Raw genomic sequence first — 139,091 nt, forward strand, 5'->3', positions numbered from 1 at the left:
TCTAAATTTTGAAATAGTGAAGATTTGTAATATATTTTCCGACTAAACGTCAATTAAATTTAAGTTAATTAATCATCAAATAGGTATGCCTTTGGGTGCGGCCTATATGCGCCGAAACAGTTTTTCCTCGAAACGAAAACATCATGCTCTTTTGTACGTACTAGAAACGAGAGAGAAAACATGATAATCTACGAATCACATTAACCAAGACTGGGAGAAGTCAATGTTATTTTCCCTTTATTTTTTTAAAGACATTTTAACCTACATAATAACATTGGTTTGCTCATTTAACTCGAGGATAAGTATATTTTTTCGTAACAAAAGCTATCCAATGTCTTTTCCCGACACTCCAAGGCATAGTCAGTACCTACTCAAGATGCATCTCGATCTCAAGACGCGGTTCGGCTCTATGATTGGTCCAAATTTTGACAGCCAACCAATCACAGAGCCTGAACCGTGTATTGAGACCGAGATGCATCTTGAGTACTGACTATTTATACCGGCCCAAAAGTGTCTTTATTTTCATCAAATCGGTTCAACGGCTCGAGGCTCCAAGAAGAGAGAGACAGAAAAACTGATATAATTTACATAATATTTTAAAATGTGAGAAAATTTAACACGCAATTATTGTTGTAACTTTATTCTTAAAATTTTTTAAAATTATTTAAACCGAAACAAATCAATTAAATAGATATATTATATTATAATACTTATTATTAAAGGTATTATTATGAGTCATAGTTTATGTGTAATTAGTAATTACAAATGAATGAAAAAAGTAATTAGTTCATTCTTACCATTCACGAATCACGAGTGATTCACAGTTAAGGACGTAAGTAAATGAAGTGGCTAACTGACAAATTGAAAATGTTCGTTTTAGGGTTCCGTACCGAAAGGGTAAAAACGGGACCCTATTACTAAGACTTCGACGTCTGTCCGTCTGTCTGTGTGTCTCCAGGCTGTAACTCAAGAACCGCTATAGCTAGACTTCTGAAATTTTCACAGGTTATGTATAATATCTGTTGCCGCTATGACAACAAATACTAAAAACAAAACAAAAAAAAATATTTAAGGGGGGCTTCCATACAACAAACGCGATTTTTTTTGCTATTTTTTGCTCGTAATCAATAACGGTAACAGCTAAGCACCTGAAATTTTCACAAAATCATTAATTATATTTGTACTTCAATAATTAATTATAAAATAAAAATAAAATAAATATTTAGGGAGGGCTCCCATACAAAATACATAAAAAATGTTGTATACTTTCGCTCTATACCGGTACGGAACCCTTCGTGCGCGAGTCCGATTCACACTTAGCCGATTATTTGCATAAATGGAGGCTTTAGAACGGAAAATGGACAATAAAAAAAGAATTACTTACTGAAATCGGAATGATAGTTCCAGAGATAATATGCGAACACAAACATAAAACATACATACATACATACATATATACATACATACATACATACATACATACATACATACATACATACATACATACATAATAATGTTACATACATACATAATATACTTTTGAAACTTGGCACATTTGTTCAGCTGCTGATATTATAGACTAACATCTACGAATATTAAAAACTAACTAACATAATATTACGAAAATTGGGCAGTGTTTCCTTTTTTTAAGTCGGTTAAAAATGCCAGTTATCCACTTTATCCGTTGACGTCTTCAGTTATCGTATGACCGTCACACAAGTTACCTTTAGAGGACATTTTACGGTGTCAAGAAAACTCAGTCAGTCGTGAGAAAACCGTGGAAATACACCTTCAAACATTGTTCGTTAAAGTGTTAACTAGAAAATTGAGTGTTATACATACTACAAAGTTACAAACAGAATAAGTAAAGTGTTATGGTTTAAAGTTAGCTAGGTATGTATTAAGTAAATATAAACTAACACCCTGACTAGTAACGTTGTGTGTAAAAGTAAAGTGTGTGTGTAAGAGAAAAGTGTCTTGATATTCAAGATCGCGGATTCTTGGAAATCTTTTGTTATTCTATTGTTGTCGCGGTCACCGGTGTCTTTATGGGGCTTGATGGGTTAAGGGACCTATCAGACGGAGAGCGGTCACGCAGTCAAGCGTTCAAGCGGTTCTTTGTGCTGTATTACGTTACATAGATAATACTCACACAGGGGGCGTTCTGACCGCGTCAGAATCGCTCCTATGTGACTGACCGCTCGAACGTAGAATGCGAAAGCAGAACGCTTAATGTTCGCGTGACCGTTCTCTGTCTGATAGGTCCCTAACATAAGGCTGGGTTTATATGCCTCAACATGAACGCGCGGTGATGTAACGATTTATTTAAATAGCGGCGCGGTCGCACTTCTTTTATCATCCATTTGCTAGTGATCTTGTGGTGAAGCTGCCAAATCGCGCATTCGGGCAGACGCATATAATATAAATCTTGTACAGTTGCGCCGCGCATGAAATGACAGATTAGTGCTTGTTCAGACACAGAACCGCGCGGTTTGGACCCGTCTAAACTCTAAACACATCAAGTGTCTAAGCACACCATCCCGAGGTTCCGCGGCGGAAGTTCGGCGTGATTCCACCTGCAATGGAGGTATTTTAAATTACCGATGAAACACCATGCCGAAATTACGTCGCGTTATATTGTATGCGTTTGACATTGCTGACGTAATCATGCAGAAGTTCCGCCGCGGAACTTGGCATGGTGTGTTTAGGCACTAACAGCTCGCACCTTACTACAAATGCGTTATATTACAGCGTTCACACTAATTGCTGCTCCGTTTCTGCACGGAAAACGCGCGGTTCTTACTCTAGTCTCTATTGCTCGTAAAAAAACTTCACTCCTTTCCAGCTGTCATGTGCTGCTACTGTAGCTGCGGTGCGTGCGGGCGCTGCCTGCGCTGCCTGCTGTGTGTGACGCTGTGCGTCGCGCTGCTGCGCATGTGCGGCTGCGAGGTCGAGGGCTGCGATGATGATGAATAGATGATGTGATCATATTGTCGTGATTTTATTTACCTTACCACCTCTGACAGCTGACATTACTCTGACAGTTAACAAACGTCGCTCTGACAGCTGTCAAATACACTCCTTCGTCTCCCCCAGCCATGTGCTCCTGCTGCAACTGCGGCGGGTGCGGGCGCTGCCTGCGCTGCCTGCTGTGTGTGACGCTGTGCGTCGCGCTGCTGCGCATGTGCGGCTGTGAGGTCGAGGGCTGCGATGATGATGAATAGATGATGAGATCATGTGGTAGTTTTATTTACCTGACTGTGACATCTAACGTCACCCTTACAGCTGTCAAACGTCGCTCTGACAGCTAACAAACGACGCTCTGACAGCTAATAAGCATCATGTGTAGGGAATGTTATTATTCGACAAATTTACTATTCGAATAATTCGAATATTTTACAAAAGTTTTCGAATAATTCGAATATTATTCGAAAAATTCAAATTTTTTGAAAAATGCTGAAAACTCTGAACAAAAGTAAAAAAAAACTTCGTACAACCATGTACAACCTAAACACACCGGCAAAATTAGAGGAACATAACAAAATTTTCAATTTTTTTTAATTGTTCACTGATTTTTATATATTTATTTATTTATTTACTAATTGCTTATTAAAAAATAAATTTTATATAAATTTAGGGCATAAAAACGTGAAAAATAGAAAAAAATCAGCAAAAATCAAAAAATTAAGAAAATCTTTGAAATTTCAGTAGTAAGTTTTTAAGATAAATTCTCCATTTTTATTAAAGAAATGCCATGTTAAAAGCGTGTGATGCCTTCTATGGATCTCAAGAGGGCCTGGATACGCCATTCCATGCTTGCATTTTAATTGTCAATCATTTCCTGTGGGATATTCTCCTACTCCTCCAGTAGCGCCAACTCGAGTTCCTTGACACATTTTGGAGCTGGAGTTTTAACTCGTACCGTTCACCCATTTATGTGCCACACGTCTTCAATCGGATCCACATCCGTAGACCACGCTGGCCTCTCCACCTGGGCTACGCCAGCATCGTTTAGGTAATAATGCCCGATTTTCTTACTCTATGGACGCACATAAAATTGAAATTACTACCTAAAACTGTGTAAAAGGCACACCATACAGTTCCAGGATGTCGGTGCTATAGCACTGTACTGTCAAAGTACCATCATCTATAATCATCAGCTCCATGCGGGCTCCAAATCATATGCAACTCCAAACCATTACGAAGCCAGCATCATAGGCCACTGTTTCCGGTAAGTTTGATGGCCTGTAGCTTTCCTTATGATTTATCCACATTCTTTATCGCCTGTCAATACAATGTACACAGAATTTGCTCCCATCACTGTACAGCACAAGATTTCACTTACTTGTCTAATTTTGATGTTCACGCGCAAATCTTAGCCTGGCTCTTCGGTGTCCTGTCTCAAGTTTTGGTGCCCTTGCTGGCACTTTTGAGTTTAATTTAACTTCTTTGAGTCTTCTTCTTACTGTACAATCACTTACACGTTCATCTTGGACCTGTCCCGACAGGTTTCGTGTCTGCATAGCAGTTTGAGGTCGATTTCTTAAGTTTTGTTTCCTTACAAAATGGTCATCCTGAACCATTGTCACCCGATATCTGCCTTGTTCTCGTCTCCGAACGTAAGATCCAGTCTCTCTGAAGCGTTGAAAGTTACGATGAACCACGGAAGCCGACACACCTAAGGCCTGACTGACCGAACGGTAGGTGTGACCTTTCTCTATCGTGGTTACAGCTCTAGCTGTCGCAGATGCTGGGAAATCACTAATTTTGTATCTAAGCAATGTGTTCTTCCAAAAACCAAACAATCAAATGAGCTGAGCATACCTTTTACCCCGCTAAAACGCCATTCTTATCAGGAACACTTACAACGTCAATAATCAAAAAACACTTATTAGGGCATAATTGCTATAAAAACCTGTCAACTTGCCAGTTTTGTTCAATATTTTATTTTTTGAATGAGCTTAGAAGCTATAAAAAAGGCTTTCAGACAGCCCGACCCACTTGAGTTCAAGTTTTGGCCCTTTTTACCTATGTTCCGCTAATTTTGCCAGTGTGTGTATTTTGTTAATACTACGAAGTAAGCAATTCTAATTTTTACTTTTATCAACATAAATCTCTGTAAATGACATGGTTAATTTTTATCGTTAAACACTTTAAAATGTATATTTTAAGGTAACTGCTGGGCAATCAAAGAAAGGCTGTAAAGTGTAAGCCGTTTTCTATCGTAGCACCTTTTACTTTTCTCATGTGATTATGCTTGAAAGAAGTCAATGGATACAGATCGTGAGCGACCATTAATGACGATAATTAAATCCATGACTGAAAGGAATTTATAATTTCTTCATTTTCATATCTTTAGGCAAAATCGTTATTTTGCAGAACATGCAAATGAATTTATATGGCGTTTCTAAAACATGGTCAACAGCGACGATGAATGGTCGTATACTCATTAGTTAGATTAAAACAGATTTATATATTATAATATTATCATTAAAGATGTAGAATATTCATAAATAATATTATTTTTCTGAAATAAACTTAATTATGTTCTTATTCCATGTTAATTTTATGTTTGATAGCATTTTAAACAAAAATAAAGAATATTTTTACTATTCGAATTATTCGAAAAATAATTTGGCGAATATTCGAATAATAAAATCGCCGAATATTCGAATAAAACGAGTATTCGAATATTCGAATAACATACCCTAATCATGTGCGACTGAGAAGTCGAGGGCTGCGATGATGATGAATAGATGATGAGATAATATCGTGGTTTTATTTACCTTACTGTGACAGCTAACGTTACTGTGACAGCTAACGTCACTCTCACGGCTTACGGCTCACATTAACTTTTTTATGGGAAAATCTACATAAGTCATGACGCTGGGGCGCTTGCCAATACTAATCACAAAAACAAAGATCTTACAGCGCTGATACTTTGCCATTGAACTTCTTACATGGGACACAAACATATTCTAAAGTATCATTTTAATGTTTTGTTTCACCATGTATAATTTTAATTATTCATAAATCATACCCTATTGTTAAACTTTTAAATTGTGATTCATAAGAATTCGACCAAGTAGTTCTGTATTATCCGGAGATAAGGAACGACCCTGAGGTATTTTAATCATTTATTTAAACTTGTCGGTTTCTTTTCGTAGTAATTGACTCTGAATCCTGTGTCTCTGTATAATTGTTCTAGATCTTCTTTATCTAGATTAAGTGCTACCTGAAAATATTGATATTTTGTTATAACTATCTTTTTTCATTTTGTACTAAGTACATTTATTAAAGAATTTAAGTATGAGGTCGTTCCAAGATAAAGTTTAATAGTATCTGTGTGGTCTATTGAATCGACGAAATGGCCCCAAGCAACGCTTAAAAAATGGGGCAGTTTAGACTTTAGGTGTTGACAGTTTCTATTTAAAATGTCTTACCGAAGGTTGATGTGCTGGAGATATTACGATTGGCCGGTTCTTCAGCAAAATACTTAATGGCGGCCTGAAAAGTTACAAAATATGATTTTTTTATAGCTTTAATAGAAAAAAATTAGTGATTGTTCTTATGTCGTAACATTTTACGACATAAGAACAATCACTAATTTTTTTTACCGGCTTCATCCACTCGTGTCTTTAATTGTTATATTTTGTTTTACTCAACGTTTTACTATACCTACTCACTTATTTAGTATTACTCTTTGATTCCATTTAGTTCTTGTTCGTCTCCATTTCGGCCTAATGGTTCTTCCTTCAAATACTCCTTTATTCCCAGAAGATTCTATGAACTTGGGAATATCTTCTGAAACCTCCTCTCTATTCTCTTCCACAATGTTCTTAGGAGATTCCATCTGATAAATTTAATTTTAGCGCATTATATAGTAAAAACTAGGTATATATGCCATAATAAAAAAGAAAAGCGTTAAGAATGCGACCTGCAAACCTTCAAGAAGAGAGCGTATTCCCTCTAAAATGGCCGGCAGCGCACCTGCAACTCTTCTAATATTGCGAGTGCCCATGGGCAAAGGTAGTTGGTAGTAGCTCGACCGGAGAAATACCACGTTCTCGCAGAAAACCGGCGTGAAACAGCGCTTGCGCCGTGTTTCCCTGAGTGAGTGAGTTGACCGGACCGGCCCAATCCCCTACCCTATTCCCTTCCCTACCCTCCCCTATTCCCTTTCCTTCGCTTACTTCCCCTATTATCCCTTAAAAGGCCGGCAACGCACCTGCAGCTGCGAGTGTCCATAGGCGACGTAAGTTGCTTTCCATTAGGTGACCCGTTTGCTCGTTTGCCCCTTATTTAATAAAAAAGGTGCTTTCCATCAGGTTTTCCATCAGGGTTTCAGGTTTTTTTATGCTTTGAAAACAACAGCAAACAAAGGTAACGAATGTCATGCAAATTGTCATTTTTTACATGGAGAAATGACGGACTTAGCCATATTGTTTTGCATCCAGCAACACCTAGATGGAATCTAAAAAAATCTTTACCGGAGCACACAACAAGGGAAACTCCATCCTCCTTCTAGTACCCGCTGGGCATTCTCCAACAGGCCCCGCCACTAACGTGGTCTGGCCCAGCATGTTGGTGTGAGAGAAGTCGCAGACGAGGAGCATGGTGCTGCTTGTGGTGGCCCCGCAGCCAACAGCCTGGAGGTTCCAGATGGAGAGCTGGCTGAAGTGACCCCATTTTAGGCCTCTGGAAATTGAATTACAGAGGTTTTGAGATTTACGGGCCAGGTTTATCAATCAGAAGTGTAAATCGTTTTGAATTTAACAACTTTCTGACGCAACAGCCAATAAACAGCCGCTGTACCTAGCGATGATCAATAACAATAGAGTCGAATGGAAATTGATCAATAAATCGACAGCGAAATTGAAAGCATAAGGGATTAAGAGGTATCGTAATTTGCATTATGGCACTGACTTGATCCGTACTTAGTAGTTATTACTAGCAATGTCATCTTGGTTAATGTTTCGTGTCTCAACTCTCAAATTGATCAAAACATACCATAAGCATTACGCTCTTCCGCTCCTACAAAATATATAAATATTTATTTATACGTGGGAGAGCCATGCTTCGGCACGAATGGGCCGGCTCGACCGGAGAAATACCACGTTCTCACAGGAAACCGGCGTGAAACAGTGCTTGCACTGTGTTTCGCCGAGTGAGTGAGTTTACCGGAGGCCCAATCCCTCCCCTATTCCCTTCCCTTCCTGTCCTTACCCTCCCCTATTACCCTATTCCCTCTAAAAGGTCGGCAACACACCTGCAGCTCTTCTGATGCTGTGAGTGTCCATGGGCGACGGAAGTTACTTTCCATCTGGTGACCCGTTTGCTCGTTTGCTCCCTTATTTCATTTAAAAAAAAAGATACCCATTGGTTCGTATTCAGCCACTGCCGCTGCTCGTCACATTGCCGGCAGGCTGCGACATTGCCCTGAATACTTCTGCGGCAGTAACGACGCGAGTGAGCGTTTACACTCAGCCCTCTACATGCCGTCGGGCAGCGGCAGCGGCATGACCAGTGGCAGCGCAAATGACTATTTACATTCTCGCGCTGCCCACTTCCCTGCTCACTTCCCTTCCCAACAGGAGTGAACACTTCCCTGCTCACTTTCCTTCCCAACAGGAGTGAAACGAGGAATATAAAAATCTACAGGTATTAATGGAACTACATACAAACTTGTCAGGTCTGAATGGCGACATCAGCTGTTCCACTCTAACGTGCCTCCTCTCGCTCCACCACGCGGCTATCACACGGGCGATGGCACGGGCGACAGGGATCGGCCTGCGCGTGCGCACCTCGCCTACACTTTGGCCGGCGTAGGGGTAGCGGACTGTAGGGAGAGGAACTTACATGGTAGAGACACGGTCAGCTAGGTAACAGAGGATCCCGGTCCGGAATATACAGGGTGTAACAAAACTAAGTGAATAATACTTTAGGGTGTGTATACTGTATATGTCTCTTGTATATTTTCGAGTTGACTATAAAAGTAGTAGCGCTGAAAGATAAACTTTCTTAAAACGTTTATCCATACAAAAGTTTAAAAAAAGTTTCTCATTCATGGGCAAATTCATGTCGCTGGAGTGCTGGTATGGGCCAGCACTCCAGCGAGTCAACAAATCACAAAAATGTTGCTTTTTCAGCGCTTCTATTTTCACAATTAACTCCATATTATAAGGGACACAAACACACCTTAAAATCACTTAGTTTTGTTACATCCTGTAGACTACAGACTACTACTACCTAAGTATACTTTACAACACAAAAAAAAAAAAACTAATAAAAAGTAATTTCATCTACTTGATGTTTTGCTCTTTGTGACGAATAGCTAAAGAAGTATAAACATTTTACCAGTAGCTCTACACTCATCGTGTACAAACTGACACTGGTCTGCCAACCGCTGGGCCAAGTACGCCAGCTCTTGATCCCAACTCTGAAAGTAATGCCGAATATATTTGAATTTACACTCAGCTCTCTTGCAGCGGCAGAAAAGTAAGCAGTGCGAGAATTTAAATAATAAATTGTAAATAGTCACTCGCGTTGCCATGTTATTTTATTATTGCTATGGTATTTCATCAGGAACACTATAAATGCTGACTCAATGACCACACTTACAGATTTAACGATTATTTAACTTTAATTTAATGATGTTGACATGTGCCCTAAACATTTTCTGATAAACTTTTCATAAAATTAATGTTAAATAATTACTAAATGTAATTTAACTTACAACTAACATCATTGCCCGAGGTTGAGGTATGCGCTGTCCATCTCTCACGAACACCTGTCCAGCTGCCAAATGCTGGCGTCTTCTGTAAGTAGAGAAGTTTATTAGGGTCATTTTACAACAAGATGCAACGCAGCGTTTAAGACAGCTATTTGAAAACTATTTCAAGTAGAGTGTACTATTGTGTGTGTAATTTAAAGTAATTCACTATAAGGCGTAGTTATGTTACATAATTATGTGTGTCATGTGTGTGTGACACCATAATTAGGTAAATGCCTAGGCGTAGTTTAATTTCTGTTTGTGGTTCACAGTTTCATATCCGTCTTCTTTTACTTGTTCAGCGATACTTTCATTAACATACCTATTTATTTCATCAATTATAAGCTTCTGTATCCTAGGATTTATTTCGACACGCGAGTAGTTCTGACAGAGTGGTCCTGGGCCTGCCTGAAAGGTAAATATGGTAAAATACGTAATTGGCAACACATAATGTTAAAATAACCACGCGGGACCACGCGTCCAAGTGTCAGTTTTAGGTTCTTTGTGTTGTATTAAGATAGAGATGTGTAAGTCATAGGTCAGAGGGCGTTCCTGACCGCGTCAGAATTGCTCCGGTGTAACTGACCGCTCGAACGTAGAATGCGAACGCAGAACGCTTGTTCGCGTGACCGCTTTCCGTCTGATAGGTCCCAATTTCAACTTACCTCTGGAAACTGGCATGCCACATGCATGCCCTTCCCTTGGCAAAGTCTCCTGTACCCCAGGGAACAGTAGCCATCATCGCCCAAAACTCTGGATATCAACAGGAAAATTGTAACGAACATAACACAGAATTTACAACGTAAAATATTTTATTAAAAATAAAATAAATAAATGTAAAAGGATCTCAAAAAGTATCATAATAATGACATTGATAGAAGCAATTTTGTTTTTATTTTAATTTTCTTTAATGTAAAGCAATGGAAGAAATCTGAAATAATGATAAGGGCAAAAGTCATGAAGGGCTTTACCTTAAAAGTAGGCATACCAAAAAAAAATATACTGTTGGTAGCGTATTTTATCATTTATTGTAAATGAAAATTTAGTGCTGGTGTCTGTACACGGGTGGCGGGAATTTTTGTCATAAGTAACACACTCGCGTAAAAGTTAATTAAAATATATTGAAAGAAACACATTAAAACACTAAATTATGACAATATTATTAATGACAATATCCATCAGACCCTCAGGATAGACCTATAGTTATTTTTTTTGGCTGCGGCCAAAAATTTTTAGGGTTAAAAAAATCGTTAAGCCCGTCACAGACTTAGCTATAATATATATTAATATTTTTATAGCTAGGCATATTACTATATATTTTCTATACTAATTTTCGCGTGACCGCACACTCAGCTATAATACATATTTCTGGTAGCTACTATGTATAATATAGTACGGTATATTAATATATATTATAGCTAAGTCTGTGACGGGCTTATATGTAGCTAGCCCAAGTACCCTGCGACGTGGCATTTGGCATTGACCATTGCTTGACTAATTGTGGTCATTTCATCAGCTCGGACGTCCGCCGACCGCCGTGGAAAGTGATCGATGTACCGTGAACACTGAACAGTGAACAGTCAACACGCCTAATACTAGTTTAACTGATATCCATACTAATATTATAAATGCGAAAGTGTGTCCATCTGTTTTTTCTGTTTTTGCGGTTTTTCAAACCTTTTTTTTTTATGTGATAAGGGGGCAAAGGATAAAAAGTAGCCTATGTCCTTTCCCGGATAAAAGTATCTCCATACAAAATTTCAGCGAAATCAGTTCAGGTATTAAAGGTAACATAGTGAATAGGTGGGAGAGCCATGCTTCGGCATGAACGGGCCGGCTCGACCGGAGAAATACCACGTTCTCACAGAAAACCGGCGTGAAACAGCGCTTGCACTGTATTTCGCCGAGTGAGTGAGTTTACCGGAGGCCCAATCTCCTACCCTATTCCCTTCCCTAACCTCCCCTATTCCCTTCCCATCCCTACCCTCCCCTATTACCCTATTCCCTCTTAAAAGGGTGGCAACGCACCTGCAGCTCTTCTGATGCTGCGAGTATCCATGGGCGACGGAAGTTGCTTTCCATCAGGTTTTGCTCGTTTGCCCTTATTTCATTTTAAAAAATGCGGCGCGTTCTTCGAGTGCGTGCTGATAAATGTTCAATCACCTTTATTATCCTTAAGGCCAAATGTATAATGTCGTAAATGAATATATAAAGTGTATAACGCGTTTTGCGAACATCCTGTATACATCCACATTTTATATTGAAGTGTTGTAGAAATTATACTGAAGTAAGTTTTATTGTGAAACGTGTTATAGTTAAGTTTTTACAAAAAAATCTGTAATTTTTATTAAATTTGTTTTAAATTGGTGTTTACTTAAAATAATCGGCCAAGTGCGAGTCGGACTCGCGCACGAAGGGCTCCGTACCGTTATAGAGTATCGAAAATAAGGAAAAATGTGTTTTTGTGTGGGAGCTGCCCTTAATTACCTATTTATTTTATTTTAATTTTATTATTAAATAATATTAAAGTACACATATAAATGGGGATTTTGTGAAAATTTCAAGTGTCTACATGTTGCCATTATTGATTACGAGCCAAAATGGCCAAAAAAGTCACGTTTGTTGTATGGAAGCCCCCCTTAAATATTAACTTTATTCTGCTTTTAGTATTCGTTGTCATAACGGCAACAGAAATACACAATCTGTGAAAATTTCAGAAGTCTAGCTATAACGGTTTTTGAGATACAGCCTCGAGACAGACAGACAGCAGACGGACAGACAGACGAACAGACATCGAAGTCTTAGTAATAGGGTTCCGTTTTTACCCTTTGGATACGGAACCTTAAAACGCTAATTACATCTCAATTCTCATACATTCAACATTTCTGTTTTATGAAGAACGAGAAATATTACACGATATATTTTAATATACTTACGATTATTATCAGTAGGACCCAGTCTGATTAAAGCTGCCTAATTTTTCTAATTTTTTTCACGTTTTCTAGCAAAAATATAGCTTTCTTTACATTCAATATTTTTATCAGCATAAGTAAGTTTACAACTACAACCGTTTCTCAGATAATATAAATTTTCAGCGAAACTTTTAACATAATGCTCTTCATCATAACCCTCATCATCTTCGGGTTCTGGGCGTGGAACCGGCGGAAGAGGGACTCCAAGGAACCGCCGATGTTGCCTGGTGCTGTACCTCTCATTGGCCACGCATACCACTTCATTGGAGACAGTGCTGGTGAGTAGGTGGCTTGCAAGTGCGACAGGTCAACACTCAACAGCCATATAATGTACTATGCCAGCGGTTCTCAGACTTTTGTTGGTGACGGACCGGGCTGCGTTTCCACCAGAGCTGAGCGGAGCTGTGCTGCGAGGAATGTGTTTTTGAGAACCAATAGCATCGCCGCGCTGAGCGATGTCATGGCAAAGTCATGTCAATGAAGCGATTCTATTGGTTCTCAAAAACACATTTTTGACGGACGAATGTCATTTTTGACGGTCCCCCAAAGAAATAATGTTTTGCGGCGGAGCACATTTTGAGAATAGCTGTTCTTTGGTCTATGGTATAATATTATGTAACAAGAACATAGTTTTTTTTTTAAATCTAGTAACGGTGTATCACGGGAGCATATTGTGTTCATGTAATCTTTGCTTGATGAAGTAACAAACATACACACTCACAAACTTTCAGTAACAGATTAGCCCTTCATCAAATTAAGCAATTGCCGAGGGCATCACGTCTGAGGGGGCACCAGAAGAGTACCTAAAGGTTCAAAGACCGATACTAGTTGAGATACGGATAGGGGGGCCCACAGGCATGGCATCAAGTAGTCTTAATCCGTCACTGCAAACTTTAATATTAGTGTGATAAAGCATACATTTAAGAACCGCATAATATTATTTATAAGATTATTAGTAACTAGTAACTTATATTTACACAAAATATAATACTATATTTTATTAATAACCTACCATTATACATGCATGCGCGTTAGTAATATGTTCGATATAGCAGTTAGGTGGTTGCGTGTTCTTCCGATTGGCTTGAACTAGTTATTATAAGTTGCCACATTCGCGATTTGTAAAACCGGCGAAAGAGCTGACGGATTGCCTGATGGTTAAATTCGCAACACATGTCGAAGACAGCTTTACACGGGGCTAGGTAATGTGACTTTTGAAGTTGTCGCCTAAAATTAGTTATTATATATAGTTAGTATACGTGGGAGAGCCATGCTTCGGCACGAATGGGCCGGCGAGACCGGAGAAATACCACGTTCTCACAGAAAACCGGCGTGAAACAGCGCTTGCGCTGTGTTTCGCCGAGTGAGTGAGTTTACCGGAGGCCCAATCCCCTACCCTATTCCCCTCCCTACCCTAACCTTTTCCCTTCCCTTCCCTACCCTCCCCTATTACCCTATTCCCTCTTAAAAGGCCGGCAACGCACCTGTAGCTCTTCTGATGCTGCGAGTGTCCATGGGCGACGGAAGTTGCTTTCCATCAGGTGACCCGTTAGCTCGTTTGAACCCTTATCTCATAAAAAAAAAAGTTAACCTTTTAGCGACTTTTTGTTATTTAAACTGACTTAATTTTTTAACTCTAAAAATATATTATATTCATATATGTGGCTTGTAAGTCTTAACAGAGAAGTTGGTACATAGATGGTGGGCCTACGTAATTTGGTCGCTTAATCTCAAACCCAGTCGACCACCAGTCGACAGATCACGAGTCACGGCTAAAACTGAATTGACGTGCAGTAACGGCGTTAGGGGTGGCGACGCTGGGCAACCGCCCAGGGCGCTGGATAAAAAGGAGCGCTGAGAGCAAACAAGGAGCGCTTAATTTTAGCACTCTGAGCGCTGAAGCATTCGTCCAGGGCGCTGGTGCCAGGTAGTGCTAAAACCGGCACTGTTATCGTGACCAAATGACGTAGATTTGCCGTACCTTGTTTAAGATTATTTTAAAGTTTTGTGTACCATGGTGACTGGTCATCCTCTATTCCAGTGCTGTGGAAGAAGCTAGAGGACGTGTCAGACAAGTGCTCCGACGCTGGTGGAGTCATCCAGGCGCAGATCGGACCCAGGACTGTTTATGGTAGGTATATATTATATTTATGGCAGTAAAGGTGGCAGCGTCCTTTGCCAGCTCTGGATTTATGTATAGGCAGTATAGGCCATGACCTATGGGCGGCAGCGTCCTAGGGGGAGGCAGCGTCCTAGGATGGCGGCAGAATTCGTTCATAGGGGCGGGCGGCAAAATTAAAGTGGCTTATGCTCATAAAAATATAAGTCCGGCCCTGCCTTTTGCTCACTCCTTGCACGTAAAATCTCACGTCTGTCCGCAAGTTTATGCGCTTAAAAACTCGCAGGAACCGCCCTTTTTTCTTCCGTTAACCCTCATCAAAACTACTTCAGCCCAAAATTGTAGATATTATTGTCATCCCAGCAATCACTCGCTCTATTCGAAGAAAAGAAACACAATATTTGTCAATATATTTTCCTAAACCGTACAGACATTGTATTTAGTTTAGGTACCGAGATAGTTGTGATAGTGATGGTGCCGAAAATAAACGGCTTAAACATTTGTGTGTTCCGTTTTTTTAAATTTAATATAAAAAATATGTACCCATAATATTATTGTAAGTCCTTTTTATACCATATTTTATGCAATAGATCATTCTATTCTTTTTCGTAAATCTAACTTACTTTTCCAGTGGTGACAGACCCTGAGGACTGTATGACGATATCCAACGCGTGTCTTCAGAAGGACGGCTACTACGACTTCGCCAAGCCCTGGCTGGGAGAAGGCCTGGTCACTGGGACTCGTGAGTATACATTATGACAGGCAGTAGCGGCGTTAGGGGGGGGGGGGGGGGGGTGGCGATGCTTGGTGACCGCCCAGGGCGCCCAACGCAGATAATAGGGCGCCTGAGGCCTTTAGCTCTACCAGTACCCTGCGCCCAAAGAAATCTCGTCTAGGGCGCTGGTAGTGCTAAAACCGCTACTGATGATAGGAAATAAGAAATAAATACTCTCAAGGCCTGTTGGATAGGCTATCCAAAACTTATCTGACGATTGTATCTGTCAAGCCCTTAATTAAATAAAAATATTAAACATACAGGAAACTTAGTGACAATACTTTATGGGCTATGGCGTTTATGGGTCCCCTGTATTGAGTTTATATTACTGTGTAAGTAGCAACGCTGAATGAGTATTTTTTTTCACTTTGATTTGGGCGCCCGATTGCCCCTACAAATGATATTAAAAATTGCTCATTCAGTGCTGGTACTTTCATACATAAGAAACACAATACACACCTTAAAGTTTTCTATTTTATTCAATGTACTGTACCTATAGCTTCTTAGTGAAAATTCATGTTTCACATTGACACGTCTTATTTCATTCACTTATTCCAATTCCTAAGTGGAATATGTTGCCATAAGAATCCTTAAATTCCAGTGTCAATATGGAGAGTCCACCGGAAGCTGCTCAACCCGGCCTTCAGCCAGATAGTCCTGGACGGGTTTCTGGACCTCCTCAACCGCCAGGCTCGGAGGCTGGTGAAGGACTTGTCGGCGGAGGTCGGCAAAGGGCCCTTTGACCACTGGGTGTATACACGGCATAACGCCATTGAGACTATTTGCTGTGAGTAGATCTTTAATAATAATAATAATATATTAATAATATCTTCACACCACGTCAGTCTGGCCCCGTGCTAGTACCTGAAGGTCTTGTGTTACAGGTACCAGACAACGGAAATATATTTAATACTTTTATACTAAGTATATTTAAGATTTTTATTATAATATGATACACGTATTTAATACACATCCATGACCCAGGAAGTATGAAAACTTTTTGTCCCGTCGGCGGGATTCGAACCCGCGACCCCCGGCTTGAGCTACCAACAGCCCACCAACTGAGCCACAGAGGTTGTCAAGTTTATACAGTTATAGGATACTAGATGATGCCCGCGACATCTTTTTTTTTATAAGTAATGGGCCGGCTCGGCCGGAGAAATACCACGTTCTCACAGAAAACCGGTGTGAAACAACGCTTGCGCTGTGTTTCGTCGAGTGAGTGAGTTTACCAGAGGCCCAATCACCTACCCTATTCCCTTCCCTACCATCCCCTATTCCCTTCCCTTCCCATCCCTACCCTCCCCTATTACCCTATTCCCTCTTGAAAGACCGGCAACGCACCTGCAGCTCTTCTGATGCCGCGAGTGTCCATGGGCGACGGAAGTTGCTTTCCATCAGGTGACCCGTTTGCTCGTTTGCCCCCTTATTTCATAATAAAAAAAAGTAAACTAAGGGGGCAAACGAGCAAATGAGTCACCTGATGGAAAGCAACTACCGTCGCTCATAAACACTTGCAACATTAGAAGAGCTGCAGATGAGTTACCGGCCTTTTAAGAGGGTATACGCTCTCTTCTTGAAGGTTTGTTTATTCCAGAATTGAGTATTTCACCAAAATTATTTTTTTGTGATAAATGGGAAGATCACATATAAGTTTTATAACAAACTTTTTTTTTTTGTTTTTCGCAATAATTCAAAAGTTATTTTAAAATAAAAATACCGAAGACATGAAGACGGCAGATCCCGCACTACCCTAGCGCGTGTGACGTCACATTGTTAATGTTCACCACAGAACACTAAAAACAGTAGAACTGACATACCACGTATTGTTTAACAAACGAATGTTTTGATTGGACGCGTACTTCTAAACTCAATTAAGCCTTAAATTTATTAAAACTGAAAACCAAAACACATCTCCAATACTTAAAATAGAGTTTGTTTTACAATAAACAAAACGGGCACTAACCACATTTCTCATTTCGAGTCTCTATGACTCTCTATGACTCGAAACATCAGTTTGTGGATTTACTAAAAAGTTTAGCTACGCAGATTGGTATTATAGTTAGCGCAAACAATTTTGATCTTAAACGTCAACGAAATAAGGTAAATATTGGCGTAGACTATTGAAATGTATTAACACTGTGACGTCACATCTCAATCATGGCGCGTTTATAAGTCACGTGATTTTATTTAAATTTCATGAATTTTTAATTGTTTATAATTAATTGAAAAAACATTTTTTTAAGGTTTTTGCATTAAATATCAATATCATTAATAATAAGGTTTTAAAATACATTAAAAAATTCAATAATTATTTTTTTTTTCAAATACTCAATTATACTGTTGGTGACAGTTCGTTCCGGAGTTTTTTTTCGTTTTTCAAATTCGTTTATTGTGAAGGAACCGTACTTTTTCTGAAATAAAAATTATCCTATGCCCTTTCCCTGGACTCAAAGTATCTCCATACCAAAGTTCAGCAAAATCGATTCAGCGGTTTGGGCGTGAAGAGGTAACAGACAGACAGACAGACTTCCGCATAATATTAACTCTTTACGCCCATTTTGCTGAAATTTGGTATGGAGATTCTTTGAGAGACAGATAGCATATAACTATTTTTTATCCCAGAAAAAGTACGGTTCGCGTGGCGCAATCTAGTTTTATATAACATAGCCTTAATCATTCTTTCAGTGACCGCCCTAGGCGTAGACTTTAGCGACAAGACGATCCTCACGGCGGAGTACGTGCAAGCGACGGAGAAGATACTAAATGTGTTCGTGGAGAGATTCCTCAAGATCTGGTGGCACAACAACTTCCTGTACGACTTCAGCAACCTGAAGAAGAAGCAAGATGAGCTGTTGAAGATACTGCATCATATGTCTATCACGGTATGTCACCAATTATGGTAAGGTAGAGAAATTAATAGGCCGATGGTAAACATACGTTATTTGGTCGTGCTATGTCAGATCCGGCCGATTGATTAGGATTATTATCGAGTTCACATAGCCCAACCAAATAACGTACTGCACAACGAAAAGAAAGTAGCATTTTGACCCTATTCCATTTAACTAATCTTCTTTATGGTATTTATCTAATGGGAATACCTATGTCCTATTATAAGTTTCTAAGCATCATATTTTTGTCGTTTTGGGCATAGAAAAGTACAACCTGAACAATGGGAATATAAAATTAAATATAATATACCAAAGTGGTGACGCCGTACGTTCAAGTTGGATGTCCATTGTCGCGGTGGCGAACATTGTGTGCTGCGGCGTGCTACGAGGCCTACGACGCATGCCATAGGATGTCGGAGACGAGGACTACAGTCCTCACCGTCACGTTCCTGGTTCCTGCGCTGACTGCCTTGAGGTTTTTTATCTCGGCCGTCATCTTCGCCGCTACCAAGTACAAATCTATTTTCCTTTTAACGACCCGGCTGCCGTTCCGCGACTAGATTTTCGCTGGATTTCGGGTGGAAATCAACTTATATCGGCATACTTCTAGCTGAAATTCATCCATACCATCACGCATTGAAAGAAGACTCCATCAAGAGAAAATCTCCCTTGAGAAGCTTCGATCAAGCCATTCGCCATATTATATTATCGAGAATCGGGACTTTTCGCTGGCGATCAATTCGGTGGTGTGGCCCTACAGTTCTCTACTTCCGCTTTCACTTCATTCGTTTATAGTGTTGGCCGTACTTACTAGTGACATAATATTTTGTCATTCGTTTCCGAATCTTTGACTGTGACTTTTACACCTCGGAACATATGGTATTATTATCTATGCTCGGAACGGTCTTTTGACGTTTGTGGTACGTCAATATCTGTCAAGTGAGAAAAACGTAAACAAACTTTGGTGATAACGGAAAAAGAGTTTTTATGTCGTTTTCTTCGAACTTTTAACAGTAAGTTAGTTAGGTTTTTTTCAAAGGACAATTTAGTTAGTACGTAGTTATAATGTGTATAAACGTATATTGGTAAATGTTTGGCACGTTTTGTTTGCAATTAATCACATTTTTGGGACATTGCATTAACATAGACTAATTTTGTTTTCTTACCGGTTTAAACTTAACTTTATGCATATATTATGCTAAAAACTAATAATAATATTGTCAATTCACGCCAGGCGCTACATTAGTTTTACGCAATTAAGGTTTTTTTGCACTAATTTCATGTGTTTTTGCCTGTAAAGTCTGAATGTCAATTTTAACAAACTAACTTTTATTTTTACAACATTATTGCCTTTAGTTTAACATTTCTTTTCATTTTAGCATTTCTTTGTGTGTTTGAATGCTGTTTTTGGGAAATAACCTTTCCTTTGTAAATATTTGTGTGCGAAAAACTTAATTTTAATTTTTATAAATAAGATATTAGTTTTTAAGTTACCATTTGTACATTAACTTGGGACATATTTGGTGCACAATTTTTTTTTTCTTTTCTCGCGGTTTTGGTTATTCCTTTTTCTCAATATGGCAGACAGTGAGGGTGAAGGTGACACATTTTAGCCGGATTTGTCACAACAGTTAGCTAATCTAGTACCTTCGGCAGTGTTCTTTACAGCTGCGCCGTCAGCCAGCGTTTCACCCTCCTTTCCTCCTTCCCAGGATCTTTTGGTCAGTTTGATGGGTAACATCGAGAAACTTAGCAAACGGATCAATGCTCTCTCCTTACGTGACCGACCCCGTGTCCGCAACCGGAACAGGTCAAGGTCTAGGAACTCTCGTGCGAACTCACCAGCTCCAAGTACACTTTGCTGGTACCACCGGCATTTCGGGGTTAAAGGTGCCAAATGCATAAAGCCGTGCACCTGGACCGAGTCCCCGGAAAACTCCAGAGGCAATCAGTAGTGGCGGAGACTGATTGTTCATCAGTTAGCCGCCGTCTCTTCGTTACTGACCAGGTAACTAAACGCCAAATTTTTAATTGACACCGGATCGGATTTATGCTGCTTCCCCCATAGCTGGCTTCCTAGACGGGCAGAATCGCCTGACTACGTGTTAACAGCTGCAAACGGAAGTAATGTCAAAACTTTTGGTACAGTCAACCTCCGGCTCAATTTAGGTTTACGTCGGGACTTTGAGTGGCTATTTGTCGTTGCTGACGTACAGCGGGCGATAATAGGTGCGGATTTTCTAGCACATTACCGCCTGTTACCTGATTGTCGCAGTAAGACATTGATAGATGGTATCACCGGCTTATCTTGCCCTGCATCCTGCGCATCCGTTGAGCAGCCCAGCGTCAAAGCCATCGTCGCCGGTACTTCCAACTTTGTGTCTGTACTCGCCGAATTTCCGGATATCACCCGACCGCCTGGTTTGCCCAGAGTCATTAAGCACAATACTGTGCATCACATACAGACTACTGATGGTCCCCCAGTCTCTTGCCGCCCTCGTCGTTTAGCGCCTCAGAAATTGATTTCTGCTAAAAGAGAATTCGAGGACATGGTACGTAGTGGCATTGCCAGACCTTCTAAGAGCGCCTGGTCGTCTCCCTTGCATATGGCCGTAAAAAAGGACAATTCCTGGCGTCCTTGTGGCGACTACCGCGCCCTGAACGCTAGGACCATTCCCGATAAGTACCCCATGAGGCACATTAATGACTTTACTCACAACCTCGCTGGAGCCAAGGTGTTCAGTACCCTCGACCTGGTGAAAGCATACCATCAGATCCCGGTCTTCAAGGACCATATTTCGAAGACAGCCATCACGACTCCGTTTGGCCTCTTCGAATTTCCTTTTATGACCTTCGGTTTGCGCAACGCTGGTCAAACTTTCCAGCGTTTTATCGATGAGGTCACTCGGGGTTTTGATTTCTGCTTCCCTTATGTGGATGACATTCTGATCTTTTCACCAGACGAGGGTACTCACAAAGAGCACTTGCGCACTCTATTTTTGCGTCTCCAGGAGTATGGTGTCGTGTTAAACCCCTCCAAGTGCATCCTGGGTGTCAGCGAGGTAAAGTTCCTAGGATATCACATCAGTGCCGATGGCACTCGTCCTCCACAGGAACGTGTCCAAGCACTTTTGGATTTTAAGCCCCCTGAGAATGTCCAGGGGATGCGTCGTTTCCTAGGCATGATTAACTTTTATAGGCGTTTTATTCCCCAAGCTGCTAAGTTTCAGGCGCCTCTCATTAACGCCCTGGTTGCTACCAAAAGTAAAGGCTCGAAGCCATTTCCTTGGTCACCAGAACTTCTTAAAAATTTCGAGGAGTGTAAGAAGACCCTCTCGGCTGCAACAATGCTCCATCATCCCGTCGCCAATGCACCTCTCGGTTTATTTACCGACGCGTCCAGTGTGCATATCGGCGCTTGCTTACAGCAACATATCGATGGGCAATGGTTACCGCTGGCATTTTTTAGTAAAAAATTGACCCCTCGTCAGTGTGAGTGGCCAGCGTATTATCGCGAACTTTTGGCTGTGTACGAAAGTGTACAGCACTTTCGGCACATCGTTGAGGTTCAACACGTGACTGTTTTCACGGACCACAAGCCATTGCTGTACGCTTTCGTACAACGTCGCGAAAAGCTTCCTCCACCACAGTTGAACCAGTTGTCATTTATCTGTCAATTCACGACTGATATTAGATACATTCGTGGGGAGGACAACATCGTTGCAGACGCTATGTCACGTATCGACGCAATATCCCTGGAACAGGAATATGAGGCACTTGCCAAGTCACAGGAGACAGACAAAGAGTTGTCCCAACTTCTGAAAAATTCCAGTTTAAAGCTTACAAAAGTAAGCGTACCAGGCACTGACTTCTCTTTATTCTGTGATTTCTCGACTGGCAAGCCTCGTCCTTATGTTCCCTTGGACCTACGTCGCTTAGTATTTAATAAAATGCACAATTTGAGCCACCCTGGCATTAAGTGTTCGGCTCGCCTCATAGCTGATCGCTATGTCTGGCCGTCTCTTAACAAAGATTGCCGGCAGTGGGCTCGTACATGCGATGCGTGTCAACGCAGTAAAGTGTCGAGACACAATTCGTCTCCACTAGGTCAATTCGACACTCCGACTGGTCGATTTATGCATGTGAATATCGACATTGTCGGTCCACTTCCTCCTTGCAAAGGCTTTCGTTATTGCCTAACTGCCATTGATCGGGTATCTAGATGGCCCGAAGTCTGGCCAATGCAAGGTATAACAGCTGAGGAAGTAGCGGAAACTTTTGTTCGTGAGTGGGTTTCGCGCTTTGGTGTACCATCGACCATTACGACTGACCAAGGTACTCAATTTGAGTCAGACTTGTTTCGTAGGTTGATGCAGAGTTTTGCCACTAAGCGCATCAGAACCACCGCTTATCATCCACAAGCGAATGGAATGATCGAGAGATTTCATCGACAGTTAAAGGCTTCCATCATGTGTCACGGTGGCGACTGGGTTACTGCCTTGCCCTTGGCACTGTTGGGCATCCGTTCTGCTTTTAAGGAGGACATTGGATCATCTGCTGCGGAGATGCTTTATGGTGAAACTCTGCGTCTTCCGGGCGAATTAGTAGTTCCCCCTCTTCATCCTGTTGCCTCCAGCGATCCTGCTGATTTCGTGACGCGCCTTTGCCAGCATATGTCTTCAATTCGACCGACACCTGCTTCTCGTCACGGGAATAAATCCAATTTTATTTTCAAGGATCTAGCTTCAGCCTCGCATATCTACTTAAGAGATGATGCTGTTCGTCGACCCCTTCAGCCACCGTATAGCGGACCATTTAAAATTCTGGATAGATCTGCCGACGGTAAGACCTTTACGGTCTCTATCAAGGGAAAATCAGTCAATGTTAGTGTCGACCGAATAAAACCAGCGTACTTAGTTCAGGATGATGCTCCCTCCTCTTAGCTCCAAATCTACCTTTTCCTGACCCTGTCATTCCTTCGTCCACAGTTACTTCATCTCCTCAGCCTTCACCTTCTACTGATCTGCCCAAAGAACCTTACACAACAAGGTCTGGCAGACGAGTGAGGTTCAGATTGTTTAATTAGTTTGCCCCCGGGGTTTGCTTTCTCCGTGGGGGGGTGGTGTGGCGTCTCAGTCGCACCTGCGAGCTTAATTTTAATTAATATTAATGATCGTTATTTAAATCTGATAATTTTAGTTTGTAGTCTATGACATTATTGTTTATATTATATTTTAAGGCTGGAGAGAAAAAGAATGTACGGAAGACAGTTGGTTGACAAATTGGTAAAAAAATTATTATGGCTAGATGTTGATTTTGTGAACACGCATTTTTTTAGATATTATATTTCAGTGAGCTTGAAAGATCTGGTAGTTTCATTTATAGAAATATCTGCCTATCATTTCAATGATCTCCAAAATACTATATTTCGCTACATAATATTATACAAACATCTGCAACTCCCAAACTAACCAAAATTAATAAAGACATTGCTGAAAAAGACAAATTATTATTTTAAAAGGTACTCAAGAAGAGGAAAGCAGAATACTTGAAGAACAGAAATAACGTAGAGGAAACAGAAAAACCAACTATTACAGGTAACTCAAGAAATAAACTTCCTTTTCGTTCATTCTCTAATGAAATACTTTGAAGGTGTTATTACAGTGATTCCCAAAGTGGTCCAGGTGGACCCCCAGGGGTCCACGCGAGACTAGACGTGGGTCTACGTTGGCCCTGATAAAAATTGGGGGTCCAAATTGTCGGCGGGGGTCCATGTAAATTAATTTGGTTAGCAGTGAAGCACTTTTGGATCGAAGATGGCAAACCCTGCCTTATCAGTTATCAACCTGCCACTTTTCTGAATAATCACTAATATGTCCATAGACGTGCTATCAAATAATACTTTTCTATGTAATCCTGATGCGCATAATTATAAATACGACTTACTAGTATAATGCCCCTAGCCTAACTTCTACGGTTCTCGCGCGATTATAAAATTTTGGCGCAACGGATTTGGCGACGTCATCTAGTTTCAACATGATTTTGTTTTCAGGAGTCAAATTCAAACCCTTCATGGATCTTCTTTTAGAACTTTCTATTGAGAAGGGGGCGTTTGATGATAGGGAGATCAGAGAGCACATAGACACCATGATCATAGGGGGTCATGACACATCGGCCGCGGTGCTGATGTTCAGTTTATTACTGATAGGATCCTACCCTGAGGTTCAGGAGAAGATATTTGATGAGTGAGTATCGAGAATTTTCCGATTTAGTTGTTTACTATATTTAAGTTTCATAAAACATACTTATGCTTTAAAATTCATGTTAACTCTGAGGAATATGCCGTAAGCGTATTTTGACGATCTTTCGATGGTATTCTTCGTGGTCCATTCTTTCTAAAGTAGGTATAACTAAGCCTTCAAACGAATTTTGGCGCAACTGAGTTACGAGCGTAAAGTTTTATGCTTGAAGCCGGTGTACTAAATAATGATGATGACGATAATGAAAAAGATAATAATGATGTAATTCTAGATAACAGTGATGACGATGTTGAAGATTCTAATAATAATGATGATGATGATGATTATTATTATTATTAATTCCCAGGCTTCGTGAAGTATTCGGTGATGACGACCGCGACGCGTCCAAGCACGATCTCTCGCAGCTCGTCTACCTGGAAGCTGTTCTGAAGGAGAGCATGAGGATATACCCCATAGTGCCCGTCATAGCGAGAGCCCTGGATAAGGACGTTAAGTTGCGTAAGTTGATGATGATGATGGTGGTGATTGTGTTGGTGATGATGGTGATGGTGATTTCGCCTACCAACTCAAGCCTATGAAAATTTTGGTATCGTCTGGTACTCATGATAGTATTAAGTAGCGTATAGTTAATAGTTCAGTAGCTAAATTTCTCTATTTTGGTGATCAAGTTTTAGCATTTCATCGGATGCATACACACAGTCTTTAATAATATCTAGCTATGGAAATGGTGCATAGCCCAAAATGGAGCTGTGTAGAACTGTAGACTGTAGAGTCTTCACTCTTCAGTTCTACATAGACCCTTATGAGCTGTGTTTAATAACATTGTACCTTATACTTTATGTTAGTTTACGAATCGGTGTTGGCACCAAATATGACCTTCTGAAAGAATTCGTTGCTTTTTCATTTCAATGATTCATTCCTTCATTTCTTTGTTTTGTTAAACAAAATCTCTCTTCTCCAGGCCACTGCACCCTCTCGGCCGGTCGCACCTGTTTCATGCTGGTCTGCGGGATCCACCGCTACCCGTGCTGGGGCCCCGACTCCGCCCAGTTCAAGCCGGAGCGCTGGCTTGACCAGGCCAACTTGCCTGAGCATCCGGGAGCCTTTGCCGCGTTCAGCATGGGCAGACGGATATGTATAGGTTGGTTGAGATGATGTGGAAGAATCTGAGGGCATACGCTTGGTGGCCGCAAAGGAAGATTTACGGTCTGAGCATGTTGATTGGCGGTATGCTCGGTCAGGCTGAAAATTATTATAAAACAGGACGATTAAGATAATTAAAAATTTATTTAGCCCCGGGAAAGGATTTAGGACAGTTTCCATTACAGAAAAATTTATCATTCTCACGTGATAAACAAAATTATTATTATTCCTGGCATTTAGTAGGTATGTTAGAAACATTAAGTTAATATACCTAGCGGAATAGAGAAACAAAGGTCTGAGCAAGAGAGATGTCACTATCAGTAACACTGGGTGGTAAAAAGAGACGTGTGATACATGACAGCAGCTGCATTCTTTTTTTTTGACGTCCAGTCGGCACGTACCGTACGTTGACAATTTAATCTCATAGAGATCATGTTCAATCATGCTTGTGTAAGTGTATACGTACACATATTTTTACACACAGATGAAACCAATTTCGGTTTCGTTTGATAGTTCGTGATTGTTGCTCTATTCCGCTAGGTACTTATATTACGTTAGGTTACATATTAATTTATTGCGGTTGCCAATTTTGACTTTTTTGTAGTTTTATTAGAATAAAGAGTTTTTAATTTATTTACTCTAACTCATCTTAATTTGGTTCCAGGTAAGTCCTACGCGTACATGTCGATGAAGACGACGCTGGCGCACGTGTTACGTCACTACAAGGTGAAGGGGGATCACAGCAAACTGACTCTCAAGATGGACGTCATGCTGAAGCCCGTGGGCGGACACCACATTAGCATTGAGAGGAGGAAGAAGCTCGTCAAGTAGAGAATACTTTGGTTAGATCAGAGTCAAAGACTTAGTAAAATCGAGTTCACTTTCTTATTCCCTCTTTTTTCTTGTATTCCTTGATCCGTAATAGAAAATTAAATAAATTATATTTCTCTATGTAAAATAAGGAGAATAATTATAGGGGGGGGGGGGGGGGGTTGCACCAACTTACTATAACTGTAACTTTAAGTTTAACTTTAACTACAATGTAAAATGTCAAATCTTTGGTTAAAGTCAAAAGTGGACGCCATATGTAACCATAACCATAGAGCTCGACAAGGCTTTAAATGCACGTGGCGAAAAAAGGAACTAACGCTGTCATCATACAAAAACGCAATTTTTGACACCAGCAACGTCTCCTGTCAAATTCTGTGGTCAAAGTTAAGGTTAAAGTTAAATTTGCTTTAACTATAACAATAACTTTAACTTTAACCACGCCTCTGGTGCAACCCACCATTAGGTATGTCGGTTTTCAGTGTTACCCTAATAATATTATTAAGTATTTTCTTTGCGTCTAGTCTTAGGCTCTATTACATTGATGCGTTGTGTTGTGCGTCCGTTCCAACTTCTGACAACGTTTCAACTTCTAGCATGACATAGAACCGCAACTTGCGATTTACAAGTAATTACAGCGCAATGAAGCAATGTACATAGCACATTGCTTCATTGCGCTGTAATTACTTCGCCATTAGTAGTAAGAAGTGTAAGAACGAATAAATCTGAAAGAAATATTGTAGTCTGAAAGTCCCTTTTTCGATATACATGGTGCAATTAAACCTTCCTGCCAAATTTTGATATATTGATCCTTGTTAAAAATAAAAAAGTACACGTATTTTTTTTTATAATCACTCAGTACTAAAATGTTGAGAAATAGCTTCCGAAAGTTATCCTAAAAAACACTGCAATTAATGGACACGATGCGTCGGTCGCGCGTGACGTGCCCCCGCGCGCGCGCCTTCCCCCGCGTTGCTCCCGATTCGACCGCGCCGCGAGTGACCGTTTTGCAACGATTTTAAATGGGTTAAAATATGTCATTGAAAAAAAATAACACCAAATTTTTTTGGGTTAAGTGAACTCTCCTAATGATACCTAAGCCCTGGAAAAAATTTGGCAGGAAGATTTAATTGCACCCTGTATTAGGGCCAACGCAAAAACTCGCGCGGGCGCACGCTCATGTGTGCATAATGAAAAAGTAAGTATGGGCACCGCAGGCGCGTGCGACGGAGCGCGGACGCGGGCGACGATCGACAGACTGTCACACACGCGGCGGATGGCGTGCACACGGTGCGGGAACATGGCGCGGGCGCACGCATTTCGCAGTCGACGTTGTTCCCGTTGCCGTCTTTTTGCCAAATAATAAATTAGGTAGTAAATACTCGACACAATTGTAGTCTGTACACGCTTGAGATAAAAATTATCTGCGCTAAAGGAGATGGGCGCACGAGACGGGTGCCCGCTCGCGGATTTGCGGCCCGCGGCGGTCCTCCGACGCGTGCGCCCGCGCCGCGCTCGCATCCTCCCGTATTTTAGCGTTGGCCCTTATACTGCCATTATAGTGCAATTTATAGTTAACAAACTTTGATATTCGGTTTTTGGTTAATAAAAGTTTTTTAAAAATTAAAATTAGTTTATTTCCGTATAAACGGTCTTGATAATATAATATAGAGTGCAAAAAAATAAAAACCAGTGAAACAATAAATAAATTTAGTTTATTCTCTTTAGTTGTAATATTGCACATGCTCGTAAGTAGATTGGACGTAAGTATAAATAAAATATATTTAAGTCGACTAGCATCATAATACTTTAACTTATAACTTTTAGTTGCAGACATGAATTTACCTATTAATTTTGTGGTAAAAATTCTAGAAAATTGTACAATATATGAAGAAAACAAAGTTGTCAAGTTAAACTTTATCATTAGTCATTACCCTTACTTTTGAAGAAAATTATAAATAGGTACTTACACTTATTTTGTCTGTAATAAATCATTTCCGACATACGCAAGTCAAATACAAGCAAATATTATTTTATAGTGTTTGGATACTAATTTTTTAAAGCCTAAGTCATTTATAAGAAAAATGATACTCAAAATATATTTTATAACAGAGCTCAAAAATAGGTAAATCCACTAATCTGCATTATTTTGTAAAATAAATAAATAAATTATACAACTGTACCTTTGGTTTAAAATGTTTTACAACTAGTATACTTATGTAACTGCAAAAGTTAACTTAGCTGTCACTCAGTTCGTAGCAGACTGAGTAGTATCTTTATATTAACTTAATTAAAATTATAAGTTACATATCTACAGTTCGTTCAAAATTATTTTACCAACAATAATACCTTTATTCCTACAAAATAAGGGCCATTTTTATAGAAAATCTGGCGTAGAATAACTCTAAACGAACTGTGATTTAAACATAAATTATTAAATAAAATAATTTGTTTTGTAGCTTATAAACAACTAAATATTATAATGAAAGGAAGCCAAAAACAAAAAAAAGTTTAAAATATTCCATCATGATAATATCACTATTTAGTATGGTAACGAAAAAGTAGGCCAAGCGACTAGTAAGTAGTACCATTATTTTCTACGTATTCGAACCTTAGACATTTTATTTAAAATGAAATAAATAATATATTATTACAATACGTCTTAAACATTGTTATTATAGTAACAACAGTACAAAGAAGAGGAATAAAACAGCTGTAGAACTAGTAATTGAATTATAAAAAATATTTTTGTTAGGAATCAAAAAATATAAACATTTTATAAAGTATCAAAATTTTCGGGGACAACTATTTTCTGCGTCATAAAATTGAAGAAAAAAAAACAAGCTTCAAACAGCACAACCAACAGACTTGATATTTGCAACAATTTTATTCCTCAAATTCTTATAAGACTGATCAGTAAGAAATACTACTTAATAATTTTTCGTCAACTAATCTCAGCAAATTCAGTTTAGCGCCATTTGTAGTACCGTAGTGAAATGTCGTAGAATCGTCTAGATTAGTTGAGAAAAGCGTTGTTTATAGATAGAGGAAGTTACACTAGATCACAGACTATAAAATACACAGTACACGTATCTACAAGTTTTACGATAAACATTTAACGTCATACGACGTATCTAAATACGATTGTTATCTGAAAATCTTCCAAGTATCATAGATGTAAAAATTACTTACTTTTAAAAAAAAACATTGAAGTGTTTTAGGTAAACAACACGACATTATATTATATCTAACTAATAAAAATAAACTTATTTAAAAATGTCAGTGAAATGGACAGTTTATAGAAGATTTTCAAACATCATGACAATGCAATGACTAAAATATGTCCAATTGAAACAATTCACTTACACAGTTAACTTACAAGATATAATTAGGTAGAGAACTCGACAAGTCTTTAAATGAACGTGGCGAAAAAAGGAACTAACTATGCCATCATACAAAAAACGGCATTTTTTACAGTTCTTCTTTACCAGCGTCCAGCGTCCCCCGTGCGCGTTCATTTAAAGCCTTGTCGCACTTTAGCTCTTAGAAATCGCTAAAATCGATTAATTTGTCATGTTGTATAAAGAGAAAAACAACAGGTGCAGCAACAACAACAAGTAAAATTCCTATTATTATCATATTTTGTGCATTTAAAAAGGCAATATTTATATAAAATATAAATAAGTAAATAAATATAATAAATAATATTAAATTATATAATATTAAACCAAATTTGTACTTCTAAATACCATAAAGTCTTATCAAGTCAACTTTTGTTGAAATGTAGCAATGTATGAATGTAATTAATTATTTATCTAGTCACTTATCTATACAACCATACTATCAAATTGACACAGATATTAGAAAAGACTTCAAATGATTATGATAATCTAAGGTGTATCCAGTTTTCTAGGTTCTACAATTTCTACATACATTTAGAATTAAAAATGCCTTGAAATTTTACGACATTTGTTAAATAAAAACTTTTAGAATATAATATTATAATACCTACGTTCTTTAACCTATATTATGTAATCGGTTTTAGCAGATTTTGTGTTGGTTACAATTTTTTTCTAAATTAATTTGCAAATGTCACAAAAATTCATAGCCAGGGCTATTGAAAAATATTAAATGTCGAATTATTTACAAGCATTTTGGTTTCACCAATATTCAAAACAACAATTTCTTAAAAAAACAAAACCGGCGTCTCGTTCGAGTATCAAAATGGTGGGAGCACACTACTCTGTCATTTTGACGTTTCCTCAGCCAAAGTGCACGAAAAAAAAATAAAGTGTTGCAATCCATGATAACAGAATGTCCAAAAATATTACAACTTCACATATACTCGTATAAGAACACTGCGAAATTTTTGATCCTAGTGACACAAGGATCAAAAATTTCACAGTTCGCCGTGCAAGTATTAAATTTGTCGTATTATAGGATTTCTTTCGTTCTTAGTCGGTGGAAGTTGATTTGGACGGCTTAATTCGGTCCGGCTTATCAGTACTGGAGTGATTACCCCTGTAAAAAAAACATTTTTACATGACTGTGGCGAGTACCAGTCGATGACAATAATAATTATCGTTCTACGATAAAGTCCTTTCTTTTCCAGATTAAAAAAATAACAATAACTTCGGAAAAAAAAATTACTTTCAAAACTCTGGAACGAACTGTCGCCAACAGTATTTCCGGACCAATACGGCCTGCGAAACTTCAAGAAGAAAGCGTATTCCCTCTTAAAAGGCCGGCGAAGCACCTGCAACTCTTCTGATGCGAGTGTACATGGGCGACGGTAGTTGCCATAGAGTAAAATAGTACATCGGATAGTAGTTGCTTTCCACCATGGCCTATTTCCACGTTTACCCCCTTATTTTATAAAAAAAATGTTTACTAGATCCGTCTTTGATAGATGAACAAATAATTTTCAACCATATAATTATTATTATTTTTTTCCCCTTTCAACATCTGCAATCGGCTAGTAATAACCATAATCAGATCTTATCCATTATTAAATTGGGTTTTATTTGTCCAAACTCCATTAAGTAAGTCCAAGTTTGCTGTATTGGCCATTATCCTATAGCCCTATCTTTTGTCAATGTCCAGTATATTCCACTTTTTTAGTCGTGATTTATGCGTATTACTAGTAATGAGGGCTCTTACTAGTGTGTTTACATGTTCCTGTAATCTCTTTTTGTATTTGGTGCTGTGTCGTTTTGCTTCCTCTTTAACACTTAGAATGTTAAGATATTCGTGATTTTTTTTTATGAAATAAGGGGGCAAACGAGCAAACGGGTCACCTGATGGAAAGCAACTTCCGTCGCCCATGGACACTCGCAGCTTCAGAAGAGCTGCAGGTGCGTTGCCGGCCTTTTAAGAGGGAATAGGGTAATAGGGGAGGGTAGGGATGGGAAGGGAAGGGAAAAGGGGAGGGTAGGGAAGGGTAGGGGATTGGGCCTCCGGTAAACTCACTCACTCGGCGAAACACAGCGCAAGCGGCGCCGGTTTTCTGTGAGAACGTGGTATTTCTCCGGTCGAGCCGGCCCATTCGTGCCGAAGCATGGCTCTCCCACGTATGTGTTGCGTGTGAACCAAGGTGCATTGGTAATGGTTCTTAGGGCCTTGTTTTGAAATCTTTGTAGTATTTCAAGGTTCGAGTTACTTGCTGAGCCCCATAACTCTATTCCATAGGACCAGATTGGTTTCACAATACTTTTATACACTAGTATTTTATTGTGTACAGATAGCTGCGATGATCGTCCTATGAGCCAGTTCAGGTTGCTAAGCTGGAAAGCCTCATTTTTCTTTGTTTTTAGGTGTATAGCCCAGGTAAGTCTTCTATCCAGATATAATTATGATATTAAAATTTTAATTTTATTTACTGTGTTGTTAATTTTTAAGTGGAACTTCATATTATTAAAATCAACCAATAACTCACCAGTTCAAACTCAACCGTCACAACATGTGGCATAACCTGAAAATTTACATTTTTTGTTTTAGTAGGAGATTCAGTAAGTTTGTATACCATAGTAATTATATTCTCTTTTTTATATAGGTACTAACTACCCAGGTATTAGGGCCAACCCACACGTACCACAATCACACCACGTCGCAACGACAGATTAAATGCCGTCAAGCAGTGGTTGCGTGTGAACAGTGAATGGTGTCGCTGCAGCTTTTTGTAGTTGCGTTGTGGTACCGACAAAATGTCGACGTGGTTGCGTTGTCGCCAGTAGTTGCGATGTGATTACGTCCGAAAGTCAATGAAACGGACGGGGGAAGAGCGCGGGCGGTCGACGCGACGAACCATTGTAGTTGCGATGTGGTCGGTATATCACACCGACCACTTGACAACGACTGCAAAATGTGGTACGTGTGAATAGTCCAGTTCATTTACAATACGAAATATTATACACCCGACCACGTGGTGTGGTTGTGGTGTGGACGGTGTGGTGTGGGTTGGCCCTTAGGTACTTTATTACAAGATGTAACAAAACTAAGTGATAATTTTTCCATACAAAAGTGAAAAAAGTTGCTCTTCCAGCGCTGCTACTTTCACAGCGAATTCTATCACTCGAACAACAAGGCCAGTATAAATAGTCTGCTCTTAAGACAAAGAGCAAAATGAATATAAACTACGTAACGCAAAGTGGGACTTAGAAGACAAAAATACAATTCAATTTGATTCGATTCAAGATCGACTGTGATTAGCTATTTTTTTTAAGCAAGATCGACTGTGATTGGCTAATTTTAAAGCAAAATCGACAGTGTTTGGCTTTTTTTTTTATGAAATAAGGGGGCAAACGAGCAAACGGGTCACCTGATGGAAAGCAACTTCCGTCGCCCATGGACACTCGCAGCATCAGAAGAGCTGCAGGTGCGTTGCCGGCCTTTTAAGAGGGAATCGGGTAATAGGGGAGGGTAGTGATGGGACAGGAAGGGAATAGGGGAGGGTAGGGAAGGGAAAAGGGTAGGGGATTGGGCCTCCGGTAAACTCACTCACTCGGCGAAACACAGCGCAAGCGCTGTTTCACGCCGGTTTTCTGTGAGAACGTGGTATTTCTCCGGTCGAGCCGGCCCATTCGTGCCGAAGCATGGCTCTCCCACGTATAAAATTGGCTGTTAAAAACTGACGAATTAAAGTTTAATGTGTGGATTTTAACTTAAATTTCAATAACTGACGTAATTTTTGTTCTAAGTCCGACCACTTTGTAAATTCTCTTTGCTCTTAAGCGCCAAGAGCAGACTATTTATACGGGCCCGTTATCTATATATATAAAACTCAAAGGTGACTGACTGACATAGTGATCTATCAAGTATCAACGCACAGCCCAAACCACTGGACCGATCGGGCTGAAATTTGGCATGCAGGTAGATATTATGACGTAGGCATCCGCTAAGAAAGGATATTGATCAATTCCACCTCCAAGTGGTTAAAATAGGGGATGAATGTTTGTATGTTATAATACTTCTTAACGCAAGCGAAGCCGCGGGCAAAAGCTCGTGTAGGTATAAATCTGTGTGATGCTCACCGTCCTTTAGTCTTCGATGTCTTGCTGCTCTGCGACGTCTTCTCCTGCTCCGGGCTCTCTCTCTTGTCTACAACAGGAGACTTCTTCTCATCGCGAGAACTCGGCATGGCGTACATTGATCTGAAATAAGAGAGAAGGAATATTAAGAAAAAAATGATATGTGTGGCACACGGCGACGGCCGCAGTAAAGCTGTTGCATAGCATCTTTTATCAACTTGTGTAATTATAATTTTAATTCGCATACGTCTAGTCGCACGCATACAAACACCGTGCCGAAGTATGCCGAACTGAAACGACTTTATACGAGTGTTAGGTTTTTTTCGTTACGGAATTTCTTGGCTCGGTCGCCGCGTTCTCAGCCCGTGATAAAAGCTATGCAATAGCTAAAATATCCATAATATTTTCGAATTTCTTCTTTGCTATGCTAGGTCACCTTTTCTTTTGAGTTTTTTTCTTATTCCCAGAAAGGACATAGGCTACTTTTCCTATTTAAGCAGGCAGAGCCACGCGGAACCTCTAGTTGTTAAATATTTACCGTGTTAGTTTACTCCTGTTAGGTCTAGAATAACTCCCACTTTTGCCCCTTCGGAGCGAGCTGAAGGAGTTCTTGATGGGCTTGAGTAGGGTTCCGCTGGGTTCCGTCACCGGCCGCACGCAGTTCAGGGTCTGGACTGTCAGCTCCACGTCTTTGATTGGCTCGTTAAGGGCTGGAAATAAAACAACGCTTAAGAGCCTGTCCACACGGGCGTCGCATCAACGTTGCGTCGACGCAGAGCTGCCGTTTGACGTATAGCCAGCCACACGGGCGCTGCGTCATCGCAGCGTTATTACGAAACAGTCTTAATGTCAACACCCCCTCCCGCTTCGTCGCGGGGGCTGCTGTCCGTCATGTGTGCGACGCAGCGCGCCGTGTGAATACCTTGGTTATTTGTATGTAAAACAACGCAACGGCAGCGCTACGTCAACGCAACGTTGAGTGTTGACTGTTGACGCAACGCACCGTGTGGACTGGACCGTGTGGACTCTAGTGAGTGGGTTGCACCAACTTACTTTGACTAACGGCCGTTCCCAATATTTCATCTATCTCTGGTTTTGCCCTACTACAGATAGGAATAGCTCACAATTGACATAAAATATATGTCTCTAATGTCTAATGTGAGCTATTCCTATCTCTAGTAGGGCAAAACCAGAGATAGATCAAATATTGGGAACGGCCGTTAGTATAACAAAATATCAAATCAAATGTAAAATTTTAATAATGGTGGAAATGACACTATATTTAACGATACCCGCCCGCTCAATTTTGCCCGGTCATGGTTACGTCAACATGGTCAAGTGTTAAGTTAACAAAATATGTAAAAATTATATTCGAATTCATCTGTTTTATCATAAATTTAATGAGAAACTAGTTGTATCAAAAAAATATAAGATATTGTTACAAACTTACGACCACAGTGCCATCAAGCGTCAACCAGCGGAAGTACTCGGGACACAGACAACATAAATCCCCTAGGTTACGGTTAGGTGTACGGTTACATGCGCGTATTTTCTAGAAATGTTCAACCCATGTTTACGCGAGTCAGGTACGTTCTAGAAATGAACTCTCTGGAACAGTCTGGGTCTCGCCTCGGCCCATATAAATAGCCGCAGAAAGACTCCTACGTAACAATATCATAATATATTAACCTGTGAACTCCTCAATGGGTTTGTCGATGGTGTCGTGGTCGATCCACGTCAGACCCATCTCTACCTTCTCCGCCAGATCTTGCCACCGACGCCTGAAAGAGTAAATAATATTATTTTAAGGAAAAAATGTTTATTTGCATAGAATTTGCGACGAAACTTTTTCGATTTTGATGCTATCAGAGAAGCTGATTTATGGGCAGATGGCGGAACTGCGTAATTTGGTCGCGATATGTCAAACCCATTCAAAAGATAACAGCTGACATAACTGAATTGACATAACTGCCTATGAATCAATTTCAATCATGGTAAATAAGCTACTTTTTGTGAAAATGTTTGTACCTGTTGTCAGCAGTCCCGACTCCCGACATAATATTATAGCGATGAGATCTAGGGGAATCATATTGTCTATAATGATAATGATGACGACGATGATGATGATGATGAGTACATGTTGTCAGCAGTCCCGACATAATATAGCGGTGAGATCCAGGGGAATCATATCTATAATGATAATGATGATGATGATGGTGATGATGATGATGGTGATGATGATGATGGTGATGATGATGACGGTGATCATTATGGTGATGATGATGATGATGAGTACCTGTTGTCAGCAGTCCCGACATATAGCGGTGAGATCCAGGGGAATGTATCTGCTAGCGCCTTGTAGAGAGGCAGGCAGATCATGTCGATGAAGCCAACTTGCATCTGAGGTAGCTCATCTTTCTTCTCCCTAGATGTACAGAAAAAATACTTTAGAGTAGATCACGTCATTTACTCTAAAGTTACACCTAAAAAGTTTACATACCGACATGACGTATTATAATAAAGTTGTGATGCATTCCCTATCCTCCCCTATTTCCTTCCCTACCCTCCCCTATTCCCTTCCCTACCCTACCCTATTACCCTATTCCCTATTAAAAGGCCGGCAACCTGCAGCTCTTCTGATGCTGCGAGTGTCCATGGGCGACGGAAGTTGCTTTCCATCAGGTGACCCGTTTGCTCGTTTTATTCCATAAAAAACAAAAAAAATATATGTCACAGCCACATTTTAAATAAGCAATATACGCACTGTCTTGGACTATTGGTACTATTTCACCCCACCTAATCAGGATCCAACTTCAGTGAAGTTACTAACAATATCTTGGATCTAACCTGTCCATCATAGCCATGGGCTGCTGGTTAAGCTGCAGCTTCTCTAGGTCTCCCTGGTCGAAGAACTCGTCGGCTACCAGCTTGGCGACCCTGTGCTGCACCTCCCACGGCTTGGCGATGGCGGATACGTCGCATGCTGTCATCATCATGCCGCACAGCACTGAAATGTGATAGAGCTAGTAAGGCAGGGTTTGATAAATTGTGACAGCAATGTAACAGGCGTTTGACAGCAGAGATTGCAGAATGTCTGCCGTCTGCCACTGTATGCGACATTTTTGACAGAAGATATTTTGCAATATCTATACATATACATATAGTATTGGATCGGACCGTAAAATCCTGCAGTAATCGTTTTTTTCGATCAAATATATTTTAAAATAATCTTTAGAACGTATAGCATGGATTAATGTTGGGTTGCCTTGTCAAAAGTAGCCGCAAGTACCTCTAATTAAGTTGAATGTTCATGAGATAAATGCATAATTTGCATGTATATTTTTTTCAGTAAATTTTACATCATTTGAAAGGAAATGACGTGAGAAAATAAGGTATAAATGGTTGCCAGCTCTAAGTCGGCCGCAACCTAGGGTTGCCAGCCCGTAAACAGACATAGTTCCTCATCAAAATTGAAGCATCGATTTTTTTAATAATTTTGATACCAAATTAAAGTTTTATGCATTTTGTACATGAATATCCATGGTTGCCAGTTGCACGATAGCCGCAAACTCGGGTTGCCATCACTTTTGTATATGACAAATGTTCAGGCCTACAATTATTATGCCTGGCATTATTTGAGGACGTCGAGAACTCACAAGATTGCTATTTTTGTTTAACAGGCGTTTTGATTTTTATGTGTATTGTCCTGTCATTCCTCAATGTCATTCCTTCTTAATTCTTTTACTTTTCTATTGAATACACGCAAGTTTGTATTACGGGCTTTCATTTTGCTCAATTAGAGGTACTTGCGGCTACGTTTAACAAGGCAACCCAACATTAATCCGACGTCCGAGGGTGCAGATAAAAAAAATAGTGTAGCGACTACTGAGTGACCCCTCCCTCCCAAAATTTCAGGCTGCGACCGCGTCTATCCCCTTAGAGATAATAATAATATTATACTATTTAATAATTCACTGACTTCCTTACGCGACTAGTCTACTCACATTCCTTCTTCTCCCGGCTCTGCCAGTCGAACTCTCCATTCTCTACCAGCTCCAGAAACTTGGACTTTTTCTTGAAATACATCGCCAGGTCCGTAGAGAGAATTGCCGTTTCCACGACTCTCATCACATCCTTGTAGTCGCAGGGAGAGAGAGCCTGGGAAAGATAGAAAAGATTATGTAGAACTAGATATTGCGGGCGGCAACGCCGTTGAGCCAAGATTCGTATATCGCGCGGAAACCGTACATTTTCCAGTATAAAAAGTATCCATGAACCAAGGGCATGAACAGGTAATAGACAGACAGACACAATTTCCCATTTATAATAAGAACAAGGTGACAACCACATCTCCGTTTCAAAATTCTTTTATCGTACGGAAACTGCTTTTTCCCAGATAAATAGTATTCTACGTCCTATACCGAGACTTACATCTTAATCAGTTCAGCAGTTTAGGCGTGAAGAGGAGAACATATAGACAGTCAGACGGAACTACAAGATCTTTAGACAATTTTAATTGACAATTTTAATTGAAATGTATTAAAGTATTAAGTTAGCCTACGCATTATTTTCTTTATTCTTAAAGTACTAGCTATTTGACCGAGCTTAGCTCGGTATTCGATAAAACACGAATAAAATGTCATTTTTTAAAAATGATTCCTAACTAGATCGATTTATCGCCACCTAAACCCCCTATATACTATACATGAAAATAAATCGTTGGAGCCGATTCCGAGATTCCAATTTTATATATATATATATATATATATATATATATATATATATATATATATATATATATATATATATATATATATATATATATATATATTGCTCGTTTAAATGATATAAGATATTCTGATTGTTTTTTTAATACGTATTACTTTTTTAATTGACTAAGTATATAATTATAATACAATTTTATCTAAACAGAACACTTTCTGTCAGTTTTATTTTAATGAAATGTGTTTTATATATATTTTATTTAAATTATTATGTGTGTGATTAGTGATTACTGATTAGTGATTACTATAAATTTTGCATGCCTATAGTTATTAGGTAGAAAGGCTGGAACCCTGTATAATTATTGTAACATTACTTTACTGCAATTTTTTTTTATGAAATAAGGGGGCAAACGAGCAAACGGGTCATCTGATGGAAAGCAACATCCGTCGCCCATGGACACTCGCAGCATCAGAAGAGCTGCAAGTGCGTTGCCGGCCTTTTAAGAGGGAATAGGGTAATGAGGAGGGAAGGGAAGGGAATAGGGGAGGAGGTAAACTCACTCACTCGGCTAAACACAGCGCAAGCGCTGTTTCACGCCGGTTTTCTGTGAGAACGTGGTATTTCTCCGGTCGAGCCGGCCCATTCGTGCCGAAGCATGACTCTCCCACGTATAAAATAAATGATTCTTATTCTTATTCTCATAAATAAGTATTTATATAAGTATGGATAAGAAAATTTACCTGGAAAATATTATTGCTCTCGCTATTCAAAATCATAACACACTGGTCGAAATGGTGATGTTCCATTGTGGACGTCGAGTACAAAATCGCCAAAGGACTTTCTGTCTTCGTCTGGAACGCGTTGTTAGTGCCTCTATGGTCTAGGTCATGGCATAGACACGCTACTAGGAGACCTAGGATCTCCAGATCCGTCATGAATCTCTCCATATTCCCTGTTTTCAGCATGGCGAACATGGTTTGTGCGACGTTTAGAGCGTGCCTCCAGTTGTGATATTTGACTGGACGGTAGTTCTTCTTGACGCTTAAAGTCCAACGGCAGAGGACCTGAAATGATTTATTTAAATGAAACAATCTTGAATAAATATATTATGTTGATGTTGTAACAACTTCATTAGCTGGCCCCTAGACGATCAATTGTATTGTGCAATATCACCTGTGAATATCACGCTTCAATTTATATATATATATATATATATATATATATATATATATATATATATATATATATATATATATATATATATATATATATATATAATATATATATATATTTTTTTATGAAATTTTATGAAATAAGGGGGCAAACGAGCAAACGGGTCACCTGATGGAAAGCAACTTCCGTCGCCCATGGACACTCGCAGCATCAGAAGAGCTGCAGGTGCGTTGCCGGCCTTTGAAGAGGGAATAGGGTAATAGGGGAGGGTAGGGATGGGAAGGGAAGGGAATAGGGGAGATTGGGCCTCCGGTAAACTCACTCACTCGGCGAAACCAGCGCAAGCGCTGTTTCACGCCGGTTTTCTGTGAGAACGTGGTATTTCTCCGGTCGAGCCGGCCCATTCGTGCCGAAGCATGGCTCTCCCACGTATAAAACAGTTAATTAACAACAACAAAACAATTTAATTAAACAGTTAATTTGACAATTAGATTGAAGGCGCGCGATGTTCAATATCAACCCTAGGGGGCTACCTAGAGGGTCAATAATAATACTCAATCCGTAATATTGTGCAATAAAATTAGTCTAGGGGCCCAGTTACTCTAATGCGGTAGCACAGTTAGTATTTTTTGGGAAAAAAGCTGACTAAAATTCTATAAAAGATGTGCTATTATCCATAATGTCATAGATAACAGACATACCTTCGTATTTATATTACTAGTATGAATTTCAGAGTGAAGTAACGCACTCAGAGTGGACCATTAATAACTTAAATGTAATTAATTCAAAATTTTGACATAAGCCCCATACATTATCTGTCAAACTCTTCATTAAATTGAAGGTTGATCGTAATAATATCTCTGAGTACGGCGGTAAAACATATTATATTATCTTCAAAATCCGTTCAGTACTGTCTTTGTAAAAGACTAACAAACATTCATCTATTCTCACAAACTTTAATATTTATTATATAGTAATAGGAATTGATCTTACATCGTAAGGTATGTGGAACTTCTCAACCAGGTTGCACTGTAGGAACATTCTGATGGTCGCTCTGCACGTGTCTTCATCTGATAAGTCGAAATCTGTAACATACGAAGACATACACATACCTAAGTGAGCTTACACAACATTTACATAAATTCTTGTCCCAGACAATACCTACGAATAATAAAGTTTTTATTATTCGTAGGACAATACACGGGCGTATATATAGCTATAATAAGGGGGGTCCCTAACGTAAAAAAGCGGCCAAATGCGAGTTGGAATCACCCATGAAGGGTTCCGCAGCAGCAAATAGGCAACGTGTTTAGGAAATCAAAAATATTTTTTTATACACGTACCACACGGGGGGGGGGGGGGGGCGGGCCCCCCAGGACACCCCCCTTATACACGCCCATGGGACAATACACTCTTATTTTGTTTGTTGAGTTACTTCGCTGTGAAGATAATAATCATCATTTATTTCTCACCTCAACAAAGTAGAAAATACACTATTTGAAACAGTTTAACAGTAAGCGTTTAGGTAGGGCCTGAACTAGGAGTTCTTGTGACTCAGACTATCAACCCTCCACCCCATACAGTGAGCAGCACAATATTATTTCAAAAGTAAAACTTAATAAAAATTTACTGAACATAATATTACTAAGTATAGATACTTACTGTATTTAAAATCATCCACAACGCAAATGCAAAGTCCTTGTTATTAACAAGTGGTATAAAAATAAAACCAAATTGAATTCCACTTAACATTTCCTATCTCCAAAACTACTGAACCAATTTTGATGAAACTTGCAGTATTCCCTAAGATGAACAATACCTAGTACAGCGAAAAAAGAATTACTCAAATCGGACTTGTAGTTCCGGAGATATGTGAACACAAACATAACACAAATATAATAAATATATTTTTAAATTTGGCACATATTTTGTTCAGACGATATACTTAATAATAAAACACTGACATATACAAAAACTGAGCAGTTCTGGAAATATTACATACATTATACATACGGGGCGAATTAATGACCTCTTTTTTTAAGTCGGTTTAAAATCAGCCAAAGGCATACCATGGAAATGAAAGCTGTACAGGTTGTAAGTCTCTGCAGAGGGGATAACATCCTGACTGAGTCGACTCGTGTCTTCTGTTGATGCGGTGGCGTGGTACGACAGACATTCCAGAGCTACCTGCAAACAAAATACAACAAATAAACAGTGAACATTTTTTAGCATTTTCACTATTAGCAGGCCTGTCCCACTCGCGCGTTTAGGTATCGAACTGTAAGTACCCCTTTAAAGGGGCAGATCACAAGGGACTCACAAGCGAGCGGTGACGCGCGCGCAAGATTTTTTCGTCGCATATATCTATACGTACTGATTTAACCGCTGTGACAAAATCTTTATCAATCTGATAAATATGAACAATTGAAAAAAGTCAAAGAAATATTTTAATAAAGTAATTTAAGACTTTAAAAAAATATATATATAAAAAAAAGCAAATAAACCAATTTGTTACAAACAAACCGCATACTACGCATAAATAAACACAAGTTACTATGTTTAATTTGTAAAAAAATCCTGACCAGCCCCTACACTATAATCGAATATATAAAACTATAATAAAATATACGTTGGGTTACTAAAATTTGATTATTACTATAAAAAAGTTTGCTATAGTAATTAAAAGAAGATTATTTTATTTTCTAAAAGGCGACAATCTTGATTTCGTCAGAAAGGGTTTACGCGATAGAAAGAGAGCGCACATGTAGGGAAATATAATTGTAGGCGACTGCGCGGTCGGAATTTGAACTTTATAGTATCGCAGCTAGAGTTGTTATTTTTTTAAACGGGTTTCACGAGTGGGAATTCTGTTGGTACTATTAATATAATATATTCTGTGCTATTAGTCATAAGACCTGGATCCCAGAAGGATAAGACATAACTTACTCTCTCATGGATGAAACCATAGGTTCTTAGTACCTTAGTTCCTTCGTGTACTTAGAATACTCTTTTTTAAAACACGTTACTTACCGCTTACCTTTTTTGAACTACTTTGGTGTTTATGTATGGTTAATTTTAGATCGAGCCACAAAAACGTGGTATTTTAACGTTTGCCTTGAAGTCCTGCATACTTAATCAAAACAAAGTGCGTCCATAAATAAAACTATCAAAAACTTACTTAAAATTCTAGCTAAATCTTATTTTATGGCGTTTATAAATTAACATTAAATAGTTTTTAGTTTCAAATCAACGTTTCATAGATTATTATGTAATTAAATAAACTGTTTAATATTTGCATAATATTTTTAGTTAAATTGTTTGAATATTTTAGCGAATCGTAGTAAATTATATAACAAAGAGTTACAACAGACTGTATATGTGTACACTGCATAACACAGCAATTTTTTTATGATTTGTATGGGTTAGCGTCCCAGCATCATGAATTTAGCCACACGAAAGTTAAAAAATACTCTTTCAGCGCTTCTACTTTCACAGTTAATTCTACAGTGTGTAACAAAAATAAGTGATAATACTTGAGAGTGTGTACGTGTTCCTCGTAGAGAGTTCACTGTGAAAGTAGCAGCTCTGAAAAACCAATTTTTTTTTCACTTTTGTATGGGCAAGGGCCCGAGCGTCACGAGTTTCCCCATACAAAAGTGAAAAAAATTTTTGGTCTTTCATCGCTGCTACTTTCACAGTGAAGTCTCTACAAGGAACACGTACACACCCTAAAGTATTATCACTAGTTTTTGTTACACCCAGGGACTCATACATGATACACACCCTAAAGTGTTATCACTTAACTAGTTTTGTTATACTCTGTACATATCATCACTAGGGCCCGGATTGATATGTAAATACATATTTTTAATTTACGCCTTTTTCAACCTAGAATATGTTTTTACATGGATTATCATAATATTTAGACTGTGAAAAACCAAGTTTTATTTTCCATATTTTTCCATATTTCAATGTTTTTGAATGTTAAGTCCATACTCCATATTTTACAAGAAAATGTCCTTATCATCCATATTGTCATTAAAATACATAAAATACGCGTTTTATCATCTTAATTACTATTTTGTTTCATTACATTCTGCACTATGTACCTATGGTCGTGTTCGTCGGCGTAATTTTTAGCGCATGCGTCGCAAAACGCGGGCTCGAGCGCCGCGACAAAATCAAGAAATTCCGTAACGAAAATAAACCTAACACATCCTCTAACGTCGTTTCAGTTCGGCAGACGGCACAGCCCCCGTAGACAAGTGGCAAAACGCTAACGCTAACGCTAACGCTACAAAATGTATGGATTTGACATTAGTATTCGCTAGCGAAGCGATTACTTATGTCAAATCGTATACATTTTGTTGCGCTAGCGTTAGCTTTAGCGCTTTGACACTTGTCTACAGGCCCTGATGTTTGTGTGCGTGCCACTAGACGTATGGGTGTAGAATATTGCTATGCAGTATGCAATAGCTAAGCGGCAGTCCCTTAGTGCGTTGTTAATGCGTACCTTCTGTTTAGCCATGAGTTTGCAGGCGTTTTCATACATCTGAGTGTTGTGTATGCCGAGTCCGCAGAATATCGCGAACGCCTCGAATATTGATATGTCCCCGTCCGTGAATTGACAGCCGTTCTCCTGGAAGAGAGAGAGAGAGATTATTAGAGGAGAGAGAGAAAGATTATTAGGAGAGTGTGAGAGAGAGAGATATATTTAGTGTTAAAGGATTAACTTTAAATCTGGGTAAAATAATAATATTATCTCTTATAATAACGTTTTTGTACACAATCGATGTCAACCTCCGGGTCTTCGGGGGCGAGTGATGTGGCGCTGTGGTGCCCACAGTTACGCCACATTCCTGCATCGCGCTAAGTTTTCTAAGTGCGTCGTAGGCGTGGTGGCCGCAAAGGAAGATCTTCCGACCGAGCGAGGTGTTATGCTCGGTCAGGCCGGAGCCCCTGTGATACATTTCAGCTGTCGTATGTAACTGGGAGAACCATGCTTCGGCACGAATGGGCCGGCTCGACCCGAGAAATACCACGTTCTCACAGAAAACCGGCGTGTTTCGCCGAGTGAGTGAGTTTACCGGAGGCCCAATCCCCTACCCTATTCCCTTCCTTACCCTCCCCTATTTCCTTCCCTTTCTATTCGTGATGCAGGAATTTGGCTAATTGTGGGTACCGCCACAAAAGCGTTTTTTCTTTGCGCACGTACCATCTATCTCTACCAAATACCAACCTTATTAATCAGCTGCGCCACGCCAATAACGTCCCTATAGCGTTCACAATCGACAATCGGCATACAATATCAATAAAGACGTTTTCTCTCTGCACCACTTACTATCTTTCTGTACCAAACACACGCCTTATTTATCAGCTGAGCCACGCCAATAACGTCCTTATTCGCGTTCACATCGTTAATGACGTTTTTTCTCTACATCACTTACTATCTATCTCTAATACATTACTCACCTTATTTATCAACTGCGCCACGCCAATAACGTCCTTATTGGCGTTTACAATCGGCATACACAGCATAGTTCTGACATTAGCGGCATCATCTGTCACTTCGCTCTCCACGACCATATTGTTCTGCCGCCTCCAGTCGTTCACGTCAGAAATGTTTAGGGCTTTATTGGATTGGGCTACCTGGAAATTGAATGAAATAACATAAATAGGCTAACGATGATTTTGACTGATGATTTTTACATAACATTATAATATGTGGCTAAACACACTAGGCCGAAAAAACGCGGCTGAAGTTCGGTGTGATTACGCCTGCAATGTATTAAATTACCGATGACACACCATGCCACATTGTATGCGTAGCGTATTGCTGACGTAACCATGCCGAACTTCGGCCGCGTATTTTCGGCCTAGTGTGTTTAGACTACGACTACGTTGTGTAAAATGTAATAGACCAAGAGCATACGACCAGACCTTCCTTAGTTTCGTAAAGCTGAAATGTTACCTGTTTGTGGCCTTTACAGCGGTGAGAATGACCGGCAACCATAGTTTCGGTCGCGAGACATAATATAATAATATTCGACAAAGTTAAGTATGTAATGAAGGGTTTCTAGAAAATATAATAGTTGAGGCTTCTTACAGACGAACGGAACTTATCGACAGCAGTCGAAGGCTGCCGTCGACTCCTGTCGACGCGTGCCGTCGACAAGTGCCCTTCGTCTGTAAGCGCTCTAAGTCAAACAACATTAAAGCTAAGTATTCCTTAAATATCTGCGTAACTTACCGCCAAAGCGATACACGCCAGCGTCGACCTATAGTCGTGTCGCGGTGTGAGTGTAGTCCGGGAGTGGTGCGCTCCCAACTCGAACAGGGTGTGAAATCTCGTCGGCGCGGGCGGCGGTAAAGCCAGGGTGCCGCTCTTGCGACCCCCAGGCCGCTGGACGATGCGCTCGAGGTGGCTCTGAAAAAAAAAATATGTCAACAAAATTGCTGTCAAAATGATCTCAAAAATTCATGTCAAGTTGAAGTGTCAAAAATGTGGGTATTAAAATGATTTTAAAAAATTGCTGGCGAGTGGCGAGGGATAAAGTTATAAATGACTCTTGCGACCTCCAGGGTGCTGGACTATTCGCTCGAGGTGACTCTGGAAGAAGAAAAATGCAGGATATTTCAGAAAAATTCCAGTTTTTTCGGTTCAGCGGTTTGGCCGTGAAAAGGCAACAGACAGGCAGACAGACAGTCCGACATACTCATATCTGTCGATCTGTTTGCTATCTCTTCACGGCCGTCGGGTGTGGGTGTCAAAACTCAATCTTGCGACCTCCAGGCCGTTGGACTATGCGTTCCAGGTGGCTCTGGAAAAAGAACTTATGTCAAGTTGGTTGTAGGGAATGCAATCTTGGACCGAGATTGACTACTCAAGATCTTGGCGTCTTTTTTCTGAACCAAGATTGGTCAGTTCGAGATCTTGTTGAGATTCGGGTCGAGATCTTGGTCGCGAATCAAGATTTTCGGGATTTTCAAGATTGAGCAAAATAATTGAAAAAATGCGTTTTTTTGCTGCAAATTTAGTAACCAATATTAAAAATAGTAACCAATATTTTAATATTAAGTAATATATTATGTAAAACATAACAAACTCAGTTTTTACAAATTCAAGTTTTTTTTAAACATAAAAATCGGCGCAGCGCAGACGACAGACTATCCGTGACGCACTTTTTAGTCCGTGGAAATAGAACCTATAGCACACGACGCGTAGCGCAGACGTGTGCGTTACTGCATATAATTTGGCAATTGCATAGGTTCTATTTCCACGGACTAAAAAGTGCGTCACGGATAGTCCGACGTCTGCGCTTATCTGTCTACTATATTATATACCCTTAAATCTGTGGTTCGCGCTTTGCAGCGCAGGTATGAACAGTCTGAAAATCTCGAAATCTTGTCTTGAACTATTTTGTCAAGATCGCGAACAGGATTTCGAAATTCAGGATTGATGGCTTTCAAGATTGAATCTTGGAAAATCACAAAAGATCTTGGTGGAATCTTGATCTTGCAAGATCGAGATTGCATTCCCTAGTTGGTTGTTAAGATGGGAGGGGCGAATTCGATAGGTACAACAATAGGAATGACGACAAGGTCAAAGATTAGGTGGTTTTTTAAAAAAAATAAAGACGTAGCGATAAAAAATAAGTATTCCCAAAATTTCAGCTTCATAACTTATGTATTTTTTTGTTATGTGCCTTCAGAGATGGACAGTCAATTCGATTTTTTTTATAAAATTCCTTAATTTTTGTATAATATCATTCGTTAAGTTATGAAATTTATAAAAAAAATTCTTATGAAACCACTTTCATAAACGCAATATCGAACAAACTGGGTAGGCGTGACGTCACAGTTAGCTGACATTTTGTATGGAGCGTTTTGGGAAGGTCTATTTTATGTGAGTTTAAGCTATCAGAGTCATTTTTTCACCGATATTTCTATTTTTGAATGGTCCTTCACTTACCAACAAGAAAAAAAAATCGTCATGCCTAATAAGGGACACATCAGAGAAACGTCGGTGAAAAAAGGTCAAAATATATCTGGTAATCTAATTTTTTTCTCTTTTAATACATTTAATATAAATAACACACACACACACACACACACACACACACACACACACACACAGAATTAAAATATTGTTATAACTTGTTTTTTTGTAAATCTTTTTTGAAATGTATTTTACACTACTAATAGTTATGGAAGGACGAGTTCACCTGACACAAGTGTCTCAAGACACTTACTAGGTGGATCTCATCTCTTTTGTATATTATGTAACAAAATTGTGAAATAAGGAAATAAATTATTATTATTATTATTAAAAGGACTCCCTTACGGCCGCACTCAGATACATTTAATAATGATTTAAATTCAATTTAATGAAGAGTTTGACAGATAATGTATGGGGCTTATGTCAAAATCTTCATTTAATTAGAGGTACAGTTAAGTACTATAATTAACCTTCGTCTCTGAGTGCAGCAGTTAGTTCAGAACAATCCAAGATATCATAAATTAAAAATTATATAAAATACACCTTCTGAAGACGCTCCATACAAACTGCTACTAACGACTGAAGAAAATACATAAGAAGAAGAACATACCTCCTTATTTTTTATCGCTACGCCGCTTTTTTATATAGAAATTAGAAAATCAGCTAATAAAAAACATAAACTCTAACATCATCTCTCGGACAGTCACCTACTCAGACCTGTCTTTCTTAATTAAATTAAAAAGCCTTATATTGTAATTTTCTGCTACACTTGCACCAGAGGCGTAGTTAAAGTTAAAGTTATCGTCAAATATGGCGTCCTGGACTTTTACTAGGGATTTCGTTATCGAATTGGATATTAGTCTGTAATGATGTAAAATCATTTGACTTTTTGTTATGATTAAAGTTATAGTTAAAGTAAGTTGGTGCAACCCACTCTTAATAGACAATTAGCCCGGCCGCACATTGTTCGAATTCTGATCAGAAACAGTTAAATTTCGCCGGACCGCCACCCCGCACACTATCCGAAATATCCTTCCGGCGAGTTCGAGCTCACTCGGCTCAGTACAAAATGTAAGAGACAGCGCGGACGTTCAACTGTTTCTGATTAGAAATTTCGGACAATGTGCGGCCGGGCTTAAGATTAGTCCATACCGCCCTTTTTTCCATACAAACGTTGTCCCCTGTTTCCTCCCTGGATAATGCTAGTAGAGTTATAATTTTTTTCCTGAATATCTATGGCCATTAATACAATATCCCTATGTTTTCTTTTTTTTCATAATTTAATTATTAAATAAGATATGAACGTTCAAAAACCCAAAAAAATGGCCAGATTTTCCGTTGTGTTCAAACGTCCAGAAAACAGATTTGGCTAGATTATACAAAAAAAAGCAAAACATAGGAACACAGCTCAAGCCTTTTTTTAATCTTTAATGAAAAAAGTACTTAAATCGGTTAAGTTTTGGAGAAGGAATCAGGGGACAACGAATCGTTGATTTTCTGCAGTTGTCTCTATCGCGTTCTGCGGTATAGGCTTGAGGTAAAAGAGACAGCTATAGATATTACATGTACTTTTTTTTCATTTCTCTAGCCCCTGGTGTATCCTCTTAAAAGGACAATAAAAAGGTAGTTGAAGTAATAAAATACAATATTATGATACCAGTTCACACACGCAATGGAAGCATTCAGAAATGCGTCAATACAACATAGAACTATGTTTACATACTTTATTTAGAAGAAAAACATAATAATATTATGTAATACGTTTTACTAGGAACTACTACGTCTGTGTTAAAACTTATAGTAGGGGAGGCAAGTGTGCTATTTGTGTAGTTACTCGAGCGCCGCGCGCTCCGTGAAGACCTTGTAGGTTTTGTAGATTAGGTAAAATGGAGAAAAAATTATATGAGCGTTTTTTTATTTTAGCTGTGCGTTAAGTAGCAACAGCCATTTTAAAGTTATGAAAAAGATGCTTACATAGGTAATTTATTACAAGATTTTAGACAACAACTAACAATTACTAAATAAAACATTTAGGCGAGTGCGAAATAAAATATTTGGAAAGCTTAGATTTGCAAATCTAAAGCTTAATTTTTTTAAATTTTTAAATGTTCCCCCAGGCTTACCATACCTTCAAATCATCAGCACTTTATGTGTAAGCCTATTTTGGGTACACTACACTCAATATCCCTGATCTTAATCTGACAAATCCGATGACATTTCAATATCTACTTGAAAATAACTAAGAAATCTTACTTTTATACCAAAAGTCAAATTAATCAAAAGTCGCGAAATCCCCTCTTAGCCTCCCCTACTATTATTAGAATTTGCTACATTGCTGCATAGGTTGGTTAGCTAAGTACAAACTTTTTTGTATACTTTGTTGTAATTTTGGATCTTTTTGTTATGTTTGCAAAATCGAAGAAAGGTTCTTGCTGAGATAAAATTTAAAAGAAAATACGCGAAAAAGGACGGCATAAGTGATAACCTTTGTCGAGTCCGCTGGTATATAAGTGTATGTATGTAATACATAATGTATAATGCTAACAATTTGTATTCACGTAGTCTCCCATGTTTTCCTGTTACCGCACGCAGACTTGATCCTTCCATTCATAAAGATTTTCCTCCTATGATTCAAGAATATGAAGGTGTTTCATACGAATTTCGACTCTATTACTGTGGCATAAGGTTTAAAATTGGTTATAGCTTTATTTGCAGCATGTAAAAGGTCTGGAGTAATAACTACACGTAAATTTCGACTCTACTACTAAAGCAGGAAGATTTAAAATCGATTACAGGTTAATCTCTAGTTTACTACGAACATGATTTTGTAAGTGAAATCGGTATTAGTAATCTTCCCGGAAAATATCCGCGGGTACCGTACAAATGTTGCTGCTTCAAATAGTAAGTCTTCATCCTTCTTTCCTACCTACTCTATATCCTCTTGCAGGATACACAGGAACTTAGGAAGAGATTTCGATGCTAATAGAACTGCAATTTTGGTTATTTTTGTCAAACTCTTTTTTAGCTATTGTAACTTTTTACCCATGAAGTTTGCATCTGCAACAGAACACAACTTTTTGAGCCCTAGTGCAGACCATAAAGTAACCGCAGCGACTGCAGACACCTGAATATTAGGTAAAGGTAAAAAACGAAAAGACTGTTGACTCATTATCAAAGCGTCAACAGAGAGTGACCGTAACGACTGCAGACACCTAATAATAACTCTTGTAAAAAGTGACTTTGTTTTTTTACGCGTTTTTGAAGTAAGAACGCGTAAAAAAAACAAAGTGATCGTAATGACCGCAGTGACTGAAACCCCACATGGTGATGAACCGCAACGATTGCAGATGCCTCAACAGCGACCGCAGCGACAGCAGCGCACTCACCGACTCGCAGTGGTCCGTGTCCAGGATGAAGACGGCGCACCGCTCGCACTTGAGCAGCTCCCGGGCCTCAGTCATGATCTTCGTGACCAGGCACTCCAGGTTGCTCTGCTCCTCGAAGATGCTCCGAGCCAGCGCCAGCAGGATCTGGTTTCTCTTGTACTCCAGGACGCTGGTCTCGAACAGCTGCGCGTTTTGGATTCCGATGCCGCAGAAGGTGAGGTACCGCCGGAAGACTTCCACGTCACGGGGTGAGAATTCCTTGGAGCCTGAAAATGAGGATATTGTATTGACTGAAGTGAAAAGTAGAGGGTGTTTAAAGGTCGCGTCATGAAAGAGAGGGTCGTAATCATAATAATACTAGGTGACGGGAACCGCTTAATTTTCTGGGATGAAAAGTATATTTTGTACAATGGAATACTGTAGTATCAAATGTCAGATTTTTTAACTTTTAAACGGGCAAAAGGCCCACCACACATTCCCACCACTGCAACTCCTGTGTCCTTATTTTCCGTATCCAACTCTCGTTAGTCAGACTCTAGTCTAATGTGTCGCAAGTTTGTTCAAGCATAACGTAGGGTTGCCTATAAGACCTGTATAAGAAAAGCAACCTCATTTAAAATACACTCTTTGGCCAAGCTTTGTGAAGATGTCAAAAAAATAGTGTGGCGCTCGGGGACTGCCGCGGTAAACCTATTGGGCCTATTGCAAAGCATTTTTTATCAACATATGCAATTATAATTCGCATACGTCTAGTCTCATTTACACAAACACCGTGCCGGACTGAAACGACGTTAGACGATGCACAGCAACGCCTCCGCTGTGCCAGTCGGAGTGGGGGGTGTTAGGTTTATTTTCGTTACATAATTTCTTGATCCAGCCGCCGCGCTTAAATCCCGCGATTTAATCTATGCAAGTTTATAAGAAAATAAAAAGTAAAGAACAAAGATCAGACGAATGATCCATTAAGACGCATTCTCTGCAGAACTATTCAAATTACTTTTACAGTTTGAAACTAACATAAAATCCATTACTGCAAGAATACAAAGTTCTAGAGATGCTAAAGTTTTAATTGTCAACATTTCCATCGTAAAAGATTGTGGTAAAAACAAAAGAACAAGTAGTAGCGGATTGTTCTTATTTCTATAGTCTTTTCGCGGTAAGAAGATTGTGAGACAAGAATCCAAGCAAGTGCGGTCACGAATGGTTTTGTACCATTGAAGAGGAAAATGGGAATATTGACAATACAGACATTGGAAATCTATATATATAATATTGAAAGGTGACTGACTGACTGATTGACATAGTGATCTATCAACGCACAGCCCAAACCACTGGACGGATCGGGCTGAAATTTGGCATGCAGGTAGATGTTATGACGTAGGCATCCGCTAAGAAAGAATTTTGATAAATTCCAATCCCAAGGGGTTCAAATAGGGGATGAAAGTTTGTATATAATAATACTATTAACGCGAGCGAAGTCGCGGGCAAAAGCTCGTATTATTATAAATGGCAAAGTGTAATATGTCTGTCCACATGCTCGTTACGTACGATTTATCGATTTTGTTACAATTTGTTATGGAATATATTTTGAGTCCTAGAAAGTTTTGGCTATCCTAGAAATTGTACGGTTTCCGCTAGGTACCTGAATTTAGGTATAACTTAGAACTTAAGTAGACAACATCTACTAGAGTCTAGACCAGGGGTCGGCAAGTAAGTTTTGGTGGGGTCCGGATACTGTGGGAGTTTTTTTACGAGGTCCAGAAAAAAAAAAACTTGTCCTGTGTAGCTTGAAAATATTATTTTAATACACTTAAAAAGTATACGTATACCTTATCTATGTATTAATTGATACTTGGTATAAAATACATTACAATATTTGCGGTCCGAGATACGATTTTTCGCGGTCCGCCTGTTGCCTACCGCTGGTCTAGACTAATGAGTAATGGGCCTTTTTTACTTCGTAGTCAGGCAAAAAGTATAAAAAGTTAATTACAAGACGTCAAAGTAATAGTGTAGGAGTTACACTGTATTTAATTTGTTGATATTATCGAGTCAGAACATAGACGTACCATAAGTAGGGATCTAGGGATATCTCATATAAACTGGACATTATAATGTCTAACGAATAAATATTTTATAAAGTAGCCAGTACACAAAGGCCCAAGATGGCCCACTGTAGGCCACGCCATTGCGCACCTCAGCTGGAAATCGTCTGCCATCATACACCAATACCCTGTTTATAGAATGGCGATGGCTTGTAGTGGGCCAGCATGGTCCCTGTGATGAGGCACCTTTATGTTTACATTAACCTTTTTTCATTTTGAATTCCTTTAATAGCCTTTTGTGACAAGAAAATGTCCTGCGCCTTATCTCCAGCCAGTCGTGTCGTGTAATTTTTTTTTTAATGAAATAAGGGGGAAAACGAGCAAACGGGTCACCTGATGGAAAGCAACTTCCGTCGCCCATGGACACTCGCAGCATCAGAAGAGCTGCAGGTGCGTTGCCGGCCTTTTAAGAGGGAATAGGGGAGGGTAGGGATGGGAAGGGAATTGGAGAGGGTAGGGAAGGGAATAGGGTAGGGGATTGGGCCTCCGGTAAACTCACTCACTCGGCGAAAAACAGCACAAGCGCTGTTTCGCGCCGGTTTTCTGTGAGAACGTGGTATTTCTCCGGTCGAGCCGGCCTTTTCGTGCCGAAGTATGGCTCTCCCACGTATAAGTAATATGAGAGTAAAGAAAGATTGACTCCAGCCATCTCCCTTTTTTACATTTAGTAACATTTTTGACCATTTTATTTATGCAGTAGATGCCTCAAATTCATAACCTCTCCTCACGCTCTAAATAGCTTTTCGTAATTGAGGATGTGAGTTGAAGAACACGATAAGTAACATTTTGTAACAACGGACATTTACTTATTTTTTCCGTTATATTTTGAACAAACCTTGTAACTTATCTACTTCATCACCTGGCTAATATATAAAATGTACAGGTTTTTTTTTTTTAATCTTTTTCCGCCCTTAAGCCTCCATAAAAACGGCAATTTTTTACTGTTACTTAACATCTCATAGCATCTGTATGGTACGTCAATGCTAACCATCAGTCTTATTGATGATCTGCGCCACGCCGACCACGTCCCCCTCGTAGTTACATATCGGCATGCACAGGATCAACTCCGTCTTGTAGCCAGTTCTGGCATCTATCTCACTGTTGAACCTGCGAAGAAAGAATAATAGGTACTATTAGGCTAATTAATACTATTATTATCACTGTTAAACTTGGGAAGAAGTATAATACTGTCAAATAAATATTGAGCCATCGTTGATTGATAAGAACGAACTATGGTAATGCGACGTAAATCCATAAAGTTAATATACCTAGCGGTATATATATATATCAACGATGGCTCAATATTTATTCTTGTATATATATATATATATATATATATATATATATATATATATATACAAGAATTGCTCGTTTAAAGATATAAGATAGAAATCATGTTCAATCATGCTTGTGTAAGTATACGTACACATATTTTTCACACAGAAGAAAACCATTTTTGGTTTCGTTTGACAGCTCGAGATTGTTGCTCTATTTCGCTAGGTTTATGGATTTACGTCGCCTTACCATAGTTCGTTCTTATCAACCGATTAAACAAATCAACGTTGCAGCTTTTCAACTACTAGATAAATCCCAAAATTTCCAGCAGCCAACGATGATGATGAACTGTAGCTAAGAACACTCTAGAGTCTAGATCATGTCAGCTTTCTAACAAAAGCTACATCAAAATCAAACTACCAGTTCGGATGCTACGTTGCCACTGACACACACACAGAATATAAGCACTTAAAACTTGTAATACCCCTCTTTTTTGTCATTAGTTAAAAAATATAAAACCTACGTCTAGTATATAAAACCACTTATTAAGGGCCTATAAAACTAGCCACTATAAACCAAGTATCGTATCGATTGTACTAAAACACCAATTTCAATCACTATAAACGCGGTTTCTCAGCAATATATAACTTATATAGTAGCGGGCCCGTGCTTCCCCCTGGGGTACACCCTCGAACGAGTACGGATAGCATGTCAGTGTGACTGAAAAAGATTTATCTTCGTACAAGTTGAAATAAAGCAACTATATTATAGACTGCTAAATGATGCCCGCAACTACGTCGCGCCAAAATTCGTTCATCACGCGGGAACCGTGCATTTTTTCAGGATTAAAAGTATTCTATATCCTTCCCCGGTACTCACAGTATAGTCAGTTCAACTGTTTAAGTGAAGTGGTAACAGACTGATAAACATACACACTTTCGCATTTACGATATTATGGATTCTAAATATTTTAAAGTATTATGCAACGGCTTCTGATAACATAAACTCTCTTTTTTGTTTCCATAATGTTTAAATTTCCTTTAACTCTAACCTCAATTAAATTTTCTACCAATAATACAATCTAGAGTTTAATTTAGAAATTTTAGAAAACATTAGATTCCTTAGACCCTAAGGCTTGCCTTCTAATAAAAATAGTCTTGGTGACCTGAAAGACAGTTTCAGACAGATTTAGAGATTTTCTGGCATTGCGTCATAGCCTCTCCCTAATTTTGGAAACCTTACTTAAAAATTAAAAGCTAGTGTCTACTTTGCTCGGTGAATGTTCAAGCAAATGTTTTTTGGATTCATGCCAAGTTTCCAACTTTAAAGAGAAACATCTGCCACGGTAATGAAAAATTAATTCGATAAAAATGATTTTGTAGATATTTGTGGTAAGAGAATCACAGTTGATTATAACTAAAATTAATGACATGATTATGGTGGTAAAACAGAAAAGAAAGACGAAAATAACGATGATTCTTGAGAAGCAACTTTGTTAATAATGATTTCAATGGTTTAGTAGTAAAGATGATAGTAACGTTTATGAGGACTATAATTAATAAGATGATGATTATGATGATGAAAAAAAAAACGAAAATAAAGACGGATCTGAAGAATCAGCTTCGTTAGAAATAATTTCAGTTTTAGTAGTGACTTTTTTTAAATTGGATGATCACTGATTAATAAATTAAAGACATAATGACGTAAAAATAAGGACGTTTCATTTCTATCTTTATTTTCTGCCTCTTTTTGATGTGAAAATAAAGACGGAAATTATTATGACTGCTAAAGAATTAATGACTCTGCTGACCGTATGTCACACTTCATTTACCTGGGATCAAAGAAGGCGTTTTTATTGTCAGTTCGTACTTTGACGCAACGCATTTTGATAGCGATTCAGATTTAGCTACACAAGAAGATAATAATAATATTATAATAACTAGCTGCAAAGTTATATAAATACCAAATAAATATAAATACCGAGGTATTCGATGAAAATGACATTTTCTAGAAATGATTCCTAGCTAGATCGATTTATCGCCCCCGAAACCCCCTTTATACTAAATTTCATTAAAATCGTTGGAGCCGATTCCGAGATTCCAATTATATGTATCTTATATATTTAAACGAGCAATTCTTGTATATATATATATATATACAACGATTTTCATGAAATTTAGAATATAGGGGGTTTCAGGGTTTACCGATCTAACTTGGAATGATTTTTAGAAAATGTCATTTTATTCGTGTTTTGTCGAATACCGAGCGAAGCTTGGTCAAATAGCTCTTATATATATATATATATATATATATATATATACAAGAATTGCTCGTTTATAGATATAAGATTATAACCGATTTCGATCTAGTTTTTTTTAATAGCTGGTATCAGCTCGCTCTCTGCTAGAAAGTTTATTTTTTATTTCTAAGGAAAAAGAAAGCAATGGTATACTTAAGTAGATTACTGAAGATGTCCTTACCTGGGATCTGAGTAAGCGTTTTTGATGTTAATATGGTGTTTGGTCTGCGCGGCCAGCCCCGCTACACCCACTCCAAACGGTATCTTGATCTCCTGGCTCCTAGCGATCTGGAGAGCATCGTTCAGTTCTGAAATGGAAAAGGATTGATCAAATCTATATTACCTATAAATGACGCCCGCAAGTCCAATGCGCCAAAATTCATTTATCGCGCGAGAACCGTACATTTTCCGGGATTAAGGCATCCTATGTCCATTCTCGGGACTCAAGGTATCTCCATTCCAAACAGCAAAATTGTTTCAGCGGCTTGGGCGTGAAGAGGTAACAGACTGACAGTAAGGCAACTCTATGATTGGTCCAAATTTTGACGGCCAACCAATCACAGAGCCTGAACCGTGTCTTGAGACCGAGATGCATCTTGAGTACTGACTATTTTATACCGGCCTAAAACTTTCACTTTTTTAACCGACTTCCAAAAAGGAGGAGGTTATATGTTCGGCTTTGATTTTTTTTTAATGTTCAACGATTACCCCGCCATTTATGAACCGATTTTGAAAATGTTTCTTTTGTTGTTTAAAGTTTTACTTCAATTTGGTACCATGGTCATTAAAATTAGTATGGATCGTAAAAGCTAGTAATTACAATTGAATAATTGTAGTTTTCGACCTCATTAAAGGGTTAATCAAAATATAATTAAGTCTGTTGTGTGATAATAACTTTCACCGAGTAATTATGCGGGTGGTTCATCAAGATCAAACGCTACAGTAATTAAAAAACTATACAATTAAAACTTAATAATTGGTGGTATTATACCTAGCGTATAGGATAAGCATGAATTTTATTCAAAGTTTTTTAGCTATTGCATAGCTTTTATCGCGGGCTTTGGGCTCGGCGACCGAATCAAGAGATTCCGTAACTAATAAAACCTAACACCACCGATCGGCACAGCGGTGCGGCGTTGCCAGACTTCGGCAAGGTATTTGTGTGCGTGCGACTAGACGTATGCGAATTATAAAGTTGATAAAGAATGCTATGCAATAGCTTTACCGCGGCAGTCTTCGAGTGCCATAGATGTTTTTAATAACTTTAAAAAAAAATTGTGACTTTTGTTTTCTGGATCTACTGAACCGATTTTAAAAATGCTTTCACCAAAAGAAATTCACGTCATCTGCGAGTGTTGTAGCCTGGCTATGAGAGTTTCAAAATTTTGAAAAACTCTTAATTTCACCGAGGTATAATTAATAAGGAATCAAAGTTCACCATGAGTACTATTCCATTAAGCAAAAGCAACAAAATTATTATAATTGGCATAGTATTAAGTTTTGGTAAAACACAAACATTTAAATTATTATCATTATAACGTGTTTGGGTATTTCTGTTCTTTGTTTTCGTTCAAATAGCATCCAAAAAGGCTACATCTATACTAATATTATAAAGCGGAAGATTTTGTTAGTTTGTTTGAAGGCGCTAATCTCAGGGACTACTGGTCCAATTTGAAAAATTATTTCAGTGTTAGATAGATCATTTGTTGAAGAAGGCTATAGGCTATATTTTATCACGCTAAGACTAACAGGAGCGAATAAATAGAGGAAAGTGTGGAAAAAACGGGGGAAATTATTTGAACGCGCTAATCTCATGAACTACTGGTCCGATTACAAAAATTTTTTCAGTGTTAGATAGCCCATTTATCGAAGAAGGCTATAGGCTATATTTTATCACGCTAAGACTAATAGGAGCAAGTAAATAGAGAAAAAAGTGGAAAAAACGGAGGAAATTATTCAAAATTGCTTATTATCTTAAGAAACTACTGGAGCAATTTTTATGTTATTTGGCTCACATGAAGAAAAGACCACGTAAAAGGACATAGGTTTCTTTTTTTGTGGAAAAATGTACGATTTCCGTGACATTCCTAAGTTACGCGGGCGAAGCCGCGCGGAACATCTAGTTTAAGAAATAAAAGCTAGTTTTTTCAAGAGCAAAACTTTGAGGCTCCAAAACTTTATGTGCTTGTTAGTTGCCTGTAATGAGGAGACTATAGCGGTATAAAGACATAGAAATGGCAATAAAATTTATTGTCATAGTTTATGAGTGGAGAAAGCAATATTTTATATAATTTAGTTTGAAAACATACTGAAATATTTATATTTTAACCTTCCTAGGGCTTTCAGGTAACCCGATATTAACTGAGCTTAATCTAGTAACACTTGAAATTGTTGTTATGATATAGATTTATCATCCATTTTCTTTATTGACCAACCAACACTTTAACAATACTTTTCTGTTATCCAACTTTATAAAAATTCTGTTACAACACGCTCAGCCGAAAGCCTTTATCACAAAAATTCTGTTGTTGTAAATAATATTTTTTATAATTGTCTGTTCCCTTGGGATAGGTTAAAACTCTAAAAAGTTGAGATGTATAGCAAACCAAACTTACATGGTGTGCTATATATATATATATATATATATATATATATATATATATATTGGGGTAAAATGTAAAGCTCCCGGCCTTTTTAAGGTTCCGTAGCCAAATGGCAAAAAACGGAACCCTTATAGATTCGTCATGTCTGTCTGTCTGTCTGTCTGTCTGTCTGTCTGTCTGTCGGTCCGTCCGTATGTCACAGCCACTTTTCTCCGAAAATATAAGAGCTATACTATTGAAACTTGGTAAATAGATGTAATCTGTGAACCGCATTAAGATTTTGATACAAAAATGGAAAAATTGTTAAAAATTTTAGGGGTCCCCATAGGTACAACTGAAACAAAAAAAAAATTTTTTCATCTAAGCTATGCGTGTGGGGTATCTATGGATAGGTATTTAAAAATCATATTGAGGTTTCTTAAATCATTTTTTTCTAACCTGAATAGTTTGCGAGAGAGACTCTTCCAAAGTGGTAAAATGTGTGACCCCCTCTAATTTCTAAAGTGACATGATAAGTCAAAAAAAAATATGATGTACATTACTATAAAAACTACCAACGAAAATTGGTTTGAACGAAATCTAGCAAGTAGTTTTTTTTATACGTCATAAATGGTAAACCTTAAATTAACTTTCATTAAATCAACTAAAACATAAAAATAAGTCAAAAACCTTTTAATTTCATAAAAATAAACCTTATTGTTGCTGCGGAACCCTTCATGGGCGAGTCCAACTCGCACTTGGCCGGTTTTTTTAGGATTGACCAACACGTACCACAATCACACCTCACAGTTGCGACGACAAAATGTGGTCTGCATCACACACGCGATTGATAACGACTGCAAAATGTGGTACGTGTGAATAGTCCTATTCATTTTCAATACAAAGTATATGTCCGACCACATGGTGTGGTTGTGGTACGTTTGGAACAGTCCTTATGAGGAGTCCACACCGCCGTTTTTCCATACAAACGTTGTCCCCTGTTTCCTCCCTGGATAATGCCGGTAGAGCTATGTTTTTTTACCTGAATATCTATGGCCACAATTAGCATGTCCCTATGTTTTCTTTTTTTTCATAATTTTATTATTAAAAAAGATAAGAACGTCCAAAAACCCAAAAAAATGGCCAGATTTTCCTCTGTGTTCAAACACCTAGAAAACAAAACTGGCTAAAATATACAAAAAAAAAAATAAAACATAGGAACACAGCTCAAGCCTTGCTTTAATTCTTAATGAAAAAAGTACTTAAATCGGTTAAGTTTTGGAGGAGGAATCAGCGGACAACGAATCGAAAATTTTCTGTTCTTATATTAGAACTTTTATCGTGTTGTCTCTATCGCGCTCTGCGGTGGGAGACTTGAGATTGGTGAGACAGCAATACATTTTCAAATACCTATTTTCAATTTCTCTTGCCTCTGGTGTATCCTCTTATGTCCACAAAGTTACTAGTAACATAATTATGCCATGTCTGCATGTCGCTTAGCTCTTATCGTTGCCACAATTGCCGCATTAAAATTTTCAGCATGTTTGGTTTCAGCTCAACCTACTTAAGTTAACTTTAGCGGTAAACATACTGTAGCTGGATGTGGTTAGTACATATTGCAAGGTAGTAATGGCATATCTATGCTAATATTATAAATGGGACAGTGTGTCTATCAGTCTGTTACTTTGTCTGAAATTTAGCAGAGATACTTTGAGCCCTAGGAAAGGGCACGGGGAAGTTTTTATCCAAAACAATTCACGGATTCCACGCGAATAACAAATTTCAACGCAACAAAATTACAGACTACATCCTATCTATACTTTTAAGAACTAATATTATAAATGCGAAAGTGTGTCTGTCTGTCCGTCTTCACGCTTAAACCGCTGAACCGATTTTGCTAACAGCTATGGATATACTTTGAGTCCCGGGAAAGGACATAGGATACTTTTTATCCCAGAAAAATGTAGATATATACGAATTTTAACGCAACAGAATTGAGGGAGCCATTTAGTATGAAAATATGTAAGTGTTTTTTTTTTTATGAAATAAGGGGGCAAACGAGCAAACGGGTCACCTGATGGAAAGCAACTTCCGTCGCCCATGGACACTCGCAGCATCAGAAGAGCTGCAGGTGCGTTGCCGGCCTTTTAAGAGGGAATAGGGTAATAGGGGAGGGTAGCGAAGGGAAGGGAAGGGAATAGGGTAGGGGATTGGGCCTCCGGTAAACTCACTCACTCGGCGAAACACAGTGCAAGCGCTGTTTCACGCCGGTTTTCTATGAGAACGTGGTATTTCTCCGGTCGAGCCGGCCCATTTGTGCCGAAGCATGGCTCTCCCACGTATAAATTATTTAGCTTGCTAGTAGTAAAAACTACGATTTATATTTGACTAGATGACGCCCGCAAACCCGGTGCGCTAAAATTCGTTTATTGCGTGAAAACTGAAAACTGTACATTTTCAGAGATAAAAAAGTGTCCTTTGTCCTTTCCCGGGACTCAAAATATCTTTATACCCAGTAAATCGGTTCAGGGGTTTGGGCGCGAAGAGGTAACAGACTAGACAGATAGACACACTTTCCCATTTAAGCGTCTCCCAGACAGACGCGGCCTGCGGTGGTGGTGGCGGTCAGTTGGATGGCTTGGCCGTGTGGCCGCGTGTGTCTGTGTCGTTCCTAGAACACTCAGTCATCCAACTGACCGCCACCGCCACCGCCATCGCAGGCCGCGTCTGTCTGTGAGACACTTTTAAATATTAGTATGGAAGTATATAATATATAGAATAAACATAGTTTGATAATAATTAACTTGATAATAAACTACACATAATAGTTTGCTATCGTATGTTCATTTCGTGTGTACAAGTGTACACAGAAACTTAACAAAGCCCTACAGAACTTTATAACTACCCTACTTTGAACAAGGAAGTAACTTTGTGGTACTCCACTAACTGAATTTAAAAATAACAATATTTTTTTTTTAATGTAATAAGGGGGCAAGCGAGCAAACGGGTCACCTGATGGAAAGCAACTTCCGTCGCCCATGGACACTCGCAGCATCAGAAGAGCTGCAAGTGCGTTGCCGGCCTTTTAAGAGGGAATAGGGAGGGTAGGGAAGGGAAGGGAATAGGGGAGGGTAGGGAAGGGAAGGTAGATTATAGGTGTGTTTAATAATCTTTATGTTTGTGTTTGTTTTAGGTTGTAGATTTTTCAACAGACACTGAAATATAATGTAGATTCACCGTACCCTTGCTTGTTTATTACATCATCTTCTAAAGCAGAGTCTACTCCAACCATAAAGTTAATAATACCTAGCGGAATAGAGCAACAATCTCGAGCTGTCAAACGAAACCGAAATTGGTTTCATCTGTGTGTAAAAATATGTGCACGTATACACTTACTCAAGCATGATTGAACATGATTTCTATGAGATTAAATTGTCAACGTGCGGCACGTGCCGACTGGACGTCAAAAAAAGAGTGCTGCTATCATGTATCACACGTCTCTTTTTACCACGCAGTGTTACTGATAGTGACATCTCTCTTGCTCGGGCCTTTGTTTCTCTATTCCGCTAGGTATATTAACTTTATGACTCCAACACACTCTGACATTAGCGATTCACAAAGGCGCCATATTTTAAAAAGAAGATGAATTGAATTTAATAGTCATCAATCATCATCATCATGAATCTTTCTTTTAAGACTAGATGCCGCCCGCAACTCCGTTGCGTCAAAATTCGTTTATCGCTGAACCGTGCATTTTTCCGGGATAAAAAGTATCCTATGTCCTTTCCCGGGACTCAAAGTATTTAATACCAAATTCAGCAAAATCGGTTCAGCGATTTGGGCGTGAAGGTGTAACAGACAGACAGACATTATTAGATAGACATTTTATACGTGGGAGAGCCATGCTTCGGCACGAATGGGCCGGCTCGACCGGATAAATACCACGTTCTCACAGAAAACCGGCGTGAAACAGCGCTTGCGCTGTGTTTCGCCGAGTGAATGAGTTTACCGGAGGCACAATCCCCTACCCTATTCCCTTCCTTACCCTCCTCTATTCCCTTCCCTTCCCATCCCATCCCTACCCTCCCCTATTACCCTATTCCCTCTTAAAAGGCCGGCAACGCACCTGCAGCTCTTCTGATGCTGCGAGTGTCCATGGGCGACAGAAGTTGCTTTCCATCAGGTGACCCGTTTGCTCGTTTGCCCTCTTATTTCATAAAAAAAAAAGACAGACAGATAGACACACTTTCCCATTTATAATATTATTAGTATGGATAGAAAACAAACAGATGTTGCCAGTAATTTCGTAGCGTAATTGTTTGTTATTCGCGCGGAAACGGTAAATTTTTTTGGATTAAAAACTTTCCTATGTCCTTTCCTATGGCTCAAAGTATCTTTTTTTTGTAAATAAGGGGGCAAACGAGGGGGTCACATGATGGACAGCATGGTCGCCTATGGACTCTCGCCACATAAAAAGAGCTGCAGGTGCGTTGCCGGCCTTCTCTGCTAATTTCCATTGAAACTAGTTTAATAACAGAAAGACAGACAGACAGACACACTTTCTCAGTTCAATCTCTTATATTAATATTATGTATGTAAAAAAAACAACATTAAAGGACAGCAAAGACTATTTTTTTCAAGTGTTTCTTTCAAAAAACGTAGATAAACGTATAAAATGTCGGACATTCGACATTTTTCGCCCCTATATTTAGCCCAGCAGACAATAAACATGGGGTGATATTAATTTTATGGCCCGTCCACTCACAAACAATCTATTTTTAGTGTTTTCTGTGAAGTGTACACACCATGATGGATTACTGTGACTTTTCCGAGGAAACTCTTTGGGAAGTAGGTTATTTTCGGTGAAAAGTAACAATAATAATAGCTGGAAGCTATTATTCACCGTCACCGAAACCAGTGTGGGACACTGGTTTCGGTGACGGTGGCCGCTTTCATTGAAACCAGGCCAGCTACGCAGGAGTAATTTTATAGTGCCCAAGCGTGTGCGCAGTACACAAGAGCACTCTCTTTTCCTTTACTCTCATTACCCAGTGGGGCGGAAGACCGACACGACCGGCGAGAGATCAGGCGCAGGACCGACTTTTTACATGCCCATCCGACGCATGGATCATCTTACTTGTCAGACAATCAGGTGATCAGCCTGCATTGTCCTAACCAAACTTGGAAATAACAAGTTTCCAACGCGAGAATCGAACCCACGACCTCCGAGTCAAGAGCCGCGCTCTATACCACTAGACCACGGAGGCGTCTAACAATATTATGTCATACAATATTATGTCATTAACTACCGCAATCAGAGACGAATGTTAAATACTTAATTCTAATTAAATGAAGATTTGGACAATATGCCCATACTATTATCTGTCAAACTCTTCATTAAATTAAAGTTTAATCATCGTGGTAGAGAGAGGCTCTTGACTCTGGTCGTGGGTTCGATTCCCACGTTGGAAACAATTATTTTAAGTTTGGTTAGGAGAATGCAGAATGTAAAAAAAAGTAACAATATCTACAGGGGGTGTAACAATACAAAGTGATAATACTTTAGGGTGTGTATGAGTCCACTGTATAGAGTTTACTCTTAAAGTATCAGCGCTGAAACACCAAATAATTTTCTAATAAGAAATACACACACACACACACGCACATACACGCACGCACACACACACACACACACACACACACACACACACACACACACACACACACACACACACACACCCTAACGTTTTATCACTTAGTTTTGTTACATCTTGTATTTCGTCTTATACTAAGGCTGGATTTGTATGAGGCGGCGAAAACGCCACGCTCTTAACCACTGGACCACGGAGGCGATATCACAAGCCATATAAATGGCAGCCCGACCGCACCGCTATTTAAATAAATCGTTACACGATACTATTTATTTAGCGGCCAAACCGCGCGTTCGGGCGCATAAAAGTCAAGCCTTATCTTGTATCTTTTTCAAAATAATATGTTTATTTGTTTTTTTATTGGTTTAACGTTCGGTCCGAACAAGAGCATAGATTTTTGATACTTTTTAAGTCTGCTATGCGACCAAGACTCGGAGCTAGCATATAACATTATATCATACTTATATGACAAACAGCATAACATATTAATAACATATTTAACGAGTAACAAAGAGCCATATGAATATATTATGTTAACAAAAGGCTATCAAAAACATATAAAATATATACGGACCACACAGCTTGTATGAGCACTGACTTATTTGTGTTAAGAATTCAGTGAATCATGCGTACTTACTGTGGGGAAATGACTTAGGCTGGTATAAATAGTCAGTACTCAGGATGCATCTCGGTCTCAAGACACGGTTCAGGCTCTGTGATTGGTTGGCTGTCAAAATTTGAACCAATCACGGAGCCTGAACCGTGTCTTGAGACTGGGATGCATCTTGAGTACTGACTATTTATACCGGCCTTAAATTGATTGTCATCATAGCTACATTATTTTAAACAAGATGACGCCTGTAACTCCGTTGCGCCACAATTTCCGGGATAAGAAGTATCCTATGTCCTTTTACGGGACTCAGAGTATCTCCATACCAAATTTGACCAAAACCGGTTCAGCGGTTTGGGCGTGAAGAGGTAACAGACAGACAGACACACTTTCACACTTATAATATTACTAGTATGGATGACACCCATAGCTCTATTGCGCCGTAACTCGTTTATCGCGCGGGAACCGTACATATTTCCGGGATAAAAAGTATCCTGTGTCCTTTCCCGGGACTCAACGTACCATCGAGTATAATTCCTAGGCAGTTGACAGACCAACGTCATTCGGTCGGATCATGTCAATTCAATGTTAGGGTTGATTCATACCGCAACGCGGCGCGTAGATGCATTTCTAAATTAAATTTTGATCTGTCGGCTGGGTTTGACGTGACGCGACCAAAATACGTAGATCCCCAATTTGTCTAGGCATCAACTTCTCTGATAGTACTTCTTCCTTACCTGTATCTCTGGTCACATCGAACAGCTTGGCCTGGAGGTAGCGATCTGGAGGTGTACCCTTTGCGAGAAACAAGCTGCCTCGATCAGCTGATGTCAGGAGACACACGTTGACTAGGATCTAGAAGAGAACGTGGTTATGTATTTCATTTTTTTTTACAAAATACAAACGAGCAAACAAACAACTACCGTTGCCCATGGACACTCACAACATAAATAGAGCTGCAGGTGCCTTACCGACCTTTGAAGAGGGAATACGCTCTCTTTTGTAAAGTTTTCACGTGTTAACTATACTGTTTATATGGCATAGTACTCTATAAATAAAATTCATAATTGGACGTGTTTTTCACTAAGTTGTGGTGAGTATGGTACATAATAAGTTCAAAACACATTGTAAGCGCAAATTCTTGACGTTGGGGCATAACTTTTTAAATGTCGACCCTACAAACTTGAGGTTAAGCTCCTATTGACCCCCCCCCCCCCCCAACATATCCCAAAAATAAAATTGCATCCTCTAATAAATGCAAAGCAGATGTAACATTTCAACAATGGACTAAATGTATACCCTGTAATTGAGTGTAACAAAACAATGGGATAATACTATAGGGTGTGTATGTGTAATGTAGAGTTCACTGTGAAAGGAACAGCTCTGAAAGGGTTACTTTTAACTTCTATGTTACAATGAAAAAAGCCCCACCATGAATTTGCACATACAGTAATTTAAAAAACACCGGCCAAGTGCGAGTTGAACTCGCCCATGAAGGGTTCCGCAGCAGCAATAATATTTATTTCTATGAAATTAAAAAGTTTTTGATTTATTTATATATTGATTCAATGAAAGTTAAATTAAGGTTTACCATTTATGACGTATAAAAAACTACTTGCTAGATCTCGTTCAAACCAATTTTCGTTGGTAGTTTTTATAGTAATGTACATTATAATATATTTTTTTAGAAATTATCATGCCCCTACTTTAGAAGTTAGAGGGGGGGGGACACACATTTTACCACTTTGGAAGAGTAATAATAATAATAATAAATATACTTTATTGTGCACACGTTAAGAAGAAAATTACAACATTTATTAACTAATACAGTGTACTACAATGGCGGCCTTATTTATTTATTTATTTATTTATTTATTTATTTATTAAAGATATACCAACAACACATTGCGGCAACATTCATAATTAAAATCTACTACAGCTATGATAAGATCTAACGCAATAGTCTATTACAGGTATATACAGCTTGAATTTATTACTAATTAGTAATTTCTTCCAGGCAACCACAGGTAAAGGACTAAATATTATTGAATTATACTATGAGTGTGCAATATTATAGTAGATAAGATGACATTATTTTTAAGAGCCCATATGACCCTAACTTGACTACATACTTTAACCTAGATCTCAAAATCTGTAAGGTCTAGAAAACTGATTTTTTGACACAAGTAACTTCAGTTCATAAAGATTAAATGCTCAAGACGAAAACACGATTACTCAAAAAATGCTCGATAGCTTCTTTTTTACAAAAAACCTTGTTTTAGACACATTTTTGCTTGGATCTTCGAAGTTTGCTGTCTTTTCTTTAATATTTTTTAATATCTAAAAAGGTATTGATAAAACCTAAATTTGCTCAAAACACTTTTTTCATAATCATTATAGTTCGTCTTTTATTCAAGTAAAACCAACTTGGCGATGATTCCGCGCCGTCCTTTTTCACCTGGCATATGAAAGACGGGCGTGAGTGTGAAGAGAGAAGACGATGATGGATTTTTAGAGTCAGGTGAGCTCTTAATAATACATACACAAATACATACATACCAACATTAATATAATACACATATAAATAGGTAATAACATAAAAAGAAGTACAGAAACAAATTTAGAGGTTGGAACTTATAACTAACAATAATAACTTGATGATCAATTTTGAATTTTAATTATAATAGGATGAATGTCAATTTATATAGGTTGGGTAATATCAATAATAGAAAGAAAATGTTCTTTTACCAGCAAGAGTACCTCTCTCGCAAACTATTCAGGTTAGAAAAAATTATATTAAAAACCTCAATATGATTTTTAAAGACCTATCCATAAACACGCATAGGTTAATGAAAAAAAAAATTTGTTTCAGTTGTAGGTACCTATGGGGTACCCCTTAAATTTTAAATAATTTTTCCATTTTTGTATCAAAATCTATCTTAATGCAGTTCACAGATTACATCTACTTACCAAGTTTCAATAGTATAGGTCTTATAGTTTCGGAGAAAAGTGGCTGTGACATACGGACGGACGGACACACAGACAGACAGACAGACAGACAGACAGACAGACATACAGACAGACATACAGACAGACAGACATACAGACAGACAGATAGACATCGAAGTCTCATGAATAGGGTCCCGTTTTCACCCTTTGGGTACGGAACCCTAAAAAGTATCTCTTAGCGCCGCGATGCTAGTCGGACAGTAAACTTGTAGACAGACACACCCTTAAGTATTAGCACTTAGTTTTGTTACACCCTGTATAGTGTATAAGTCTAAGGCGGATAGAAGCCACAAAATTTAATATAAAAATATAATTATGAAGTTCTGTGACTCACTGTTTTGAAACATTCAGAAAAGTATGAAGTTACACGTTGTTTGTTGCATGGGCGTAGCCAGGATTCTATATAGGAGGGGGAGGGGGGGCATAGGTCTTTGAGAAGGGGGGGGGGGGAATCCTAGACTTCGAATTCGTGATTTGGTGATTTTTCTGAATAGTATTGAAGGTGAGGTAAAAATTAAAAACAAATATAAGCGAGCGAACTGGGATTGAATGCCTCCCCTCTCACCCCGCAACTCTCTCCGCTTCGCGTTTAGGTATGAAAAATGCTCACGGCATTAGCGACCGATCGCTCTTGTAGAGCCCGTACCTCGCTACGGCCATGGTTGGTTGGCAGAGTAAACAGAAATAACGAGTAGGCGACTCAGAAAATGTCTCGAAATTTATACGTTTCACGTAGTATGTGATATCGGCCGGCGCGCGCCGTGCATGCGTTACTAAGCATTTACAATGACGTTGGAGAGCCATGCTTCGGCACGAATGGGCCGGCTCAACCGTAGAAATACCACGGGCTCACAGAAAACCGGCGTGAAACAGCGCTTGCGCTGTGTTTCGCCAAGTAAGTGAGTTTACCGGAGGCCCAATCCCTACCCTATTCCCTTCCCTACCCTTCCCTATTACCCTATTCCCTCTTAAAGGCCGGCAACGCACCTGCAGCTCTTCTGATGCTGCGAGTGCCCATGGGCGACGGATGTTGCTTTCTATCAGGTGACCTGTTTGCTCGTTTGCCCCCTTATTTCATTAAAAAAAATGTTGTAATTGACACTCACGCCCAACTCGCGTATATTCGCCCGTTTGTTTAAAGTCGAGATACTATTTAGTTCTGTCTACTCTGTTTAAATAACTTATAAATAGAAGTACGTTTAAGATTGACTTCAAACTCAAATACAGTATCTACTTTGAGGCTGGCCGCATATACACGTTTTCCACCTACGATTACTGAATTCGTTGTCCGTATTCAGAAATCAGTAGAAATTACATTAACTGGTACACACGTTCGCTTTTTCCGAACGAAGCGAATTCTGCACGTACGTTTCAAGTGCACGCCGGCGCGTTCCTGAAAAAAAACGAACGTTTGCGCTCTAATCTCACGGAATTCCTAATACGGAAAACGAATTCTGAAAACGTATGCGGAAATGTGTATATGCGTGCCTTAATCTTATTTCACTCGCAATTCGTTCCACATTAAGAATTTATTTCACACAAAACCACAGAATAAACATTGTACATTATGACTTTGAAAATCTCCGACCTCCTAGGGTGGCGTTCCCCCCATTTACCCCCCCGTGGAATAAAAGAAAACGTTTACAAAGAATATACAATTTATAATTCTATTGCTATTTCTCTTAATTAAGTTTTTTATTTAGCTCAAAGAAAGTTCAAAGAAAATCTGAGGTTGTACGGAAAGGTAATGTACTTGATATAATTTAATAATAATAGTCAGTTATTAATTAAAAGCAGGATATTTTATTAATAACTAAATGCCGCCCTCAACTCCGTTGCGCCAAAATTAGTGTATCGCGCGGGAACCGTACATTTTGCCGGGATAATATCCTATGTCCTTTCCCGGGACTCGAAGTATCTCCATGCCAAAGTTCAGCAAAATCGGTTCAATGGTTTGGGCGTGAAGAGGTAACAGACAGACAGACAGACACACTTTCGCATTTATAATATATTAGTATGGAAGTATGGATGATTAGTGGGAAAACAAAAAATAGGAACAAATACGTGTGGCACTCGGAGATTGCCGTGGTAAAGCTATTGCATAGCATTCGCATACGTCTAGTCGCACGCACACAAACACCGTGCCGAGGTCTGGCAACGCCGCACCGCTGTGCTGGTCGGAGTGGGGGGTGAAAGTAACAGTATTGAAAGAGTTATTATTTTTATATAGTATGGGAAAATTCGAAGTCACGAATTTTCCCAAAGTATCTCTTTCAGCGTTGCTACTTTTACAGTGATCTTTATACAAGGAACACGTCATACACAACAAAAGAAGGCTTAAAGCTCTAATAAACTCTAATTTTAGGGAGGAATCTCTTAATAAGTATGTCAAAGCCAAGAAAATAACAGTGGATACTCTCTCCCAACCCCCCCCCCCCCCCCCCTTTATATCCCCACCCCTCTCTCTCCCACCTTATGGCACAGCACATCTATATAAAGCTTGTTGGTAACATCATAATCCTTCCTCCTCCTCTCTCTTTCCTCTCTCTCTCTCACCTTATGGCACAGCACGTCGATGTCCAGCTCGTTGGCGACGTCCTTGATGAGGTCCATGAACAGGTCCGCCTCCTCCAGCTGCCGCGCCGACGCGCTGGGCGACCGGGACCGCTGCAACATACGATCTTGTATACATAATAACTAGCTATTTGACCGAGCTTTGCTCGGTAACCGATAAAACACGAATAAAATGACATTTTCTAAAAATGATTCCTAGCGAGATCGATTTATCGCCCCCGAAACCCCCTATATACTAAATATCATGAAAATCGTTGGAGCCGATTCCGAGATTCCAATTATATATGTCGTAGGATGATTTGATAAATCCGTGTTTTCGCGAAATCCCTAGAATTTTCGCGAAAATTCGATTTATCAAATCATCCTACGATGTCGTAGGATGATTTGATAAATCGAATTTTTAAAATTCTAGGGATTTCGCGAAAACACGGATTTATCAAATCATCCTACGACATATATATATACAAGAATTGCTCGTTTAAAGATATAAGATATACTATTACTGTACGGCTCCGCCCGTGGTACGTACATAGCAGCACTTAAAGGCATTTTAGCTATACAATGGTGAAATTATTTTTGAAATCGGTCCAGTAGTTCCTGAGATTATCGCGTTCAAACAAACAAACTTTTCAGATTTATAATAAAATTAAAATATATAGATAATATTATGAACGCAATCCATACTAATATTATAAATACGAAAGTATGTCTGTCTGTTACCTCTTCACGCTGAAACCGCTGAACCTATTTTTATGAAAGCAAATTTTCTACGCTACGTCGCGCTACGAATGTCTACGCCACGCTACACGTCGCTACGCCGCGCGCTATGCTACGTCGCGCTTCGCATCGCTACGTCACGCTACGAATGTCTAAGCCACGCTACGAGTCGCTACGTCGCGCTACAAATCGCTACATCGTGCTACGAATGTCTATGCCACGCTACGCTTCGCTACGTAGCGCTACGAATCGCTACGTCGTGCTACTAATGTCTACACAGCGCTACGCGTCGCTACGTCGCCCTACGAATCGCTACGTCGTGCTACGAATCTCTACGCTTCGCTACGTGTTGCTACGCCGTGCTACGCATCTATATGCCGCGCCTACGCAACACTTTGGATCGATACGCCAATTTTTACGTTGTATTTTTAATGTTTGTTTCAAGTATCAAAGAGAGTTGCGTAGTTAGTCATATTATAACCGTTTGATTTTAATGACTATTACGAATTGATATTTCACGAGTCTTCGTGTAGGAAACTGTGCATTTTGCCGCTGTAAAAGTAACCTAAGTTATGGTTTACTTTGACTATGGTAAAAAAAAGTTAATAATATACTTGTGGTCTATTCTACGCGGAGTTCTTTAAAATGAACACAAGAATAAAAATATCCCATCTTCCCTATTATGTGACATAACCTTTAGTAATCAATATACTAACACAACAAAGTACGAAGCAATTTGCAAGTTGGCAATAAGCCTTTGATAGCCCTACCAAAGGTCAAACTCTATTGAGCGTGAAAATTCAATTCGTTAGGGGCTAGGGAAAGTGTTATTTTACCTGGTACAATAGTCTTTTACCTGGTGAAATAGTATTTTACAGATCTTTTACCAGCTTTACCAGGTAAAAATGTGTTTAATTTCAAAACATAGTACTTAAAGTAGTATATTATATCAAGGTATTTTTATAAGTCTCGTAAAAGTCAAGAACGGCTGAACCAATTTAGCTTATTTTCATTTTGAAATATTCGTTTGAGTCCAGAGAACGCGGAGCACACTTTGGGAATGGCTGCTCTAGCGTAATACTTATAGAGCCTTGATATATACCGCATTATGCAAAATGTCTGTAGGATCGTCCTTAAGATTCGATCGATAGTCTTATCTACACTATAACTATGTCTACATACTATGTTTAGTCGTATTGCTACACTAGATAGTTATAATTTGTATGACTAATTTATTCTCTTAGTGAAAATTCGTTCATTTCGCATGAAAATATAAAAACGTTTAGTAGTTTAAGCTTTAAAAGGTAACATATTTAGCTGACAAGTTTGCAAATGGATTATTTAAAAATACAACTGTCCTATATAAAATTACCTTTAGTTATCTATCGTAACACATTTATTCACACTAAACATAATAATATTACTAGCAATCCGCAAAACTATGCTAGCTTCATACAAAATATGCTAGCAAATCTAGCAACAACGGCAGCAACAAAGCTATCGACATAAGTTAGTTTGTCAATATCTCAGAGCTCTACGGGAGGAAACACAGTATAGTTAAAGTACAGTTATAGACTTTACCCATACGAAACCGCATAAATGCCTGATTTATACGGTTACACGGACTGATTTATAATTTTACATATCATTTGTAATTTTCCCCGGCACTTTCCCGGTAAAATAGGAAAGAAAAATTTAAAGAATCTTATGCGAACGCTTATTTGACGGACACGGCTGTGAACAACAAAGGCCTAAAATCTGAATTGTATCGTGCCGTGCAAGGGAAATTATTATAAAAAAGCGACCCTAACGTAATCCAAACTAAAATATAACTGAAGACGTGAGTGGATGGACATTTAACATGATAAATAACAATAAAAAATGCCGTTTTTTGCATAAATGAAGGCTTTAGGGCCGCCGGAAAATGATTTGATAACTTGAGAACACAATATTGCAGTATCACGATTTACGTCACCCGAACTTGTATCTGTGTTCCACGAATTAATTTAAAATCAAACCCGTAAAGTCCGAGTATACTGTACTTGTGCTCTACTGAGTACACTTTGTATTGTGGCTTCAATCTGTCAACATAGGCAAATAACTGAGTTACTAGAGCTTAATCAGATTTGTGTAACTTGTGGGTAACTTTGTTACATTAACGGCCGTTCCCAATATTTGATCTATCTCTGGTTTTGCCCTACCAGAGATAGTAATAGCTCACAATTGACATAAAATACATGTCTCTAATGTCTAATGTGAGCTATTTCTATCTCTAGTAGGGCCAAACCAGAGATAGATCAAATATTGGGAACGGCCGTTAATGTAACAAAGTTACCCACAAGTTACACAAATCTGATTATAGATATAGATCAAATATTGGGAACCGCCGTTATAGGATGAATATGTCAGTACAGTGACAGAATATAATTAACGCACATACGTATATGTAGTATCATAAAGTTAATATACCTAGCGGAATAGAGAAACAAAAGGCCTGAGCAAGAGAGATGTCACTATCAGTAACACTGCGTGGTAAAAAGAGACGTGTGATACATGACAGCAGCACTCTTTTTTTACGTCCAGTCGGCACGTGCCGCACGTTGACAATTTAATCTCATAGAAATCATGTTCAATCATGCTTGTGTAAGTGTATACGTCCACATATTTTTACACACAGATGTAAACCAATTTCGGTTTCGTTTGACAGCTCGAGATTGTTGCTCTATTCCGCTAGGTATATTAAGTTTATGGGTAGTATTAAACTGCTAAAGAAGCAAAGGAAGCACACAGCAATACGAAATAAAATTAATTTCAAATTTTGTTGGCTCGCTTAAACTCAAGAACCGCTGAACCGATTTGGCTAATTCTAGTCTTGAAATACTCGTGGAATTCCAAGGAAATTTTATAATATAATAGGAGGGCAATGATACAAAGTTCACCGGCTTATCTGGTAAATGATAAAAGAAAATTAATAGGATAATTTTATTCCGGAAAAGTTTACGGGCCCCGCGCGGCAAACGAATTTTGGCACAACGGAGTTCTGGGCGTCATACTTCAACATTTACATAAATACGTGGGAGAGTCATGCTTCGGCACGAATGGGTCGGCTCGACTGGAGAAATACCACGTTCTCACAGAAAACCGGCCCAATCCCCTACCCTATTCCCTTCCTTACCCTCCCCAATTCCCTTCCTATCCCTACCCTACCCTATTACCCTATTCCCTCTTAAAAGGCCGGCAACGCACCTGCAGCTCTTCTGATGCTGCGAGTGTCCATGGGCGACGGAAGTTGCTTTCCATAAGGTGACCCGTTGGCTCGTTTGCCCCCTTATTTCATAAAAAAAAAAAAAAAAGATTTTGCATTTTTTCGTTGTAGAGAACAGTTTTAAAACTAAAAATATATATGACAACTAGACCTTCCGCGCGGTTTCGCCACGGAGCTCATGCGAAGTTAGCTCCGTGGGTTTCGCCCGCGTAATTTAGGAATTTCACGGAAACCGTAAATTTTTCACGTGGTCTATTCTTCATGTGTACCAAATAACATAAAAATTGCTCCAGTAGTTCTTAAGATAATAAGCTATTTCATATAATTTTCCCGGCTTTTTCCTCATTTTCCTCTGTTTCTTCGCTCCAGTTTATTTCAGATTAATATTATATAGCCTATAGCCTTCTTCGATACGTGGGCTATCAAACACTGAAATAATTTTTCTAATCGGACCACTAGTTCCTGAGATTAGCGCGTACAAACAAACGAACACTTCAGCTTTATAATATAACTTCCACTTTATAATATTAGTATAGATTAGTAATTAGTAAAAAAAAAAATGTTTTATTTCTGAGTAAATTTGAATCAAATTTTTTCAGAATGTCTACCTGATGCCTACCACCGTTTCGGGAACTACCCCGGCGAGAAGAACCGGCGTAAGAAACTCGCACGGGTTCCACTTTTTACCAAAAAAGTGAGAGAAAAATTGTTCTTTTAAAATAAAGTTTACAATTTTGTAACTTAATATTATATACAATGTCAACATACATAATTCTAAGTCATAATATAATAATGTAGAAGTAGCCTTGCAAGAAGCCATCCTACTCCCAAGATGTGCCATCTTCTATGAAATCATTGACCTTATAATAAGCTTTGGCACACAAACGCTCTTTGACTACTTTTTTAAATTTATTAATGGAAAGATTTTGAACGTTTTCTGGGATTTTATTGGCGTATACATTGACCTTTAAAAGATTTACTGACTTTACTAAGTCTGATCACTGGCATGTCCAGCTTGTGCTTATTTCTAGTATTTCTACAGTGAATGTCACTTTTAACTTTAAATTTATTTATATTTTTTCTAACATATATTACATTATCCAAAATGTATTGAGAAGCAACAGTTAAAATACCAATTTCTTTAAATTTATCTCTCAGTAATTAGTATAGATAGATTGAAAGTTATTATTGGCTAAAAGTCTCTATTTTCTCTCAATCGAAACACGAAAAAAAAAACCCAACCATTCGAAAAATACCTATACATTCCCGAAGCCCGAGCGATACAGCTAAGCATGAAACATATCCTAAACATTCGTAACTTTACTCACAGGAATAATAAAATACACTTGAATAATTTGTAGCGGTAAAAACCTTCCCACCCCCGGGACTGTACAATTTTAATCTGGCACGACATAAAATGGCGGATACCCAAGATGGCGCACGCAGAATGGCGCGTAAAAATATTCATAGCGCCTTTATAGTGTCATATTAAACCTATTTTAATACCGCTCTCGTGAGTAATAAGTTTTATGTTCAGTATGATTTGCTTGCGATGCCTCTTATGCATATTTATATTTTGCCTCCTATGTGCGACCCCAAACCTTCAAGTGAAGAGCGTATTCCCTCTTCCCCTGCACCTCTTTTGATGTTGAGAGCGTCCATGGGCGACGGTAGTTGCTTTACATCAGGTGACCTTTTGCTTGTTTGTTTGTTCTATGTATTATTCCACGAAAATTAAAACATCATGTCTATGTAATAATTGTAGCCTACGCCTTTAGCTATTAATTTATGCTAACTATTTTATGTTCTTTCTCTTTTATCTTTTATCAAAAAATGGGGGAAGCAAAATATAAAAATTAACTTCTACGAACGATAACTTGTGGAAAATTAGAGGTTATTTATTATTCTGTTGTTACTTTTAATAATTTAGTTTGGAAACCTATTTTCATATTATATTGTAGTTATTTTTGTTTTTATTCTCATACAATTTTTCCCTCTTCTAAGACTTTTTCCCCTTTCTAGATAAAAAATAAGGATAAAGAGTAAATTGTGTCAAAACAACTGCAGATCTCCTAATGTAATGGACCAAGAGCCCGCGAGGGCTAGAACTTCCTTCGTTTCGAAAGCTGAAAGTTTACCTGTTTGTGACCTCTACAGAGGTAAGAATGAGCAGCAACCATGGAGTTTCGGTCGCGGTTACCTAAGGAGGTATCCAGTTCTGAAGGTCTACCTGACCTTTGAGAAGGAGTAAAGCTCAATTTCATAGCTTATAATATTCTTTGCGGTAAGTAGAGGAATCTCGTCTTCCATGTGCCGGACATTTTTGACAGTTGCTTGCAAAGAATATAAGCTATGAAATTGATAGCTTTATTCTTTCCCAAAGGTCAGGTAGACCTTCAGAACTGGATACCTCCTTAAGTAACCGCGACCAGATAAACTTTCAGCTTTACGAAAAGAAAGGAAGGTCTGGCCCTAGCGGGCTCTTACTCTATAAATGCGTTATAGCTGTCAGTATTTCTGTTTTTTTTTTGACGGAAATCGGAAAGAACATCCCCGGTAAGAGCTTACGAAATAAATCGTCTGGAAATACACCAGAGATATAGGGAAGTGTTAGATACACCATTGTAGCAGAAAAATATGCAGCATATTTTAAGTGGGAGCTTAGAAATATGCTGCATATTTTTTTGTATTTGTGGGTTTCTAAAATATTATATATCTATACTTACCTACTTGAAATAAAACTGACTTTGAAATCTTGCTTGTCTCGCTAAAACTCGATAAAACTCGAGAATGGCTAAACCAATTTAGCTAACTTTAGTCTTAAAATAATCTTGGAATTTCAGAGAAGGGGAATATTAGAAGGTTATAATGAATGCGAAATTCAATTTTGGGACTTCTCGTTTTAACGAGAAATTTTAGCACAAATTTACAGTATCATCAAACGAATTTGGCTCTAAGCAAACAGTTTAGGGCCTGGACTAGAGCATGCCAAATAATACATTGTAGTCCGAAAAGCCAGAACCATCATTCTTGCACAGTCAATCAAGCGCGCTTGATTGACTGTGCAAGAATGATGGTTCTGGCTATCTAACCTACCCAACTCTATGGCACTTCCTAATTTATCCCCGAGTCCCGGCCAAATCAAATCAGTCTGCGTCGGAATTCGGCGTCGTATATGTTTTCAATTCGTCCAAAACCTGAGGGAATTCTCGTTTATGTAACCTACGACCAGGGTATATTGGCTATCGAGGAAAATAAGGAGTAATCCGTAAAGATATTATGTTTAGTCAAATTCAACAGCTCGTTCGCTACGCGACAAAGCGACTGCGAAGCGGGAGCGTCTGCAACGCGGGACGTTCGCGTCGACAGAGCGGGAATAATCTACAGTTCGCACCCTAGTCGCGCAGGTGTGCACTGTGCACACTATAGTTTTGCGCCAGTTTCGCGCCCGTCCCGCGTCCCGCCTGATGACAACAATAATTGTATGTATAAATCGCTAAATACGCTTGTAATCTAGATGTAGCGGTCAAACCGTTCGTTCGCGCGGACGCAAATAAATCGAGCCTTACTCGCTAATTTCGACAGCGAAGTTAGATGTCAAAAAAGTGTGGGATTTGACTCGCATCGCAAGTGCCATGAAATCCCTTACATTTTCGACATCTTTGCTATTGAATATATCTTATCAAATGTAATATACATCCCTCCGCACAAAGGAGTGGTTTGCCGCTATACTTAGGGCCTTCGCCCACTGCGACTTTTAGTAGCGATGCAGTCGCGCGACTATGAAGCGCATGACTGCATCACTACTAACGCGCGTTAGACGCATTTGCAACTCCATACAAAACACACACCTAGCGACTGCATCGCGACTGTATCGATGCAAATATGCGACAGTATCGCGACTGCATCGCTACAAAAAGTCGCAATGGGCGCACGGCCTTAGATAGCACTAGCAATTGTATATCCAAATTACTGAGTATACGTTTATTGAAATAAATTGTTACATACATTTCGCGGTATAGCGGCCAAACCGCTCGTTCGCGGGGATCTATATAAATCGAACCTATACAGGGTGTAACAAAAACAAGTGATAATACTTTAGGGTGTGGACGTGTTCCTTGTAGAGAGTTCACTGTGAAAGTAGCAGCGCTGAAAGACCAAATTTTTTTTTCACTTTTGTATGGGGAAACTCGTGACGCTCAGGTCCTTGCCCACAAAAGTGAAAAAATTCATCTTTGAGAGTTGCTACTTTCACTGTGAACTCTCTACAAGGAACACGTACACACCCTAAAGTATTATCATTTATTTTTGTTACACCCTGTATATTTTGATGACAGATCTCTGCTGCACCGGCCGTGTCGACTTATAGACAGTAAAGAAACATAGAATGCCCCTGTGAACAGAACACACACTTTTGCACTATGTATAACTTCGCTTCAATGAAACCGGCCACCGTCACAAAAACCGATGACGCATATTATATTATCACATATCTATCTTGTCATATATGATAGCATATCGGAGCACTTAGGCGGTTTTCAGTAGCTATATCTGATCATATCAATTTACCGACATCGTAACAGCTAATGTACTAGAGGTTCTCAGAGTTAGACTAAAACTCTGAGGTTCCATTGTCTTTATGGTACAGGTATAATAGCAACAGGTAGGCACATAAAATACTCACAAAATCTTTAATCTTAATACATAATTAACACCTCCATTGTGGGTTTCGCAGACACAACATATTTTTAATTGTTATGCGACAGCTGACTTCCGCTTGGGGATTGATGGGTTGTTAGTTAAATTTAAATAAAATAAATATTTAGGTGGGGCTCCCATACAAAAAAAATGCCAACTTTCACTCTATATTATACGGAATCCTTCTAAATAATACTAGCTCTACCTGTGTGGGAGGCTCTGTTATTGTTATGAAGCGTTCAATATTATCCATTAGATACAACAAGATAATGTTTCAAGTAAACTGGACGAGTCAACAGTTTTATTAATATTCATTTTGTTTTACAGATAATGTGCTAGGGTTGTCACATGTTAGGTTATAACTGAATGTCATAAACATACAGATAGCGAAATAGAATGACAAACTTCAGAAACCGGAGAGCGAAATATTACCGTTTTTAGGGTTCCGTACCTCAAAAGGAAAAAACGGAACCCTTATAGGATCACTTTGTTGTCCGTCTGTCCGTCCGTCCGTCTGTCAAGACCCTTTTTCTCAGGAACGCGTGGAGGTATGAAGCTGAAATTTATATCAATTACTCAGGTCTACTGTCCCTTGAAGCTGTCAAAAAATCAAACTTCTAAGCCAACGCAATCAAAAGATACAGCCGTTTATGCCGCAAATTTTCGACACTTGCAAGGGAATCAAAACCTACAGGGTGCTTCCCGTGAACTCAGAATCTTGAAATTTGGTACGAAGCAACGTCTTATAGCATAGATAAAGGAAAAATTACGAAAACCATAAATTTTTAGTTACATCACATAATATATATTTTTTTAATAATTTTAAACTTACTACCCATTTCCTCATAAACACGTAGAGGTATTAAATTGAAATTCATACCAAATACTCAGGTCTATAATACCTTTAAGCTGTCGGAACCCTCGGTGCGCGAGTCCGACTCGCACTTGGCCGGTTTTTTTTTATTAGATTAAAATTGATTCTCAACCCCCTGTTATACATAAGAGAGTGTATTTATTTGTCTGTGCTGTCTTTAGAGGCCTAAAACACTGAAATTATTCAGTTTCAATTTGGAAATCCTTTGATTCCAGACAAAACACATACGATAAGTTTTAAATAATCCATGTCAAAAATGAAAATTTTTCAGCACAGCGAAGTCAGTAACCAACCAAATATAATTAAGTGCAAGGTGATAACTGATAACTAGACATCAGAAAATATGCACTTAAATCATAAATGGTTGCAAAGATGCACTTAAAATTGCCAAAATGGGTATTTACAGTACTCCCAAATTAATAATGCGCATGGAAATCGTCGCTAATTGCCGTAATCACGGAAACACCCGAATCTATGAAACTTGCATTTTGCACCTTGTTCAAAGGAAATAGAAGTAAATATCATATAGCCGGTGGCTGTCCGCTGTCGCTAACTCACCGGGAAGCCATCGCGACGTTACCATAGTAACGTCCAAGCAACGTCAGGCGCCTCTACGTCGCTGCAAAGCGCTGTTTTTCTTAAAGTCAAGTTTAAAACACCGCTTGCAACGACGTCTTCCGAAGCTCGAGAAACACGATCGTTGCCGAAAAATTACGAAAATTTCCATGCGCATTATCATTTTGGGAGCACTGTACTGTTGGTTGCAAAAACCTATAATTTTATGTCTAGTCAATGATGAAATACTCAAAGCAGATGTTACTACCGCGCGCGTTGTGAAGATTCAAATACGGCCCAATTGGGCCGTCTGTTGTTTAGTCTGCATCGAGCGCGGTCACGAACGTGCCGCGTCTTGTCTTACCTAAATAAATTGAAAATGACGTCGTGCGCGTTTCCAATGAAATGTACCAATTATGACTCAAAAAAAAACAAAACACATGGAATCTCTTACCACATGTCTTGATTGCAATAAATAGATACCTCGATTATTTACATTTTCAATATTTTTTTCGAACAATCTGAAAAATATCGAATTTTCGTCATAGCTCAGGCAAAGAAAGAGACAGCGATACGATTCGACGTTTAAAAATAGAACTGTCTCTTTTATGTAAATGGTTTTTCGTATCTTTTGTTTCACTTATCTGTCAAATTTGTCAATGTTTGCAATTTTGAATTTGAAAATTGTTCGGAAGATATTTAAGCCGGAAAATAGTATGGACGTAACAGATCTGTATAAGTAGAATATCATTGTGTCTAGTACTTAACAACCCTAGATGATAACATTATCACCTACCTTAACAGGTGACGACGACAGCCATAGTTGGAACAGATCTGACGTAACCGACGTACTCCTGGCTTCATGATGTGGCCTTGGGGACAACGTACCACATGACGTCAAATTATGCAACCTATTCACCTCATCCTGACTAGCAACCTCCTTTATATACTTCTCCAGTAATTTAGGCTTGCTTTCCAATATAGATTTCAGTTCTAATAGATCGTCTTCCGTGCATTCGTCTGGGGACGATCTTTCTTCATTACACTGCATCAATAGTTCGTTGGTTGTTAAAACATCATACACCACTTTGTTACCTAAATCATCTATGTCCTTATAATATTCGCAATCTGTATTAGAATCACCGTTCACTTCTGAAATCTCAACTATAGTTATCGGTGGGTTTTCTTTGTGCATATTGTTGTTGTCTATTTCGTCTGTAAATGATATAACCTCGTCTATCTCGACAGGAATCTCGTAGACGAGTTGCATCAGTTCCGTCGAACGCTTCTGTTTATCTTGTTGTTTCCGTGGGTCTACTGCGTCGAATTTCGTCTTGTTGGATTTGTCGTCGGCTTTTTTAGCAACATCTATAGGTTCCTCTGAGGTCATGGTTAGATGTCTGGATGTCTACCCCTGTGTTTCGACCACATTTCCCTTCATTTGTTTCTCTGACCTGTAACAAGAGATTCAAAACGTTACTTCCCAAGGAATATAAGACTTATATTATAAGTAGTTTGGCCGAAAAAAAAGGCTTTCTTTGAACTTTAGTCTTTTACAGGAATCCCAAGGTCGTTTTAAATCCTCCAAAGCCTAAATACTAATCAGACTTCAAGCAGTCTTTGTAATTTTTTGTAGAATAATTTTGAGGGTTTTCTTTAATTGATTTGAAGTATTTAAATAGCATTTTTATCACGATGCCTTGTAGGATAATTTTTTTTTTGTTTCATACATAAATATCTATATATACGCAAAAATCCATCTTAACCAGCCTTAGGCTGCGTTTCCACCAGAGCTGAGCGGAGCTGTGTTGCAAGGAATGTGTTTTTGAGAACCAATAGCATCGCCGCGCTGAGCGATGTCATGGCAAGCTCATGTCAATGAAGCGATTCTATTGGTTCTCAAAAACACATTCCTCGCAACACAGCTCCGCTCAGCTCTGGTGAAAACGCAGCCTTATCCTTACAACTTTTTTTTATGAAATAAGGGGGCAAACGAGAAAACCGGTCACCTGATGGAAAGCAACTTCCGTCGCCCATGGACACACGCAACATCAGAAGAGCTGCAGTGTCGTTGCCGGCCTTTTAAGAGGGAATAGGATAGGATAGGGGAGGTAAGGAATAGGGAATAGGGAAGGGAAGGGTAGGGAATTGGGCCTCCAGTAAACTCACTCACTCGGCGAAACACAGTGCAAGCGCTGTTTTACGCCGGTTTTCTGTGAGCCCGTGAGTACATTAGAATAGCAATAGACAATTTCATTTATATAAAGGTTCTCGGTAGGACTTGGTGGCAAAGTGGAGGATTAAGGGCCACTTAAGTCAATGGACTCCTAAGCTGAGGGCTTCTTATTTCCTTAAAGGGATTAAGGGAACATAAGGAACTATGGAAAGAGAGAAAAGTTGGGACCGACTCAGCTGCACCTGCGTAAAAATCGCATATTTTCCTTCGATAAAAAAGTACCTCATGCTCTTCTCCGAGGTAGGTAGGAGGTACAATAGGGCCTCAGTAGTACAAACCCCAGCTAATCCGAATACTTCTATGATCCGAACGACCTCCCTTCCCCCGCACAAATCACTCCCGCAGCCGCGCCGCTTCATTCTAATTTCTAGGTACTACACGTATTGTTTTTGACCACCCCGCGCGCTATTCCGCCATTTTGTTATAGGTACACCTTTGTACTGTATTTGAGCATCAATATCATGGCTTCAACATCTAAGAAAAGCGTTGTTTTATTGCCAAAAAACTTCTTTAAAGATGTCTACATACTATAATCCGAACGCTGCGTACATCCGAACAGGGTATATATTTTGGGTGTACGGACTATCGAGGCCCTACTGTATATTCTACATCTTTGCCAAATTTCATTAAAATCTGACCGGCAATTACGAAGCCTATTTGATGCAAGCAAACAAACTTTTCATGTTTATTTTTAGTTAAGACAGAGGTCTCCAAAACTGCGAAACAAAGTGAGTCCATTCGCGTTAAGTTTGCGGTAAGTCAACAGCGCAAACGGCAAAATGGCATTTCAATGTTATGTGATAAACAATTAATAACCAGAAGGTGGGGTCGACCGGACAGGTTGACCAGCGATCAGTCCTAACAGTAGCCCTAGCACGGCCACCAGTAGTGCTAGCACGGCGACCAGCGGAAATGCGAAAGTATGGACAAACTGTGGAAATAAACCTAAGGTGCCGTTCCGATCTTTTTTCGTTCCGAAAAATTCAATTAAAATGCCACTTTATGACAGACTATAGTCACAAACTGTGGAGATAAGCTTAAGGTGCCGTTCCGATCTTTTTTAGTTCCGAATAATTCAAATAATATCCTACATTATGACATATATACTATAGTGTGTCATAAAGTGGCATTTTAATTGAATTTTTCGGAACGAAAAAAGATCGGAACGGCACCTTAGATTTATTTCCACAGTTTGTCCATACTTTCGCATTTCCGCTGGTCGCCGTGCTACCGCTACAGGTAGCGTTCCGATCTTTTTTCGTTCCCAAAAATTAAATTAAAATGCCACTTTATGACAGACTGTAGTCTTAAAATAATATATATTACTAGATGTCCCGCGCGGCTTCGCCCGCGTAAATTAGAAATTTTACAGAATCCGTAGCTACATTTTCCCATAAAAAATATTTCCCCCGTTTTCCCCACATTTTCCTGAGTTTCTTCTGTCGTATTAGTCTTAGAGTAATAATATAATATAACCTTCTCGATAAATGATGAGTCTTACTCGATAAATGATCTATCTAACACTGAGATAAGTTTTTAAATCGGACCTGTAGTTTCTGAGATTGACGCGTTCAAGCAAACATACTCTTCAGGTTTATAATATTAGGTAGATATAGATTTTTTTTAATTATCGCTTGACAAACTCGAGTCTCGATCTAAAAGACTACGAAATGGTATAATATGGTAGTGATGATGATGATGATGATGATGATGATGAAGAATGTAATTTGCATAGTAGCATATGCTTTCTGTTCTTAAAACAACGCCGAAACTCCCAAACTTGTATCTATAAAGAATCAGGAATTCTCTCAGCACCTTCCGAACACGGTATACCAGGTATATCTCGGTGCAAAATCTTACTTGTTGGTAGCATATGCTTAGAATACTTCTCACGAAACCGAAGTCACCATATGTTTCCCTATAAGTTTTGAGGAGTTCCCTCGATTACTTATGGATCCTTCATCAGATCACCACTTTTCTGAATATAATACCAAATTGGGATGATAGCCTATATACCAAAAGAAAAATTTTGAAAATCGGTTAACAAACGGCGGAGTAATCGTTGAATATAAGAAAACGAACATAACACCTCCCCCATTTTGAAAGTCGGTTAAAATTGTAGCCTATGTGTTATTTATTTAATATTTTAATCAGCACATGAATTGAATAACAAAATTTTTTTCAAATTAATCGTAGCACCATCTGTCAGGACAAACTAAAATTGAAATAGAATAATATTGAATGCGATGATAATATAACAACAACTCCTTATAAATAAGAAATTAATTGAAAAAACATTTTCCAGTAGACCAAACTGTAAATCTAAACCATTCTCGAATCTCCACGAACACACACAAAAAATTTCATCAAAATTGGTCCAGTCGTTTAGGAGGAGTTCAGTCACATACACACGCACACAAGAAATATATATATTAAGATATATATATTCAAATAATATCCTATGACATATACTTACTATAGTCTGTCATAAAGTGGCATTTTATTGAATGTTTGTCGGTCGCGATTGGCCGCGGTAAAGATCAGAACGGCACCTTTAGTTTATGTCCACAGTTTGTCTATACTTTCGCATTTCTACTGGTGTCCGTGCTAGGGCTACTGATCGATCTACTCGTGTAAGGGGGCCTTAAGCAATCCATAATTATTGCCTTTCCGACTTTATTACCACCCATCAATTAAGCGAAAACCAACTCTATCATCATAGATTAAGATCTATAATCAATATTATCATTAAGTCACAAATTTTACTTGAAATTTGAGCTCTAATAACACGTATTAAGGTTCGTTCTCCGAAGGCACTAATTATAAGCTGGGTTGGAATTAATAATTCAATTGAGTTATAAATCTGCCAAGTAAATACGGAGTTTCCACAGTATAGTTACAGACAGTAGACCATTTTATAGTAAAAACAATAATAATATGTAGACCATCTTCTACTAGCTAAAAACCGAGCTTTGTGAGCTGAGCGAGCTCGCGTCGTTTATAAATTCTGCGTGGTTATAAATAATAATCTTGAAGGCATTTTTTTTTTACATTTTAAAAGTAACTAAATCGATGATAGCACATCTAAGTATAAATAAAAATTATTATGTTAAAGTACTATCAGAGAAGATGATTCCTATGCAAATCGGGGACCTAAGTAGTTTGGTTGCGTTACGTCAAACCCAGCGCCCAGCTAACAGATCACAATTAACATTGAATTGACATATTCGACCAAATAACGTTGGTCTGTCAATTGCATAGGAATCAACTTCCTCGATGGTACAAAATTAACAGGCGTGACGTGATACTTTTTCCGTAAAGTGTACCACGAAAGTGCTCAGGTTGTGGCCTGTAGGATATACTAGGGCTCGCTTCGCTAGCCCTGATTAGCTTGTCCGAATCATAAGCGGACATCCGTATTTTAGATAACTTTATAAAAATAAATAAATAAATAATGAAAATTGTTTTATTTCTGAATAAATTTGAAACGAAATATGTTCTCAGAATGTCCTACATGGTGCCTACCACCGGTTCGGGTACTAACCCCGGCGAGAAGAACCGGCGTAAGAAACTCGCACGCACCTTTTACCAAAAAAAGTGGAAAATAACAATAATAGCTAATGCTAATTTACACTAGGTATGTAAAAAGTGGTACATTTATATAAAAGCGGCCGACGCGACGGTTTGTCAAAACTAAGTTAAGCTACTGTATGAAAATGTATTGTAATGTTTATGTGGTCTATGCGGGTACTAGATATATTGCCCGCAATTTCACTGCGCTATTTAACGCGGGAACCGTACTCTGCGGGGCTAAAATGGTCGGAGTCATAATAATTATGAATCATAATATTATTATAATTCTTTTTTTTTTTAATCGCAAAATGGTCAATGCTTGCATTTCATGTCTAGTAATTACTACTAATTTGACATTCGTCAGTTTGACAGTTTTGACAATTCATTTGCTGAATTGATTGAGAGGAATAGCTAAATGTGACCATTTTAGCCCTGTTTGTTGCAGATATACTTCGAGTTCAGGTAATGGACATAGGATACTTTTTATTCCTGAAAAATGTACGGTTCACGCGGGATTTTGGCGCCAAGGAGTTGCGGGCGTCATCTTATTCTCTAAAATGATCTTAGCTGGCATTGGCGCGTGTAACGACACCTTACTATAATATTATTAGCCAGCATTGGCGCGTGTACCACCTTAACTCTAATGGTGTCATTAGACAGTAATCGCTTGCGAATTTCCCGACTCTAATGCGAGTTTTATTACAAAGAAGCCGTTATCTGCTTTACTGGGGGGCTGCAGATGCGTTGAATTTCTTGTCAATTAGGTACCTAGCCTATATATATATATATATATATATATATATATATATATATATATATATATATATATATATATAGCCTATAGATAACGTGCTCTCTGATTCACTATACAGTGTGTTTGTCTGTCTGTCAGTTACCGCTGAACCGATTTTGCTGAAATTGGTATGGAAAGGTCCCGGTAAAGGTTCCGGTGAAAATATCTCCACACAAAGTATCTCTTTGCATTTTTCCCGGGACAAAAACTATCCTATGTCCTCACATACGATGAACGGAAAACTGCACGGTACCCGCGCGATTCACAAATTTCGGCGCAAAGGTTTGTGAGCGCCATCTAGTCATACCTACATAATATAATAATTATACACAGTATTCCATTGTCATTTGTTACGAGTCCATTGTTGGACGTGTTTGTACTTACAAATACTTTGTTACTACTATATACAGCCAAAGACGTTACATAATATTATGTAGAATACACAGCGTACTTAGGCAAGTTGCATTCGACATGGACGGTTAGAACTTAGAAGTGTTATTTCAAATTTGACGTTAATCAGGGCGAGCGAAGCGATCCCTAGTATATCCCACAGCCTGTACATTTAGTAGTACACTTTACGGAAAAACAATCCCGCCTATTGATTTGTGCTTTAACATAGTAATTTTTATTTATATGTAGATATGTTATCATCAGTCAGTCAAGGTGTGACGACGCGAGCCCTCACTAAGCTCGGCTTTTAGCCAGATAAATAGAATAGAATACCTCTCATCGGTAGTACCATTTATGGCTATGTTAGAGCTGTAACCAATAGGGCACTTATAGCTGGTTTCTGAGGCCTTTGACTAGAGTTTTTCTATTCACTAGCGCTTTTGATATGATCGGCGGACGTCAAAAATGTAACCAATCAACAACTCTGTTAAATAGATTAACTCCTATGAAAATCAGAGAAACTTATAGACATAACGCATGTCTAGTTCCTCCAATTTTTACAATCGAACACATTTTTAGCCTTGCTGTCGAAAATGTAATTAACTAAGTACCCAGAAAGACAGAGAAAAGATTTTGTCAAATAACAAATCTCACACAGTTTTGTTTAAATGTTTTATAACGTCACTATCGAAATTATCGCATACAATCAGTCTAACTACCCAGGTTCAATAAATCTAAATTATTTAAATTGATAATTACCAAGTTACTAATGGGATTTAGTTCTAATCTCACTTAGATCTTGATTAAACCAGGGTTAAGCCAGATTAAGCTACGTATAAATTAAACTGTAGTTAGCGGCAGATTTATTTTTGTCGGATAGATTTTAACTCGTTTTATCTTCGATTTTATTCCACAGGTTGTCGTGGACTCGTCGTCCGTCTCACTGGGTTATGAGAGTAAAAGGAATAGAGAGTGCTCTTGTGTACTGCGCACACACTGGGGCACTATAAAATTACTCCTGCGTAACAGGCCTGGTTTCAATGAAACTGGCCACCGTCACCGAAACCGGTATGGGGAGTATTATTATTATTTACTATCGAATTATGTGCTCCTCTAAGAAGGCTTAATGTAAGCTATAAAACGATAAAAACATCTTATTAGTTCAATCAACGACTAGCAATAAAGTATTTAATTTTTTTTCCATTGGACCATTAAACTCATAGCCAAGGGATATTAATAATTTAATTATCTCTAGCTGTAACGTGGTCCAGTGGCTTAGTGCGTGGCTTTTGTCTCGGAGGTCGTTGGTTAGATTCCCACGTTGAAAAAAAAATCTAAGTTTGGTTAGGACAATGCAGGATGATCACCTGATCGTCTGATAAGTAAGATGATCTATGCGTCGGATGTCTCTCGCCAGTCGTCTCCATCGTCCGTCCCACTTAAGAGAAAGAAAGCTCTTGTGTACTGCGCACACACTGGGGCAATATAAAAATCACTCCTGCGTAGTTTTACAAACTTAGAGGAGAGAGTACTCGTGTGCACTGTGCGCACACTTCGGCACTATAAACTTCGTAGCTGGCCTAGTTTCATTTGAAGACATTATTAATGATAAACTACTTCTGCAATAATGAAACTGCATGTCATTACGCTTTAAAAGCTCGCTTTGTGCTTTTGTATGGAATATAGAGCTCAGCTTTTAAGCTTAAGCTAGGAGCTTTTCACGACTTTGCTTATTTATCTTGAATTAAACATCTCTGTACATTATGCAAGTGTTAAGTTTCAGTGTCGAAGGCCGGTTTTATTAAAACCAGTAACGCACTCTAATGCCCAAGTGTGTGCGCAACACACGTTAGCACTCTCTTTAATCTCATAACCCAGTGGCACGGACGACCGACACAACTGGCGAGAGATCAGGCGCAGGACCGACTTTTTACATGGCCATCCGACGCATGGATCATCTTGTCAGAGAATCAGGTGATCAGCCTGCATTGTCACTTACTTGAAAATAACATTATTTCCACGGATTTTTAATGAATTAGGGGTGGGGGTAAAAAATGAGATGCAAAATGTAGCCAATTCGTGACTTTTTTAAAGGGGTCTCATGACCCCCTCAAAAATCTCTCGTGACATATCAAAAAATCTTTTCACCCCCTGCATGTCTTTTGAGCTATTGCATAGCTTTTATCGCGGCCTTGGCTTTCGTTACGAACAACACCTAACATTCTAACGTCGTTTCATTTCCGCGAACTTCGGCAGGGTGTTTGCGTGTAGACTAGCTATGCAATAAGTTTTACCGCGGCAGTCTCCGAGTGCCACACATATTTTTTAAATAATCGTTTTCTTATAAAGATCATTATAACAGGTGCGTTATATGTATAAAATCATAACGCACCTGCAGCTCTTCTAATGCTGCGAGTGTCTATGGGCGACGGTTAGTAGCTTTCCATCAGGTGACCCGTTTGCTCGTTTGCCACCATATTTTATAACAACCCCCATACCATGGGAGAGCCATGCTTTGGCATGAATGGGCCGGCTCGACCGGAGAAATACCACGGGCTCACAGAAAACCGGCGTGAAACAGTGAGAACAACCGAGTGAGTGAGTTTACCGGAGGCCCAGTCCCCTACCCTCCCCTATTTCCTTCACTACGAGGGTAGGGAAGGGAATAGGGGAGGCCCTATTCCCTTCCCTATCCTCCCCTATTACCCTATTCCCTCGTAAAAGGCCGGCAACGCACCTGCAGCTCTTCTGATGCTACGAGTGTCCATGGGCGACGGTAGCTTCCATCGGGTGACCCGTTTACACGTTTGCCCCCATATTTATAACACCCCCCATACCGCGCCTGATTTGATGACGTAGCTATGACGTCATCTGCGTCACTCGAGCTAAAAATATAGTGGCAATATTTGGCCTGGGCTGTTTGCGTGGCCTTAAGGCTCACTTCATTTAACTAATTTGATACCGAGGGTGGTGATTTAACCGACTGCGATAACGATGATGTTTGAGAGCCTTAAAGGAAGAGCTGCGAGAATATTTGGTCAGGCATAAGCCTGGTATAATCGTCATTTAAGGTGGCTTAAACAAAGTTTTCTGTATCTATTTTTTATAGAATTGTTATACATACAAAATGTATGGAATTCAAGAGTCAAAATATGTCGAGTTTATTATAGAGCGTTTATGTCAATTCCATTTTCCTCTTTTTTTTTATAAAATTAGGGGGCAAGCAAGCAAAAAAAGAGCGGCTACCTCACGTAAAAATAGCGATCAACAATCCACTATCAATAATCGCGCGAGCGATTGCTGGGTGTCATGAATGTCACAAACAATGGTGTCATGTATAGTGATCGATTGCAATCGTATTGTTTTGGCTGATACGTGTAACGTGATACGAAAATGCGATTTTGGAGCAATTATTGCGCAATAATTGCTATCGCATTGCTCTCGCAAGATACGTGATACGAGGGCGGGTCACCTCATGGAAAGCAACTGCCGTCGCCCATGGACATTCGCAACATCGGAAGAGTTGCAGGTGCGTTGCCGGCTTTCTCCTTCATAGTTACTATAGGTATAAATTATGCATTACGATTTACGCTTAAGAGCCTTATCACACTGGCGATTAGCGAGCGATTTGAAAGCGACGCGACTGCTCAGCGCATACGCCGCGATGACGCCGCGCGGCGTGCACGCAGCTTGCCTTCGGCGTGTTGGACACTCAACAGCAAAATGGATTCTGACGTCACTCCCTAGACGAGTCTACTCTATATAATAATAATCTGTGTAGACGAGTATACAAAATGGCGTCCAGGCCACGCCGCGCATTCGCGGCATGTGCGCTGCGCAGTCGCGTCGCTTTCAAATCGCTCGCTAATCGCCAGTGTGATAAGGCACTAACTATTTCATCGAGTATGTGTGGTCAAATATGTATACTTTGGCACTCCAAGCAAAGAAAATATTGGCAGTGAGCCAAGCCGTGTTATGTCAAGTTATATCTTTAAACGAGCAATTCTTGTATATATATATATATATATATATCGAATCTCGGAATCGGCTCCAACAATTTTCATGAAATTTAGTATATAGGGGGTTTCGGGCGCGACAAATCGATCTAGCTAGGAATCATTTTTAGAAAATGTCATTTTATTCATGTTTTGACCATGGAATTAGAACGTATTTTACTATCGTTGGTTTTGACCGAGCAAAGCTCGGTCGAATAGCTAGTTCGTTATATAATATATACTTTAGTTGCCTAGTAGGGTCGTCGAACTGTTATTTAAAGAAAATGATTTTGAACTCTACCCTTGATATAACTTTGATGTCGAAGAATATTTTGTAACATATTATATAATATATACTTCGGTCAATAAAATTAATGTTAATGAACGTCCACTTGGATAAGCAGGAATGATTAACAGCTGCGTATTAGCAACGTTTTCGATAAAAATATTTAATATAATGAAAATTATGATAGTTCTGCGGCCGTACATTTTAAATTGACTAGACTCAAGCTAGAGAGTAAAGACAAACTCTAAATAACGACAATTGAGGCGCAGAGGCGTTAGCGTTTCGGTATAATATTACTCTGTTGCTTCGCAGCAGCGTTGACGCTCTGACGTTTGACACATTGATGCGTTGAATTGCGTTGTCGGACGCGGTGTTTTGACGTAGCGGACAGGAGATAAAATAGAAGGGTATTATGTTGATGTGCGTTCCGCGTCGCCACAACGCTCTATGACATAATATAATGCGTTACAGAGTGAGGTGACATACCATGTTCGTTACCGATTTCACGTAATATTGTGTTGTCGTGCGACAAAACAATGCAGCTATGTGGCACAGAATGCATTATTGAACATTGCACTGTTAGCGTCTTTTATTGTGTTATCGCAAGTCGCCGCAACGCAAATAGCCAAGACGAGACCCTATGCGACACTAGACTGCAATAGAGCGCTAACACTTCACATTCCGTAGATGATAGAACTGAAGTGGTGAAGTGTGAACCAAAGTGTCGCGTTGCTCCGCTGCAGCGTAGTGTCGCCTAGTGTGGTCTCACCATTATTACATTCTAGATGACGGCCGCAAGTCCGTTGCGCCTGAGGTTGCGCCGAATATTTTTTTCGCTCGGAACCGCATTTTTCCGGTATAAAAAGTTCTTTTCCGGGACACAAAGACAAAGTTTATTGGTTTGGGCGTGAAGAGGTAACAGACAGACAGGCAGACAGACAGACTTTCGCATTTATTGGTATTGAAGTATGGATTTTGAACGTGTAATTTTTTAATGCGTTTTTCCAACGACGCATTACTATTTACCTCGTGGCCCCACTCTCACATGACAGATACATAAAAGACCCTCATAACTCGAGGCGGTAACAAAAATAAAATGGCGCTAAAAATATTTTTCATTAATGTTCTTACCGTAGGTCACGGTCGAGTTAAGGCCCCTTTACACTGCCGTTTGTAGCTTTAAATGCGAATACTTTAAAAAACTTATTTTAATAATAAAAATCGGCCAAGTGTGAGTCGGACTCGCACACGAAGGGTTCCGTACCGTTATAGACGAAAAATAGGCCAAAAATTGTGTTTTTGTATGGGAGCCCCCCTTACATTTTTATTTTATTTAAATACTATTATTAATTATTAAAAAAGATATAAAACTAAGGCCTTTATGAAAATTGCAAGTGCCTAGCTGTTGCCATTATTGATTACGAGCAAAAAAGGCCAAAAAAAAAAATTTGTTGTATGGGAGCCCCCCTTAAATATTAATTTTATTTTATTTTTTATTATTTGTTGCTATAGCGGCTACAGAAATACACCATCTGTGAAAATTTCAGAAGTCTAACTATAGCGTTTATTGAGTTACAGCCTGGAGACAGACAGACGGACAGACAGACGGACCGGCATCGAAATCTCAGTAATAGGGTCCCGATTTTACCCTTTGGGTACGGAACCCTAGAAAGTAATTTAGGTACGTAATCTAATAGATAATAGATAACGCCTGCAACTCCTTTGCGCCAAAACTCGTTTATCGCATGGAACCGTACATTTTTGCGGGAGAAAAAGTATCCTTTGTAAAAGCTTAATACTTTATCGAAGGTCAGGACCTTCAGAACTGGATACCTCCAGCAGTAATCGCGACCGAAACTCCACAGTTTCTGGTCGTTCTTACTTCTTTTCTTTTCTTCTTCGTAATAGCTTTTATAAAATGACGACAATCGGGCTGTCGTTGGCTCTTGGGTTATAACATCTTATGACTTATACAATATACATGTTATACAAGGTGTAACAAAACTTAAGGATATGTATATGCTCCTTGTATATAGTCGGCTGTAAAAGTAGCAGCGCTGAAAGAGGATTTTTTTTTGTAATTTGTATGAGCACTGAGCAGGCGCCAGCGCGTCATGAATTTTTCCAAAGATGAGAAAATTTACTCTTTAGCGCTGCTACTTTTGCAGATAGATTATATATACACACCCTAAAGTATTATTACTTCGTGTCGCACCCTGTAAGTGTTATACAGCCTAAACTACATGCCTAGAACTTGGTTTGGAATGAAAAAGGTTTTATGAAATAACGTAGACGCAATTCGTTTTAATACATGTTTTACGGTCGGGTTTACGGTATGGACTTGTTTTACGTGGTATACCCTATATTAAAGTAACATTATCCAAAAGAAGACGACACTGCGCCTGAGGGTCGAGCGTCTGCAGTCTCGCCACAAGGTTAACTTTAGCTCCTTTGTGGTGAGAGTACCGACGAATCTTCTGTCGACTTTCGAGGCGCCGGAGTTCTGGCCGATGGATGTAGTCTATCGGAGGTTCCGGGGGAGACTCCGGAACACAGCGAGTCACGTCGCCGGCAAAATGTGACAGTGTTAGTTTTTAAGTATATATAAAATATGTATGTTAGTTTTAAGGTATTTATTATATAATTATATGTATGTTAGATTTAAGGTATTTGTTATATGGGCCTCTGATGCCTGAATTAAATGATTTGATTTGATTTGATTAACGTAACAACTTATTTCGAGTGTCTTGTGTATTAAATTCGGAATTTAACAGGCTTTGAAAAAAGAGGAATATGTTGTATAGCTATGACTTTTGTGTTTTCTCAAAGACATATTAAAATATTTGTCTTACGGCGGCACTCAAAGACATAAAAAAAAAATAACTTAACTTTAATAATTTAATTTAATGAAGGTTTTAACATTTTAATACATTTTAAATGTATTGAATTTTAATTTTTGTAGTCTCGCTGAAACTAGAGAACGGCTAAACGGATTTGGCAAATTTTAGGTAGGTACGGTCATAAAATTTAGGAATTATGTGATACGAAGTTCACGGTTCATCTAAAATTATAATATAGAGTTTACTGTGAAAGTAGCAGCGCTAAAAGAGTTTGTCATTCTTGTATGAGCTCGCTCACATATATACGTGGGAGAACCATGCTTCGGCACGAATGGGCCGGCTCGACCGGATAAATACCACGTTCTCACAGAAAACTGGCGTGAAACAGCGCTTGCGCTGTGTTTCGCCGAGTGAGTGAGTTTACCGGAGGCCCAATCCCCTAACCCCTACCCTATTCCCTTCCCTACCCTCCCCAATTCCCTTCCCATCCCTACCCTCCCCTATTACCCTATTCCCTCTTAAAAGGCCGGCAACGCACCTGCAGCTCTTCTGATGCTGCGAGTGTCCATGGGCGACGGAAGTTGCTTTCCATCAGGTGACCCGTTTGCTCGTTTGCCCCCTTATTTCATAAAAAAAAAATCATGACGTTAGGAAATTTTTTTTAAGAAATAAAGAAGTTATAAGTGACTCTTTGAACAATGCTACTTTTACAATGACTCTACAATATGAGGGACAAATACCCACCTTAAACCTAAAGAGTTAAGTATTATCGTTTTGTTTTGTTACATCTGCATAATGGCTGTAGACCAGTGTTTCCCAACCTATGGTCCGCGGACTGCCTGTTTTTTCATTAAGGGGGTCCGTGAAAACCGTGCTTGACTTCCTGGGGGTCCGTGGCTGAAAAAGGTTGGGAAACACTGCTGTAGACAATATTTTTCTGTGAAATTAAAATTGATTTATTGTAACATTAAAACCGGCCAAGAGCGAAAGGGTTCCATAAAAATAATAATTGACATTTAACGTAAGAGTTAAATGGTTAACCTTTAAAACCAGTCCAGTAAGGCTGCACTATTTAAGGCATGACATACAGACAAAGTTTAGTATCATACCTTTATTTAATTCTTATCCGCTTCTTTAAGGGTGGGTTGCACCAACTTGCTATAACTATAAATGTAACTTTAACTATAACTACAATGCAAAATGTCAAATATTTGGTTAAAGTCAATAATGGACGCCATATTTAACGATAACCATAGCGAGCTCTATGGTTTAAAATATGAACAAGGCTTTAAAATATGAACGTGGCGAAAAAAGGAAGTAACGCTGTCATCATACAAAAACGCCATTTTTGACAGTTCTCCTTTACCAGCAGCGCCCCCGCCCACGTTTATTTAAAGCCTTGATGAGCAACAGACATATTCTGTCAAATTCGGTGGTCAAAGTTAAGGTTAAAGTTGAGTTAGCCTTAACTATAACCGTAACTATAACCACGCCTCTGGTGCAACCCACCCTAACTGTACAAACATAAACACAGGGTGCTTTTGATAAACATAATGCACTATTATTGAAACCTTTTAGAAACTTTTTTTTTATAAAATTAGGGGGCAAACGAGCAAACGGGTCACCTGATACAAAGCAACTACCGTCGCCAATGAACACTCGCAGCATTAGAAGTGCTGCAGATGCGTTGCCGGCCTTTTAGGAGGGAATACGCTCTCTTCTAATCCGGTAAGTCCGGAAATACTGCTGGTGAAAATTTATTCCAAAGTTTGTATGAAATTATATGAATCCTCGCACATTCGTCCGCACCGTACGCGCCGCATTTCGTGTACTATGCGGTGCGTACGGCGCGTTCGGTGCTGGCAAATGTGCGACCTTAAGAGGATTCCACACCGCCATTTTTTCCATACAAACGCTGTCCCCTGTTTCCTCCCTGGATAATGCTAGTAGAGTTATAATTTTTTTCCTGAATATCTACGGCCACTAATACAATGTCCCTATGTTTTCTTTTTTTTCATAATTTAATTATTAAATAAGATATGAACGTTCAAAAACCCAAAAAAATGGCCAGATTTTCCACTGTGTTCAAATGTCCAGAAAACAGATTTGGATAGATTATACAAAAAAAGCAAAACATAGGAACACAGCTGAAGCCTTTTTTTAATCTTTAATGAAAAAAGTACTTAAATCGGTTAAGTTTTGGAGAAGGAATCAGGGGACAACGAATCGTTGATTTTCTGGATTTTCTGCAGTTGTCTCTATCGCGTTCTGCGGTATAAGCTTGAGGTAAGGGAGACAGCTATAGATATTACACGTACTTTTTTTTCATTTCTCTAGCCGCTGTGGTATCCTCTTAAGTCGTAACCACTAACCACTAGACAATTAGATCTATTTTCGTCTGGCGAACCTCCCAGCTAATGAAAGACAATTAAGGTAATGCTCCGCGCCCAACGCTGTATTTAACCTTTTAGGACCATGACAGTCGATACAATTATACTACAACTAGCTTGTTGTAACGTTGTTTTGCCATATAAATAATTTTTGGTATGAAAAATAGATGTTGGCCGATTCTCAGACCTACTCAATATGCTCACAAAATTTCATGAGAATCGGTCAAGCCGTTTCGGAGGAGTATGGCAACGAAAACTGTGACACGAGAATCTATATATATAAAACTCAAAGGACTGACTGATTGACATAGTGATTTATCAACGCACAGCCCAAACCACTGGACGGATCGGGCTGAAATTTGGCATGCAGGTAGATGTTATGACGCAGGCATCCGTTAAGAAAGAATTTTGATAAATTCCAACCCCAAGGGGTTCAAATAGGGGATGAAAGTTTGTATATGTTCGTATTATACTAAAAACAAAATAATTTCAAAGTTTAAGAAGGGCTCCCTGGATACAACAAACGTGATTTTTTTTCGGCATTTTATGCTCGATATTAATAATGGCAACAATTAGGCACTTGAAATTTTCACAAAATCATTAATTATATATACAGTGTGTAACAAAAATAAGTGATAATACTTTAGGGTGTGTACGTGTTCCTTGTAGAGAGTTCACTGTGAAAGTAGCAGCGCTGAAAGACGACATTTTTTTTTCACTTTTGTATGGGCAAGGGCCCGAGCGTCACGAGTTTCCCCATACAAAAGTGAAAAAAATGTTGGTCTTGCAGCGCTGCTACTTTCACAGTGAACTCTCTACAAGGAACACGTACACACCCTAAAGTATTATCACTTATTTTTGTTACACCCTGTATATTGTGTACTTTAATAAATAATAAGTAATAAAATAAAAATGTATACTTACTTACGAAAAAAAAAAGATTTTTGACCTATTTTGCTCTATAAATGGTACAGAACCTTTCGTGTGCGAGTCCGACTCGCGCTTGGCCGATTATAATAATAATAATTTTATTTCATAACAATAGAATATAACGCCCGCAACATCGTTGATCGCGGAAACCGTACATTTTTCGAGAGAAAAGTAGGTGTCCTGTGTCCTTCCCCTGGACTCAAAGTACCTATCTCCAAACCGAATTTCAGCAAAATCGGTTCAGCCGTTTGGGCGTGAAGAGGTAACAGGCAATTAAAAAGTGCAGGCAACATCGTATAGTGTCATCCCTTTTTTCTTAGATTGATTTGAAAGGGATGACACTACGATGTTGCCACTTTTTAATTTCTTCACTTTTTTGTCAGACTATACCTTCGCATTTATAATATAAAAAATAAATAGATAGCTCCCAACACCGGTTTCGGTGACGGTGGCCGGTTTCATTGAAACCAGGCCAGCTACGCAGGAGTAATTTTATAGTGCCCAAGTGTGTGCGCAGTACACAAGAGCACTCTCTATTCCTTTACTCTCATAAACTGGGACGGACGACCGACACGACTGGCGAGAGATCAGGCGCAGGACCGACTTTTTACATGCCCATCCGACGCATGGATCATCTTACTTGTCAGACAATCAGGTGATCAGCCTGCATTGTCCTAACCAAACTTGGAAATAACATGTTTACAACGCGGGAATAGAACCCACGACCTCCGAGTCAAGAGCCGCGCTCTGAACCACTAGACCACGGAGGCGTTTTTTTTATTCATATCCATTCTAATAATTATAATATAATCATTAGTATGGATATTGGATATACTCACAGATTACTAAATATTACTATGTAAATTCTAGTGAGTATGAATTAGTTTATGTACCAAGTCTTAATTTTCCTGATAGATAGTGACACATATAAATAATTAGTAGAATAGTGAATCACTGTCAAACCGAATGTGATTAACATACATTTTACATACAATAGCGTTTAGTGTCTACAAAAGGACAATTATTGCGCCAAAATGTGCAGTTCCCCCGCAAAAAAAAAGAATCGATTTAATTTTTTTTTTTATTTTAATTTTAAACGTGGCAAAATGCATGGTACCCGTGATATGAACGTTTCCTGCGCAACAAAACTGCGTGAAACATTAAGTTTCATAAAAAATCAGCCAAGTGAGAGTTGGACTCGCGCACGAACGGTTCCGTACCATAATAGTGCAAAATAAGCAAAAATTGTGTTTTTTTGTATTAGAAAAATGTACGGTTCTTGATGATAATGATGATGACTGTTTGTAGCGAATTTCAATAACGGCTGATTCACATGACGTAGTCATAAGGACATCGTGCATCGCCATATAAGGAAATATGTTATCCTTGCACTTAAGTTATTTTGTTACACATAAAGTCTTGACGTAATTTCGATCATGAAAGTTTTAAGATCAACTTCTAAGATCAAAATTTAACAATAAAATTAAATAATTATACACTTAAAGTGTATAATTATTTAGTTGAAGATGAATTTCCACCAAGAAGTGACAGTACATTCAATATCATATCAACAATAAAAAATATTTGACGACCTCTGTGGCTCAGTTGGTGGGCTGTTGGTAGTTCATGCCGGGGGTCGCGGGTTCGAATCCCGCCGACGGAACAAAAAGTTTTCAAAGTTCCTGGGTCATGGATGTGTATTAAATATGTGTAGGTATCATATAATAAAAATCTTAAATGTATGTATAGTATAAAAGTATTAAATATATTTCCGTTGTCTGGTACCTGTAACAAGTCCTTCAGGTACTTACCATGGGCCCAAACTGACGTGGTGTGAAGCGTCCATAGATATATCATATTATTTTCATAGTAACAATTACACCAAATTTAGAAATACACACACTTTTCCATTTAAAATGTTACTAGTGAACTCGACAGCCGTTGTCCTGCTGATTAGTAAACCGTAAGTTTAGATTTACAAATAATCTGGGGTGCCACGAGCCAGCCAAATGCTTACAAAAACATATTAAAATCGGTCCAGCAGTTTAGGAGGATTTTAGTGACAATTAGTACGTACATTAGAATCCATACTAATAATAATATTATTATAATTGCGACAGTATGTGCATTGTGCCCGTCTATCTATCTGTCTGTTCCCTCTTCACGCCCTAAACTATGAACCGATTTTACGGAAATTTTACATAGAGATACTTTGAGTCCCGGGAAAGGACATAGGATACTTTTATCCCGGAAAAATGTACGGTTCCCGCGCGATATTCGAATTTTGGCGCAACGGAGTTACTGGCGTCATAGTCTAGACTCTAGACTCTAGTGGATTTTAAAGATGGTACGACGGTCAACATGTTAGCGAGCAGTAAGTCGTGGAATAAATTTAAATTCTCATTATGTTAAAAATGTATGATGATGCGAAACCACGAAATAAGTATATTTTAGTTTTTAAACGACAAAAGCATAGGAAATTGTTAACTTAACGCGTACTATTATTTATGTATGACTTAATATGACTGTTGATCGCAACTCCATTGCGTCAGAATCCCAGCACCGTACATTTTTCAGGGATAAAAAGTATCCTATGTCCTTAATCGGGACTCAAAGTATCTCCAATCTTAGTTTTAAGTTTGGGGGCGTCCATAAATTACGTGAGGTGTTTTTAGGGTTCCGAACCCAAAGGGTAAAAACGGGACCCTATTACTGAGACTTCGTTGTCTCTCCGTCTGTCCGTCCGTTCATCCATCCGTCCATCCGTCCGTCCGTCTGTCTGTCTGTCTGTCTGTCTGTCTGTCTTCAGTGTATTTCAAGAACAGCTATAGCTAGACTTCTACCACAGATTGTGTAATGTGTATATATCCGTTGCCGCTATAACAACAAATACTAATAATAAAATTCATATTCAAGGGGGGGCTCCCATGCAAAAACCTAAAATGTTGGACTATTTTTACTCAATAACGGTACGGAACCCTTCGTGCGCGAGTTCAACTCGCACTTGGCCGATTTTTTTAATTTTCTGTGTCCCGACCCCCTCCCCCCCTTAAACATCTCACGATATTTATGGTGTGTTTGTGTTTGTCCGTGAAATCGTAGCGACTAAACGGCTGGACCGATTTTGATCTAGTTTGTTGTTTGGAAGCTGACATGAACGAGAGCTATTCATCATCAGCCCGCTCAGTGCTGCAAAATTTGGGTTGAGACCTATCTATTTCATGAAATGTTTTTTTCTAGAATATTAAATAGGGTATTAACTTTTTATTTTTTATAGTTGATTGATTCTGTAAAGAAGCGATAAAGAAGACTATGGCTAAGACCCCAGGATTGAGGCGCTCTTCGCCTTATGACTTATGGTTAAGCATTATTGCTCTACCTCTGATGATGATGATTTTTTCATAATGTAAGGGGGCAAACGAGCAAACGGGTCACCTAATGGAAAACAACTACCATAGCCCATGGACACTCGCAACATCAGAAGAGCTGCAGGTGCGTTGCCGGCCTTATATGAGTAATACGCTCTCTTCTTGAAGGTTTGCAGGTCGTATTGGTCCGGAAACACTGCTGGTGACAGTTCGTTCCAGATGATGATATGATGATGATGGTGATGACCATCGTCCATGCGACCAGGAAACCACGGCGGATGTTCTAATCAGAGTAATAGCCAAGACGACGTGTACCGTCCGGAGTTGTCCTGCCTCTCACACCACCCTTATTACAACCGCATAAGGCTCAATTCATAGATTAAGATAATTCTAGTTTCTTGAATACTTTTCGATAGCTATGATCAGTGTGGTGAATGTCAATTTCTATCACTTGTCGCCGTCTGGAGGTTAATATTTTTTACGTTAACGATTCTCCAACTTATTGTTGAACTTCTGTAGTGCTAGCACTTTCTTTGAAATCGGCCACCGTCACCGAAACCGGTGTGGGAGCTATTATAATATATATTATTGTATGATAGAATTTAATGTTGAACATCTGTCATACAATATTAAGTATGACAGTAGTGCTAGCACGGCGACCAGCGGAAATGCGAAAGTATGGACAAACTGTGGAAATAAACTTAAGGTGCCGTTCCGATCTTTTTTCGTTCCGAAAAATTCAATTAAAATGCCACTTTATGACACACTATATGTCATAGTAATAATAAATATAAAATAATAGTATATGTCATAATGTAGGATATTATTTGAATTTTTAGAACTATAGTCTATCATAAAGTGGCTTTTTAATTGAATTATTTGGAACTAAAAAAGATCGGAACGGCACCTTAAGTTTATCTCCACAGTTTGTGACTATAGTCTGTCACCACTAGACCACGGAGGCGTCTAACAATATTATGTCATACAATATTATGTCATTAACTACCGCAATCAGAGACGAATGTTAAATACTTAATTCTAATTAAATGAAGATTTGGACAATATGCCCATACTATTATCTGTCAAACTCTTCATTAAATTAAAGTTTAATCATCGTGGTATAGAGAGGCTCTTGACTCGGAGGTCGTGGGTTCGATTCTCACGTTGGAAACAATTATTTTAAGTTTGGTTAGGAGAATGCAGAATGACCACCTGATTGTCTGACTTGTCAGACAATCAGGTGGTCATCCTAGTAAGATGATCCATGCGTCGAATGGCCATGTAAAGTCCTGCGCCTGATCTCTCGCCAGTCGTATCTGACTTCCTTTCCATTTAGCAATTAGATTAAAGGAATAAAAAAAAGTGCTCATGTGTACTGCGCACACAATTGGGCACTATAAAATTACTACGTAACTGAGTACAGTTTGGTTACTTAACCGGCCACCGAAAAAACAATCTCACCTCTAAAAGGACTTATCTTGATAACACTTATCTATCAGCTTCTAACTGTCACTGCTTACTTGATTAAGGACATTTATAATACTCAAAAAGTACTGTCAGAGAAATGTAAAGCATAATCCTACTTGGATGCTGCTTAACATCCACTTTAAAATTTAAGTTTGGCCTCACGCAATAATAAAATAAAATTATTTTTTTATTAAAATATGAGAAAACGAAAAAACAAATCGCCTGATGGAAATCGATTTACCTCGCCCATACGGCCTTTAGTACGGAATACGGATGCCGTTATTACATAAAATATAATATAATTCAATTCAATTCAATTCAATATCTTTATTTGCACAAAACATAATAATAAATTAAATAACATAAATAAATTTAGCAAAAACTCAAGATGGCCTCGCTAAGTTCTTCCACATATTTTTTGTGAGATTGTAAAATAAGTTGTGTCTTTTATTTTTGAATTATAATATATGTTAAAACTAAAATATATGTTATTAATTGTATATTTATTTTGACAACGTCTTTGGCTCAGTAATAACTGCCAACTGGTCTAGCTCAAGCCGGAGCCGCAGGAAAGGATCCCGCCGACGGAATAAAAATATTTCTTTATGATCATCATTCATCAATCACCTTTAAAATATTATCTTTACTTTGTAACCAAAAATAATCATTCAGCAAACCGGTTAAAAAAATATAGAATTGAATTGAGAAACCTCCTTATTTGAAGTCTCAAGTCGAAGACACTTAACTAAATTAGTTATTATTATAATTATAGACCTACCGTACTACTGAATCGATATCAAGATTCCAAAAGTCACAAAATTCTATCATTACGCAAAGGAATTGTAAAATTTTCTTTAAAAACAAAAAATCTTTAGCTGAGGTTTTTCTTTTGTAAGTTTCCACATTTTTTTTCCAAAGAGTAGATAAAAATAACGAGAATCGAGATGATTATTTCAAAATTTTAGTAGCAACAGCAAAAAAACTGCTTACCAAAAAATGTAATTAATAATATTCTTACTAATTTACCATGTAATATTTGAGCAAAAACAAGATCTAACTTCTATAAAAAGCAATTCACCAAATATTATTATTTTTTGTTTTTTTTTGTGACTCACAAAAAAAACAAAAAATTATAATGTTTGGGCCATGGGGCTTATATCAACGTCTTCATTAATTCGAATTAAGTTATTAACATATTTCGTCTCTGAGTCCCGCATTAAGGCGCTCCGCCTACGGAGATGCCATAATTTATCGTTTTTAGAGTCTTATTAACTCCATACAAAATTATAATAAAAATACAGCAATAATCTTCAGCATATGAACATTCCTTTATCTGTTATTAATTTCCTATTTTTGTTTATTATACTCATGATATCAGCTTCCAAAGTAATACCAATTTATTACAATTCAAGCAATGTACTATCAGAGAAGTTGATTCCTATGCAAATCGGGGACCTAAGTAGTTGGGTTGCGTTACGTCAAACCCAGACGACAGATCACAGCTAACACTGAATTGACATATTCGACCAAATAACGTTGGTCTGTCAATTGCATAGGAATCAACTTCCTCGATGGTACATTCATCATCTCCCTAGTATTTACAAATTACGGTTATTTGAAACAAACACCAATAGATTGATAATTTCATTAACTAGGTCAATTTTTTTGGTCAATTTTGAACTAAGATAAGTAAAAAAATAGAATTTTGGTGCGATCTCGACAACGCGGCAATGGTCAAGGTCGTTTGCTCAGGGGATGGCCTTAATATATAGATTAAAAACATTGTTGCGCCGCGGCGCAACAAATCCGATTTTTAAGCGGAAACCTCACATTTTTCGGGATAAAATTATCCTATGTTTTTTCCAGGGACTTTCCAAAATTCATCAAAATCGGTTCAGTGGTTACATGTGAAGAGATAGGTACCTAACTGTTAGACATTTCTTCATTCTGCCTGTTACAGACAGACAAAAATATTTTCAACTTATGATCACTATAATATTTCAGCGGGGCTAAAATGGTCACATTTAGCAATTCCTCCCAATCAATTCAGCAAATGAATTGTCAAAACTGTCAAACTGACAAATGTCAAATCAGTACAAAAATACAGAAATGAATTGCAAGCAGAGTTGCATTTTGCGATTTTAGAAAAATGAATCATATTATGATTCTATCTGTCTGTCTGTTACCCCTTCACGCCTTGGAAATACTTTGGATCCCGGTAAAGAACATAGGAAAATTTTTAAAGAAATAAGCGGGCAAATGAGCAAATGACCTGATGGAAAGTAACTTCCGTCGCCCATGGCCACTCGCAGCATCAGAAGAGAGAAGAAGCGTTGCCGGCCTTTTAAAGGGAATAGGGTAATGGGGTAGGTGAGGGTAGGGGAGGGTAGGAAAGGGAATAGGGTAGGGGATTGGGCCTCCGGTAAACTCACTCACTCGGCGAAACACAGCGCAAGCGCTGTTTCACGCCGGTTTTCTGTCGAGCCGGCCCATTCATGCCGAAGCATGGCTCTCCCACGTAAAAATGTACGGTTGCTGCGCGATAAACGAATTTTGGCGCAACGGAGTTGCGGGCGTCATTCTAGGTATGAAATGTTAACTATAGAAAAACTAGTTATTTTGGTAAATAAAAGAAAGATTAGAACGATAATGAAACAGAAAGCAAAAAATTGGACAGACAGTAAACTAAGACCAAAATATACCCGTTTTCACTAGAGCCGTTTTTCCATACAATCGTTGTCCCCTGTTTCTTCCCTGGATAATGCCGGTAGAGTTATGACATTTTCCTGAATATCTATGGCCACTATTAGCATGTCCCTATGTTTTCTTTTTTTTCATAATTTAATTATTAAAAAAGATATATGAACGTTCAAAACCCGAAGAAAACGGCCAGATTTTCCGCTGTGTTCAAACATCCAGAAAACAAATTTGGCTAGATGATACAAAATAAAACATAGGAACACAGCTCAAGCCTTGCTTTAATGTTTAAATGAAAAATGTACTTAAAAGTTTTGGAGAAGAAATCGGGGGACAACGAATCGTTGATTTTCTGCAGTTGTCTCTATCGCGCTCTGCGGGGGGAGGCTGGAGGTAAGGGAGACAGCAATAGATATTACAAGTACTTTTTTTCATTTCTCTAGCCCTTTGTGTATCCTCTTAAAAAAATGCCTGTCTGTCTGTTTCCTGTTCACGCCCAAACCACACAACCGATTTTGGTATGGAGATACTTTAAGTCCCGAGAAAGGACATAGGATATTTTTAATCCTGAAAGATGTACGTTTTCCGGGCGCTAAACGAATTTTGGCGCACCGGAGTTGCGGGCGTAACTAGTGTAACAGTAAAATTTTCCTACCCTCTTTCTTTTGTTTTATCTGTTCCCTGTATTTATTTATGAAGATTTGATAAAGAATTTTGAATAAATTATGTAAATTTGGCCAAGTCTTTTGACTATCCACAATATTCAAGATATCGAAGATCACACAACTTGGCTCTACTTTTAACTTTACAACGTACATTTTTCAAAGAAATAAAAAGATATCTTTCGTAAAAGACATTGGGCAGATTGGGACCACCCTCCAATAGCAAAAAGGTACATATCATTGGACAGGTCCCCTCAATAGGAACAACAATCACTATGACTACCTTGCTGTAACAACTGTCCATTGGAGTAATGAGACTTTATCGCTTAAGAAAAATATATTCTAAACTTAAGAAATACACTTGCTGATACGAAAACTGACACGCAAATAATTCAAGACATCATGAATGACGATGAGAACACTTTGCATGTTTTAATTCAATGATATGACGTGTTTTTCTTGGACCGTGGGTTTGAAGATGGGTTGGAGTCTATCGAAGCTTACGGTTATGAGTGGTCCGTACCACCATCTGAAGACCGTGGAGAGATGCAGCTTGCTACAGAACAGGCAAGTGAAGCTCGAGCTGTAAGGGCCGCGTCACACCGGAATGGCAGCGGCGTGGCGAGCACTTTCAGTGTCATATTATAATTTTAAACTTTATCTTCCTTATTGTAATACATAGTATCGCTTGAGAAATCGCGGCCGCCGGCGGCCTCCAGTGGCCACGAGCGGCGACGGGCGGCTGTAGGCGATACTATGTATTACAATAATAAAGATAACGTTTAAAATCATATGGCACTGAATGTGCTCGCCTCGCCACTGCCATTTCGGTATAGCGCGGCCCTTACAGTATGCCGCTGGGTAGTGGAAGTGGTGAACAGCCGCTTTAAACGAGATTTAAAGCTACTACGACCAAAATATTTTAATAGAGCGCTGCCTTACGTGTTTATAAATTTTTAAAATATCGCTATTATAAACCACCTTCACATATGCACAAGGTCATATACGCCACAAAGTGGACAAACACAAACATCCTCTACAATTATGTAAAAAGCAAGTGCATAAATGACAGGGGGGTAGACTTTCAGAGAAAATAGCTTGGATAATCAAGTAGCTTGGCTAGCCTTGGGTAAACGTAACCTTTTTATTTGAACTTACAAGTCGCATAACTCGGAACGGACAGCTGTAATAACAAATATATCTTAGCAAATGTTGTTCCAATTCAAGAGACCTATCCGATGACACATATTTCAATGCCATTGGTGGATGGTCCCAGGTTCCATACATTTTTGCCCATCTTCTTTTCATCCCTCGATCACAATCGTATAATTCATCAAAATTTAAGAGTAACCTGAAAACCTATCCGTACTTACTGAATATTATAAATGCGAAAGTGTGTCCTATCTAAGGAGAAATTTTAACCCGAAAAAATGTATGATCACCTCGCGATAGACGAATTTTTGCAAAACGGAGCCTTGTATAATTCATCAAAATTTAAGAAATACTTGAAAACGTCTGATATAGATCGCTAAAAAGTAAAGATTTTCTTTCTTTTCTCTCAGAAAGAGGCTCCTGGCCCAACGAGTAGTCTGACAAGATCATTATCCAGCGTCGGATGGGCATGTCAAGTCGGTCCTGCGCCTGATCTCTCGCAAGTCATGTACCGTGTAACCGTGGGAGAGCCATGCTTCGGTACTAATGGACCGGTTTGACCGAAGAAATACCACGACCTCACAGAAACCCGGCCTGAAACAGCGCTTGCGCTGTGTTTCGCCGAGTGAGTGAGTTCACCGGAGGCCCAATCCCTTACCCTATTCCCTTCCCTACCCTGCCCTGCCCTATTACCCTGCAGCTCTACTGATGTTGCGAGTGTCCAGTGTTATTTGCCTCGTTTGCCCCCTTATTTTACATAAAAAAAGTCTTCCATCCCACTGGGTTAAGACTAACGAGTCAAGGTAGAGAGATGCTCTTGTGTTTTCCCTCAAACATGGGCACTTTTTTACTGGGTTACAACTTACAAGTGAAGGAAGAAATAGTGCTCTTACGTACTGTGGCTGCGCACATACTTAGGCACTATAAAATTACTCTGACGTAGCTCGCCTGGTTTTAATGAAACCGGCCACCCTCACCGAAACTGGTGACGCAAGCATTAACCATACATTAAAACTACAATGTTATAATTTATATAAACATTGCAGAAACCGCAGTAAGTTGATTCACAATGTTTTAGGAAAACCATAAACTACATATTTTCTTGTTTCCTTTTATATCTAGAAATCACCTTGTACATTGGGCCATCCTTATCTAAAAAATAAAAATAAGTCGGGTTTTCCTTCCTGACGCTATAACTCCAGAACGCATGGACCGATTTCCACGGTTTTGCATTCGTTGGAAAGGTCTCGGGCTCCGTGAGGTCCATAGAAAAAAAATCAGAAAAAACTTCAAGAAAAAAGCAGGAAAACAGGGAAAATCATTTTATGGCAAAACAACGTTGCCGGGACAGCTAGTCTAATATAATATATTATTATAACGAATAATGAAACGAACGAACGAACCGCTGATCCGATTTTGCTGAAATTTAATTGTGATTGGCTAATGAAGAGGTTTAGGATGAGTTTTTAGGCTCTACCTATGTTTAATTCCATGTGAACGAAATTTTCTTAATAAAGTAAATTTCCAAGTCTCCTTGGTAGTATTATGATAAATTCGGTATTTTCTCTTTATTTTTATAAATTCTTAAAATACGAACACTTGACAGGACACTAGAGAAGGTAAGGGCTACTTTTCTTTGCGAGAAAATGTAGGGTACTCGCGCGTATTTACTTTGCGCATCTGTCGCAGTTTAGTAGAGACTAGAGTCACACTGACCCAGATGTTTATTTCTTCTTAACGCAAAAACTACTGAACGGATTTTGATGAAATTCAGCATGGTCGTAGTTTAGGAGCTGGTTTAAGACGTAGGCTATATTTTATCCCGATAAAATATAGTTTTTCAGTAGGATAATAAGGTTATGCCGGCTGCGGAGCTAAGCCAAAAAGCTAGTGCGTACAGGTAAGTATAGACTATAGGTACATTCAAATATTTATTAAATTTCTGCCATAAAAGATACCATAATGATACTTAGCTTCAAGTTTAATTTACTTGTACTCATAAACTTTAAACTAATAATATTGCGAATATAATATTATGAAGATAAAACTATTACCTCTTTTTGTTTTTTGGTGAAAATGCTACTGCCTATAACCGTGCAATATCTTTTAGCTGGAGGAAAATATTCATTTTTTTCAGTAATGACTTAATTTCAAGTACGTGTACAGAATATTAGGTACGCATAATGTGTAGGACGCAGTCAATTTATGGAAATAGAAACAAGTCGAATTCGGCTGCAAACATTCTAATTTTGACATTTTTTTTTAGCTCGGCAAATCGGCAAAAGCCCAATTACATAATAGCCAATCACTTATACGGGGTACTTACACCAACCCCTCGGGTTAACAGCACGCGAGTCACCACAATCCCACGGGCACGATCAAAAATCCACTCTATAAGTGATTCCACGCGCGATTTTATTGAGGAAATGCCTTTTGTACGCGCACAATTCACACGGGACACGTGCACCTCCCCCCGCTTCTGACGCGCAACTGAAGGCTCGAGCCGAGCCACCCGGCTGCACCCCTCCCCCGCACCGCGCTCCTCCCAGGCTACATGACATAGATTACGTTAACAGAGGGGTCACGTCCAAAAGCCCTTGCTTGGACCTTGATTACCACCATGATGGCGAAGCTGTAAGTCGCCAATCATAGCAATCTTTTACTCGACGTTCGTGATCGCTTTACGGCCATTCCCAATATTTGATCTATCTCTGGTTTTGCCTTACTAGAGATAGGAATAGCTCACATTAGACATTAGAGACATATATTTTATGTCAATTGTGAGCTATTCCTATCTCTAGTAGGGCAAAACCAGAGATAGATCAAATATTGGGAACGGCCGTTACTGGTCTATCATCCACGTCAGATATTTTGAGTTCGAAATCTGTCAAATCACATTTTGATACGTACCTATACAATTTTACCAAACCAAGTAGGACAAAATCACACACATCAACGAGTAATATAGCCAAAACTTATAATTAAAACTAACCATAAAATAAAAATATCCTGCACTTAACTCTTTATAAACACCGGAAAATCTAATATATAAAATTCTCGTGTCACGGTGTGCGTAATTGAAATCCTCAAACGGCTCGACCTATTTTCTTGAATCTTAGCGAGCATATCGGTTAGGGTTGAGAATCGGACATCTATTTTTTATATTAATAAGTGCATTTGTTGCATAAATAATAGTAAATTATTACAACTCCAGACTGACGGCGACCATTGTTTGTGCGACGGGATAGCGATCGACGTTGCCATGGTGATATACTTATTTAGTCACTTCAATAAAATAATATGAGCGAAATACTTTGTACTTAAGGCAAAACAATGTTTGCCGGAACAGCTAGCCATTCTACAAATCGTTAAAATAAGAATGTAGTTGTTATAGCTATAATATCAAATAATATGTATATTATTTATGTGTAGAATAGTTGTTAAATCAGCAACTAAAAAAACCATTACATAATTATTATAAATAATCCTACATGTATTTTTCAACGCATGACGAACTAACTTCGTAATCATATAAAGTGTCATAAAAGAGACACTTTTATAATTTGGCATGTCACATTTTGAATGACAGTAATTGCATTGATGCCCTTGGGCAATGTCATTAACGCTACATACCGAAAAATCCTTGTACACGTCTTGTTGTTGTAGAATGGAGACCGTTTAGGCCCTTTTTACATACTTTTACACGGACTTTTTTATCATTTCTCAAGCCCCTGGTGTATCTTCTTAAGCCCTTTTCCCATGCATACGGTTGTGGCACGGTCGCCATGCCATGTGTGAAATGCCATGTGTTTTACGTGGGTGAAAGCTGTCTACGTAGCTCATACATTTCTACTTTGTATGGCACGGCGACCGTGCCGCAACCGTATGCATGGGAAAAGGGCTTAAGAAGATACACTAGGGGCTAGAGAAATGACAAAAAAGTACGTGTAATATCTATAGCTGTCTCCCTTACCTCAAGCCTATACTGCAGAACGCGATAGAGACAGTTGCAGAAAATCAACGATTCGTTGTCCCCTGATACCTTCTCCAAAACTTAACCGATTTAAGAATTTTTTTCATTAAAGATTAAAGAAAGGCCTGAGCTGTGTTCTTGTGTTTTTGTTTTTTTTTTGTATAATCTAGCCAAATCTGTTTTCTGGATGTTTGAACACAGCGGAAAATATGACCATTTTTTGGGTTTTTGAACGTTCATATTATCTTATTTAATAATGAAATTATGAAAAAAAAAGAAAACATAGCGACATTGTATTAGTGGCCGTAGATATTCAGGAAAAAAATTATAGCTCTACTAGCATTATCCAGGGAGGAAACAGGGGACAACGTTTGTATGGAAAAAAGGGCGGTGTGGACTCCTCTTAAGGCCCTTTTCACGCCATCTGCCGCGGTGACCGTGCGAAAACCATGTGAAAGGTTTATCACGGCACGGCACCGGGCCGTTTAGACGACAACCGTGCATGTGAAAAGGGCCGTGTCTAAACACGCTAGGCCGAAAAAACGCGGCCGAAGTTCGGCATGATTACGCAGTGCAATGTATTTTTATTCATCAAGCCCCATACGCTCACCGGTGAGCGAGATACAATAGAATATCTATTGTGTCTCGTTTTCCCACTGCTTTTGTTGAAATTGCTGATGACACACCATGCCGAGATAACGTCGCGTTATATTGTATGCGTAGCACATTGCAAGCGCAATGATGCCGAACTTCGGCCGCGTATTTTCGGCATAATATGTTTAGACACTTAGGTTACGTACAATATTACCTATACAAGTATCTGCGGGGCTAAAATGGTCACATTTAGCAATTCCTCTCAATCAATTCAGCAAATGAATTGTCAAAACTGTCAAACTGACAAATGTCAAATCAGTGCAAGAATACAGAAATGAATTGCAAGCGGAGTTGCATTTGCGATTTTAGAAAAATGAATCATATAATGATTCATATCATGGTTCTTCAAAGCGACCATTTTAGCCCCGCAGTACTACTAAGAAAATATTTTACTACTTATTATAATTTATAATCCTTAAATAAATTGCTCATAATACAAAACTCTATGTAAGTTTTTGCTGCGGATTTTTAGCTATTTTTTTATTAATGACACTTAACAAAAACGTTCTAGGATGCAAAAATGTTAAAATTTTTGTTAGACTTAATATGTCAGCCCATTTTATAAAGTAAGTAGTAACTTTTTAAGCGCTTAATCGATTTTGATGTTTGTAAAGACTCTGTAATATTATTTAACTAAAGGATACTTTTTGTCAAGAAAATTTTTTACGTAAGATAAACGAATTGCACGAAATAATTTAGCGTAAACCTCTAAAGACTTCGTCAAGTCATTTTTTTTTTTATGAAATAAGCGGGCAAACGAGCAAACGGGTCACCTGATGGAAAGCAACTTCCGTCGCCCATGGACACTCGCAGCATCAGAAGAGCTGCAAGTGCGTTGCCGGCCTTTTAAGAGGGAATAGGGTAATAGGGGAGGGTAGGGAAGGGAAGGGAATAGTTGAGGGTAGGGAAGGGAATAGGGTAGGGGTTAGGAGATTGGGCCTCCGGTAAACTCACTCACTCGGCGAAACACAGCGCAAGCGCTGTTTCACGCCGGTTTTCTGTGAGAACGTGGTATTTATCCGGTCGAGCCGGCCCATTCGTGCCGAAGCATGGCTCTCCCACGTATAAATTTTTGCAGGCACTTTTGCAGGACCAATAGTAAATAATCGTCACCATTAAAATTTTACAATTATTATTTTTCCGATCGACTTTCTGTATGATCTATGCGTTACATTATTGCAATGATGAACGTGGGAGAGCCATGCTTCGGCACGAATGGGCCGGCTCAACCGGAAAAATACCACGTCCTCACAGAAAACCGGCCTGAAACAGCGCTTGCGCTGTGTTTCGCCGAGTGAATAATAATACTCCCCACACCGGTTTCGGTGACGGTGGCCGGTTTCATTGAAATCAGACCAGGTACGCAGGAGTGATTTTATAGTGCCCAAGTGTGTGCGCAGTACACAAGAGCACTCTCTATTCCTTTACTCACATAACCCAGTGGGACGGAAGACCGACACAACTGGCGAGAGATCAGGCGCAGGACCAACTTTTTACATGCCCATCCGACGCATAGATCATCTTACTTGTCAGACAATCAGGTGATCAGCCTGCATTGTCCTAACCAAACTTGGAAATAACATGTTTTCAACGCGGGATTCGAACCCACGACCTCCGGAGTCGAGAGCGACGCTCTAACCACTAGACCAAGGAAGCGTTGTCTAGTGAGTTCGCCGAGTGAGTGAGTTTACCGGAGGCCCAATCCCCTACCCTATTCCCTTCCCCCTATTCCCCTTCCCATCCCTACCCTCAACTATTACCCTATTCCCTCTTAAAAGGCCGGCGACGCACCTGCAGCTCTACTGATGCTGCGAGTGTCCATGGGCGGAAGTTACTTTCCATCAGGTGACTCTTGCTCGTTTGCCTCCTTATTTCATAAAAAAAGAGTATTTTTTTCTTCTTCAAAGAATCGGTCACCGATCATCGGACGCTTTGCATGTTTCGAGTGTCGTATCTCTATCGTTGCTTACTCTTTGCACCTCGACGCAGCTGCTACATTTTTGCCTGGGCTGGAAAACCTATTCCATTCATGAAACAATTAGTTTCATACATACGTTTAGGTTTTTGTGTGGATAAACACTATCATTAGCAGCATTCTTAATGCTTTTTAGGGTTCCGTACCCGTACCCAAAAGAGTAAACACGGGACCCTATTATTAAGAGTTGTATGTTGCTGTCTGTCAGGTTGTATGTAAGCTCCCTTAAGAGGATACACCAGGAGCTAGAGAAATTAAAAAAAAGTACGTGTAATATCTATAGCTGTCTCCCTTACCTCAAGCCTATACCGCAGAGCGCGATAGAGACAACTGCAGAAAATCAACGATTCGTTGTCCCCTGATTCCTTCTCCAAAACTTAACCGATTCAAGTACTTTTTTCATTAAAGATTAAAGAAAGGCTTGAGCTGTGTTCTTATGTTTTATATTTTTTGTATAATCTAGCCAAATCTGTTTTCTGAATTTTTGAACATAGCGGAAAATCTGGCCGTTTTTTGGGTTTTTGAACGTTCATATCTTATTTAATAATTAAATTATGAAAAAAAAGAATACATAGGGACATTGAATTAGTGGTCGTAGATATTCAGGACAAAAATTATAACTCTACTAGCATTATCCAGGGAGGAAACAGGAACAACGTTTGTATGGAAAAAAGGACGGTGTGGACTCCTCTTAAGCAGTGCCGTAAGCATGGATCTAAACAAACTAGCAGTTTCTAGTTTGTTTAGATCCATGGCCGTAAATAGTCAATTTCACGCTAGTTTGTTTAGATCCATTTACTTTCAAACTCATGGTAGAGGCACAGATGTGCACACCAGTTTCGCGTTGCAGACTTCCCGTCCCGCGTTACTGACGCGTAGGTTTGACCGAAGCCTTATTGTTTTACCTTGTCAATGGTATGGAAGTTTAAAACCTTTCGCACGAGTATTTGACAAATTCGACAGTCACTTGTTTATATTAAGATCAAAATCAAAATGACATCGCTCATTTGCTAATTGCTCGTTTTAGCCCGGCCGCACATTGTCCGAAATTTCTGATCAGAAACAGTTGAACGTCCGCGCTGTCTCTTACATTTTGTACTGAGCCGAGTGAGCTCGAACTCGCCGGAAGGATATTTCGGATAGTGTGCGTGGTGGCGGTCCGGCGAAATTCAACTGTTTCTGATCAGAATTCGGACAATGTGCGGCCGGGCTTAACCGACTTACAAAAAATAGGTCGTTCTCACTTGATGATAATGACGATGACAGTAGCATTTTAATCAATCAATCATGCTTTCAAGCGAGATAAAACGATGATCAGGCGACTTAGACAAAGGGTCAAGAATCGCAGTGTCATCTGAAACACTGAGAGACATGTTAAGGTACAGGTGCGAGCTTTTGTATGAAATTGTTGAAGACTATATGACGCCCGCAACTCCGTTCAGGCGCGGTCCGAAGGGAGGGGTCACACATGACATGCCCCCCCCTCCCCCAAAATGTAAGGTCAAATTGAAAAATCTCAAAATCTTGCCAAATAATAAAAGGCTAGCTATCTCCTAACCACCACTACCGGAAACCATCCGAGGGCGCAGTTATTTTTTTATTGAATGACCCCCTCCAAAATTTCAGGCAGCGACCGCACCTGACTCCGTTGCGCCAAAATTCGTTAATCGCGTAGGGACCGTACATTTTTCCGGGATAAAAAGTATCCTGTGTCCTTTCCCGGGACTCAAAGCATCGCCATACCGAATTTCAGCAAAATTGGTTCAGCGGTTTGGACGTGAAGAGGTAACAGACAGACAGAGTGACACACTTTCGTTTTTATAATATTAAATAGTTTTTATTATTCGTAGTATTAAACCAAATAATTTCCCCCGTTTTTTCCACATTTTCCTCTATTTCTTCGCTCCTATTAATATTAGCGTGATAAAATATAGCCTATAGTCTTCCTCGATAAATGGGCTATCTAACACTGAAAGAATTTTTCAAATCGGACCAGTACTTCCTGAGATTAACGCGTTTAAAGAAACAAACTAACAAACTATTCCACTTTATAATATTATAATAGGTAAGTATATAGATATTGCATCCATTGATAGTAATTGGTCAAGTGAAATAATCTCCAGCGATAATCAACATAGATGGGTACATTCGTCTATGATCTTCGCAATCATTGTTAACCATCAAGTCCTACCTACCTTTAGGGTGCGCGGTTATGGGCGACCGCCCAGGACGTCGGATGAAAAGGGGCACCAAAGGGAAGTAATTGTTGTTAGGCCGGCAACGCACTTGTAGCTCTTTTAATGTTGCGAGTGTCCATGGGCGACAGTAGTTGCTATCCATCAGGTGACCTGTTTACTCGTTCGCCCCCTTATTTTATAAAAAATCTCGCCCAGGGCGCTGGTGGTGCCAAAGCCGGCACTGAGTCCAAAGTGGAGACTTTAGCGGATCATATTTTCTGTACACTAAATTTTCTCCTGCCACCTGGATGCCCAAGAAAGCTTAATTGTTATAGAATAATATTATTAATTTATAAATAGACATTAGACAGCACCTTATATATTTAAGTTTAAAATAATATTGAGATTCATAATATTTTGTATTTACCCAAAGTTGGCAGTTCATTGAACTTATTTAGGCTATAATATTATATTTTGATGCAGATAGCACATAATATTTATTTACTTTCGGTGCACCAAATGTTGGAAAATTTCCAATTATATGGCACCAAAACACTACGTCACTTAAGGCGACGTCTTGATAATTTGGCTGTAGCGATATCGATTTTGCTTGCTCAGCAATGACTAAAGCTAAGGAATTAAAGTTCTCCCTTACCTCAAGCCTATACCGCAGAACGCGATAGAGACAACTGCAGAAAATCCAGAAAATCAACGATTCGTTGTCCCCTGATTCCTTCTCCAAAGCTTAACCGATTTAAGTACTTTTCTCATTAAAGATTAAAGAAAGGCTTGAGCTGTGTTCCTATGTTTTTTTTTTGTATAATCTAGCCAAATCTGTTTTCTGGAACACAGCGGAAAATCTGGTCATTTTTTTGGTTTTTGAACGTTCATATCTTATTTAATAATTAAATTATGAAGAAAAAGAAAACATAGGGACATTGTATTAGTGGCCGTAGATATTCAGGAAAAAAATTATAACTCTACTAGCTTTATCCAGGTAGGAAACAGGGGACAACGTTTGTATGGAAAAAAGGGCGGTGTGGACTCCTCTTAAGGAAAAGTATCAAAATCGCGTCACAATATATATATATATATATATATATATATATATATATATATATATATATATATATATATATATATATATATATATATATATATATATATATATATATATATATATATATATATATATATATATATATATATATATATATATATATATATATATATATATATATATATATATATATATATATATATATATATATATATATATATATATATATATATATATATATATATATATATATATATATATATATATATATATATATATATATATATATGTGTGTATATATATACTTAGTAGAATAGAGTATATTATATTATACATATAATAAATAAATATATATTTATTGTTTTATAAATTACATAATAATAATATTAATGTTTTGAACGGTGAGGTCCCAGTCGGTGTGGCGGCCAGTAGGTCCGACATTTTCCGATTTCCTTAGATTTTATGCTGCTTCACCCTTTGCCTTTAGAAGTTGTGACATTGGCTTGGTGGAGAGGGGTCACTCAAGCTGGGTGGAGTTTCTAGGGTGTTAAAGAGATATCGTTCTGTGTCGAATCTACCCGCCATGTGGCTTAGGACTTTATCGTTCCTGTCTTTTATAGCCATTTTTATATTATAATCTTTTATGTGTTCGGTTGACACCTCCGTGGCTCTTTTTATGAAGCTTGCCACAGCGTCTCCATCAGTGTCAGTGTAATAGACACAGGTGTTAGTGTGCCGGGATATGGCTACAACTGCATGAGGAACGCTGTCATGGATTGCCAGCTTTCGGGACTTGGTCTGTATGATGATCACCGAGGGACTCGTTAATCCCTGAGCTTCATGGTTGTGAGGACGCGAGAGTCCGTTCCCGATCCATAGCCTGTATTAGAGAGGGCTGCTTTCTCCTCTTGTGTGTGGACAAGATACAGGGTAATCAGATCGGTTTTAGGTATTCTCGCTCCTGTATACTTCATTAGCTTTAGGGACCGCACAATTTCCTTCGATGAATAGATGTTATTATAGACCATGCTTAAGGCGTATGCCACATCCATAGGGTGTGGCATACGCCTCCTGTGTGTGCAAGACAACTCCTGGGTGATGCTGGTTACCAGGTTTGGACGAGTGTAATTAAGTTTAAAGAGGTTTTCAGGTTAAGTTAGGTTAGGTTCGGTTTCTCGTGGTTTCTTTTGTCCCATTCACCAGCAAAGAGGCCATGGTACGAACTTTATCTTTAACTTTGTTGCCAGTTCGTAGCGATAGCCTTTGCTTTAGATCCTCGGCTGCTTCGATTGTCGTTGTTATTATAACGTCTGTTTCCTCATTGAAGTTATTAATGATCCAAGTTGTCTTCCCACATCCAGGAACCCCATTGACCCACGAGTAGTTGATAGGTTTCGCGAATATATCCCAGTCCATGCTGGATTCGGGGTCCCCAGATAGGACTTCTGCCATTTCTAGTATCCTGTCTTCCAGCATTATTCTGGTTCATTCCGCTATTACCACTATTGGATATTGCTAAAGCCTGCCGATTTGTTTGTGACGAAGCCTTGATCCGAGAAAGGGTGTTTTTATCCTCGATCATTCTTTCACGATGAAGTACTTTTTTGATGGAGCCCACAAACGCTTTTAATTTGGCCGTTGAGTTTAGAGACTTCTTAATTTCGTTTTTATCTCTCTCTTTCTCATCCTCTTTTTTGTTCTCCCGTGATGCTTGGAGTCGTTCACTTGCGGAGGATGAGTTCGCCTTATTGCTGGGTTGGGACGCTGCTGGCTGATCATCACGATTCTTTTTGAGGAAGCTTAGGTCATCCCCTCTGTTCTCGTAGACGATTATCTCATGATGTTCTGAGGCTTTTACTATTCCATAGTAATTTGCAGCCCTGCCTTTGTCCTGTCAAAGTGACATGGCGTCTACGCTGATTATGCGTGGGGTGGTACTGTGTCTTATCCCCATTGCTCCCAACTCCTTCAAAGACGAACATGCCCGTTCAAAGGCTGTTTGCGCGTCCCATTCGAATACTATTATCGTTTTGGTGTCTGATTTCAGTATTCTGCATGGTTGGCCAGCGAAGGTAGTTGTTGGGAGAGCTAAATATTTGCTCATTTGCATGTTCGTCTTTGATGTACTTCCGTTTAGGATTGCTGCTAGTCCCGGTGAGATGTTGACGTGGTCGGGAGTGCTAAGACGGCTGTATGTTATACCCAATGTTTCGGTTGGATTTGACATAAAGAGAGGGATCGGCCTTAGTTTAATTTTCGGTTCCCCGTTTTGTCCGCGGGCTAGTAATTGTTGGGTTTGCTCTAGGGTCGGCTGTGTTACAATTTCGGTTGTAACTGCCCGTTGTATTTCTATGTGTGCCTGTGATTGTGTTGGCATATATTTCTCCTGGCCTGTGGGTTGATGTGAAGTGTGTCTGTATGGACGTTGGGGTTTGTGATCGTGTGCGTTGTGTTTGATTTCGTGTGTGTTGTGCTGATGTGTTTGTTATTACTCGCCTTGGTGTATAGTTTAATTTGTTGTGGCCTGTGTATAACGTTGAGCCATTTGCTGTGGCTGCACTGGAGCCAACTTTGCTAATGAATACCATCAACGGTTCTCTGGTGGCTTTTTCCTCCATGATGGTAGGGAGGGTTGCCTGACTTAGCTCCATTTCCAGTTGTATTTCTAAGTCAGACCTGTTATTACCAAACCTTGGGCATTCAATGAGCAGGTGGAATATTGTCTCGTCATTTGCGGGGTCACAAATGCAGGAGGGGCTGTCTTGAAGGTGGAAACGATACAAGTATGCTGCGAATCCTCCATGAACGGTCATGGCTTGCACGTGTGTAGGCGTTATTGTAACGTGCCTTAGTATTTCCCACGCCTTTTTAACAGTGGGAAAAAAACCTTTTGTGACAAAAATGGTTGAAAAAATTTACTAAGACCATTTTTGTAAATGGTTAACAAAATCAATATACGCTTTATTCTTTGACAGACGTGAGACGAAAACAAAGTGGATCGATAGTAGGGAAACGTACCGTCGAGGAAATAGATTCCTAGACAGTTGACAGATCAACGATCAACGATCTGTCGGCTGGTTTGGCCGAGACCAAACTACGTAGGTTCCCCATCCTCCTAGGAATCAACTTCTAAGATAGTACATTTTGCTACTAGGTAGGTACTATTTATTCATTTTTGTGGTTCTCACAACGAGTGAATAAAAAAAATGAGTTTGCAACATTTGCGTGATGATTATTATGTTATCAATAGAATTTACTCGCATGCGGGAACCGTACATTTTTTGCTACTAAAATAGTCAATAATCATACCTACCTGAGTGTCACCTCATATAAATGAGTAAAGATGTTTAGATGATTATAGGATACAGACAAATAAACTTTCGAATTTATAATTCTAGTTAGTTGTTGTTGCCTGCAACTTTCGCGCAGAACATCGCCCGGAAACAATACATTTTTTCTTGTAAGATACAATTTTAGATCACTTACCGGTATTTAACGTACATGTAGAGGTGACAGACAGACATTCACATATTAATTTATAATATTATATTGTATGTGAAGCACAGTAGGTGAAATACAACAATATCACATTTCACTATCACTTATCGCGTTATCAAAGCCTTGAAACACCTCTCAATTTAAGGGCTTTAGATAACAGACTCAAATGTTATGATATTATATTATACTAGCTGTCCCGGCAAATGTTTTGCCATATAAAGTATTTCGATTTTCGCCAATATTATTTTATTTAAGTGACATCGCTATACCGTCGCACAAACAATGGTCGCCGTCAGTCTCGACTCTCGAGTTGTAATAGTTTACTATTATTTATTCAACAATTAATGCACTTATCAACATAAAAAGTACCCAGTAGCCGATTCTCAGACCCACTGAATATGCATATAAAATTTGGTTAAAATCAGTAAAGCCGTTTCGGAGGAGTACGCGGCCTAACATTGTGACACGAGAATTTTATATATTATATTATATCTTACATATTATCTTGTACAGCCATACTAATACCATAAGTGCGAAAGTGTGTGTCTGTTGCCGTCCCGCTTAAACCGCTGAACCGATTTGGCTGAAATATGTTATCCAGGAGATACTTGGAGTCCCGGGAAAGGACATAGGATACTTTTTATCCCGGAAAATGTACGGTTCCCGCGCAATACACATGGCGAAACGAAGGTACGGACGTCATCTAGTTTTCAACAGTTTATATTTATTTCATAAAACACCAAATACTAATTCAAAGAGAAAGATATAATTATCCACCTCTACGATTTTTTCTAAGGTCGCCACAGTTTTGGACCCCAAAATTGCTGTCACTCCTGGAGACACGGGAGTTGCAGTGATTATTAAGGTGGAATGCTAATACGTATGCGTTTCATTATTGCAATGATTTATACGTGGGACAGCCATGCTTCGGCACGAATGGGCCGGCTCGACCGGAGAAATACCACGTTCTCACAGAAAACCGGCGTGAAACAGCGCTTGCGCTGTGTTTTGAGTGAGTGGGTTTACCGGAGACCCAATCGCCTACCCTATTCCCTTCCCTACCCTCCCCTATTACCCTATTCCCTCTTAAAAGGCCAGCAACGCACCTGCAGCTCTTCTGATGTTGCGAGTGTCCATGGGCGACGGAAGTTGCTTTCCATCAGGTGACCCGTTTGCTCGTTTGCCCCCTTATTTCAAATAAAAAAAGTAACATCGAACCAACAGAAGCCGTCATACATTGCTTCTACTACTTACAGAAAGTAATCCGGCGTATAGCGAATTTTCGATCAGCTGCCTTACTCCCGACAGAATCAGAATTGAATCGAGAATCGAATCAGCTCAATGTCAAAGCTTTTGCTGCTTCCGACATATATACTGGCGCACGATCATGCTGCGGCTCAATTTGGGACTAACTCGATCTCAACGGCTTTTCCCACTCCTGATAGCTATACTAGCGCACGATCATGCTGCGGCTCAATTTGGGACTAACTCGATTTCAACGGCTTTTCCCGCTCTTGACAGCTATACTAGCGCACGATCATGCTGCGGCTCAATTTGGGACTAACTCGATCTCAACGGCTTTTCCCACTCCTGATAGCTATACTAGCGCACGATCATGCTGCGGCTCAATTTGGGACTAACTCGATCTCAACGGCTTTTCCCACTCTTGACAGCTATACTAGCGCACGATCATGCTGCGGCTCAATTTGGGACTAACTCGATCTCAACGGCTTTTCCCGCTCCTGACAGCTATACTAGCGCACGATGCGTCTGCAATTGTGGTGTGGCTCGATTTGGAACTAATCGAAATCGTATCAGGAGGCCTACTACGAAACTGTTTTGAGACTCAAACAATCGAACAAGAATGCCGTCAAATGACTCCCTACAAACGTGAAATGAGGTTGTTAAGGTAGGACGCGGCATTCTCGTTCAATTGTTTGAGTCTTATAAGGGTTTCGACAGAGACCGTATCCTTATCCTGGGCCCTGACCCAGGATCCTTATCCTGGGCCTGTGCCACGAAACCGTTTTGAGACTCAAACAATCGTACAAGTGTGCCGCGTCCGACTCTAACAAACGTGAAATGACGTTGTTAAAGCAGGACACGACATTCTCATTCGATTGTTTGAGTCTCAAAACGGTTTTGTAGTAGTTCTACTGATGCAAGTTTAAAAAAAATACCCAACCAAAAAAGTGCACAACGCCGCTAAAGAACCGAAAGCCGCTACCGAAATCACATTATTGTTTACGTATGAATTATGATGTCATGCATTATCTTGTGTGGTTAGGATTATAGTAAACTGGGGCTCAATTCTCGTATCTTGGGTATCACTCAGCTCTCACTAGAGAGCGATATTCACTAGTGTGAATAAGTCAGGGGCCGTACCACGAAACTGTTTTGAGACTCAGAAAATCGAACGAAAATGTCGCGTCCTACTCTAGCAAACGTGAAATGACGTTGTTAGAGCAGGACGCGGCATTCTCGTTCATTTATTTGAGTCTCAAAACAGTTTCATGGTACGGCCCCTGAACTCAGAATCTGCACTCGAATGGACCTGATAAGCGACATTCGGGGAACTAGAATAGAACCCAGCGATTTTTCGGTGAATGACTTTTAAAATTAAAGTGTTCTTGTCATGATGTTAATCAGGCAGCGCTGAAAGTGGTACTTTTTACGGTTCCGTACTCAAAGGGTAAAATCGGTAGTAGAACTTACTAAGACTTCGATGTTTATCCGTCTGTCTGTCTCCAGGCTATAACATATTATTATGTGGTTGTAAAATCAAATCCGGTTTTAGCACTACACTAGATTTCTGCGGCGCCCATGAGGGTGCTCGTAGTGCTAAAAAAAGGCGGCGCCTTTTTTGGTTGCGTTCGGCGCCCTTTTGTGTCCGGCGCCCTGGGCGGTCGCCCCCCCCCCCCCCCCCCCCCTAACACCGCTACTGTGTAAAATGTTGGATGAACCTAGTAAGTTCATCCACTCATGTTTTCAATCATGTTCGGGTAATCTTAGCTTGGGCATTTTTGGCCAATTTTTTTTGGGAAGGCCTTCGGCCAAAAACAGCAGATTTTCGCCACTATGCCTTGGACTTTGGAGGCTTCGCGATTCTGTGAAACAATCTATAATAGATAACAGTGGTTTGACCTCCAGACGACATTCGTGTTTGTAGGTCATAGGTCTTAAATCAAAACCTAATGTGCCTAATGGTTGTAAAAACACCTAGGTATATTCAGAGAAGTTGATTCCTAGGCAGATGGCGGAGTTCTACCTAATTTGGTTGGTTACGTCAAACTCACAGCCGTCAGTCAGTCATGATCACGACTAGACGTATTGAGTTGACATAACCCAACCAACTGACGTAGGTCCGTCAAGTGCCTAGGAATCAATTTCCTCGATACTTCATGTCATGACTCATGATCTACTTGACATGTTCTAGGAAATATTACGCAAGGTCGGAGCAGAGGGGTCTACTAGCACAGACAATAAAAAATCCGACCGAAATCTATACTAATATTATAAAGCGGAAGAGTTTGTTTGTTTGCACGTTCTAATCTCAGAAACTACTGGTCCGATTTGAAAAATTCTTTCAGTGTTAGATAGCCCATTTATCGAGGGAGACTATAGTCTCTATTTTATCACACTAATATTAATAGGAGCGAAGAAATAGAGGAAAGCGTGGAAAAAACGGGGGAAAATTATTTGAAAGGGCTTATTTGAACGCTCTAATCTCAGGAACTACTTATCCGATTTGAAAAATTATTTTCAGTGTTAAGATAGCCTATTTATCGAGGAAGGCTATAGGCTATATTTTATCGCGCTTAAGCTAATAAGAGAGAAGAAATAGAGGAAACTGTGGAAAAAACGGGAGAAATTATTTGAAAGGGCTTATTTGAACGCGCTAATCTCAGGAACTACTGGTCTGACTTGAAAAATTATTTCAGTGTTTATGGATAAAGGCTATATTTTATCACGCTAAGACTAAGATAAATTTGTCCCGGAAAAATGTGCGATTCCCACACAATATAGTTTTCTGATTTGCGCGTAAACGACTTAATCGATGTACGGGAACAACTATAAAGTCCACGCGGACGAAGTCGCGGGCAACAGCTAGTCCGATATAATATTGCACACGTCATAATACTTATCAGAATATTGACAGACACGTTGTCAACGAATACTATAACTCACAACACGTTGTCAAACGTCGGACTAATCTTTTTGTTTACTGTCTATGCTGGTGGGCCGTAAGTTCTGAGAGCATGAATATTAATAGCCTATAGGACGTATATTTTCTAGCCGAAGAAAGTAGGGTTACCGTGCGATAAACTAATTTCAGCAGCCAAAGTTGACGCAACATCTTGATAATTTACGAAAATAATTCAAGACGTGCGTGGAAGAACCATATAACTAACATTTTATAACATAAGGACAATAACAAATTTTCTCCCTTATAATTTTAACAAACCTTGTAACATATAATATCTACGTCATCATCTGGCTAACGTATCTGGCTGGCTACACATAAAATCTACAGTTTTTATTTATTTATTTCAAATCATTTTACCGGCCCTAAAGCCTCCATTTAAGCAGAAAAAAACGGCAATTTTTTAACTGTTACTTACCTGGCCATTTCGCTTCGCCATAGAATCACCGATCAAAATGTATGGAATTGACATAAGACGAGTCGAACGTCAACATCATATCAACGAACGCTTATAATATCAATTCAATACATTTTCATCGGCGATTCTATAACGAAGCGAAAACGAAAAGATTTTGGCTCACCCCCACTCCCCATTTTCTTCTACTCACGTCTTAAATTATCATATAATTTAACTTGAAAAACAGGGGTATGAAAATAAAATATACAAATCAATATACATAACATTTTATTCCTATCCATATAAATGTTAGAAACACACTCTAGCCAACTGAACTCTACCCAAAACAACTAGGTATAAAATAATTGTTCTGTACGCTTGTGATATCTAAAATAGTAAACCTCTCAGCTAATTTACAGACAAATATTATAATCTTGTTATACATTTTTGTAACTAAAAATCTATATTACTTACAACTTTTGAGTCATATAAAATATTTAAATTAAATAATTGATCATGCAAAATAATATAATTAAATGCTACCTGTTTATATGAAATCTATAATATTGAATTGCAACGTATTTTTATATTTTTTAAATTTTATCCAACTTAAGAAAAAAGTTCATAAATTCCCCCTAATAGTCTTTAAATAACTTTAACATTTTAACCAATTAACTATTAGATGATTACTGAAAAGATAAACTCCCGTGAAAAAAGGAAAAAATATAACAATATTATAGAGCAACTGTCAAAAGTTGCCGAAAAAATCCGCTAAAGCCAAGCCAAACAGAGACAAGTAGCTATAGGTCAATAGTCAAATTTTCACAAAGTTCTGAGACCGGGCTATATAATATAGTTAAAAATAAGTTGCAATTCAATACCATAATACTCTCTCATCCATATTTATACAACTATAATTTACATACACTGCTCAGTCAGTAAAAAGTAATTATTTAATAAAACTTACACAATATTTATATTTCGTTAATTATTTAACTCACTGCACATCACATTATGATAATTAATTATTACATTAAAATAATAAAATATTATTTGATATATTTATGAATGTCACATTAAAGTCACATAGGTTGACTCCAAAATGGCTGGTTTAGAGCCAAATAAACGTAATCAAAAAAATTAAGACATGAGTGAATGTAGCGGGTAACTAACAAATTGATGAAATAGGTAGTTACAAGGTTTGTTCAAATTACACAAGGGGAAAAAAGAGTAATTACTTGTATGTTGTGAAATGTTAGTTACCCGGTTTATCCACTAATGTCTTCAAATATTAAACTCAATCAAAAGTTTAAGTTATCTTACGCGAACACTTAACTACCCACCAAGGGCGTCGCCAAGGGGGGGCAAGGAGGGGCAGCTGCCCCCCCCCCTAGAGATTCTAAAAAAGCTGCCAAATATAATGCCAACAACGACCACTATAATATTAAAATCTGGTACTTATTTAAAAAAAAATACGCTGTACACTTATTCAAACTAAAACTCATTTTTATTCTATTTTTATAAGATACTGTTGTTATTACGATATATTATGTATGTATATAAGATACTGTTGTTATTACGATATATTATGTATGTATTTAAAGATACTGTTGTTATTACGATATATTATGTATGTATATAAGATACTGTTGTTATTACGATATATTATGTATGTATATAAGATACTGTTGTTATTACGATATATTATGTATGTATATAAGATACTGTTGTTATTACGATATATTATGTATTTATATAAGATACTGTTGTTATTACGATATATTATGTATGTATATAAGATACTGTTGTTATTACGATATATTATGTATGTATATAAGATACTGTTGTTATTACGATATATTATGTATGTACCTATATAAGATACTGTTGTTATTACAATCGCTGTAGAATTAGATGTAAGGCTCGTAGTGCACTTTACCTACAATTCATACCTACATTTCTCATTTATAGAGATTTTTTTTTATGAAATAAGGGGGCAAACGAGCAAACGGGTCACCTGATGGAAAGCAACTTCCGTCGCCCGTGGACACTCGCAGCATCAGAAGAGCTGCTAGTGCGTTGCCGGCCTTTTAAGAGGAAATAGGGTAATAGGGGAGGGAAGGGAAGGGAATAGGGGAGGGCAGGGATTGGGCCTCCGGTAAACTCACTCACTCGGCGAAACACAGCGCAAGCGCTGTTTCACGCCGGTTTTCTGTGAGAACGTGGTATTTCTTCGGTCGAGCCGGTATTATTATGACGACAGTATTTTTAAATTAATTTTATACGTTTTAAATTCAATTTAGAAAATATTTTTCTACACTACTATTATAGGTCTTAGAGTTTAGACAATATTTAGCTTTCACCTAGGTATAGCCAAATTGAAAAAATGCACCAATTTAAAAATATATATTTTTTTTACAAACGTGTTTCAACTACAATTCTTAGGTTGGGTTGCACCAGAGGCGTGGTTAAAGTTAAAGTTATGGTTATAGTTAAATATGGCTTCCTTTAGCTTTAACTTTAACCTTAAATGTAACCGGAGAAATTCACAGATATCTGTTGCGTTTATTTTTTTTATTGAAGCTACAGGTAACGGGATTGAGGGTATAAAAAATTGAGTTATCCGTAAAAATCGACAGGAAAAATATAACACTGTAAAACATAGTAAATTTTCAGATATACGTATGAGCGATTTAACTTTAATCAAAGATTTGACATTTTTCACTGTAGTCATAGTTAAAGTTACAGTTTTAGTTAAAGTTAGTTGGTGCAACCCAACCTTATTATTTACAAATTACAAACTGTGTAAACTTACACTGTACAATACACGTGTATAGTTCAAACCATGAGACGAGGCAACGATTATAAAGATTTGTTATTCGTCTAATGGTTTGGATCCTAAAAATAAAGGTATAAGTATGGAATATAATATATTGTAATATCATAAGTAAAGCTTGATCAATAATTAATATTAAAAAATATAAAACGCGGTTAATTTTTTTGTACGTATAATTCTAAAGTTAAAGTCAAGCCAACTCAGTGAAAATCACGACTAAAACCTGACATAGTCCGACTAAATTACATAGCCCAAAAAGTTGCCAGCAATATTTCAGGAAAAGCTTTAAGTGAGCGTATACCCTCTAGGCCAGCAACGCACCTTCAACTCTTCTGATGTTGCGAGTCCATGGGAGACGGTTGTTGCTTTCCACAAGGTGACCCGTTTGCTCTTTTGTCCCTAATTTTGCCCCATCTGCCTATAAATCAATTTATCTGATTTTGATGAAGTTCTAAGGATGGGTTGCGCCTGAGGCGTGGTTAAAGTTAAAGTTATGGTTATAGTTACGGCTAAATTTACCTTTAAGCTTAACTTTGATCGGAGAAATTAACAGAAGACAGCTGGTCCAACAAGGTTATAAATGAACGTGGGCGGGGGCGCTGCTGGTAAAGGAGAACTGTCAAAAATTGTGTTTTTGTATGATGACAGCGTTAGTTCCTTTTTTCGCCACGTGCATTTAAAACCTTGTCGAGCTCTATGGTTATGGTTAAATATGGCGTCTTGATGGCGTCCATTTTTAACTTTAACCAAAGATTTGACATTTTGCATGTTAGTTAGAACTTAGAGTTAAAGTTATATTTATAGTAAGAAAAATAAAACAGAAATATTAACTTGTCACATTTGGAGTTGTCTTATCTATAAGCCCCATTGACTATTGATTAGATTCGTACTGACAAACGGACAATCAATTTTATCTCATTCATATCCTTTTGTTATCATTTTTATAATATTGTGTCGAAAACAAAAAACCGGCCAAGTGCGAGTTGGACTCGCCCATGAAGGAACCCCTCAGCAGCTGCAGCAGCAATAAGGTTTATTTCTATGAAAATAAAAGGTTTTGATTTATTTTTATATTTCAGTTGATTTAATTTTTTAATGAAAGTACCATTTATGACGTATTATAAAAAAAAACTTCTCGCTAACACATTTTACCACTTTGGAAGTTTGCGAGAGATACCTCTCGCAAACTATTCAGGATAGAAAAAAATTATGTTAGAAACCTCAACATGATTTTTGAAGCCCTATCCATTTATACCCCACACACATAGGTTAGATGAAAAAAAAAATGTTTTTGTTTCAGTTGTAGGTACCTATGGGGAGCCCTAAAATGTTTAATATTTTTTTCCATTTTTGTAACTAAATCTTAATGCGGTTCACAGACTACATCTACTTACCAAGTTTCAATAGTATAGCTCTTTTAGTTTCGGAGGAAAGTGGCTGTGACAGACAGACATGACGAATCTATAAGGGTTTCGTTTTTTGCCATTTGGCTACGGAACCCTAACAATAAAATCAAACTCGGGGACTGCCCCGGTAAAGCTATTGCATCATTGAGGTACTTACTATAGACTGGAGAGAGCCTTATATCGGTGTATAAGCGTCAAAAGCGTGTAATTTTATATCCTACTTACTAGGACATAACAAAGGAGTCGGTCTGCATATTTCATGTAATAAAAGTGTTAATAAATGTTTTTAGTGAACATTTAATGCTAGATATTGTTGAGTTTTGTAGTTCCGCTAAATAATAAACCATAAGAATGGTCAAAGAATGCCTCAAACACGTGAATTTAACATTAAATACGTAAGTTTTGAACGACGTTTTTTGGGCTTTTCAATCGGTATTTTTGTAAGATAAAAAGATAATTTTATAAGTTTATTCATCCCTTAATCGTGCTATATAAGGCATTAGTGCTAAAAATGTCACATCAATTAAGAATTTAGCTATAAAAATTGCATAGCTTTTTACGTGTGTTTACTGATTCTCATCACTTGAACTATAGTTAATCGATATCATGAACTAATTGACTTTCTTTCCTGTATCATAATGAAAATAAGCACAAAATGGCCAAGCGATGACGGGCTAAGACTACATCTATAATATATATACTTCATCTATGTATTGCATAACAATTTTTTTATCAACTTATGCAATTATTTTATAATTCGCATACGTCTAGTAGCACGCACACAAATACCGCGCCGCACCGCTATGCCAAACGGAGTGGGGGGTGTTAGGTTTTTTTAGTTAGATACGGAATTTCTTGATTCAGTCGCCGCGCCGCGCCGCGCGAAATTTACGCTCGACTCGGCTCGACGGAGTTTTCGGTCCACGGTCCATCGCGTTCTGTCCGTATTTTGTATGCGTTTGAAAAGCGGCGTGAACGCGGCGGAATCCGGCGTAATTCAGCCTAGTGTGTTTAGACACAATAGCTTAAAAGTATCATGCAGTGTTTTAGCCCGGCCGCACATTGTCCGAATTCTGATCAGAAACAGTTGAATTTCGCCGGACCGCCACCCCGCACACTATCCGAAATATCCTTCCGGCGAGTTCGAGCTCACTCGGCTCAGTACATAATGTAAGAGACAGCGCGGACGTTCAACTGTTTCTAATCAGAAATTTCGGACAATGTGCGGCCGGGCTGAAAATACCGTTTCGATCAAGGCGGCATGCGACCGCGACCGACAAAAATCAAATAAAATGCTATAATGTCTTTGTCAAAGCAATAAGGCTAAGGCTTCATTTACTCTAATAAATAATAATAATAAAAATGTTTTATTCTTCACACAACAGGAACTTACAAGATAATTAGGTACATGAAATATTATACTCAATAGCTAAATCTTTGTGTGAACTGGAGCCTAAACTAGGTGACCCTGTATTTCAGGACTCCAGGTTCCACCCGCAGATACAGTAAAAGGTGTTCGCGCGAGTGTGTGTTCGTGTGTGTGTGTGTTTGTGTGTGTGTGTGTGTGTGTTTGTGAGTGTGTGTGTGTGGGTGGGTGTGTGTGTGATGTTTGTATGTGTATTAATATTTTTATGTAAGTAAGTAATATATTTTGATATAGTTTTATATTTTTATAAGAATAATATTATATTATTAACAATATACATACATATACTTAAGTCTTAATACATGATATTATGATAAATACACATATACACATATTATATGGAATATTATACTAATTTATAATTTTTATTAGGTCTTCTGATTCATTGTAATTTAATGTAAGGAGCCATTTTTTAACGAGAGTTTTACATTTGTTGCGTGTTTTGTCGTAGATATTTATTAATTTATTTATTCTATTGTAGATATATGATGCAAGGAAGGATATATGACGCGTATAAAACACAGTTTTGTGTTCAGGTATACTGCATACCTTATCTGATCTTCGTTTGGTATGTATATCAGGATCATATGTGAGCTCAGAGTGTTTGTATAATGTGACATTTAGAATATACAAACGTCTGATCGATAAAACTTGTGAGCATTCGTAAAGTTTGCTGGTGGGATATCTATACGGTTTTTTAAAAATAACTTTGAGTAGAGACCGTTGTGCGCGTTCAACTTTTATCATTTTAGTTTTACATGCACCTCCCCAAGCAGTAATACAATAGCCCAATATAGATTGAGCTAGTGCGAGATATATAGTTTTGAGTAGTTGAGGTTTGGCGATGTCACGTAAGTTTTTAAACTCTACGCCATTACAAAACAGCCGCGGCATGGGTCGCTAGAATCTAGATCAATGTCAGTAGAAAATTAAACCTATAGAGGTCCGTTTAGAAAAATAAAATTACCTTCGCGGTCCGCACATTAAAAAAAAACAAATGTAAAATACGGAAATTACAAAGGTATTTGCATTAATGAGAAATTAATTAATTAATGAAAATTTTTGTTGTTACAAGTTCATCACTATGTCGAGTCGAGGACGACGAAGTTCATCTTCGAACATGCTTGGTCCGCACACAATGGCTTGGCGGTCCGCCATTTGGAGACCCCTGGCCTAGGTTTTATTTTAATGAAATAAGGGGGCAAACGTGCAAATGGATCACCTGATGGAAAGCAACTTACATCGCCCATGGACACTCGCAGCATCAGAAGAGCTTCAGGTGCGTTGCCGACCTTTTATGAGGGAATAGGATAATAGCCAATAGGGGAGGGTAGGGAAGGGAAAGGAATAGGGGAGAGTAGGTCATAACAAAACTCATTAAAAGTGATATTTAATTTGAATTTTTGTTGGTCGCTTGAAGTAAAGATCGGAAAGTCGCCATTATGATAGCGCCATCTATCATGCTATGGTAAAACAATAAAAAGACAAGCTTATAGTTAATCGTAAAATTCGTAGATTATTTATTATATTTTCTCTTTCGTTCTTTGATAATGTAGACTTGCCGAAAATAATTGGAGACATGAGTGGATAAACCAGGTGTGAGGTAACTAACATTTTACAACATAAGAGTTGTATTTTTTTCCCACAAACCTTTTATCTTACCTACTTCATCATCTGGCTAATATATCTAGCTATACATTTATCTAGAATCCACATTTTAAAATCATTTTCTCCGTCCTAAAGCCTCCATTTCTGTAAAAAAAAAAGCTTTCATGTTGATACTTACCCGACATTTTATCCACTCATGTATTCAATTAAACTAGCGATCGCCCAATGGTCGAAATTCGACCTTAGTTTCAACACATGATTTTTTTCAACTCTTGTCTTTGGGACTCGGCTGATCTGACTGGCCGTGTAAGCATTGTCTTATAGAAACTAAGATTCAATAAAAAAAAAACTATAATCAATTTTCTCTTTGTCACCTTGTTGTCAATGTTGTCAACAGCCTTCAACCATAAATAAAAGAGTATAATTTGTATGTATAGGCTTGTCACTCAAAAATCTGTCATTTTTCATGTGTGTGTGTTGTAATGTGTGTAATGTTTTATTTGTTAAAAAAATGTATGATAAAAGCATAATTTCAAAATAATATAAGTTCGATGCACTCCTTCACCATATAAACTATAACTGTGCAAAATTTCATTCACCTACGTTTCCCCATTTTTCGTCAAAAGGGTTACAAAGTTTTTGGCTCACGTATGTAGAGGTTAGTTCCGAAACTGACCAGATTGGCGCTAGTGTCAGCAGCCTATATGACATGAAGTTAGCAATAAAAGAAGTCAGAAGACTGTTTTTATGTTTGAAGATGAAGGAAGGAAGAAAGAAATAGGGGTGAAGCCAAACGAGCGTAATTTGTGAGTTGCCAGTCTCAGAATTTCGGCTTGCAGAAATTTTGCTGCATCATAATATTATTACGCGAACGAAAAACTTTTTAACCCTTTTTAAGAAAAAAGCGGGAAACGTAGGTGCATGAAATTTCGCACAGTTATTTATATTGACACTAACAAATTAAACATTACACATACTACAACACACACATAGGAAAGATGACAGATTTTTGAGTGACAAGCCTATACATACGAATTATACTCTTTTATTTATGGTTGAAGTCTGTTGACAAATTGAAAATGGATTATAGTTTATTTTTTTAAAATATGATAAAGTCAATGTTTCTTTACAAAATATTGGACTACTAGGTAGTCCTAATGTCGTTGAAACTGAGGTCGAATTTCGACAATTGGGCGATCTCTAGTTCAGTTTCATACAAAAGTCCTGTTTGATTCACACGAGCGTAATTTTGTGAGTCATGATTTGTATAAAAAGATATTTACGCGGCAGAAATTCTGCGACTCACAAAATTACGCTCGTTTGGCTTCACCCTTAATGGTGAATCATTTTACTAAGGGCTGACTTTTCAATTGTCAGATAAATTGTGCCAATGGAATAAAGGCGTTTTGACAGATTTTATTGTATGGAAAAAATGAATAAAACCGTGTTAAAAAGGCAAGTATACGGCATTTATTCATATTCCACACTTACACCTTGACTACCTTATTCAAATGAATATAATAATTTATAATAATTATAATTTTAGTATCCAATTTGTATAATTAACTAAAGCTTGGAAGGTCGTTTTGGCGAAGGGAGTTCTTCATATATACAGACATATTATCTATATAATATATTCAAATTTATACAGTTAAATAAATTTTATTAATATATACAATTATGAACTATACATTCTGTAATGATATCGATGGGGTCACAAAAATTATGGTCTTATATGCAAAGAATGATAAAGTATATAAAAAACAGCCTTCTAAATTTAAAATTCCACTGAAAATTATGGACTTCAATTTTGTAAAAAAAAATCAAATATAAAACCATGAATTTTTGCACAACTATGACATATTATACATAGTATGATACTATTTTATTAAAATTAAATTAAAAATTTTATGGTTATAGTCCATAATTCTTATAAAAACTCCGGGTTTACAAGTTATAATAAGAGTCATATTCAAAAAAGTTGTACGTCAACAAATAGTCAAGAAACAGTATCGTCACGAAAAATCATGAAATGGTAAATGTGAGGCTGCATACCCAGCAGTGAAAATTTTGGGCATTAAAAATTAAATAAATAAATTAGCTTAGTCATTTATTTAGTAATACAGAATCATATTATATTTTGTACTCATTTAATAATGATAGAGAAAACAAAATCGAATATGCTTCGAATAATTATATCAACATCTTCCTTCCTATACCATATTTTCTTTTTCTTTTTTATTAGGGTTCCGTACCCAAAGGATAAATACGGGACCCTATTACTAAAACTTCAATGTCTGTCCGCCTGTCTGTCTGTCTGTATTTTTTTTATACTAGCTGGTGCCTGCGGGTTAATTTGTTTCGGGTCCGAATTTTTCTCAAGGCCACTAACACAATCCCATAAAGAAACATTCAAACTCGGTCAGTGAAGATGAGAACAAGCACTCAGCCATTTCACATATAAAAAATTAAATATACAAAATCTTATATTTTAATCGTTTTGAACATTTTGCAACTACAACATAAATTTTGTGAACATAGCCTTATGAATTTACCATTTACTAACGTCATGAAAGTCAAGAAATGGTGTCAAGAAATTGAAGTGCCATGACCTAAAACAAGTTTGCGTTCCTCCCCTATTTATATTTGTTGATATTTATATATAATTATTGAAGACATTCTAGATTTAAAATGAAAAACATTAAGGAACCAATTTCATACCCACATTTAGCTTTCAAAACACTGTCATGAAATAGTAGATTTTTAGGCAATAAATCACTAGACTCGGAGATACAAAATTTTAGTCAAGAAACAAAATGTTAGCAGTCACTCAAGTTAACATCTAGCTTAATAGATGATTCATTTCATGATTTCGAATATGACCATCACCGTATGAATTTGCTGCTAAGAAAAATCGCGTCAGTAAACAATGTCACGAAATGGAAAAAACAAATAGGACAAAATATTTTCTTCTTTTTATTATGAATTATATTTATCTAAGTAAAAATACACACACTGGCAAAATTAGCGGAACATAGGTAAAAAGGGCCAAAACTTGAACTCAAGTGGGTCGGGCTGTCTGAAAGCCTTTTTTATAGCTTCTAAGCTCATTCAAAAAATAAAATATTGAACAAAACTGGCAAGTTGACAGGTTTTTATACCAATTATGCCCTAATAAGTGTTTTTCGATTATTGACGTTGTAAGTGTTCCTGATAAGAATGGCGTTTTAGCGGGGTGCAAGGTGTGCTCAGCTCATTTGATTGTTTGATTTTTGGAAGAACACATTGCTTAGATACAAAATTAGTGATTTCCCAGCATCTGCAACAGCTAGAGCTGTAACCACGATAGAGAAAGGTCACACCTACCGTTCGGTCAGTCAGGCCTTAGGTGTGTCGGCTTTCGTGGTTCATCGTAACTTTCAACGCTTCAGAGAGACTGGATCTTACGTTCGGAGACGAGAACAAGGCAGATATCGGGTGACAATGGTTTTGGATGACCATTTTGTAAGGAAACAAAACTTAAGAAATCGACCTCAAACTGCTATGCAGACACGAAACCTATCGGAACAGGTCCAAAATGAACGTGTAAGTGATTGTACAGTAAGAAGAAGACTCAAAGAAGTTAAATTAAACTCAAAAGTGCCAGCAAGGGCACCAAAACTTGAGACAGGACACCGAAGAGCCAGGCTAAGATTTGCGCGTGAACATCAAAATTAGACAAGTGAGTGAAATCATGTGCTGTACAGTGGTGGGAGCAAATTCTGTGTACATTGTATTGACAGGCGATAAAGAATGTGGATAAATCATAAGGAAAGCTACAGGCCATCAAACTTACCGGAAACAGTGACCTATGATGCAGGCTTCGTAATGGTTTGGAGTTGCATATGATTTGGAGCCCGCATGGAGCTGATGATTATAGATGATGGTACTTTGACAGTACAGGGCTATAGCACCGACATCCTGGAACTGCATGGTGTGCCTTTTACACAGTTTTAGGTAGTAATTTCAATTTTATGTGCGTCCATAGAGTAAGAAAATCGGGCATTATTACCTAAACGATGCTGGCGTAGCCCAGGTGGAGAGGCCAGCGTGGTCTACGGATGTGGATCCGATTGAAGACGTGTGGCACATCAAAGGGTGAACGGTACGAGTTAAAATTCCAGCTCCAAAATGTGTCCAGGAGCTCGAGTTGGCGCTACTGGAGGAGTAGGAGAATATCCCACAGGAAATGATTGACAGTTAAAATGCAAGCATGGAATGGCGTATCCAGGCCCTCTTGAGATCCATAGAAGGCATTAACGCTTTTAACATGGCATTTCTTTAATAAAAATGGAGAATTTATCTTAAAAACTTACTACTGAAATTTCCAAGATTTTTTCATTTTTTGATTTTTGCTGATTTTTTTCTATTTTTCACGTTTTTATGCCCTAAATTTACATAAAATTTATTTTTTAATAATCAATTAGTTTATAAATTAATAAATATATAAAAATCAGTTGAAAATTTTGTTATGTTCCTCTAATTTTGCCGGTGTGTTTACTAATTATTAATACGTAATTATGGACTTTTGTTATTTACATAGTATTTTCTTTAATAGTCAGAAATATGAAAAATAATACAAAAATTGTTTCTGAAATTTGCATTACTATCAGGGGACACTTAAAATCTTCTCGTCAAGAAACAAAATGTTAGCAGTCACTCAAGTTAACATCTAGCTTAATAGATGATTCATTTTCATTTCGAATATGACCATCACCGTATGCATTTGCTGCTAAGAAAAATCGCGTCAGTAAACAATGTCACGAAATGGAAAAAACAAATGGGACAAAATATTTTCTTCTTTTTATTATGAATTATATTTATCTAAGTAAAAATACTAATTATTAATACGTAATTATGGACTTTTGTTATTTACATAGTATTTTCTTTAATAGTCAGAAATATGAAAAAAAATACAAAAATTGTTTCTGAAATTTGCATTACTATCAGGGGACACTTAAAAATCTAAGGAACTGAAATGAACTGAACAGTGCCATATTCACAAAAAGTAGAAAACTTAGCTTATTCTATGAAACAATGATACAGTTTCTTAATTAATACTAACGCAACGTGATTCAATAACGAAACTTAAAATATTATAATCGAAATTAATAAATATAAGGATTTATGTCTTTGGGACACCTGAAGATTTTTTTATGTACAATTTTTTTGAATATGACTCATAAGTAATCTTTAACCTGACATCTTCTTAATGTCCTTTTGGTGACATTGTATTTTCAAAGAAACCATTTTGTTTCTATTTATTCTGGGTGAAT

The 139,091-nt window shown here is 38.5% G+C and overlaps 3 protein-coding genes and 1 long non-coding RNA gene across 5 annotated transcripts; 2 read left to right on the forward strand and 2 right to left on the reverse strand.

Annotated features, from left to right (window-relative positions):
• The first annotated feature begins 1,700 nt into the window (after positions 1–1,700).
• On the forward strand, positions 1,701–2,990 carry LOC121737629. The gene is made up of 2 exons (XR_006037168.1): positions 1,701–1,893; positions 2,846–2,990. It is a non-coding gene; the product is annotated as an uncharacterized LOC121737629 (long non-coding RNA).
• A 3,143-nt stretch (positions 2,991–6,133) lies between these two features.
• On the reverse strand, positions 6,134–10,592 carry LOC121737861 (venom allergen 3-like). The gene is made up of 8 exons (XM_042129592.1): positions 10,438–10,592; positions 10,095–10,180; positions 9,737–9,818; positions 9,358–9,439; positions 8,686–8,839; positions 7,491–7,698; positions 6,701–6,853; positions 6,134–6,235 (listed from the first exon to the last, which is right to left on the reverse strand). The coding sequence occupies exons 1-8, from the start codon at positions 10,555–10,557 to the stop codon at positions 6,134–6,136; spliced, it is 987 nt and encodes a 328-aa protein (XP_041985526.1). The 5' UTR covers positions 10,558–10,592.
• A 2,291-nt stretch (positions 10,593–12,883) lies between these two features.
• Positions 12,884–26,763, forward strand: LOC121737607 (cytochrome P450 4C1-like). The gene is made up of 11 exons (XM_042129267.1): positions 12,884–13,022; positions 14,429–14,434; positions 14,786–14,875; positions 15,495–15,605; positions 16,240–16,425; positions 18,327–18,523; positions 24,051–24,126; positions 24,582–24,774; positions 25,136–25,287; positions 25,751–25,930; positions 26,597–26,763. Exons 1-11 carry the CDS (start codon positions 12,884–12,886, stop codon positions 26,761–26,763), a joined length of 1,497 nt encoding a protein of 498 aa, XP_041985201.1.
• Positions 26,764–30,504: 3,741 nt separating this feature from the next.
• Positions 30,505–111,034, reverse strand: LOC121737606 (cGMP-specific 3',5'-cyclic phosphodiesterase-like). Of its 2 annotated transcripts, XM_042129266.1 has the most exons (21): positions 110,889–111,034; positions 82,580–83,237; positions 71,657–71,767; positions 66,829–66,946; positions 57,430–57,556; positions 54,663–54,781; positions 51,570–51,835; positions 46,435–46,611; positions 45,657–45,833; positions 44,698–44,823; positions 42,254–42,371; positions 41,178–41,269; positions 39,752–40,075; positions 38,291–38,444; positions 37,134–37,293; positions 36,583–36,711; positions 35,976–36,067; positions 34,825–34,996; positions 34,290–34,409; positions 32,696–32,731; positions 31,211–31,281 (listed from the first exon to the last, which is right to left on the reverse strand). In XM_042129266.1, exons 2-20 carry the CDS (start codon positions 83,171–83,173, stop codon positions 32,713–32,715), a joined length of 3,195 nt encoding a protein of 1,064 aa, XP_041985200.1. In that variant the 5' UTR covers positions 83,174–83,237; positions 110,889–111,034; the 3' UTR covers positions 31,211–31,281; positions 32,696–32,712. The 2 variants fall into 2 exon arrangements, with proteins under 2 accessions (XP_041985199.1, XP_041985200.1); XM_042129265.1 differs by lacking the exon at positions 32,696–32,731 and having other exon boundaries at positions 30,505–31,281.
• Positions 111,035–139,091: the final 28,057 nt, after the last annotated feature.

This window comes from Aricia agestis, chromosome 21 (assembly GCF_905147365.1).
Source record: "Aricia agestis chromosome 21, ilAriAges1.1, whole genome shotgun sequence".
Taxonomy (NCBI): domain Eukaryota; kingdom Metazoa; phylum Arthropoda; class Insecta; order Lepidoptera; family Lycaenidae; genus Aricia; species Aricia agestis.

Excerpts from the sequence above, each read along its gene's own strand:
- LOC121737861 (XM_042129592.1), bottom strand. The coding sequence starts at position 10,557 with ATGTTCGTTACAATTTTCCTGTTGATATCCAGAGTTTTGGGCGATGAT. Across the intron at positions 9,440-9,736 it reads CTCGGGCAATGATGTTAGTT|AGTTGGGATCAAGAGCTGGC; the intron begins GTAAGTTAAATT and ends CATTACTTTCAG. Across the intron at positions 7,699-8,685 it reads TCGCCATTCAGACCTGACAA|AGGCCTAAAATGGGGTCACT; the intron begins GTTTGTATGTAG and ends TTCAATTTCCAG.
- LOC121737607 (XM_042129267.1), top strand. The coding sequence starts at position 12,884 with ATGCTCTTCATCATAACCCTCATCATCTTCGGGTTCTGGGCGTGGAAC. Across the intron at positions 14,876-15,494 it reads CGGACCCAGGACTGTTTATG|TGGTGACAGACCCTGAGGAC; the intron begins GTAGGTATATAT and ends TTACTTTTCCAG. Across the intron at positions 24,127-24,581 it reads AGAAAAACCAACTATTACAG|GAGTCAAATTCAAACCCTTC; the intron begins GTAACTCAAGAA and ends TTTTGTTTTCAG.
- LOC121737606 (XM_042129265.1), bottom strand. The coding sequence starts at position 83,173 with ATGACCTCAGAGGAACCTATAGATGTTGCTAAAAAAGCCGACGACAAA. Across the intron at positions 46,612-51,569 it reads ACACGGACCACTGCGAGTCG|AGCCACCTCGAGCGCATCGT; the intron begins GTGAGTGCGCTG and ends TTTTTTTTTCAG. Across the intron at positions 34,410-34,824 it reads AACAGGAGTAAACTAACACG|ATCAATGTACGCCATGCCGA; the intron begins GTAAATATTTAA and ends CTCTTATTTCAG.